The sequence below is a fragment of the Meriones unguiculatus genome, chromosome 11 (assembly GCF_030254825.1).
Source record: "Meriones unguiculatus strain TT.TT164.6M chromosome 11, Bangor_MerUng_6.1, whole genome shotgun sequence".
Classification (NCBI taxonomy): domain Eukaryota; kingdom Metazoa; phylum Chordata; class Mammalia; order Rodentia; family Muridae; genus Meriones; species Meriones unguiculatus.
In genome coordinates this window covers 56059952-56197500 of record NC_083359.1, presented here as the reverse complement: position 1 = coordinate 56197500, position 137549 = coordinate 56059952, and the positions used below count along the sequence as shown (strand labels likewise).

The 137549-nt window shown below is 43.8% G+C and overlaps 3 protein-coding genes across 5 annotated transcripts in view; 1 reads left to right on the top strand and 2 right to left on the bottom strand.

Annotated features, from left to right (window-relative positions):
* The window catches only part of Syt2 (synaptotagmin 2), a 106320-nt gene extending 99066 nt beyond the window's left edge, over positions 1–7254 (bottom strand). The window contains exon 1 of one of the 2 annotated variants that reach the window (XM_021633796.2): positions 7002–7254. The gene's annotated coding sequence lies outside the window, so the exon portion shown is untranslated. Of the gene's footprint in view, positions 1–6573; positions 6712–7001 lie in introns of those variants that run through there. The other variant, XM_060364347.1, reaches the window with a different exon arrangement.
* Positions 7255–22554: 15300 nt separating this feature from the next.
* On the bottom strand, positions 22555–95470 carry Kdm5b (lysine demethylase 5B). Of its 2 annotated transcripts, XM_021633771.2 has the most exons (27): positions 95177–95470; positions 71483–71560; positions 68858–68980; positions 67964–68134; positions 61580–61714; positions 59450–59546; positions 57837–57946; positions 55011–55169; positions 53106–53225; positions 50492–50650; positions 49158–49339; positions 47936–48098; positions 45797–45916; positions 44391–44585; positions 41087–41268; positions 40462–40586; positions 38667–38817; positions 38393–38507; positions 36674–37029; positions 34998–35136; positions 33217–33396; positions 32120–32278; positions 29838–30323; positions 27121–27232; positions 25667–25821; positions 24046–24366; positions 22555–23515 (listed from the first exon to the last, which is right to left on the bottom strand). In XM_021633771.2, the coding sequence occupies exons 1-27, from the start codon at positions 95378–95380 to the stop codon at positions 23378–23380; spliced, it is 4635 nt and encodes a 1544-aa protein (XP_021489446.1). In that variant the 5' UTR covers positions 95381–95470; the 3' UTR covers positions 22555–23377. The 2 variants fall into 2 exon arrangements, with proteins under 2 accessions (XP_021489446.1, XP_060220320.1); XM_060364337.1 differs by lacking the exons at positions 68858–68980; positions 71483–71560; positions 95177–95470 and having other exon boundaries at positions 23373–23812; positions 67964–68165.
* Positions 95471–111336: 15866 nt separating this feature from the next.
* LOC110546741 (alpha-1,3-mannosyl-glycoprotein 4-beta-N-acetylglucosaminyltransferase-like protein MGAT4E) lies at positions 111337–116626 on the top strand. The gene is made up of 3 exons (XM_060365084.1): positions 111337–111444; positions 111791–111887; positions 115467–116626. Exons 1-3 carry the CDS (start codon positions 111337–111339, stop codon positions 116624–116626), a joined length of 1365 nt encoding a protein of 454 aa, XP_060221067.1.
* The last annotated feature ends 20923 nt before the right edge of the window (positions 116627–137549 follow it).

Genomic DNA, 137549 nt, shown 5'->3' with positions numbered 1-137549 from the left:
TGACAGCCTCAGACCTTTAGAACAGGTTCAGTCCTCCTTCCTCTGCCTCTCACCACAGCCAGCACGGTTCCCAGCATCAAAGAGCTAATCCAATTTCGTGTCTGTGTTTCCCCCTTCGCCTCCTGCAATGCCAGGATTGATTTGGAACCAGGGCGGCCTTATTAAAGTGATGCTTTTTCTACTCGAGGGAGCCCTCCCACCAATTAACTCCACACTGCCTCTTCACACAATTCCCAGCCCCTGCCCTTGAGGTTTGCCTCTAACTTCTCTTGGCTCCCCTGGTGCGGCTGGATTTCAGTCTTGAGAGGTTTTCACACAGCCTCCCTCCATGCCTGAGCTGTGACCTGGTGATGGTTCTCTTGTCCTTCAGGTCTGCATCCCTCCTACCAACTGATCTTAGATCCCTCACTGGGCCTGACTGCTCCAGCTGTGTGGCACAAAGAGATCCATGGTTGACTGTGAACTTGGGAAGCCAGGCCCGAAGAAGACAAAGATAAAGGATGTGTGTTTTTAAAACATGCTTTCCCCGAAAGACACACAGGAGAATGAGCGAGGACTGCTTAGACATGGGCGACCCTTGTCAGGGGCCCTCTTCAGGGGCCCTGTGGCTGCCTGCAGAGCTCCTTTCTGCTCCAGGAAGCTAGGTGGGGCATGAGACGGTAAGGCCGCATGCGACAAAGAACTTCTTTTCCATAAATGCATTAAGATGTCCCCAGTTACTTTTCAAAGCAGAAAGCAGAGGCCCAGCACATCTGGACCAGTAGTTCGGGCCAGAGTCAATGATAATGGAAAGCTATTTTTCTTAAATTTTCTACCCCTTAGGGAGCAGGTGCTGTCTGGAGGACCCAGGTAATGTGGACAACAACAACAAAATCCCAAACAAATAATAAAGTCTGAGGCAAGTGAGGTGCCAAGGATCTTTATCTGAGCATCACACATTGTAGGCTGTATGTATTAAGATTCCATGCCAACCCCACAAATATGTACAACTACTCTGTGTCAGTTAAAAATAGACATTTTTTAGGGTCTCACTATGTAGCCCAGGCTTGCCTAGAACTCATTATATAGACCAGACTGACTTCAAGCTCACAGAGATCCACATGCCTCTACTTCCAAAGTCCTGAGATTAAAGGAGTGCAACACCAAACCCAGAAAAAAAAAAAAAATAGATATATATATATGTATGTGTGTGTGTGTGTGTATATATATATGTGTGTGTATACACACAGCTGAAGAGGCTGAGGTAGGAGTACCCCGTTTAAGGCCAGCCTGGGCTACACAGTAACATCCTATCTCAGCATGTGCACATGCATCACCGTCTGAGTGGCTCTGCCTCAACTGATTACAATGTAGCACACCAAAGGCTTCCTTGCCCCAACTCTGCCTCACCACCAGATCACCCCTCGGCTAGCCCAAGTATGGGAGTACGGAAAGGGTTAAGCTTCTCCTTCCCAAGCCCACCCCTCCTCAGAGTAAATCCCCACCCTTTCCTTCACTTCTGTTTCCCATCTCCCTGGTGCCTGCACAACCACCTGCACTCACTATTAAGAGGCAGGGGGTGGTAATGGGAAAATTCCACCTCTAATTGTAGTATTCCCTAATTGCCGCTCCAGAGCCCCCACATCAGCCCAATTATAGGCTGCCCAGACAGGGTTCTCCGTGCGAGGTCTCCCTGCCGAGGTCTCCCTGCCCCGCTCAGAGGCGCCTGCCTTGCAAGTGCTATACGGAGCTTCCCTGACTCCAAGAGGCCCAGACTTCCCGGTGCTGAGGGCTTGGGCACTTGAGGTCTGGGTTGGGAGTAGAGATGAAGGAAGCAGGCTCGGCAGGCATGCAGCCAACCCGGACCCTGGAAGCACAGCCACCTCACACTGGCTATGACTAATGCTCCACCTGTGTGCTGTGGGTCCCCAGGTGTTCTGGGATCTTTCCACTCCTCTGTCTTCCAGGGAGTTGCTTAGTCCCTCCAGACAGAAAGTAGAGGGGAGCCAGACAGAGGTGGAGCATGCCTTTAATCCCAGCACTCTGGAGGCAAAGGCAGGCAGATCTCTGTGAGTTCAAGGCCAGCCTGGTCTACAGAGTGAGTTCCAGGACAGCCAGGGCTACAACAGAGAAACCCTATCTCAAAAAAACCAAACAAAACAACCAGAAGTAGAGGAGAAAGAGCCCTGTTTCTTTATTGTACAATAGGGCCAGCGACAGCTGCTCCAAGTTGGAGGGGCAGGAGTTATACAAGCCCTTTCTGAACTGCTATATCAGAGAAACCAAGAGATGGGTGGGGCTGAGTTCCGCCACCACCTACACATGAGCCACACAGGCTCTGCCTTCTCTTATAACTACTTTTTCTACAACTTGAGGTCCCATGGCCAACAAATATCTGGGGCTACTTAGAGACCACACACAGGATGCAACCCTGCCTTCCTGCGTGGCAAGGGCTGGAAGGGCACCCAGAATACAGGACTCAGCAGCAGCAGGACACTGAGACCGCCCAGGGAGGAAGCGTCCACAGCAGCTCTTGCTTGCTATGCATCTGGGGACCTGCCTGGAGTTTACTCCTGGGGCTGGCAGCCAAATGCTCCCCACGGTCCAGATTCAGGTCCTGGTTCCCCGGGCTGGGATATAGTCACCCATCACCCCAGTGACCGCTTCGAACTGCCTGTTCCAGAGATGGAAATGAAGGATGGCTGGGACAGGTCCTTCCCAGAAATTAAGCTCTGGCAAGAAATGGCTCATTGGGCATCAAGCAGAACAGTCTGGAAGTTGGAGGGATGAGGTACTGGAATGAGTACAGGACAAGGACAGGACAGACATGGTTAAATAAGACTCACCCAGCTCTCCTCCAGGCTGTTCCAGCCCATCCAGGAACACCTTAATCCTCCCCCAAACACCCGATGCTGGGGACAGACAGCTTAGCTCCCTTCTACACCCAGGATGGCTGAATTTGATTCATATTGATAATATGAATTTGATTAACGATTTGCCCAAAGTCAGAGCATGTGCAGAAGCAGGAGGCGCCCAGGCAATCTGTCTATAGTCACTACCCTGCCTCTGAGGGGAACCTCATCCGGCATTTCTCCACTTAAACTATGTCATTTGCTACAGGCCTCCTGGAGGCCAAGGGAGGCCAGGGCTGAAGCTCTGTTTCCTGGCCTGGCTTCCGGCAGAGCAGATGGTGAATAACCAACCAGTTGTGTGTGTGGATGCTCACCCGGGGCGTGTCAGACGGCGTTAGCCCAGGGAGCCATGGACTACTGTGTATTAGCAGTATTTACACACTACACCCTGCAAGTCTTAAAGCGTCTGACTGCTCAAGGCACTGTTCCCAGGCTTTCTCAAATGGCATTCGTCACTGCGTCCAGTTCTTTGTAACTACTTCTTCACTTGTTTGGCAGTCAGTGTTCACCAGCGCGGGGGCTGGGTGTGCTTCATTCCCATCTCAATGCTCATCACCTAGCATGGCACACAACAGACTGTCAGAGGGTGCTGTTAGCTAACTAACAATCCAGCACTAGAGAAGCAGAGGCAGGCAGACCTTCGAGTTAAGGGCAGGCCTGACTACACAGTGAGTTCCAGGACAGCAAGAGCTACGTAGAGAAACCCTGTCTCAAAACACAAAAACAAACAAACAAAAAGTGGTGGCATGTACCTATAATTCCAGCACTGAGGAGGCTAAGGCAGGAGGATCATGAGTTGGGGACCAGCCTGAGCTCTATAGTAAGTTCAAGGCCAGCCTGTTCTATATAACAAAACCCTGTTTCAAACCAACAACAACAAAGCCGGAGGTAATAATGAATGATTTTGGAAACTGATAATGAACGTGGCCAAAGAACCCACTAAGGCCCACGGGAAGACAGCACCCACAGCAACAGGGAGTGGTGGCATGTTTCCTAGCATGCATCTTAGCACTGTATAAACCAGGGGCAGCAGCACACAACTGGAAACCTTGCACTCAGGTTAAAGCGGAGGCAGAAGGATTGATCACGATCATCCTTGGTTACACGGGACCCTGACCCGATAAATAAATAAATAAATAAATGAACAGACAAACAAATAAATAAAGGTTAGACTGTTGTCTGCTGTGTTCATTACTACACAGCGCCTGGAACAGTGGCACTGGGGTGTGTGTGAACCATGTGCTAATGAAGTGCTTGTTGCAGGCGTGAATAATACACTTCACCATGAGTGTGTTAGCTGTAACCAAATACCTGAGAAGAAAAAACAAGGAAAGAGGTTTTTTGACTTTGGTTAGTTGGCTTGGTTGCTTGGTTGGTTGGGTTTTGGCTCTAAGTTCAGGGGCTGAGGAAGGCATGGGGACAGAAGTAGCATGGAGCTGTGAGAACATACGCAGAGGCAGATCAGGAAGCAGAGGGGGCGGGGAAGCTCCGGTGGCTTCTCCCTTTTTGTTTTTAATTCCGGTCAGGAGCCTAGTCCATAGAATGGTGCCCTCACATCCAAAGCCGGGCTGTCCCTTCAGTCCATCTTCTTGGAAAAGCCCTCACTCAAGGGTGCATGTCCTTGATGTCCTGGTGTCTGGTAATGCAGCCCAGCGGACCATCAAGACTAACCATCACACTGGCCCCAGGGATTAGAACCCAAGTCCACCTGTCGTTCCTCATTGCACTTCCTGTCCTAACCACCAACTGTATCAAATCCCTCCTTGCTTCCTCTGGCTGATCACTCCAGTCCCTAAACAATATCCTTCTACCTTAGTCACACATCTGTGTTATCTAGCTCAAGACAAGTAAATTTAGCTATAGCTAGAGCCTGTCCAGACCAGAAAAGTCTACTTAACCAAATCTGAAGCCAAAGGAAGCGGCGTTCTACTCAGCTCAGCCTTCTGTCATCCCCGAGTGTGCCTCAGCCCCAGGCATCTCCTCACTGCCTTCCTGTGTGCCTGCTTCACACACTCACTGCCCATCTAACCATCCTCCCCTGTGAGGTTGCACAGATTCAGCCGAGAGGAGGAGGAGGAGGACTCAGTCAGGGTAGGACAAGGAGAGAGCAGAAGCCACTCAAGGTCAGATGTGCCCAGAGCCAGGAGGCCTCTGGTAGCTTAGTGGGGAAGAGACTTCTGCAGCCACCTGCCTCCGCCCAGATCTTCGGAAACCGCCTGAAGGTGGACAGCTAAAATGAGCTGCAACTGCACTGTGGTCAAGAGCTCCTGCCCAGCTCTGGAGAGGTGCTCTGTGACCAGGATAAGACCAATGTTCCTCACAGGTGAGGCCGGTCAGACTCCTGCAGGGAACTGGCAACCCACAGATGCCAGAGCCTCTCCCTTCCCCTGATCTTGTGTGAACGCCAGCCTCCAAAGCAGAAAGAAATGTGTTTGCATAACCCCAAAAAAGGATCCCAAGCTGTTTGGGGAAAGCTGGTGGAGTACTGAACAAGGCTGACTCACAAGGGCTGGCCCCTGCTCCTCCAGAGGGCAACTGGACACCTACCTCAGTGTCCTCCCCCTCCACAGTTCCTAGGCTCCTGGTGACTCCATAGGCCAGAGGGTAAAGGGTGAAGATTAAACTCCTGTGATCCTAAGAAAAAAGCCCCAATCCAGAGGGAATCCTAGAGGACGAGGCCAAGAGCAGAACAGGGCAGAGGCAGCTGAGGAGAGAGCCCGTTCTGACGGCGTTTCCGGCTATTCTCCGGGAGCATGGGTAGAATGGCTGAGGCCGGACCCCCAGGCCAAGCCACAGGGTGCTTCACGTGCCTGGTGTGGGCCCCTGGCCCATGCTGAAGCTTGCAGCGTCTGCCCGGCCACTGCTGGCCAGCCGGACTCCAGGCACATCCCATTGCATCAGCCGCCGTGGCCCTGCCCTCTGGTTCCGCCTGAGTGTCAAACATGTCCACCTCTCCATTCTTCAACTGAGGCCGGGGGTAGGATGGAGGATAACCGGGAGGATTAAGGGCCCCTGGTTCTGCTCCTCAGCACCCGAGTGATGAAGTGCTCAGGTCTCTGTGAGCTAGAGATTGGACCGAGGACAATCTATTACTTTGGAGACAGCCTCCTGCACACAGCAAGACAGGCTCCTCCAGTCTGACCCCAGTCTTCTTTCAAGTGCCCCCTAAACCCTAAACCTAAGGGTTTTCTCTGCCCACCCCGTTTCCACCCTCTCCCTCCCTCTGCTCTCTCCACACTGCAGTGGTCCTGCTGTGTGCTCCTGCTCTGCCCTTGTGCTGGCTTCTTCGCTGGCTGCTTCTGCTGCCTGCCAAGGAAAGAGACCTCCACCAGCACCTCGGGAGTGGGGGTTCTGCAAAGGGGAGACCCCGTGCCTCTAGAGGCACCTGTGGAATGTGAGAAGGCAGGGGGAAAAGCAAGACACCAGGGCTATTGGGATGAATGGGGAAAGATGAGGCCTCTCTAAGTTAGAAAAGAAAATTCGTGGTGGTGGGAGGGGCAAGTAGGAAACGCAAATGGAAGCGTCCAGAAAGAGGAATGGGTTTGTTTGGCCCCGAGGACCAGGCCCGGAGGACAAGCCGTCCTGGGTGGTGCTGAGTCATGAGATTTGAAGGGACATCTCCATTACACCCCCCCCCCCACGCCGCCCCGTCGCGTCCCAGACTGCTCCCCTGGACCCTTACCTTCAGAGTTCTTCTAGTCTGGACCCCAGCCTCTCACGCGCGCCCTGCCCCTCTCCTCCCACGACGGCGGTGCCGCAGATCTCAGAAGCTTGACGGGGGGGGGGGGGGCAAAAGGAGACGGCGCAAATAGGCGGGGGGGGGGAGGAGTGGGCCAGGGGCGCGAGAGGGGGCATCCAGGGACAGTGCGGGAGGGGGCAGGGGACTCTCGACCCCCCCGCCCTGCAGCTCCCCGAGCAAACCCGCAGAGGAGCCTCCTCGCTCCCGGGCTCGGGCTCCCCCAAGCCCGCGGCGGGGCAAACTCCCCGCAAAGGACGGTGCAGGCGCACGGTCCCCTTGGTCCCAAACTTCCGCCACCCCACCCACCCCCAGGAGCCAGGTGTGGACTCACAAGCCGCGATGGAGAAACTTTGGAGGGAATAAAGACTCACCCGAGGGCGACCCCGACGCGGCAGGAAAGGTCTGCGGTCCCCGACGGGAGGCGGCCACCGGCTGCAGGGATGCGGCGCTGGCGGCGGTCCAGCGGCGGCGGGCGTTCCCTGGGGGCGCGGAGTCCCCGCTCCGCCCCGGGCCCAACTCCGCTCCGAAGTGCCTCTGCCGCAAGACTTGCTGAGCTTAGCAGTCTGCGCCCCGGCGGAGGGAGGGGCTGATCGATCGATGGGCGAGCGCGAGCGCGGCCAGCGCTGCAGTGATGGGAGGAGACCCGGCGGGCGGCGCGGGAGGGCGGGCACGCGCCGGGAGGTGCGGGGCGGGCCTGCCTGCGGGACTGTCCGCGGTGCACAGCACGCTGGGCGCTGCGCCCCTCCTCGACCCCCGTCAAGGTCAGGGAGGCCGCTCCCGGGATAGAAGGAGCAAGGCAGGGAAAGGGACTCGGTCCCCCCCACCCCCCACCCCAGGTAGCTTGGCTTCCAAGAGCTTTCTTCCACCTGACCTCAGCAACCCTGGTTGCTGCCCAGAGCTGAGTAGTTGGGCGCAAGAGAGCCCATAGCCATTTTGGGATCCCTGGACGCCTTTCCCCTCCCTTCCCCTTCATCACCTCCACCTACAGAGGTCCCTGGGAATGGTGGGGATTCTGAGCATCAAAGACAAACGAAGAAGAGAGTCCCTGGAAGAGGGGTGGGGGCTGTAAAAGCGTATGAGGGCTGAAATGTACCTTAGGAGGGGAGAGATAGGAAGACAACGAGGGGTTTTTCACGCATTTGTTTTCTAGAAGTGTAAGGTGTTGGTGTGAAGGTGGAGATAACCGGCTGGTTGCTGATGGAGAAACAGCCCGAGGCCTTGAGCCAACAGCAGCTTCCTGTGCCATAGCGCCTGGGGAGAAAGGATTGCAGCGCGACATACCTACCCAGAGATGGCGCGCACCGGGAGGAGTCCTTGCTGCACAAGCTACTTTAAACATTTTTAAAATTACATTTGTTGTTTATTTATTTTGTGTCACACACACGCTGAAATCAGAGGCCAGTTTGCACGAGTTACTGCTTCCTTCCACGTGAGCCCTGGGATCCAGCTCTGGGGGTCAGGGTTAGCAGCCCCCCGAACCACCTTGTAGGACCCCACTTTAACTGTTTTGGAGTCAACTTTTTATCTTATTGTTTGTTTTTTGAGACAGGGTTTTTCAGTGTAGACTTGGTTGTCCTGGAACTCACTCTGTAGACCAGGCTAGCCTTGAATTCACAGAGATCTGCCTGCCTCTGCTCCCTAAAGGCTTGGGCCACCACTTCCCAACATGAAGTCAACTTTTTACAATAGACAGTACCCCCTGCCTTCCTCCTGGATGCCGAACAGTAGGCGGGAGGTAGGCGGGAGGTCAGTCCCCCGTATGTGTGCTCTTTGAGTAAAGGAGAGATGGGATGAGTGGAAGATGAGGGAATGCAAAGAGCAGGGGGCATTCAGGGCTTTGAGCGAGGAGAGGCGACAGAGGGGTCTGTCAGATCACACTCCTAACACTGTCAGACTTCTAAGGCCAGCCCAAATCCGCTTGTTTCATCAGCAGGAGCAAGGACAGCTCCTCACTGTGGCCTCCACAGAACAGCATGAAGGAAGGACGCAGAGGAAGTGAGGAAAGGAGTTTGAATCTCTGGGAAACTGGCTGGGACTGGTGTCATCAGAGTGCCTTCGCCCAGCACCCTAGCTTTAACTGTGCTTGAGGACTTGCATGACTCCTGTCCCCCTCACTCCTAATCCCTTTTTGGATAACGTGTATCTACAAACACTACACATTTGATCTCTTCTATGGTCTAGCAGGGTCCAATCGAGGCCCATGTCAGCCCCGCACCCTGCCTCTTCTCCAGCACACCTGGCATCTTAAGGTTAGCGGAAGCCCGCCTGCTTTCTGAGACTCTTGGGAGCGTTGGAGCTTCAGTAGGTTTGGCTAAGTGGAAAGTGTGGTGTCCCGGCTACAGCGCTTTTTACTCACCAGGGTCAACAATGTCTGAGTTAAGCCAGGTATGAGGGTAGTGCTGTAATCCCAGCACTCAGGAGGCAGAGACAGAGGCAGGCAGATCTCTGCTCCAGGCCAGCCTAGTCTGTAAGTCTAGTCTAGGACAGCCAAGGCTACACAGAGAAAGAAACTTTGTCTCAAAACCAAACCAAACCAAACACAAAAGAATGCCTGGATTATAAACGTAATCGTCTTGGTTTCCCTCTTGCTCATGCCCCTAGGCTTCAGACCTGGAGGAGGAAAGAACTGAAACGGCATCTGCCCCTTCACACCCAACACATTATAGATACTTCACTTCTTAATTGTTCGCTTTAAAAGAGATGAGCATTGGGTGCCATCACACCACCATCGAAGAAATGCGGTCCCATTCTGAAGCAACGCAGATGGGGAGGGTCAAACGCGAGAGCAGAGGGATCTCTGCTGCTCCTTGGCCACATTGCTTGTCTGCTTTCTCCCATGGCTTCTCTGAGGTCTCCTGTTCTGGTTTTGCCTAAGCAGGGAGAGAAGCCAGCAGGGAATTTCAGCTCTCCTCCCCTACCTGCCGCTGGAAGCCTGCATTTTTGTCCTTCCTTGAGCCACTCACACCCTGCAACACTTGGCTTGCTTCCTCCCCTCTTCCAGGTAGGGTCTTTAACCTAACACAGCTTTCAAAGCCTTGCTGTTGTCTACTGTTGCGGCAAACAAGACAAAGCAGGCCTTCACCTCTACGGCAGGGCCAGGGCTGGTTCCTGCCTTCTCCCAGCACACTCAGGAATACGAGCACTGAGCCAGGAAATGGAAGTCCCTACCCCCCCCACACACACACACACTCACACACCCTACTCTTCTTGAGTGGTTTGCATTATTCTGGCAAACACTGGCTGGAGCAATGTGGAAGCACCTGCTTGACAAGGGCAATTGACTCCATGGGCTTCTCAAACTCATAGGCAATGCCTGTCTCCAGTGGTCCTGGTTGGCCTAGCTTCCAATTCTGTAGACATGCCAAGCTTAAATGTATTTTAAATTATATTTTATTTAAGGTAATATGCTTATACTAGTCTGCTTAATTTTTAGATCTCCATAAAAATGCTTTAAGTACAGAAGACATAAACTCATCAAATGGGGAAGGATAAAACATAAAATGAGACACCATGCAATCCATATATTATTTTAGATTTTAATTAAAAATAAAAGTTCTGGCTGGGTGGTAGTGGCACACACCCTAAATCCCAGAGGTTGGGAGGCAGAGACAGGAATATCTCTGAGTTTAAGGCCAGCCTGGCCTACAAGGACAGTTCCAGGACAGCCAAAGCTAGAGAGACCCTGTCTCAATCAATCAAACAGTCAATAAATCCTCGTTTGACAAGTGGCAAAGGCCAAGTCTCCCAGGGTGGACTAGAATTTTGTTCATTGTGCAACAAACAAAACAATAAAACATTGCTACTGTGGCTGGAGCGGGGGCTCCTCAGTTGAGAGCATGCACTGCTCATGCAGAGGGCTTTGGACTTGGTTCCAAGACACACGTGGTGGCTCACAAATATTCATAAATCACATTCTAGGGGACCTAATGCCCTCTTCTGGCCTCCATGAGTATCAGGCACACAAGTGGTACAGACATTTATGTAGACAAAATTCTCATACACATAAAATGATAAATTTTACAGGAAATTACTACCAAGCTAAGATAAAACGCTTGAATATAGCAGAATGGGGGGGGGGGGACCCAGGAGTCCTGCATAACTTTATGGCCATACAAAGGAAACATCTTCAAGTTTTCAGGTCTGTATCTAGCTTTTAGAAGAAACTCATTAAGCTACAAATAATGATCCTAAGTGTATCAGATCCCAGGGAGTGGAAAAAACTGTAGGACTCTCCCTTTCAAAGTCTTCTCTCACCTAATTTGTCTGAAAATACAAATGATCTTCCTCCCTTCTCAGATTCAAAGCAAGCAGCACCCTAAAACACAGGAGCAGACAACTGTTCCTCAGAACCAAGCTGCATGTCCAAGCACCAAGCTGAGCTTTTTCCCCCAGACATCTGGAATGAGCTGTGGCTTTTATTCACCCCTCTGAATGCACAGGATAGGGTTCTGAATTATTCTGCCCACCCACTGTACTGAACACCCTTGGTGAGCCAGCTAAGACAGAGAGATGCTTCGTGGAGGGAGGTGTAAGCTTTCTGCAATGTGAAGAACAGATGGCTTGGAATTTAGCAATCATAAAAGGCAGGCGTCTTTTTTTTTTTTTTAAGAGGGCACTCACAGGCTTTGAGGCTCACCATCAGGACAAGATGAGGAGCAAGCCAGCTAAAACCTTTTCAGAAAAATTAACCTTGGCACTTTAATATCCCAGTGCCCATGAAACCCTCCATACATTGGGGTTGTGTCATAGAACTGCTTTTCAGATAACCTCTCTCTGTGGAACATGAGCACCAAGATCCCCAATGGAGGACAGTGGGAAAGAAGCCGCAGCACACATTCCCAGGCCCGCCTACCACCCTTCTCTTCATGTCACCAGGAAAGGTGGAGCAAGTCTCTTGAGTTCTGGATTGATCCATGTACCCATCTTCTGTCCACTACACATTTCACTGCCCACTTCTGGATCCTGGGAGCCTTGCCAGGGACTGGCAACACTGACACCCCTCAAGTTCACAGCTAGCTTGTGGTAGAGTGTTAAGGAGTTGTTGGATCCCAGTGAGAGCTGCCTCCTCACAGGGAAAGCAGAAAAAAGCTGAGGACATCCCCTAAGAAAGAATCTTTTATCTGTCTCTGTAGGAAGGATGTTCCCCAGGGATGCAGTGCAGAGAAAAACAGAAACTAATGTATGCTCACTGAAGAGCCTCAGCAAAAGGACAACCCTGTGACCTCATTAAGCCCTGCTTACTTATTGGTTGAATGAAGACCTTTCACCACCTTAAGAGACTGCTCTGACTAAATAGTTTCATAGGCCTGGAGAGGTGGTTCAACAGTTGAGAGCATGGGCTGCCCTTCCAGAGGTCTCTGGTTCAGTTTCCAGCACCAAGATGTCACACAGCTCTTTGTGACTCTGGTTGCTGGAGATCTGATGCCCTCTTCTGGTCTCCATAGGCACTGCATGCACACGGTGCACAGACATGCATGCATGAAAACACCCATAAATATTAAGCCTAAAAAATACTTAGTAGCCACCTCGGCAAAAGGTAGCTAATATTGCCATACTAGGAAAAGATAAAATAGCTCTGTGAGGCTATGGTGTAGGATGTGCTCGGGAGCCCTGAAAAGTCAGAGAAGCTAGTGCAAGACCATGCTAGAATCCACAGAGCAGCTCTTTGATTTTTCTTGGGAAGGGAATTAAGCACTGAAGGAATTAAGTTCAGGAAAAGTCTTTGGGAGTTAGGCTGAAGGACTTTAAGGTTCTTTTCCCTGCTGGCCTCTCAAAAAAAGGTCACACGGGGAAGGAGATGTAGCCCAATGGTGTGGCACTTCTCTAGTAAGCCTTGGGCTTGACCCTCAACCCTGAAAATCAAAAGCCAGGAATAGTGGCTCTTCCTGGAACCCCAGTACTCAATTCAGTTCATTGAGGTGGGAGGATTTATTTGAGTTCAAGGCCAGGCCAAGTTACATTCCAGACTAGGATACAGAGTGAATCCTCTGTTTAAAAACCACTAAATCAAAATGCCCACCAGCACAGCTCTCCAGTTTCAATTCTGGAGCCTCTCCGAGTTTGAATCTCAGCTTACCTCTCAATCTGTGAGTTCTTGGGTAAATCAGTTCATTTAGAAGTGAGTGATCCCAGCACTCAGGTGGCAGAGGCAGGTAGATATCTGAGTTCGAGGCCAGCCTGGTCTACAGAATGAATTCCAGTATAGTCACGGCTTCACAGAGAAATCCTTCCTCAAAAGAAAAGGAGGAGGAGGAGGAGGAATGCTTAAGAATTGCTCCAAAAGTGTCAAGAAAAAAAAAATTCAAGCAACATAACATCTTCCTGTCTAGCTCCAGTAGTCTACCAAGTCTTACAGTTCTCCACATAATTAGCCTCAGAGAAGTTGAGTGTCTTTTCTAAGGAAAGCTAGGAGTCTAAATGCCTAGCGATTGCTGCCTTGGGGAAAGACTAAGGCTAGGACACCCTGAGCTGGCTCCCTGCTCCTCCCCTAGGCAGGACACATATTCATGTGGCTGTGTGAGTAGCTCAGATCTAAGAGCTCCTACCTGGATCTGGAGCATTGACCAGGTGCTTGTGTCCCAGGAAAATTCTTCCCCAAGAGCCTAATGGAACCCGATCTGCCTGGTATGAGGGGTCCCATTTCCCAGGAGGCCTTGTCACTGTGAGAATTTCTTCTTCTCAGGCAGGTCCATCACTTAAAAGGCTTTATTTTATTAGATTGAGTTTGTTTGTTTGTTTGTTTGTTTGTTGCCAAAAACTGGTTATGTCTGGCTCAGCCACAGCTGAGGAAACTTTGTTCACAGTGGTGGGGGCGTCAGGGAACTGAATGTCAGGGTAGGGCTGCTAGCCATCTGCCAGCAGCCCACCCTCCGAAGCAAGACACCCAAGCCTTGCTTGAAGCACATTTCCAGCTTGGCTGAAATACTCATCCAGTTTAAGAAAAAAATAATTTTACCCTAAAGAAAAGCTTGTATAAGCCTTATTCATCAAGGGAAAGGAAACCCACTGCCCAGGAGAGCCCTCGGGCTTATTGCCTTTCAGCCATGTTTCTCACAGGAGTCAGCAGCCATCTTCTTTAAAGGCTCAAAGTCTGGGTCTGGGTTCTCTCTTGTTGGGTGACCTTTCCTCTACTTCTGGTTCTTTGTTTTTGTTTGGGGGTAACCTCACAGTGTATCCCATGCTGACCTAGTACTCATGACCTACTCATGGTCTCCCCAGCGCTGGCCTTTAGCCTTAATATTTGATGCCCAATTTCCTTGTCTGAGGAACAGAGTGCATTGGAAGCTACTTGGGTGACAAGTTGATGGAGGCAGAGTAGTCACACACTACTGGTCACTTGCACTGCTCATGATCGCCACTTCAATGCTTCTTCCTCAGCTTTCCCCAAATATCTGCCCTGTTCCTACCATTCCTTTCTGAGTAGTGAGCAGGCTCGTGAGACCACTTCCGGGCATCTCCACGCCTGTTATCTGGAGGGGCCCTACTCAGAAAACACCTCTACTGAAACAATTTGCTGTCAATACCTGTGCTCTAAAATGGTACTTAAGGGACCACAACATGCCTTTAGAGGACTTTAGAGGAGAAGCAGATAAGAGTTCCCTGGGGAGGTTTCTGTTTTCTTTTTTTATAATTTACTTAATTTTATTTTTATGTGCACTAGCGTAAAGGTGTCAGATCCCTTGTAAGGCATTACAGACAGTTGTGAGCTGCCATATGGGTGCTGGGAATTGAACCTGGTCTGTTTTGTTTTTGATACTGTCTTTCTAGGTAGTCCAGGCTGCTTTCTATGTGTAGCTGAATGCAAGATCACAGTTGCCATCTTTCTGCCTGCGGACTTTAAAGACCTGGATTGCAGGCGTCACTTCCAGCATCTGCCCCGAGGATCCGACACCAGCCTCATTCTGTGCGGCAGGCCTCCATCCTAACTGAGGCCACACAGCCATTTTGGCAGTGACACAGTTTATGTCAATTCAATTGTTTTGCCTTTTCGAAGTCTTGTTCTTTCTTCTAAGTTCCATTATGTCCAGTACAGCAAGAAATCAAGAGCCGACTGTGGTGGTGCACACTTGTATCCCTACCACTCTGGAGGCAGAGCCCAGCAGAACTTTCTCAGTTCACGGCCAGCTGGGTCTACATAGTGCTTTCCAGAATATCCAAGAGTACATTCACAGAGAAAACCAAGTTCAAAAACAAAACAAAATACCCAGAGAACCTGAGATCTATTTGCACAGCCCCTCCAATGCTAAATCTTGAGCTGCCATGCTCTCTAAGAGCCCGTGAATGTAGCTTACAGCCCTGAGAACACAAGAGATGCTGACGCGCTGGGCACGTAGGCGTCATTAGCTCACCAACTGATTTTTACCAGTTGGTGGGATACAAACCCAAGCTTGACCTTTAGTCTTACTTCTACAATGCAGTCTCCTCTCAAACAGCAGGTTGGATGAACTTAAGAACGCTGAGAGGTACAACACTGTAAGAGGCAGTTCTGATGTTCAGTTTAGAGCAATGGACTGGAGAATGGCCTTAGGTACCTAAGACTTACCCTGCCTTCCCTCCTGTGGGCCCAGCTCCAGCCCTGGGAACTAGGAAAGTAACCTAGCTCCTTTCCTCTGCTGCCCTCTTCTGGTTTCCTGGTTTCCTGCTAGAAGTTTCCTGAGACTTCCTCCAAGACTGGAAAACAGCCCACTCTTCTCCCATCCTGCCCAGTGGTTTCACTGTATTAGATTACAATTAGAAATGAGGAAGGTAACTGTGGTTGCTGCTAATTCAGACTAGGAAAAGAGCCATTATCTTCCTGATCAAGGGAGAAAAAAGCAGATTTGGAGATGGAGCTGGCCTTCCCCTTTAGAACACTGGAGAGCTGTTCAATTATCTGGCAGACATAGAACACAAACATGCTCACTCAAGGCTCTACAAAGTTCATGATTAGAGGAATAACTTTCACATCAAAATCCCATCCTTGGGGCTGGAGATATGGCTCAGAGGTTAAGAGCACTTGCTGTTCTTCCAAAGGTCCTGAGTTCAATTCCCAGCAACCACATGGTGGCTCACAACCATCTATACTGTGATCTGGTGCCCTCTTCTGGCTTACAGGCACACATGCAGGCAGAGTACTATATACTGTATAAATAATAAATCTTAAAAAATAATCCCATCCTTGAACCTGAAAAGAAGGCTCAGTGGTTAAGATTCCACTCTGCCCTCCCAGAGGACCTCGCATTTCCCAGCCGCCCGCATTTCCCAGCTCATAGCTGGGGATTCTATTCCCCTTTCTAGCTCCTGAAGGCACCAACCACAGGGGGCATACAACTGCACAGACATTTTTCAATCCTTGGGGCTAGAGGAATGGGCGGCTCCATGAACATGTGTTTACTTTTCGTGAACTGAGTTATACTCCAGGCGCCCATGTGAGGTGGCTCGTGACTGCCTGGACCCCAGCTCCAGGTGGGACTTCTCTGGCACCCAGCCTCACCACACACGAACACACACATGATTACAAACAAAAACACCCTGGAGCTGAACAGAGATGGCTCAGTGATTAAAAGCTGACTGCTCTTCCAGAGGACACAGGTCCAATTCCAGCCCCACACGGTGGTTCTCAGCCATCTAACTCTAGCCCCAGAAGATCCAAAACTCTCTTCTGACCTCCCTGGACACCAGGCACACCTGGTGCACAGGGATACATGCAGGCAAGACACTCACATATAAAAATAAAATTTAAAACTATCTCAACCCTTACCTACAGAAAAATTCTATTTTGTTTTAGGGTTAAATGTTATGTAAATCTTTAAAAATCATGCCTGGTAGAAAATGCTCCAAAGCATTTTTTCTAAAAACTCAAGGGCCAATTAGATAGCTCAGTGGGTAGGGTTGCTGTTGTGTCTGACAACCAGAGTTAGATCCCTGGGACCTACACAGTAAGACCAACTCCCCCAAATTGTCCTGACTCCCTCACTCATGCACTCACACACAAATGGAATAAAAACCTTAAAAAGTGTGATTGTCATGACACAATGAAAAAATGAAGTAAAAGCATACCCTGGGAGCTGGGTTTATGCTTCACCCAGGTTCTCTATCCCAGTTCATGTCACACATCCTTAATAATGGCTTCCCCAAGGGTCCCACAGGTGGGCCAGCAAAGAGGCAGTTATCACCTCTGTTTACCTCCCGAGGACCCACAGTTAAGTGTACACTATCTTCAATCCTTCTCCAGAGAAGATGGTTCTGGGAGAGGAATAATGAGGCTTCCTGTGAGTACACCTCAGCCTGACCAAGGCCTCAATGGCAGTGCCTAAATCAGGGGACTGCTCACTCACCTTTGTTCTTCCTGGGATCAGTACACAAACCTACTACTCAAAGACAGACTTTGGAGAGGGCAGTTATGATGGCTTTTATTATCAATTTGACAGGATACAGAATCACTTGGAGACAAACCTTTCGGCATGTCCATGAGTGGTTTCTCTAGATGGCTGAATCAAATATGAGGCATTGGCACTCCTCTCTCCCTGCTTCCTGGCTGCAGATGCAATCTGACCAGCTGCCTCAAGCTACTGTTGCCATGGCTTCCAAACCACCGTGGTCGACTGTAGTCTCAAGCTATGAACCTTAATTTGCTTGTCAGATATTTTGTTGCAACAAGGCAAGCAAGCAACTAATCTGATGCACAGTATTTTCTCTCCTAGAGAGACCTGGAGCCTTTAAAACTGCTTATAATCTTATTGAAGGTTGCTTAAATTCACTAATTTGTTTCCCTCCTTTTGGCCACTGAACTGGATACCAAAAGGTCCAAAGCACCCACGGAAACAAAATAGCGCCACCTAATAGCCAAGGTTGGAGCTGCAGAGAACTGGCTGAGTCACTCCGGAAAATGAGCCTTTGGAGCAGAGGGATTATCACTGCCCCATTCCTTCTCCAACCCCACCCACCCCATCCTTTTTCCTTCCCACACTACTGCACTTGGTTCAATGAAAAGTCCTATTTATTTGCTTTTGCTCGTTCAGTGGCCAGAGAGGGGAGGGATGTAGTGGATAAAACAGAGAGCAAAGAAACAAGCTAGGACCTCAAAGCCAACATGACCAGTTTTCCAGTGCAGGGCAGCCACCAGCAGCTAGTCCCCAGGACTTGCTTCCTGCCTGAGAAGTCATGGCATGCAGTAGTGACCATGTGTTCTCGGCCTCCAGTGGGGCAGAGGAATCAGACCAGGAAGTATTTTACTCAGAGGTGGCCATTTCAACACTAAACATGACCACTAGATTTTAAGATTTCTTTAAGCCGGATGTGGTGGCACATGCCTTTGATCCCAGCACTCTGGAGGAGAGGCAGGTGGATCCCTGTTTGAGGCCAGCCTGGTCTACAAAGCCAGGACAGCCACCGCTTGTTATACAGAAGAGAAGTCCTGTCTCGAAAAACTGAACCCCAGGGACATATGCCCACCGTATAAGAGATGAAGCAGACTCACCAAACCTCATGGACAATATTCTTAGTTCTCTGGAACCTGCAGGAAGCCCTTATAGTGGGACAGAGCAAAATGTTCTTAGAGTAAACCCCATTCCTAAAGTCCACCTCTGCTAGGACTGTGTCAACCTCTTTGGTTTCCACATGTTGAAAACACTTGTCTCTTAGACTGGTTTTGAGGGTGGTGCTAAGTGACCCTGAGCAGTAGAACACTTCCAGCTGAATCAAGAAAGCTTCAGGTAACATTATCTTGACCGGCATTTACCTCCTCAGAGCTTAGGATGCCTTGGCAAGAGCTTTCAGTGGCATGGAAACACCGGACCACTTTTAGCCACGTGGCACTACCCTTGACCGCTCCTCTGCATCTCCCCAGGAGACTATGCTCATGGTCTTTGCCTAGAGAGCACTCTCAGCCTGCATAGGCCCTCCCCACCCTCAACCCCGCATGATGTAGGTTAAAATTAGATGTACGCTTTTCCTTCTGTCACTGTCAGACCAGCAGCCCAGACTGTATGTACAAAGGCTTTTTTTGTGTGTATGTTCACATCAGAGCCGAGACAGGAAAGCACTTTGGGAGCAGGTGGCAGAGGCAGCTCCACACTGTTCTACTTATAGGAACTAATAAATTGATCTTACATTGGAAGGCAAATGTTTAAAGTAACTTCTATTTCGGTGTCTCTACAAAAAGAGGAAGAACAGCCCTGTTGTGTCTACTCACCTGAAACTGACCAAGCAATTCCACTATTCCACTCCTCTATTACAAGGCAAATTTATCCTGAAAATTCAAAACATCTGACCTCACCATATCACAGTCCTCTGCCCTTTATCTCAGAACCCAAACCAGGAGCTGGATTATCACTTCTGCTGTTGGCTGGCTTGACGTGTCTCGTTTATGCTGACGAAAATGTACAGAAACATTCTTAGGTAATATTTAAACATGACATTTTGTTTACATGAGTCTGCCAGGAGTGCAATATACATTACAAATTGATTATGTCTTAAAAATAAATTTACAACAGTATCGCTTTATGCCATTTTTTGTTTAGAATTTTTTAGCAGCATTTTCTTTACAAGTTACACATGAAGCCTGTCAGACAAAGCTGAGAAACTTGAGCCACATGCAAAGGACTGAGGACAGAGGGCCACCAGGGGAGAAGCACCGTGGTCAGTCACCGCTGAGGAAGGACACTGAGCTCGCAACACGACGGTGATGGGGTCTTCATTGCTCTCTTCCACAGTTCTTCTCAACAAGCAACATTCCAATTTCTGCAGCATTGTAGCAGGAAAAAAAGAACCTTTTTTGATGTTTCTGGAAACTAAACTCAGGGCCTCACTCATGGAGCTTCATCTCCAGCTAAACATAATATTTTAATATAGGCTGACGCGTAGCACAGCCTAGCATGTCAGTTGTTACTGAATGAGCAGCTCTGGCTTAATGCTTAGTGATCATTTAAAACGCCTGCTGTCCAGTTCACCTATTACAGGTATAGAGGACTCTATTCCAGTCAGTTGCAGGGAGAACCTCAGGCCGTACTGGGCCCAGGAAAAAAAAATACCCACGATGACCCAATACCTCCCCATGCTCATGTTCATTCCAAGGCATAAGCTGGTCTAAAGGACTGCCAAATATCCATCCAGACATAATGGGAAGAGGAAAATGTAGAAATCCACTACATGAAGACCTCAGGGCTGCAGGGGCTTTGGGGGAAGCTGCTTGTAGCAGAAGCCATTTGATGCCTGGAACCCAGGTAAGGGTAGGAGAGAAGCCCAGTTTCAACCACTACCAACTGTTCTCAGCATCTCTTCTCCAGTTAGTCACACACTAATACCCAAAAGCCATATTACAGTGTTCACCTTGGAGGCAGCCTCTGTGTAACTCAGAACAAGCCTAAACAAGGCTCCTGACCCAACACCTTGGGTGCCGGGATTACAAGCAAGCACCACTACAGCGGTGCACAACACTGCTTTCAGTGGGGAGCGAACTAGGTGCATCTTGGCCACTTCTACCAAGCCAGAAGACACTCTCTTCTGGGTTTTTGTTTTGTTTTGTTTTGAACCCTGGCTGGCCTTGAACGAAGGCAAAATCCTCTTTGGGATTATGGGCTACCATATTTGTTTTTCTGGGGTGTGTGTGCATGTGCGTGCGTGCGTGCGCGCGTGCGCAGTGATGGACTGTCAAGACCAGGGTTTCACAAATGATGGGTAAGTACAAACTACACCCCCAGCCCATCTCACTGTCTTAGGCCTCAGTGACAGAATGAAGGTTTGTGTTTCTGTCCATCACTGCAAGTGGCACTTCCTTTTCCCCAGTCCCAGGTGAGCCTCTTGACAGCTAGGGCACGTTCTACTTTCTCTAGCTACTAGCTTTACAGAAAACAGCCTTTGAAACAAGAGACTTGGCAGTAGCAGGCACTGAAGTGAGGGAGAGCAGCTGTCCCAGCCTCTGCAGTGGAGTTCTCTACTCACTGTTTGCCTACTGCCCATCCTCCTCCTGACTCAGGCTCTAACTCCAGTCCTCTCCTCCAAACCCAGGGACTGCAAGGCTGTCTAAGATGAAGGCTTTCAACTAAGATGAAAACTCAGTCGGTGACTGTTTTATCTTCTTTCTCCATATATCCAACATTCCTCTAAGGCAGTGGTTCTCAACCGTCCTAATGCTGCAACCCTCAAGGGGTTCCTCATAGTGTGGTGATTCACAACCAGAAAACTATTTTCATTGTTACTTCATAACTGTAATTTTACTGTTATGAATTGTAATTTAAATATTTTAGGAGACAGGTTTGCCAAAAGGTTTGTGACCAACAGGTTGAGAACACTGTTCTAAGGTATCAGCAAGTGTCAGAGCACATTATAAAATTATAAAATATGTTTTTAACAAAACCTTCGTTTGTAGTTAGGCACACAGGTGGCCTAAGTTGGAAGCTGAATGTCTCCATCATTTGCAGTGTTTGATACGGAACAAGGTAGGACTGATGAAAACACTTGGAGAACTGAAGAAAACCTAGGCGCCATTTGCTTTTGACTCACAATATGATTTTGTGCAGCCACCCTGATTCCCATTTAGGAAGGGGATGGTTCATATCTCCTGTGACTGAAGAGGCTAGCTCAGCAATAATAAGATGGCTAATAATCACAAGTTGTGTACAAGGTACACACAAAGAAAAGCTGCTGAGGGGAAAACATGCAGCTCACTTGGTAGAGTGCTTGCCTGGCATGTACAAGGCCCTCGGGTTGATCCCAGCAGCTACATAGAACAGGCATGGTAGTACACATATTTTTGCCCCAGAATTTAGAAGATAGAGGCAAGACAGTCAGGAGTTCAAGGTAACACTTGGCTACAGAACAAGCCTGGACCCTATGAAACTCAAATGAGCAAATAAAACAATTATTAAGAACTGGAGGGAGACAGGCAGTGGTGACATGTGCCTTTAATCCCAGCAATAGGGAGGCAGAGGTAGGTGGATCTCTGAGTCCAAGGTCAGCCTGGTCTATACAGTAGTGAGTTCCAGGACAGCCAGAGCCACAGTGTCTTGGAAAACAAAACAAAAAAGTCAGACTTGAATTTAGCAGCAGGCCCTTTTTCTTTGAACCTAATTGTCTTCCTTTTGGTAGTGCAAAAGGATCCAGGGCCTTGCTTATGTTAGGTAAGTGTTCCACCACTAAGCTGCATCCCTGGCCTCAGTAACGCCTCTTCAAAGCTTACTTTTATCCCCAGACAAAAAGAGACATCACAGCAACTGCAGGACACTGTGGACCACTAGGAAGGAGTTAGTCTTAAACAGATTTAATTATCTGGATTGCATAAAGGGGACAATACATTTAAATCTCTGCTACATCACAAACTGCTTTCTGATGTTTTATGAAAGGGCTACTAGCTCTATCCACCATCAGGCTTATGGTTACAGACAGTGAGGAAAACAATTTAAGTAAGCAGAAGCCTGCAATAATTTAAGTAAGCAGAAGCCTGTTGTTTTGCTCACCAGAAAGGTTTCCCCTCTGTAGAACAGAAGGACTATGGGCTGTCCACAACCAGTTAAGATGGACGAAATTACAGAGTTGGGAATGGAATCCCAGGCAGGTAGGGATGGTAGTCCCAAATTTCCCCTCAACTAATACATTAGAACCAAGCCTCTAAGATGATAAATCCCAGCAACTTAACTCTCAACCAAATTTCTATGTCAATTCAAATATGATAAAGTCCGCAAGAGGACTTGAAGTCAGAGTGATTTAGGGACACTCCAACATTCTGAGCTTATCTAAAAAGAACATGGCTTGAAAGGCTGGCTCTGGTCTTTGAAAACAGGGTTCTTTATTAGTGGGGCATGAAGGCACAGGCCCACCTAAAGAGTCAGGCTGCAAAAACCTCCTCACACTTCTGCTGTGGCCTGCCTGGGAAGAAGAAAAAGCAAGCAACCCCTCTGGTTCTGTAGGCCCATGAGGTGAAAGGGCAGAAGAAGCTGTAGTCTAGTGTGATAATAGGACCAAGGATTTATTATTCCACAATATAAACTGCAACATTTGATACAATCTACCAAAAAAAAAAAAAAAAAAAAAAATAGGGGAGGAATAAGCGGGCAGGGAGAAAGCCAAAATACAGCTGTGGCGATTACTTACAGCGCAGTCTCTTTCTACATCACTAGTTCATCAGTGACACTAGAAACTAGACATTTGCTTTCTGTACATTAACCAAATGCTAAAGCACCAACACACTGTTTAGAAGTTTGTTTTGTTTTAATTCCAGCCACTGAAACCAACATAGAAGTTATTGCTCAGATAAATAAACCTACCCTACCAGAAAGGAAAAGAAGCAGAGAAAGAAAGGAACAAAAACCCCAAAGTGAAAAACGTAAAATCCCCCAATGTGGTAACAGAGTACAGGAGATCGGTTGCTCAGTAAGGGTTACTGGAATTCTGGAGCCCCTTCTGGGCTCTGAAACTGAGTTGGATTCTTAGGCCGGTCTATCCCAGGCAGAAGTACAATGTTAATGCTGTACACAAAAAGGTGCAAACTCCAATACCTTCGAAATCGGTAGAGACCCCTGCAAAAAACAGTCAGCATTTTAAACTTCAACAACCACAAACAGCTCTTAAGGAAAAAAATACAAAAAGTGTCAAAAATTTTTTTAGTTGTTTTTTTCTTTTTTTCAAAGAGTTCTGGAAAAATGATCCCGTAAGGAATAGAAATAGCACCGAGTACAGGCTGGCTCGATTCCAGTCCTGTAGCTTTGCTGAGACTGAGGAAATCTTCTTTGTTGGAGTCCTGAATTATATGAAGTTAGAGTGTATTTTGTTTTTACTTTCGGCTTGGTGCGTCCTTTCCAGTACAGCGCACACAGATGTAGTCTTCTTTCTCTGCCATCTCTGGAGAGACACCAACACAGACCTGGTGAAACCACTGATTGCAGCTGCCATCACACTGGACCCAGTCCACCTGGTTACAAAGAGCAGGGAGATGGGGTGTTCAGAGGAAAAAATGCCATTCAAAATTGGGCAGGCCAGCCTCAAGATATTCAGGCCGTTTGCCACTAATGGCCACTGTCCCAGCTCTGGGGCCTCAGGCACAACAGCTAAGCACTGGAGTGTGGCTGTCCCACCGCCAAAGCAACCGAGGCAGAGTCACTCTTCAAGTTGTGCCTGCTTTGGGGTAGACAGTGCTGCCCTGTGACAGTAAGCAAAAGGGCACTCCGTCAGCATCCCTCCCACCTTCTGAGCGCCGGGACGGTGAAAGCTGGAGGAGCAAGAGAAGGAAAAAAGGGAAGAACGAGAGTTTCTTCAAGAAAAGGAAGGAGACCCAGGACCGATGGTTAAAAGCAGAGATATCAGTAGGGGAGAACTGAGCAATCCATTCAGATCAGCTCAAAGCAGACAAGCAGAAGAGAAAGACCCAAGGAGATGAGGTCTAGCTTACAGGGTTTCTGAGTTAAGGGAAAGCACGTCCTCTATGGCCCAAACCTCACTGACCTCATCTCCTTCTGGCTGCAGGCAGCTCACAGCTGGGCAGATGGCATCTTCATCCTCAGAGTCCTCCTGTTCGGAGTAGGATGTGTCTGAGGGCAAGGAGTGAGTTTCGGCATTACGGACTAAGTCATAGCTACGCTCTCTTTCTAATTTGAAACTGTTCATGTCCTTGGGGTGACTCAGTTTGATTTTCTTCTTTTGGGGTGTCCGCATTTTTTTAACTCGATCCCACCGTTCACTGGGAAGGCCTTCTCTTTCTGGGCGTCTCTTCAGTTTTCTCTCAAGACTGTTGTTCCCATCTCGTTTCCCTCGAAGGCAATCATTCTGGGTGGGAGACGGCAAATTCAATGTTAGCCTTCAGTTTGCCCATTAAAAAAAAGTTGATGCAACTAAAGAATATATGCAAGTGAGAAAACAAACACTCCTTCAGGATATACTACATCCTAACCACTACTATCATTTCTGTACCCCGAGTCCCACAAAACAACCAGCCTAACCTTCTTCCCTCCTCACTGGGAACTGAGGGGAGTGCAAGGATAGGGTGTTAATGACACAACTGACCTTCAAAGAGGCCTGCTAGCACCAGGAGAGAAAAGACATATACAGACACTTCTTCTCATCAAATCCGTGAGTGAGTGGCTGACTACTCTAAGAACTTTTGAAAAACATCTATTCCACGGTGATTAAGTCCATCTGTGGTCAGTCTTCAGGGCACCCTTCATGAGGATCCTTTCCTCATGATTTCAGTCTTCCTAGTAGGTTCTTTTATTCCTAATTATATTCTCAGGGGCACTGTGTGTGATGGCGTCTTACAGAGCTAGAAGGGAGCAGAAGCTCCTTGACTGTGCTGAGACACAGGCTATTATTACAGGGACTCGGAGATGGCTCAGCAGTTACTGTGCTTGCCATGAAAGCAAGAGGACCTAAATCCATGTCAACACTCAGTGGCTATGGTAGCTTGTCTATGGTTTCAGCAAGTCAGAGATAAGGGATCCGTGGAACAAGCTGGCTGGTAAGAATAGCCTATCTGCAAGCTCTGAGTGCAATTCAGAGATTCAATCTCAGTGAATCAAGTGGAGAGCAATCCAAGATTCTGACATCAACTTCAGGGTCCACATCACAAGCGCATATATCTAACTTGAATATACACATGTGAAAACATATACACATAAACACACACCACACAAAAATACACATGTAAGGGCATGGGAGACAGGGAACAGGACATTACAGAGTATCTTTTAGAATGTAGGATAAGCATCCTCAGCCTCTACATATACAGTCTTAGCATACTGGTTTGGAGAAATAATGAAAAGCTTTTGCTATCTAGCATCTTTATAATACTACCTCTCACAATTATCACATGGGAGTGATGAGAACAGTTCCATAAACAGAAAAAAGAAAAATTCAGACATAAAAAACAGGACCCACATCCCCACATCTAAGCTGTGACACCCCAACTGCTGAAAATGGTGTTCAGAGTGTGTCCTGCAGAATGGAGCTGGGAGGTAGACAGTTTGCATGCTCTATGGCTCAAAGACGCAGCCATCTATTTTGCCAAATCATTAGGCAGGGTGACACTACAAGGTGCAGTGCTGCTGCTGCAGACCTGCCTCTCACTCACCTTTTCACTACTAGATCTAACTGGTGAGCCTTGGTCAGCTTGTTGAGCAGAGCTTGGCCTTGTAAGTAAAGTCTGATAAAGCTCCTGAATTTCAGGAAGGGACACCTGGAGCAACTGGGCTTCCATCAGCAATTCATTCACTTCTGGACTCAAACCTGTTAGAGACCACACCCAATCAGAAAGGGAACAGAGACATTTAATACATGCACATGTAAGCCTGTCAGGTACAAAAGGCTGTCCCCATACCACATCCCACCTTTCCTCCTTTAACTGCAGTCAGCTTGTTAGGTCTAGTTAATGTGCCTAAACCATAATACAACAAAGAGAGGCTAATGTAGATTCCCTAAGAAATTACCTATTGCTCATACAAAAGAGATGTGTCTACCTTGACAAGTTTCACTGTCACAAAAGAAACTGTTGGCCTACACCATAAACAATTTGAGTAGAGCAAGGAGCTCAGACCACATGACTAAATACCCTCATAAGGATGACTAAAGATCAAGCCTCCAGTTGAAACTTTAGGCAGAACTCTAAAGAGGGCTATGCATGGTGGTATACACATATAATCCCAGCACTTCAGAACTGGAAATAGGAGGATCAAGAGTTCAAGCTCATCCTCAGCTACATGGCCAACATAGGCTAATAAAACACATGTATGCTTGCGAGCACGCGCACGCACACAGGGAAAGAGAAAGAGGACTACTCTCCAGCCCCAGTTTAAAAAAAAAAAAAAATGACTGGTCATTTTCTGGAACTTGAGAGATGGCGCAGAAGCTAAGCTGCTCTTCCAGAGGACCCAGATTCAATTCCCAGGGCTCACATGGTGGCTTGTAACTGTCAAAAATTCCAGTCCCAAGGTATCTGATGGCCTCTGTAGGCACTGCATGCACACTGGTACAGACATACAGGACAGGCAGGCAAAAGACCAATACACAAAATAAAAATAAACAAGTTTAAAAAAAAATGAGATCATTTTCAACTAAACATTGAATTTGAGCTTAATGAGATCTTTATGTGAAGAAAGAAAAAAAAGGGGGGGAGGTAGATTTCAAATATCAGTTACTTTTACTATCCCCCAGAAGTCTAAAACAACAGGGAGTACACATCTGCCCTAAACACATGGTGCTTGGTGCTCCCTGGCATAGGATGAACTCATCCCAAAATGTAATATCCCATGCATAGTAATAAAGGCCTTTGGATTGTTGTTTTAGAAAGAACGTCACTACGTAGCCCAGAAGGCGTTGAATGTATAATCCCCCTGCCTTAGCCTCCCAAATGCAGATATTATTTATATAAGTAACACAACACCTGCAAGGAGTTAAGATACCAGATCATTTATTATAAAACTACATCTATTACAGAAGCTGTTATAAAAGATCTTCTATTATAAAAGCTACAGGACTAGGCAAGACGGCCTGTTACTATCTAGGAATAGTATAAAATAAAATACAAACCATGAAGGGGAATACAACTCTGTCCAGTAGAGAAGGGAGAGTGTAAATATGAGGTTCTGTTGTCCCAGTCATCAGGCAATGAAAAGGATGTGGTGCCAGGAGGTTGAGACACCTGATGAAAGAGAAACACCTTATTACAAGGCTTTTGCAGATCGAAAACACTCCTACTAGTCCAATGAAAGTAGTTTCTAGAATAAGACTTTATTTTTTTCCAGTCTCCTCTGACATCAAAAGACTGGCCAAACCCACCCTCCTAAAAATGAAGCCATACAATTTCCCAAGTGTATTCAGACTGATCTCAGAGAGCTGAAGACACTGGGAAATAAATCCTTTTCTCCACAAGTGAACAGACCATACCACCTTTCAGTGTTGATGTAACTCCTTTTTTACTGAAGGTTAGATGTAATAAGACAAATTGTGAGCATGGGGGCATACACCTGTAATCCCAGCACTTGGGAGGTAACAGCAGGAGGGTCAGGAGTTTGAGAACATCCATGGCTCTGTGAAACCCTGTCTTAAAAATGAGCAACAACTTTGTCTCCCTTACTAATCAATTCCTAGCACACACTTGGCAAAGGAATACAAGTGACTCTCCTGCTGGCTACCCAAACAGCAGCAGATGTTCAATCGCTTGCTGTTTCAGAAACCTGAAGAGGAACAAACCAATGGCATAAGACAGGCATTTTTACTTGTGCTCTGCTGAGCAGTTAACACCCATATCATGACCAACCAAGCATAAGAACTGTCAATCTCTCCTCCTACCCTCTCCTTTGTGGTGCTGTAGGTCAAACCCCAGGCAAACACAGTAGGCCGTATCTATCCTCAAGTTGTTTTAAGAGATGGGGTCTCTCTACATTGTCCAGCCTGGTCTAAAACTCCTGTGGCTCAAGTGATCCTGTCTCAGCCCTCTGAACAGCTAAGGACACGGGTGAGTACCACTATGCCCAGTTTGTAAATGTCTCTATTACAGAAATATACTGGGAATAGGGACCAGCAAAATGGCTCAGCAGGTAAAGGTGCTTGACACAAAGCCTCATGACCTGAGTTCAATAATGAGAACTAACAGAATGGAAGGAGAGAACAGATTCCTGCTTGCACACACATGCATATAATTGTAATAAAAATTTAAAGGGACTGCAGAGTTGGCTCAGCAGTTAAGAGCACTTGTTCTTGCAGCCCAATTCAAAGCAACCACAGAGTTCCAAGGGGACCCAGTGACATCTTCCAATCTATGCCAGCACCAGACACACGTGTAGTACACATACATACATGCAGGTTGAAACACACATTGTTCATAAATAATAAATAAAAATAAAAAGGGGGGATTAATGTAAAGATTGACTATGTCATTCTACCTGTACTTTCCTTTATCTTCCCAGTCTCTTCCTACAGCTCAGAAACTGACAACCTGTTGTTACGATGGTGGAAGGAGCTACCTTCTGATAAATAAGACCACGAATAGAAACTCAGGGAGACAGCTCAGTTTGTAAAGTGTTTGTCTTTCATAATCATCAACACCTCAGTTTGATTTCCACTAAAGCAAGCAAGCAAACAGACAAAAACAATAAACTAGGCAAGTAGAATACGCTAGTAATCAATCCCAGTACCAAGGAGGAGGGCACAAACAGATCCTTGGGACTCACTGGCCAGCCAAGCGAGCATAACTGGTCTGCCTCGGATTCCAGTGAGAAACCCTGTCTCAAAAAACAAGGCAGACAGCTCCTAAGGGACCTGACCAAGGCCTATATACACAAACAGAAACATACAAATGCATCTGAACCTTTTGAACATTCTTCCTTGAAGGCTAAAAGGACAAGCAAGCCTTCTACACAGTGACTTACATGAAAGGAAAAAAATTCAATCAAGCAAAAATTTAAAATAAAAGTACATGCATAAGTTAAATATGCGAACAGGTTAACAGATAATGAAGTAGAAAAATTATCTGTATATACAAAAGGTAGGCATGTACATAACAGAACAGGCTGTCTAAGGAGGACTCCTGACAGTGGAGGTGCAGTTCGCTTAGTCAAGTGTCTGACCAGCTAGCATAAAGCCCGAGTTTCTGTGCCCATGACCAAGTCTTACACGCCCATAGCCCCCACCCTCAGGAGACAGAGGCAGGAACAGTTTAAGATCATCTTCACACACAGTGAGTTCTAAATCATTTTGGGGTAGCTGAGACCTTATCAAAAAAACAAAAAGCACAGGGACGGGACAGATGGCTCAGAGGTTAAGAGCGCTTCTGCTGGATGCTCTTCCTAGAGGTCCTGAGTTCAATTCACAGAAACCACATGGTGGCTCATAACCATCTATAATGAGATCTGGTGCCCTCTTCTGGAGTGCAGGCAGAATACTGTATACATAATAAATTAACAAATATACCTTAAAAAAAAGTAGAGCCAGCTCAGAAGCCATGTAAAGATAGAACTGATTCCACAAAATGTCCTTTTGGCATCCATACTCATACAGTACCCAAAAATCCCATGTGCATACACAGATAATAGTAATGAATAATCATTTCAAAGGTAATCAATTAAAACTGACAATTAGGAACAGAGAAAACTAAACGGTAGAGCAGGGTGCCTGGCCCCTGAAGAGGGAAGTGATAAGTGCTATGAATGTGAGTGACAGAAGGATGGTCTCAGAAACAGCAACACCAGACAGAACTGCAGAGCTATGCAGACTGTCAATCAATACCCCACAAAGCACAGGCTTACCTTGTTTGTTGCTGATGCCTGTCCTGCTGAGGCTTGCCATCTGCTAAACAACAGTCCAGAGCCCACTTGTTCTTGCACAAATTTTAGATTCCCTGAAGAAAGCAGCTGCTGGGCTCTATGTTGCCAGTTCACGGTTCTTTCAATCATATAGCGAAGTGCATCTCCTTCAGGAAGACGAACTCGTATACGCTGCAAGGAGGCCAGCAGGGGCAAAATTTTCTCTAATGGAGGCTTCTCTGACCTCCGACAATGAGGACAAAGCCAGATTCGGGAGCTTTGTGAAATACTAGGCACCGATACACAGCTAGTATGGAAAGCATCCCTGCAGAGTTCACACTGGATCATGGGAGTGGCTGGAGTCTTCTGACACAGGCAGACTTTCAGCTCTACATCTTGGACAGGTGACAGCAATTTCTCTTCATTGGCAAGTCTGAGAGATTGCAAAGCTTCCATTTCTCTTAGGCGAGCTTCCCCAAGAGTTGCCATCTGAAAAGGAGTTAGCCATCAAGGACACTGCCAAAGAAAACCATCCCTCCTCCACAACTCAAGATCCTAAAGGTTAATTAGATGGGCTCCAGAGTAGATTATATGCATTTAAATCCAGAGTAGCTCTGCCTCAAGCTAAGCCACATTTCACTATGGCTAAATTTTTGCATGCACAAAACGGACAAGACAACAATATGCAACCCAACAAGGTCTATGATGAGAATCACATGAGATGAGATAGAACACTCTTTGCTTTGCACATAGTATATAGAGTATGAGCAATAATTAAAACTTGCAGATTTATGGCATAGAATTTACTTCTCTGGTGCTGATATTTTATGTATGCTCTTTTCTGACCTTTTCAGCTAGTATTTGTTCCCTAAGATTTTGTTGTCTTCTAGAAAGGAACAGGAGACAGAAAAGTCTCTTGAGCCAGATGTGGTAGCCCAAGACTGAAAGCATGGCCCTTAGGAGGCTAAGGACAAGAGGACTGAGTCCAGCCAGAGCTTCAATCCAGCCTGAACTACAATGGTGGTCATTTTATGTCTTACTGTTGTTCTCTGCTACATCATCTTTATGTGATGAACATCACAATAATAGGCTATGAAATAAGTCTCTGACAACCATCTAAGGCTGGGGATGTGGCTAAGGGTGCTTAGTTAGCACGAAGAAAGCACTGGAATATCCATCCCCAGCACTCGCTAAGTTGGACACGGTGGTATGTGCCTCTTATAAGACTGGATAATGCTTTGAACATATTTTCTCTTGACACCACTTACTAGCTGTCCATAAATGGAGCTCTTTTTTGTTTTTGTCTTTTTGGTTTTTTTGTTTGTTTGTTTGTTTGTTTTGTTTTAAACAAGGTCAGAATAAGCACTTCTTATTCTAGAATTTTTTCAGATTAACTAGCCAACTGTCGGGAAAAATGACCAGGAGAGAACAGATACAAAAGGAAACACTTTCTTTAAGAACCAAGCCAGGGGCTGGAGAGATGGCTCCGAGGTTAAGAGCACTAGCTGTTCATCCAAAGGTCCTGAGTTCAATTCCCAGCAACCACCTGGTGGCTCAGGACCATCTATAATGAGACGTGGTATCCTCTTCTGGTGTGCAGGCATATATGCCGACAGAATATTGTATACATAATAAATAAGTAAAAAAAAAAAAAAAAAAAAAAAAAAAGAGAACCAAGCCAGACCAATCTTGAATCCTCAGATGAGATGGCTGAGTCATAAGGACAGAATGAACTCTCCATTTCTTCTTTTCATGATTAGGGAAGTATATAGACAAATGAAGGATTTTTTTTCTTTTTCTTTTTGTGGAGGTAGATAGATATAGAAGTAAATCAGTAACAAATTTTTGGTATATTGAGGTAAAATCTAGATAAACCCATAGGCATTCTCAGTATCTAAGACTCAGAATTAGCTAGGTGTGCATCTAGGAAGCAGAAGCCAGTTCGAGGCCAGCCTGCTGAGTGACTAGACAACCAATGCTACAGAACTTGTCTTTTGTAGAGAACTTACCTCAAACAAACAAAAAAAAGAGATTCACACTGGGTGGCCTAATTCAAATTTTATGCACCTCTGTGGATATTTTGTCTCTTATTATTTTTCAGAATTCAGGAACTCATTAATGCCAACCTTAACAGCTATCTTTAAACCTGACAATTTTCAAAAGTTCTTTTGGCAAACTCAAGCACTTTTCAAGTTATTCTACTAAGCATGCCAATATCCCTACATGGTAGCTGAAGAAACTACCCTCCCCCAACACAAAGCAGCAGAAGAAACCATGCTACGCACAGCTGAAGCAGTCTCTTTGCTCTCCATTAGAGCCCTCTCAAGGTCACTCAGACTCTCCAACTTAGTGCTTTTCTTCTTCCCACTTGGCAAGGGCTCTTTCAACTTTCTCTGTTTCCTTTTCAATCCCAAAAGGCCAATATCACACCGAGGACAAAGCACCTAATTAGTGAGAGAAAACACAACCATTGGTGAAACAAATTTCAGATTAGCTAAATTAAAGCCCCAAGTAATGGGACAGACATACATTTCTTATTATCTACCATTTACTTTGAAACATGCTGCTTCTAAGGCTGAAAACTCCATTCATGTGCATGTGTGCACGCACACACACAAACACAAATGATTTAAAAAAGGAAAAAAAAAGGGAGAAGCAGACTCAAAAACACAATTTTTCTTCAGATTTATTAAGTGAAAGTGACATATGACAAGTGACTCCAATAACGCATACGCAACAGCTTATATAAAATATAAAATATAAAAACCTCAGCTTAAGCACTTCTAAAACGCTGGTGAGGTCATGTATCATGTCTACTAAAAATGCAGGTAGTGGAGCTACAGAGATGGTTCAGTGGTTAAGAATTGGTTACTTTTCCAAAGGATTGGGGTCCAGTTAATTCCCAGTACCAATATGGTTCAAAGCTGTCTAACTATAATTTCAGGGTATCAGATTTCCCCTTCTGACTCCCACAGGTACTGCACACAAATGGTGCAGATACATACGTGCAGGCAATTCATCCACACACATAAAATAAAATCTAAAACTGAGGTAGTAAATCATAGCCAGGCTTAGAGTCTACTTTTTCTAGCCAGGTTTGGTGGTCACACACCTGTAAGCCCTGAACTTGAGAAAAAGAGCAGAAGACTACCACAATTCCAAGTCCACCTGGCAACATAGTGAGACTGTCCCACACTAACAAAACCTAATGGAAAACTGTTCTCCAAACAGTGACTGCGTCCTGAAGGAAGGCAGAAAACATCCAAAGACTGCTAAACAGCTCACAGGAGATGGATCCACCAATGAGGTCACTTTTGCATGCTATGGACTGTATTGAAACTAGAGATCAAAGCTCCTACGCACAGGCTGGGTGTAGACTCACCTCTAACAGAGAATATGGAGAATTCTCAGTCAAGAATGTTTTAGAAGCACATTCTTTCCAAGCCTGCACCTCAGCTACCAGCAATTCCAATCTGGGTAAAGAACTGAGATGCACTGGGATGGACCGGCCTCTTGCCACAAGTTCCACGAGTGTCTCTAACACTGGCACTCGTCCTCCTGCCTAATAAATTAAGAAAAGAGTGATTCTATGTAAAATAGGAAACGCATAATTCAGTCTAGCCCATGTTAAATTCACCAAGGGAAAGAAGAAACAGCAACAACTGTTTTTCATTTTAACAATTAATGCTAGGCTCCAAAGGGTTAAAAAAAGTGACATAATTGTATCTTTTGTCTGGTTATACCCACCTATAAATTTATATTTATACCCAAAGATAAATTCACCTTTCACATTAGTGCCTATGTACAGTATCAAAGAAATTTACCTCAACAGAAATGTTTGTACTAACTCAAGACTCTTGACTTGTACTTTAAAAAATATGATAGTATTTTACTGAAATTCACTTGCCAGTAAAATATACTTATTAAATAATCCAATATCAATTTTTCAAGAAATTAAAATGAGTTCAAAGCCCAATGTTTCTTAAAACTTTAGTACATATAAGATTCATCTGGGCTGGGCGGTGTTGGTGCAGTTTGATCCCAGTGCTCAGGGAGGCAAAACGCTGTGAGTTTCTTAATAGGCCAGCCTGGTCTATAAGCAGGTCCAGGACAGCCAAGGCTACACACAGAAACCCTGTCTCGAAAAAACAAAAAAGAAGCACCTGAAAAGGCCATTTATTTGTACACCATTTCCTGGTTCTCATCCCAGATATTCTGACCACTATGTCAGGAATAGGACCATGTATTAGGAAGAAAAAGAGAAGGAATGTGAAGAGGGGTGGGAGACCCACTAGAGACAGCTAAGGAGTGGGGCAAGGGAGTTGAAGAAAATTTCAAAGAATAAAAGAGATATTATAGGACTGGGCTGAGAGGTAAAGAGCACTTCCTGCTCTTCCAGAGGACCCAGGTTTGATACCCAGCACCCACATGGTAGTTTAAACCCATCTGTAACTCCAGTTCCAGAGGATCCAACACCCTCTTCTGAACTCCTCAGGAACCAGGCACACATATGGTACTCAGACAAACACACAGCAAAACACTTACATACATGAAAAATAAATCTAAGAAAGGTTTTAAGATATTTTATGAAAAGCCAAGCACAACAGCACATGCCTGTAATCCCAGCACTCAGGGAGGCGGGTAGGCAGATCTCTGAGTTCAAGGCCAGCCTGAACAGTCAAGGCTACACAGTGAAACCCTGTTTCGGGGGAAAAAAGAAAAAAAAATATTTTATGAAACAAAGTACAAGTAAGTGAATCGCATTTGAGGAGTAACAATGAAGATTGTCCTCTGGTGCTCACACGTGCACACGACACACATAAAATATGTGTCAAAAGAAAACAAAACAGAAAGGTGAGGGACAGCAAGCTCAAAGAAGAGGTTGTAGGCCCTGGTCATTACATGTTTGAGCTGTCACGTCTTGAGGGTCTCAGAGCCCAGGCTGGTGTGAGCTAAGAGTTCAGTTACCAGAGGACTGTGACCTGCTCCTGCTTGCAACCCTGCTCACTTCTGTCAACCATGAAGGAAAACAAAGGCTGCTTAAGACTAGCAGTGAAAAGCTTCTTCCCTACTTACGGCCTACCCAGGTAGGGGAAACTACAGCTAATTGCACTTGCACATTCAGGCTCCCCCACCCCCTTTTTTTGTCCTTTTTTTACCAACCTGCAATGCATCTACATCTTGAAGCCAGTCTCTGGCTCTCTGCACAGATTCTTTCAGGACTGCACCATTGGGCAGATAGGCAGGGATCTCCTCCATCTCCTTTACTGCTGTGGCAAGGCTACTCAAGGAATGCCGTGGTCTGCAGAAGCAAAACACTGATGTGTCAGAACTGCATTTTTTCTTTTCTTTAAAAAATAAAATAAATCTTTTAAAAAAGAAAATTTTATTTTATTCATTTAGATATTTTGCCTGCGTGCGTGCATGCATGTGTGTACCACGTGGATGCCTGGTGCCACGGATCTCTGGAACTGGAATAACAGACAGTTGTCACATTGGTGCAGGGAATTGAACCCAGGTCCTCTAGAGAACCAGCTAGTGCTCCTAACTGCTGAGCCATTTCTCCATGCTGAACTGCATTTTTTCTAGTTACCAAAAGACTAGGATAATCATTTCTAAAAGAACTCACCATGACCAAAATAAAATTTTATATTAATGGCACTGACAACTACATATCAAATTAACTCATTTCAAACAATTAAGATGTAAAAGCAAGTAAGGTTTTCATCATTTTATTTTATATACGTGTATATATATGCATGCAAGAGTGCCTGCGGAAGGCACCAGAAACCCTGCAATCAGAAACCCTGCAGTTTCAAGCAGTTGTGAACTTAGTGCTGTGTCCCATGACAGGGCAGGAGTCATCTCTCCAGCCCTAGACTCTAGACATGCATTTTAGTTCTACCTGTTCCTGATTTTATGCTATAACAAAGTTCTACTGCACAGAGGAACTTAGTAATATACAGTCAGTAATTTTTTCTATGTTAAAGCTAGATAAAATGTCAAGAATCAGATAAACTGAGAAAATTTAAATTATCTAAAACATTAACATACTCAAAGCACAATACCAAAATATTTCCCACCCTATCTGCTCAGTGACCACTACTTTAAGAATGCAGAACAGTGTTTATAACCAGACTTTGAACACTTACGTTGTCTTCTGAATCAATAGAGATCGGCCACACAAGGCAAGATTAGGAAATAACCTCACCTTTCCCTCTGGATCAAACGGCTAACACACCTCCAGTAATGTCTAAAACAATGAGGTGCCCTGACTTGCCAAACAACAGCAAAAATAATCTGCAATATCACCACTGCACAGAATGAACACATCAACTCTCAGACATTTATTTGCCTCTCATGACTTGGGATTTTCTTTATTAACTGTTAAGTTTGAGAAGCTCCACACTTTGTAGGCTTTTTCTTCTCCCAAAGAGTATAGGGAAATTTCATTTAACCTTATCTTTAAAATAGTCATTTCCATCTAAATCATTTATTTCATAAACATTAAATAAGAAAATATTTTTTATTTTGTTTTGTTTTTTTGAGACAGGGTCTCACTATGCAGTCCTGACTGTCCTGGAACTTACTTTGTGACCAGGCTGGCCTCAAACTCAGAGATCTGCCGGCCTCTACGTCCCAGTAAGTAAAGGTGTATGCCACCAACCCTGGCTGATTTCCTTTAAGCATGTTTCAACAAAGGCCCAAACAATTAGCTTTTTTCACAAGCATTCTAGGAGGACAACAAGTAACAGTACGTGAGCACTGGCCTCTGTGCTCTACACTTTCAAGTTCACCTGTTTCCAAACTTCCCAGGGAGAGAGTGTGGTCTGTTTTACCTTGCTCTGATAAGACCCTTGGCTTTGTCATCCCAGTGCTCAGACACTGTAAGCAATTCTTGCAGGCGGGCCATAGCTTTCTCCACTGCGGAATATGGAGCTAGCCCCACCCCTAAGTCTATGAGTCGTCTCATATCATCCAAAGAAAGGGAACTGGAGTCCAGACAAGCCTGCTGCACCTCTTCTAGCCAACGGGCCTGTTCTAAGCGAATACGCATCTCAGCGAGTTGTGGAAGGTCAACATCAAATTCGAAGCTGACGTCCAGCAAAGCCTGTAGCTCAGCAGCACTAGGCATTTCCTCAGATAGTAGTTTCTGGCTTTGCTGTTGGAAATCTTCCACACGATTCAAGAGATCCTAAAAGCAAGGAAGCAAATTAAACCAAACAACAGAAGTCATGCCATCAAAATAGCACTTTACTATTTTACTTTTTTTTTTTGTTTTGTTTTTGTTTTTTGTTGTTTTGTTTTTCAAGCCTTGGCTATACTGGACTCACTTGGTAGACCAGACTGGCCTTGAAACTCATAGTGATCCATCGGCCTCTGACTCCATGAGTGCTTAGGAGTCAGTGTGCCACTGTGCCTAGCTTTTCATAAAATCTTTTTGATTTTTTGTGGGTATGAGTGTTTTGATCTTTTTGATTTTTTGTGGGTATGAGTGTTTTGATCTTTTTGATTTTTTGTGGGTATGAGTGTTTTGATTTTTTTGATTTTTTGTGGGTATGAGTGTTTTGCCAGTATGTGTGTCTGAGTACCATATGTGTGCGCCACCATGCCCAGCAATACTTGGGTCCTTTCAAACTTATGATGTAAAATTCAGGTAGGCAATATGGCACACAACTTTAATCCCAGCACTCAGGGAGGCAGAGGCAGGCAGATTGCTGTGAGTTCAAGGCCAGCCTGGTCTACAAAGTAAGTACAGGACAGCCAATGCCACACAGAGAAATCTTGTCTCAAAAAACAAAACACAACAAAACAAAGCAAAAAGAAATCTTTACCTCCCTGAACTGGGCACTCACACTTAACCACTTACTTACCAACCACATTTATTTATTTATTTGTTTGTTTACTTACACACACACACACACACACACACACACACACACCCTACCCCCTAACTAGGAAGCCAACAAGTCTTGGCATATCCTGTTCTGGGACCCCTTGGAATTCGGGTTAGAGGCATGTGCAGGAAATCCAACCTCTGGTTGGATTGTGTGCAAGAGAGAACTCTTAACCATCTCTCTGGTTCTTTGGACTTACTATGGAGAACAGGCTGACATCATACTTGTGACAGTCCTCCTGTCTTGAGCTCTCAATGTTGGGATTACAAGTGTGGGTCATCATGTCAGACTCAGTGGTCACTTTCAAAGTAAAAATCTCCAATTTTATCTTCCCTCTATTATAATCTCTATATCTATATATACCGACAACACTGCATATCTGCAAACTACTGAGCTGGAGCGATGGCTCAGGTTCAGAGTACTAGCCACTCTTCAGGGGGAACAGAACTGCAGTTCCCAGCAACCATGTCAGGTGGCTTACAACCACTGGTAATTCAAGGGCTAAGGTATCTGATGCTCTCTTTTGGTCTCAGCAGATACACACACCCACACACCAAAATTAACATACAAGCCACCCAAGAGGATTCCTTAATAATGTCAATTGAGTATATGAAATATGGGATTTACCCAAAGTCCTCCTATACATATTTATATAGTTACCTTTAGCAATGGTGTTTGACTAAGGACACATGGAAGTGCATACAACTGGGTCACAAACTGTCGAAGTTCGTTCACCGTCAACTGATTCTGAGACTTCCCTCCACCAGATCGATACCTATAAAGGCAAGGGCACGAGGAAGCCATATGAGAACACATATGCTCATGACTTATAGATGACAATATCACACAAACCCAGAAGGGAAAGAAAAACTGTTAACAGGTTGCTAGGTTCAGGTGCCATAGCTTCTGGTCTCAACTAATCAGAAATACATACCTTGTTTGTCTTTTGCCATTAAGCAATTGCTGGGCAACCGAGGCACACTTTTCTGCATCCTGTGTGACTAAGCGAAGGTGACGCAAAAGATCATTGTCTGGGAATTTCTTCATTTCTGATTCTTCAATTAAAGCTTTAAAGCAGACAAGACCTAGAATGAAGAACAAGTCATTGCTCCTGTGATCATCCAGTTTATAGCTAGTGCTACAAAATAGTGGAGAAGGTTCTTGTCAATTCTTATCTATAAATTTAACACTAAAGTTATGTTTTAGACAATATTTATCTGATTTGGAGGGCATGGGAAGTAGCTGGACAAGAAGTTGGACTTCAGGATAGAGGTATTAAAGATATAATGAGTTTAAAAAAATTTAAATGAAAAATTAACTGATTTGTGAGAGAAACCAATATAAATCTCATTGTGGCTTAACCTACTTTGTAGTCCTTTATTTTACTTTATCATTGACAAGAAACTGTGATATTGCTCCCTTCTCCTACATGGAAAGGGAGGAAGTGGCCTGCTGAACTACAGAAAGGACAGAAGTAGGGAATCTGAAGGGAATGACTGACTGGCTGCAGGGTAGACTCAGCAGTTAAGAGCACTTGCTGTTCTTGCAAAAGGACCAGGTTTGGATCCCAGGACCCACATGGTGACTCACAAGTATGTAATTCCAGATCCAGGGATCCATCACCCTATTCTGGCCTCTGCAAGCACCCACACAAATACACAGAAAAAAAAAAAATCATAAAATGGGGACAGTGCTGGAGAGGTGACTCAGCAGCTAAGAGCACTTGTTCTTGCAGAAGGCCTCAGGCTCAGTTACCAGCACCCTCACAACAACTCACAACCATCCTTTAACTCCATCTCCATGGGATCCAGCACGCTCTTCTGCCCTCAGCAGATTATCAGGCAAACACACAGAGCACCTACATACACACATGTAGGCAAAACACGCAAAAAAACAAAAATCTTCCATTTTAAAAGAAAATAAAAAAAGGTAATGATAAATACTAGGGCCACTTTGATTAGAACTAGAAAATGCTAAGCCAACATTTCATAGACATCTAATTAATTTTATAAGTCATTTCAAAAAAAAATCTGCTTTAATAAAATACATAAAGTCCAGACTGACCTCAACTCACATAGATCTGCCTGCCTCTGCCTCCTGAGTGCTAGGACTGAAGACTTGGCCACCATACCTGGCTTGGTTTATTTACTTTTGTATGTGAGTGTTCTGCCTGCACGACATCGATATACCACATGTCTGCAGTGACTACACAGGCCCAAAGGGGGCACTCTATCCCTTGGGACAGCTGTTAGCCACCACGTGGATGGCTAGAATTGAACCCAGGTCCCCTGAAAGAGGCAATTCTCCAGCTCTCTTTCCTTTTTGAAGAGAGGTTCTGTTCTTCTTTTCCTTCGTTTCTATTAGAGGGAAGGGCGATGAGCATCACGGTGCACAGGTGGAGGTAGGACAAAAACTATGGAGTTGGTTCTCCTTCCACCTTTACATGCGCTACAGGGGTCAAACTCAAGATCACTGGGCTTGTGTGGAATGTACATTTATCCACTGAGCCATCTCTCTAGTCCCAAAATCATCTTCCACAATCTATATAGCCAGACTTCACTTAGATGTTGAGGCAATTTTCCCCATCCATCTTAGCTTCAAACCTCTGCCAAGGATGTGAAAACCTATTCAGACATAAGAGCTAAGGATAAACTTGGGCTGTTTTCAGTCATCTGTTTTGATAACGAAGTTGTTGCTGGTTAGCAAGTCATACATTCTGCATTACATACTTTTCTTCTTGTTGATCTTTGCTTCCAAGGCTTCATTCACATTTAAGGCCCACTCATTGTAAGACTCTGCTCGAAGCTTCAACGCATTCATCATTGGATAGAGATCATCCAGAGTGTATCTATATCTGGAAACAGAACACAAACAGCATTGAGACAGTTGTTTTATCCTCACCACTTCAGAGGCATATAATAGACTTTGTCAGGGGACTTTTTAGTAATGATTCAGTGCAGCCTGGGAAGATGGCTTAATGGGTAAAGCACTTTGCTTGAAAGCATTAGAACCTGAGCCCCAAAACCTGTATGTGGTGGTCTGACTAGGCAAGGCTCATATATTTGAAGGCTTGGTCATTTCAGAGCTGTGCTACTTGACAAGGATTTGGAGGTATGGCTTCGTTGGAAGAATTGTGTCACTGGGGGTGGGCTTTGGGGTTTCAAAAGATCAATCCAGGCCCAGTGTCTCTTCATGTTGCCTTCAGACATATAACCGCATTCACACAAGAATGTGATCTCACAAACACACACACAAACATACACACGCACAAACATACACATATGCACATGTACACACAAAGAAAGAAAGTGATCTGACATTTTCCCAATGGGAAAAACCATTCTTCCTACTTACCGCAGGCTATATTTATAAGGGGGGCATGAACACAATTCCTTTACGTGATGTAAGCAAACGAGTAGGCCAGGTTTACAAGAGCAGGAGATGGCAGACATGAAGCATGTAGTTTTGCATTTTATACACTGCCGTTCATCATCTGGCAGCAGTTCAAAATCCATTCTTTCTGAATCAATTACTCCCTAAAATAAAGTCTGTATTAGAGGCTTTAAAAGGATAATACAATCTAAAAGACCCCAAGTATGTATTGAATTAAAAAAGAAAAGCCTTATTAAAATACATAAGCACTATTTAGAACAATATAGACTACAAGTAACCATCACCCAGCATATTAATCCATTTGTCCAGGGAGAATCCCTCTTTGGATAAGGTAAGGTCTCATGTCTAACCATTCTTATCTGTGCATAAACAAAATTATTGCTGAATACTGCTGGGGGTAGCAGCCTGACTCCAAACTTACCTTACTAAAGCTTTGGGCATAGAAAAGAGCAAAAGACACATCCTTTCTATCACAGAGCAAAAAATTTAAAAGCTGGAGACACAATTTAAAAGCTGGAGAGAGCCTGTGCCTACAATGCACCAAGCCCTAAACTTGACTGCTAGCATCTTTCAAGACAACAGAGGAGCTGGAGACAACTCTGTGATGGCGAGTGAACACTGCTCCTGCAGAGGACCAGAGTTCCCAGCACCTATGCCAAGTAGCTCACAACCACCCTTAACTCTAGCTGCTTCAGAAGAGCCACACCTTCTTACACACACACACACACACACACACACACACACACACACACACTTTAAAATTAAAAATGTTTAAAAAAGAAACAAAGCCAAACAATACAGAATGTCTACGTAGAAATTGTTGACTGATCTCTTAACCATTTATACTGAAACCTACCTGAAGATATCATTATTTGAATAAGTTTTTAAAATATGTAATTCAAGAGATAGAAAACATTTTAAATTTAAGTTAGCAGTATTTTCTAAGTGAACATTTCAACTGTAGGTCATCCCACCTGAGCTCTAGAAGGTCCTTCTGAGATGTCTTTTGTCACTTAAAGCCAAACCTCTACCATCTTTTCTCATCTGCATCCAAATCCAATCTTTAAAAGGTCAATTCTGATTAACTCAATTTTGAATCATTAGACTTTTTTTTACATTAATATTTTAACCATTTCTGACAATTACATGTTAATTCAACAAAGATAAGACCAAGTATAAAATGCTAATGAACAGATTTTTCATTTTAATGACGATCATTGAAAAGGACTTCCTTGGGCTGAAGATTAAAGGAGACCAAAACTCAGAGACCAAAGACCAAAGACCAACTCTGAATTTGCATTGAGAATGGAAATTACAAGGAGCTGGAGAAATGGCTCAGAGGTTAAAAGCACTGGTTGCTCTTCCAGAGGTCATGAGTTCAATTCTCAGCAACCACATGGTGGCTCACAACCATCTATAATGAGATCTTGTGCCCTCTTATGTCCTCAGACAGAACACTGTATATGTAATAAATATATCTTTAATAAAAAAAGAGAGAGAGAGAGAGAGAGAGAGAATGGAAATCATGGAGTTTACACACAGTTTTAACTTGTAAATTCTACATTTGGGTAGAAAATAGTTCCCCAGGTTGCAGAAATTAGCTACTATTTTTTAGGTAATATTTTTATTCTGGTTATTTTCTACTATTAACTATACCCCTACTCCTATGCTCTCCCAACATCCCTTTCTCAATTTTCTGTGCATTTGGTTTGTTTGTTTGTTTGTAATAACCCAATGAGCATAATTAGTGCCGCCCTTGTGCACAGGAGCCTGGGGTACAGACAACCTCCCATGGTACATCCCCCAGAAACATCCCTCTTCCTCCTCCAGCAGCTATCCACTGCTAACAGCTCACCAGGTAGTCTTCTGTAGGTAATCACTAGCTACCACTATTGATGTAGACCTTGGCAAGTCAAGGCCTTGCTTTCTCTGACTACAAAATATCAGGGGACAGCAGATATCCTGTTGGTGGTCCATAACGAGCTCCCAATAGACAACATTCCAGTAGTCTACCCCCAGAAGTATATAAAAAAATTATTTATGTACATAGTTGAATTTAAAAAATCTATTAAATAAAAATCTTAACAGGAAAATGCAAATTAATAACTAAGAGATAAAAATAATTTTAAAAATAAAGAACAAAGCTAGGGGTTAGGATTATAATTGAGCTAGTTTTTGGCTCACCTTATGTGCTCCAAGCCCTGGGTTCCATTTCAGCACTGAATAAAACTGAGTATGCTACCATAAGCCTATAACCCCGGTACTAGGGAAGTAGAGGTAGGAAGATCAGAAGTTCAAGGTCATTCTTGTCTACATAAAAAGTTTAAAGGCAAGCCTGGGCTATATGTGACTCTACCTTCTACAAGAAACTAAAAGATTCACACTAATTATTACTTATTTCAAAGAAATAAAATTAGAGAGCTGGAGAGAACTCAGTGTTAAGCATGTGAATCTTGCAAAGGACCCAGGCTCAGCTCCCAGCACCCATGTTATCATGCTTACAACTGTCTGTAACTCTAGCTCCAAGACATCTGACATCCTCTTCTGGCCTGTGTGGGAACTGAACTCACATGCACAAAATGACACAGACATATACAGGTAATTAAAAATAAGATTATGATCAGAAAAAAATTACAATAGTAAAGACCATTTAGTACTAGCAATAAGTTAGATTCACAGGTTTTAAACCAAGGCAATTCAGAGAGGAGATAGTTTTTAAAAAACTATGAAGGGATAACTGGATATCATATGCAAGATAAACACAAAAATTAAAAAAACACTTTAGACTTGTATTTTGTAGAAACAAAAAATACTTAAAATGGTATAGAGGACATTAATACTTAAAAGTATGAGATACTAGAGAACATCTTTTGTCTTCGTATTATGCACAGATGCCTTAAGAACACAATATAACAGACACAAGCTTGCACATGGAAAGTAGAAGGAGAAGTTCAAGAGAGTACAAGGCCATCTTTGGGATACATGAGACACTATTATAGGAGAGGAAGGGAGGGATGGAAAGAGGGGGTGGACAGAGAAAAGAAGCAGCAGAAGTGGAAGTTTTCAGGTTTTTTGGAAACTGATAAAAGGGATAAGTGCATGATATGAGAGTCAATACAAATGAAAAAATATTAATACATGTCAATTAAAATAACTTTCGTAGAAAATAAATACAGTGAGGAAAAATTTAAAACCACAGTAAAATACACAAGAACTTTCGTAAATTATAGTCAATGACATGAAATGTGTTTTCCCGAAACCTTACCAATTTACGGACAGTTTCCCTTAAAGCTTTTTCATCCTCAATCATAATGGCCATGTCCTTCTGAACAGTGGACGCCACTACAACGTCTAATACATCAGCCTTGGAAGCCATTTTGCATATCATCTCATCATGGGAGAAGACACAATAACGGTGCAGCAATCGATAATGCTCCACACACTGGCGACCCAATGGTAGCTGTGTCACAAGGCAGAAGGAAATGACTTATGCACCTTTTATTGAAGTTACCAAAACTTTTGACTTAAAATATTTGTATTACCAAATAATACAATCAAAGCCAAAACATATTATCAGTTATCAAGCCTAAACCAAACTGAGATAACCAGAGCCCTGAGCCTATTTATCTTTGTGCACTAAAGATCTGGCACTAAAACTGGTCTTATGGAAAAAAATGTGTTGACAATGAATTAATGAGTAATATAGCATATAACTGGAAATATTTGTACATTTCCTCAAACAACTGTGCTGAACTGAAATCCTACTATTTCAGACTAGAGTATTTGTTACTAGTCTGAAGCTTAATAAGTTTCAGCCTTATCTAAAGTCATCAGATGCTGTTCTTCAGGAAGAGTCTTGCTACAAGTTAGGTTACCCAGAACCTGCAAAGGCAGAAGGATGGTTTGCAACAAAGAACTCAGGGTTAGCCTTGGCAACACTGGGGAAAAAAAAAACAAAAACAAAATACTCCTCTATCCCCAAAAGCTTGATTTAAAACTACAATTCGAGGCTAGAGAGATGGCTCAGCAGTTAAGAGCACTGGCTGTTCTTCCAGAGGACTGGGGTTCAATTCCCAGCACCCACATGGTATCTCACAACTGTCTGTAACACCAGTACCAGTGCACCAAACACCCTCATACAGACATATACATGTAGGGAAAACAATGCATATTTTTAAAAAATAAAAACAACAACAACAACAACAAAAAAAAAAAACTTTGTACGATTTAAAAAGAGTAAGTATGTCTTGGGGCTGGAGATGTGGCTCAGCAGTTAAGAGCAAGTACAGACTTTACAGAGGTCCAGTGGACCAGCACCCATGTCAGGCTACCCATACTCAGACTGTCTAATTATGCCTTCTCTGGCCTCTGCTGGTCCTAGCACATGCCGTCTGTAGGTATGCGCAGAAACACACACATACTTTAAAAAAGAAAAACTATAAATCTTAAAGAGAGAGGTCTCACTACAAAAGAAACAAAGCCAACTAAACTAAGCAGTATGATACATGTCTGAGTTGTCATACTGTGTGTTTATCTCATTGTAGACTGGAAAAGAATTGGTATTACAATAGCCAGAAAAACAGCAAGAATATATGAAATTTTTAAAAAGTGTCATATTCTATTTCCACAGGAAAATGGTAGATTTGAAAAAGCTCTGCCCGTAATACATACCCAATCAACAGTACAGAAGTTAACAGCCTCAGCAAAATTAAAACCTTGGTTGAAACCACTGTGGTAGGCTCTTGGAAATGTAATCACAAACTCTCCAGCACACTGATTCGTTCGATAAACCTACAGAGTCAGGGATAAGAGAGTAAGTTTGTATAGTAACATTCTCAAAGACAAGTTGGACATAACTATAGGATGAACATACAGGACACAACTAAACACACACGAATATATGTGCATACATACCTTCTATCAATTAAAGTGAGGAGGAAAAAACTACTGTGGTACAATGACCTGATTTATGACACAAGATAAAGTAGTATACACACTAAGAGAACTAATTAGTCTCTGAACAGAAGATAGTGCTCATATTACAAAGATAAGGCCCCTTCTAAGAGGCAAGGAACATCTTTCTTTACAGATACAATCAGGAATTTTGTAAGGTTCAACAATAGTAAAGCAGAAACTATGAGTTGCAGGCCAGTCTGGACTTCATAGGAACTTAACAGTCCAGAAAGGAAGAATTAATCAATTTATTTCCCTAGGTCCTAAATATAGTCCCTATATTTTATTCCAATTTTTACAAACTGGAAAAATCCAACGAGAAAAATAACAATAAATATATGGTGAATATTTTATACTCTTCCCTCATTACTTTTTCTTTCCTTTTTTTTTATTTTCGTTTCTGAGACAGGGATTCTCTGTCCTGGAACTCACTTTGGAGACCAGGCTGGCCTTGAACTCACAGTGGTCCGCCTGCCTCTGCTTCCCAGAGTCCTGGGATTAACAGCATGCTCCACCATACTCAGTTTCAGCAGTTTCTTTTAAGTTATGTTCCATAAATACTTCACAGGCCCTCAAATTAAGTTCTGAGAAATCCTGTCAAAAAAATTAAGGTAGGTGGTCCCTGAGGAACAACACCCAAAAAAAGGCATCCAGACAGATGTTTACGGGGCGAAGGAGAAGGGAGATGCAGTAAGAAATGTAAAACAGCCAGTTCTGGGTGGGAAGCAGGACTAGGACGAAGCCTAAACCTAAACCTAGTACTATCATGGCCCTGAATTCAGTTCCGAGCACCACCATCAAAACAGTCAGTCCTACCAAGCACTGCCATTTTGGTTAGTCATTCAAAACTAAGATCATGAGATTCAATTAAGATTCATTGTTCCTTCTTTATAAAGTGTTGGGAATTAAATCCAGGATCTAAGTATTGTACTGAACAACATCCCTACCCAAGTTCTTCTTTAATTTTTATTTTTTTATTAATTACAATTTATTCACTTTGTATCCCCCCTGCAGCTCCCTTCCTCCTCCTTTCCCAATCACATCCTCCCCCCATGCCCCTCCCCCAGTCCACTAATGGGGAGGTCTTCCTCCCCTTCCTTCTGATATCAGGTCTCATCAGGAGTGGCTGCATTGTCTTCCTCTGTGTCCAAGTTCTTCTTGTAGGTAGGAAAAAGACATAAAAAATTCTGACACAGGGCTGGAGAGATTCAGAGATTAAGAGCACTAGCTGTTCTTACAAAGGTCCTGAGTTCAATTCCCAGCAATCACAAGGTGGCTCCTAACCAATGAGATCCGGTGCCCTCTTCTGACACGGAGATACAGATGAAGGCAGAATAATGTATAAATAATAAATAAATTTTGACACCAATAGCTGAAAAAAGATGGCTCAAAAGTTAAGAGCACCTTATAAATTCTATAAATATAAAAATTTACAATATTTATAACTTACATTTTTTAGAAATTTAAAACCAGGGTTTAAATCTAATTTTAACAAGCTGGCCATTTTAATAGTAAACTATTTTGTATTCACAAGTAACTGAATTTTTGTTGACTGAAGTTATGAACAAAATTTATAGTACAGAAACCATATGGGATAACGGTTATAGAACTCGACTATACTGAATTTTACACGGAAAAGTACTGCACTCGTTCACAAAGCAAGTCTGTCGGGTAGTTTAGGTTTGCTAAGTATCTGGCCCATTGGATTAGTGCTATATTGTACCAAATAGCTGCTTCTGTTACCAAGTTATATTATGAAAATACAAGACCAAACCTTTTTTAAAATAAAACAAAAAAAGGTAAAGAAAAAGAGAGGAATATGAGCAAGTGGAATAGCAGGATTAACTGAGAACATACAGGCACTTCATGAGTCATCAGAGTGTTGGGGTTCATGATGGTCACAAGCTGGTGCAAGAGATCTGGCTGGGACACAAAGAGCTCTGGAGCTAGTTTCTTCATTACATTTTCCAGCTGCTCTGCAGCATATCCTGGAACTCCATACCAGGTTTTTGGCTCACCCCTAGAAACAGATTATAAGAGTCAATCAATTTATAACACAACACAAAACAAATTGTTAACCACTTAATATTTTTCTGCCTTTACTCTTTTAAGACTGAGCTACAAATGTTCAAATCAAAGAAGGGATGTGAGAATTTTGAGTAGAACATGTGAAGTGCATCTTCTCTCCCAGTACAAAGGTAAGACTTTGCATCTGAGGTCCTCACGGATCCCACTATACAAAGTACAGATATCTAGAGTTTCTAAGAATATCAAGAATCACATTTGCTACAGGATACACATTTACAACTCCCTACAGCAACTGAGAAGGAATGGCAACTTTCCATCTTCCTTTTCCCTTGGCCATTCTACTGGAAAAGGTTTAAATCAAATAGAAATAAGGCAATTAGCATTTCTAAAGAACCCTTATTCTTCAAAGCACTTTACATTGTCCACTGATTAATCCGTGCCATCCCTGTGAGGTACGAAAAGCATCATCTTCCCGTTACAGCAGGGGCAGTTGCCCAGAGAGGCAGAACCACGCTACATATCCATATGGCAACTCTTTCTTGTGGCACAGTCTCAAATTCCACTGTAGGATTTAAGTGGGTTATGGATTTTTAAATATTTTTGCACTTCAAAGTAGAACAAACAGGGAGGAGGAAACAGATGTAGGGAAAAAAAATGGCTTTGGCTGAGAAGTTTAGATAGTGAAGTTCAAATGTCTACACAGGTTAGAGAGGTCTAGTAAGTGTTGTGATGTTAGGATTCAGCACAACAGAAGGAAACTGATATTCCCAAAGACCTGTAGAAGGTATATATGAGTTACCATAACTACCAAATGAGATTTCCTGTAGCAGGAGAAGAGGAAGCTACAGTGCTTTCTACCCCGTTAGTAGAAACATGCTGTACTTTCAAAGTAGTGTATGATTTCAGAACACTTTGTATTAGAGTTTTGTAAAGCGCCCTAACCTAATAGGAAATGTAATCCAACAGAAACTAAAACAAAAGGAACCCTGACATTCAGTCAGGGGCTACCCAGCTTGCACACAGTGCTCACAGGCTGCACATAAACCCTTACCAATGCAGGTAGTTGATTGAGTAGCTCCAGTGGTCCTCAATATGCCAACAGAAGGAAGAGAAGCACATGCCCACGTATAACCAAGGGAGTTTCATGCCGCATATATCAGCAGTAATATGAGCGAGGACAGATTGCTCCATTACTGGCATATTGTTCAAATTCCAGCCACTATCAAGATATGCCTAAATGAGCCAGAAAAAAAACAAAAAAACAAAGAAGATGATGAAGTTTTAGCTATTTCACACTAACTTCAGAAACATGTTCTTTTCTTGTTTTGTTAGTTGGGTAGGTTGGTACATATATGCAGGTACTCAAGGAGGCCAGAAGAGGCCACTGAATACTTTGGAGCTGAGACACAAAGGCAGTTGTGAGCAGCCTGACCCAGGTCCTCTAGAAGGGTAGCAAATGTTCTTACAACTGCAGAGCCATTTTTTCAGACCCTAGAATTTCACTGCTATAGACTGGCTACAGAGGTCCTTCAAAATAAAATGAAGGAAGGGCTTAGGGGTCAAAGTAGAGGTGGCACTATGACAATTTCTAGGTCTGTCGGATTTAGACTTTAAGTGGTCCTGAACTGTAAACACATCTGCTCCTTTATTTTGTTTTAGGAGATAGAACATAAACTGAACCTGAACATGAAGTTCAGAACAGGCAAACAAACCTACACCCTTAAAAACTGGGGTAGTTAGCGTAAGGTAACAGTGGCTGTCCCGAAAGAAGTAATGAGATGAAAATGCAAGAGGGAACCTCACGTTGGGCTCTCCTATCTCCATGCTTATGGCTGGCCACCTGTGTGTTCAAATATTCAGTTTGTGAACACTAGTCAAGCTGTACACATACGTATACCTCTCTGTGTAGATGTGAAATTTAAAATGAACACCATATGTATACACATATACAGTGATTGCCCACAAAACAAGCGTTGGCTTAAGAGTCAACTGGCATGAAAAGCAAGACACTTAAAAATATTAAAATTAATTAGGGCTTCGATTACTCACAGACTGAATTTTAAGAGAACTCAATTAGGACCTGAAGGATAGATAGGGCAGTAATAAATAAGGTTCCTTCATCACCACAGTATAGTGCATAACCAGGACTATAAGAACTTAATTTGTCTTAAAATTAATCAATTACTATGCTGACAGTAATTATAAATACTTCAAACTAACCACACAGAATTTCAGTAGCGCAGTTTCCAAGGCACTTAAGAGGACTTTTGTTTGTTACAATGAGGACGACACTACTCCAGTATTCTGCCCTTTGGACCAAGGTCGCGCTTTAGATGCACAGCTCCGCCTCATCTTACACTACAAGGCCCTACAGTTGGAGCCTACCTCTTCCTCAGGAGAAATCTTGATTTTCCCATCTCGAACAGGAAAGCCACTGCCAAACTCTTTTGAAGCAATATCAGCTCCATACTCCACAGTGACGTCTTCTTCAATAGTGCTTACCAGTCGCCAAAACTCCTTCTCCACCAGCTCTGTGGGAACCATCTGGAAGTATGAGGAAATTGAAACAGTAATTTTTTCACTCTCATTCACAAACTGTTTGACATCACAGATTAATCTTCTAAGGAAAAATTCTGTCCATGATTTCCCACAGGTAGCTCTGAGTAATTCAGGCAACAACTCTATTTTCTAAAATAAACTTTATATTTAAGAATTACAAACTTAGGGCTGGAGAGATGGCTCAGAGGTCTTTAAGAGCACTGGGTGTTTTTCAAAAGTTCCTGAGTTCAATTCCCAGCAACCACATGGTGGCTCATAAGTCTCTATAGTGAAATCTCATGCCCTCTTCTGGTGCGCAGGCACACATGCAGGCAGAATGATATATAAATACCAAGTCTTTAAAAAAGAACTTTAAAAACAATTGGAAAATTAACAAAGTGTGGTGGCATACACCTGTAATCCCAGAGGCAGGTGGATTTCTGTGAGTTCAAGGCCAGTCTGGCCTACAAACTGAGTCCAGGACAGCCAGGGCTACACAGAAAAACCCTGTCTGGAAAAATAAAAACAAACCAAAAAATTGTAAAATTAAGTTGTTTTTTTAAAAATACTCTGAGATATACTTTTGTGTTTTGAGAAATGTAACACCCAACTTAGCTAATAAAAGTTTTTAACACATTGATGAATCCTGGCTGAAAATGAAACAAAAAACCATGAATTCAAAAAATAAAAAAGGCTAGAGAGATTGTTTGGTAGTAAAGAGCATTTGTTGCTCTTGTAGAGGACCTGGGTTCAATTTCCAAAGCACCCACACGGCACCACCTGTAACTAGTTCCAGAAGATCCAATGCTCTCTTCTGACCTCCATGGGCACCAAGTACACATTGCACATTCATACATGCACACAAAATATTCCTATATCAAAAACTGAATGAATAAAAAAAAATTGTAGTAAGATAAATTGTAGAATATGAACAAAATGATCTTTGCCTCAGTATTCCCAAAAATATAAAGCTATCAGTGTGTCAAGGAGTTGTGTTGAGTAGAGGCAAATGACTCACATGTTTGCCCCTTAGTGTCTTCAGCTTGTAAAGAAAATAAAAATCCAGTAACAGATGTCATAAGCCAATCAACATGATTATGCAAGTATATAAAAAACTAAAATGCATGAGGGAGTCAAAATAAAATTTCAAGTAGGATATGCACTAAAAAGAAAATATTTTAGGTAACTAAAAGCTGATGTTCATGACATAAAGGAATATCAGGTTCACTAATTAATTGCTGCAATTCAATAGGGATAAAAACCCTCATCTAACCTTAGTAATCATCCAACTGCAGCAATCTCAGGCAAGAGCTGTTTGTTAGGGCACACATAACTAAGAAAAACCACAGCTTAAATATTCAGAATTATGCTGGAAACCACTTATTCTTTATTTATTTGATAGAATATTGATACCTGCTCATATTTAGAAGTGAACAAGTAACAATGGATTCTATAGTAAAGTTTACAATCTAATGATTAGAGAACAAAATGTAATAAATGTGTTCAAGACATAGCAAACAGGGCATTACTTGGTACATAGTAATCTTGCAATCAACTCTGTGATATTTAAGCAGCAACTGCTGGACTATAAGAACGGTAGGATTTTATTGGTATATACTATTACACTAAAATCTGTGTTAAAGAGCAAACCACTTAAATGACAACATTCAGATACAAAGTATTATGGAATTCTACTACCACTAAACATTTTAGAAGTTTCTATCTGTATAATGGCTGTCAAGTAAGACCTTTATTCGCTTCCTTGTGGCTTCAATGAATGGAGCTATGCTTTATCCAGTAATGGAGTAGCAGAGAAAGTATCTATACTATCCACCTTAAATATATATATATATATTTATATTTATATATGTATATGAGCACTCTATCTGCATGTACACCTGCATACCAGAAGAAGACATCATATCTCAGTATAGATGGTTATGAGCCAGCATGTGGTTGCTGGAAATTGAACTCAGGACCTCTGGAAAAGCAGACAGTGCTCTTAACCACTGGACCATCTCTCTAGCCTTATACTATCCATCTTAACTTTTTTCATCATCAGCTAACTCAAAAAATGTGTTAACTAGCCAGGCGTGGTGGTGGTGCCCCTTTATCCCATCATTTGGGAGGCAGAGGCATGTGGATCTCAGAGAATTGCATGTAGACTGGCTTGATTTACAAAGTGAATGCAGGATAACAGGGACTACATAATGGAGGTCCAATCTCAGAAAAGTAACACCACAGCTGGTGAGAGCTGTCTTAGTGGCTAAAGGCACATGCTACCAAGCCTGAAGATTGAGTTCAATTCCTAGAACGACATAGTAGCAAAGAACTGGCTTCCACAAGCTGTTTTTGATTTCCACATATACAATGTTGCCTGAGCGCACAAAAGCAAATAAACTAATTAATCAGTAAAAAAAAAAAATTCAATTCTAAATCAAATTAGTATAAATCTACATACATGGACTGGCATGTTGAAGTAATCAGATTTGAATGCATCTGCCATTTCCCCAAATGTACGGAGAGTATAGTCCCTTGCTGCTTGTTCAAAGCCAAACGCTTCTTGTGGCTTACTACATTCCTGCGTGAGAAAAAAAAATTTTTTTGTGTTCTAAATGACAATTGAAAACAACAAGTGTATCTTCCCAAGAGTCACAAATATAATTTTTTCTCTAAGATTTAAGACTTTTTTCATTCTATTAGGTCTATGTTAGGAAAAATCAGTGTGTTCGAAGAATGAGATAGTTCCAGTAAGTAAACAAAATAACTTTTATTTGGTACTGAGCAAATAAACTGTTTTAACAATCACAATTATTTAACTCTCATTTGCTTTCAGGATCAAATGTCTTCAATACTGAAAATTAGAGGAATAATGTTCAAGACTTTAAACTATAAAATCAACTTAAGAATATATCAAAATAGAAATTAATAACTACATGGAAAAAATAAATAATGCTATCAAAACAAAAAAAACACTAAAAGGCTCCAGAGGATTATGAAACTCTTATGTAAGAGTCAAATAGATTTGAATATCCAGGCCCACTTACAAGGTCATCTCTATCTAGGTATTAAATATTCACATTTAAATATTAATATTTATCTAATACTGGACCCCTTCCCTATTCCATGCCTAATGACATGCCATGTGGGACCATCTCATGTTACACTACTGCTATATAGACAAAAACGTTTTTAGTGTTATGAGCTAATTCTAACACAAAATGTAATATTCCAATGATGGAGCACTTTCTTATGGGATAACAACAAATTCTGTTACATTTTATTAAAATATTAGCACTAGGGCTGGAGACATGGCTTAGGGGTTAAGAGTGCTGTCTGCTTTTCCAGAGGTCCTGAGTTCAGTTCCCAGCACCCACGTGGTGGCTCACCACAATCTAGGAGATCTGGTGCTCTCTTCTGGCCTACAGACACACATTCAGGCAAAACAATGTATACATAATAAATAAATAAATCTTTAAAAAAATCAGCACTACATACATTACACTGAAAATATTTAGGATAAAAAAGTAAATTACTAAATTTAATTGTCTAATATAGTTCCATTCATTTAAAACAGAAAAAAAATGTCTGAAACTAAGAAAGTGACTCAGTCCACAAGGTTCCTGCCACACAGGCATGAAGACCTGAGTTTGTATCTTGAGAGCTCAGATAAAGGCCAGGGCCCAAGTGCTTAATCAACAGGGGTTGCCAAGACAGGGAGATGCCTGATGTACCTTGCCTAGTCGGCTGTAAGCAAATTAGTGTGCTTCAGGATCAACAGAGACCCTGTCACAGATGAACATTCAAACATCCCTCACCTGAACACAGACACACACACAAACATACAACAAACATAAAAACACTGGAAGCAAGAAAAGAAAAATATCTGGATAAGTACACACTAAGAAATTATAAATGGTTAGCATGCCTTATGAAACCATTTAAGTTGTTGAATGTTTATAAATTCCTACAAAGAGCATACATTATTTTACAATGAGTTTGTTGGTGAACAAATTAATAAAATATAGTTACCTAAAAAAACTTTTAGTCAGGCACGGTGGCACAGACCTGTGATCCCAGAACTCAGGGAGGCAGAGGCATGCAGATCACTGTGAGTTCAAGGCCAGCCTGATCTATAGTTAGTCCAGGACAGGCAAGTTTACACAGAGAAACCCTGTCTCAAAAGGACCTAAATAAGTATTTTTAAAAATTCTGTCTCTGAGCAACATATATACTTTGTAAGGCCTCCTCTTTCCTATTCACTTCCAAGCCTCATTTTCATGAACTTTGTTATTATCATTAAATCTAAAAACCACAGGAAAAGAAAATGTTCCCAAAGTACTTTTTCTCAGTCATTAATCCTTACTTGAGCCAAACACTTTGGACACCTCCAGTCTCCCTTAGGAACATCATGGAGAGGGGGAATCAAGCAGAAAGTATGGTAACTGTCATCACAGCCATCACACAGGAGAAGCCGGTCCTCATCGTTGCCACTGCCACATAAGAGGCACACATACAGGTCCACCTACAGAATGCAAATACACAAAAAACAAATTATGTGTGAGCTACTATTTAATTTTGTGAACTTCTCTTTTCCTTTTGTTTTCTCCTGTTCTGACAAGGTCTCCAGGTAACTCAAGTGGCCTCTTAATTGCTAAGTTGAGGATGACCTTGAATTTCTGATCCTGACTCTACCTTTAAGTGCTGGGATGACTGGAAGACAGCACCGCACCTGGTTTTCGTGAAGCTGCTCAAAGTAAGCAAATATTCGAACAAAAAGAAAATATATCTCTTTTCAATTACACACGTTTGTGAATGTGTGTGCATCATACTGCAGTCCACCAGTTAACAGTCAGAAGTTTCTCCTTCCACATGAGTTCCAGAAATTGAAGTCTGACCAGCAAGGTTGGCATAAAGTGTCTTAAACTTAATGACCCATCTCTGCAGCCCATACGTAGTTTAAAGAAAAATTCTACACCTTCTAAGCCAGGATCAGTCACAGTGATCCGGACACCTGTGCCTATCACAGGCGTGCGCCACGGTGCCCAGCTAACTACATTTTAATAATTTGTTTACCAGCAAATTCATTGTAAAACAATGTATGCTCTTTGTAGGAATTTATAAGTACTCAACACCTTAGATCCCAGCACTCAGGAAACAGAGAGAGGTGATCTCGGAGTTCAAAGCCTGCCTGATCTACAAAGCAAGTTCCAGGATAGCCAGGGATACAAAGAGAAACTGCCCTGAAAACACACACACACAAATATTCTGCATCTTCTATAAGGACTATTTGACAATAACATGTACTGCAGATTATGAACTGTGATCTCCAAGCTTATCACTTATATGTTATCACTTATATCACCTATCACTTATATGTTTTAATTCTTTTGTATAGTCACTTTATTAAGTTTAAGATAATCCTCACAGATAATAAATTATCAGCCAAACAAGTACATTAGAGAAATATTCTGGAGAAATATTCTGCGCTACTCAAGTGTAGCGCAGGCGCCTGTAATCATGGCACTGGGAAGCAATGGCAGATTAGGATTTCAATGCTAGCCTGGGTTCCAGAGACCTCATTACAGAAGACAGAGCAACAGAGACAGGTGTTATCTCTTGAATTTGAGGACAGCCTGGTCTACAGACTGCAAGAGAGATCCATGACAGCTAGGGCTACAAAGAGAATCCCTGACTCAAAAACCAACTAACCAACTAAAAAACAAAATCCCACCAACTCTGAATTCAATTCTAGAGTTGAGAGGAGTGGCCCTGCTGGTGGTGATACAAACCTGTAATTCCAGTACTTGGAAGGCAAAGGAGGGGGGTCCTAAGTTCAAGAACCAGGCCTGTTTCCTCCCCATACATCCCATAGGAGAGAGAGAAAAATGATAAAACAGTGATTTAGTTACAAATGGGTTGAACTGTCACACACACATCCAATCAGTAGGCTACAGGGAGTGCCCTCAGAAGACACCAAGCCTGCCAATGCCTGGCGTTTACATCCTGTAGAACTGTGAAAGACTGTTAGCGGAACTAACTGTGATTCTACCTGATGGCGGTGCTATCCCCTCTTCCATCTAGTACATAAACCTGCTAACAGGAAGCTGAGACGTCAACGATTTTCAACTAACAGAAAGTCTCATTGGTTAAATCTGCTCATATTTAAAGGAAAAAAGATCTGTTAGTTTCTTATTGTATTTTCTTATATGTATGGTGGAAAGGAGAACTGAGAAATGAATCTCTAATTTAAAAGACATCTGTCAGAATCTAGTAGTAAGGCATGGGAGGTCAATCTGATACTTTCTAATATTACAAGAGGGAAATTTGCTTGTTTTTGGCTTTCTGAGACAAGCTCATTTTTAACTCATGCTGGAATTTGAACTCTCAGCAACCCTCCTACGTCAGCCTCCTGAGGAACAGGATTACAGGCTTGAACACAGGCAGCACAAGCATCACTTTAAACAAGTACTCCAATCCAACAGCCCACACCCAGGTGTCGCAGGCTACCAAGGCCCTGCCTCTGAGTGCCCAACTCCTTTCTTCTTTCTCATTCCTTTTTTCCCCTGGCTAGCTGAAGAGGTACAAAATGTCAATGTGACTTTTGATCTACCCTTCAGCCTCATCTGCAGGTAGACTAACAACAGCTCAATGCGCCTAGTTACAAACAGAAAAATCACTGATAGTGTTTACTAGAACTAGGTATTTCCCTACTGATTAAACAAACATTGAAATATCTTTCCTTTGTTGGTCCTACGTTAACCAATACTAAGTAATGCATATAAGTATATGCTTAAGGTAAAGGCATTCTCAAAGGGAGGCTAGGGAAAAGAATGTTTAGGGATGAACTCAGGGGTGGAGTATTGTGGAGTATGCACAAGGCCTGAGGTCCAGAACAGATATGCTGCTGACTCCCCAGAGCCGGGTATGTAGCTCAGTGAAGTTCGTGCCCAGAATGTGCATGAGTGAGAGAAAGAGGGAGAGAGGGAGCAAGGGTGGACTTCTACAGCCCCCGCTACTCAGGAGGCTGGGACAGAAGTAGGAATCAAATCCAAAGCCACCTTGAATATGGAGAGATCCTGTTTCAAAAAGAAAAAATATATATAGAAAAAAAGTATATATATATAGAAAATAAGTAATTGAAGGAGGAAAAGAAAACGGGGGTAAAGGAGAAAGGGAAGTGTCAACTCACAGCATTAGTGGTTTTTTTAGACCGACTCTTGGGCTTTTCCTTCTCGCTCTCTAAAACACAGTCTTTCTTCTCAGTGGGTTCTTGCTTGATGTTACTTTTCATTTCTTTCTCTGCAAAAGGCAATCCAAAGTTAGTTCTTTCTATATGTACTATGCTCATTTCTACTTCCTTTCTCGCCTCATCCTCTTCCTCCTCTCCAAGCTTATAAACTATACACAAATGCAATTCCATGTTTGTTCTCATTTTAATAACACCTAGTATTAGGTGTTATTACACACAAGACCTCAATACTGATTGATAAAATACGAACTGACCTCAATTAAGTTTCAGCATGAGTACTGTTATGAATATGCTGATTAAGTGTGTATGTCTTCAAAACAGGAGCTAAACCGTTCTTTTGTTAAGAATAAGACATGTCAGCAGGCAATGGTGGCACACACCTTTAATCTCAGCATTTGGGAGGCAGAGGCAGACGGATCTCTGGGAGTTCCAGGCCAGCCTGTTCTACAGAGTGAGTTTCAGGAGGGCCAACACTACACAAGGAGAGCCCGTCTCCAAAAAAAAAAAAAAAAAAAAAAACAAGAAAGAATAAGACATGGTAGAACATACCTTTAAATTCCAACCTCAGGAGGCAGAGAAAGAAGGTCTCTATGAGTTCCAGGACAGTCAGAGCTACATAGTGAAACCATGTCCCAAGAAAAATAAACAACAACATGGTTCTCTTGTTTGCCACAAGGATATGAACAACTCACCAACTGGGTCTCTACCATTGTCTTTCTATAATCTAAGATGATTTTCCATTTCCAAAAACTGGTATTTTTTGACTGAGTTATCAGTTATTGAATTATCATGTGATTCATTCACACAAACTCATCTGAAAGAACATGAACCTCCAAGAAGGAAAGAAGTATCTCTAGTCACAGAACTAACTAGTTAGTGGTTGAGACAGGACTCAGATCTACAGCAGTTTACTTCCCACTCCACTGTGTTCTTTTCACTAACATATTAGTGTCTGTGAAGAGCTCATTTAACACTGTGTTCGTATATGCCAGTGTGTACATAGCACACAGCACTATCCTATGTCAACTACAGTACTTCTAGCCAGGTGTGCGGCACATGTCCATAATGCTAGCATGTGAGAGACAGAAGCAGGAAGAATCATGGCAAGAGTTTGAGGCCAGGCAAGAATACACAGTGAGACCTATCTTTAAAAAAGGGAGGGAGGGAGGGAGGGGAGTAGGAGAGGAGAAGAAAGAATGGGGAGGGAAAGCAGGAAAAACAACACAAGCAAGCATTATCAACTCAACTTCTAGACTAGATAATGCCTCTGTCCTACCTGAAATAAAAGGGAACCCATACTTTTCAAATCATCTTTTAAGTGAATTTACTAAACTAAATGTCAAACCAACAGCTTGATGCAAACTCTGAAATTCACCTATGTTCCAAATATGCATATCTTTCTATTTTTAGGCTTCTGCCTGATAATTGTGAAAATAGAGACAATATATTAAGAAATTAAGATTTTTATTTCTTAAACCAAGTCATGTGACCAAGGAATAATAAAAGCTATCGTCATTTTTTACTTGTTCTCATTCATGGATAAACTTTCTTACCGTTTTCATATTTTGGAGTTGGACAACCCATTCGGCGTCTCAGATTATGAGTTCTGGCTTCTGTTATCTCTTCTGGTTCTATTTTAATATTCATAGCCTAAAAAATTGTCATATGTTGAATATTTTCTTCTATTTGTTATTACTTAGTAATTCAAGACACTTTTGTTCTTTTCTTAGATCACATTTTTAAGTTACTTTTACACAGAAAGTAGATTATTCTCCAATAATATATGTTTGAAACAAAAACAAAAAAAAACAGAAAAATTGGGATCTAATTATGAGCCATATTACTATTCAAAATGGACACAACAAGGCCTTATTTTCTGCTAGAAACTTTGCTTTAATTACTAAATCCAAAACAACTATAAAAATATCACAATTTCAAATTAATGAAAAAAAAAATCACAATTTAATTAACTTCTAAAAGTTAGCCAATCTCTTCAAAGGTCTAGGACTACCAGTATTTGTGGAAACTTAGCCTATACCTTGGTATGTAGACCAGGCAGGCCTCAAACTCACAGATATCTGCTTGCCTCTGCCTCCTAAGTGCTGGGATGAAAAGCATGCACTGCCATGCCTAACTTTTTTTTAATGAATATTTTATTTTTATTTATGTTTGTGTGGCAGAGTGTCCACATGCCCATGTGTGTGTAGGTCCCCTCATAGACCAGAAGAGAGCACAGATTCCCCAGAGACAGAGATGCAGGAGGGTTGTGAGCTGCCTGATGTAGGTGCTAGGAATGAAACTTAGGTCCCCTGCAAGAGAAGTATATGCACTAACCATCAAGACACCTCTCTTAACATCATTAGTTTAATCACTATTATTACAATGTATACCTCTAGGACCTGAGTTTTATTCCTAACAACCACATGACAGCTAAAAACTATGTTTAACTCCAGTCCCAGGGGATCTGGCCTCCATGGGTACTGTACTCACACGGCACAGATATATGTTAAAGCAAAATAAATAAAAATAGAACTATAAAAATCTCAAAAGAGTAAGTTTTATCTCTAACATAAACTATAAAACAGCTACATTCTCATTAAGGACATATAAGTTAAGCTCAGTTCTACTGCTTCTTGGAATGCTATTCTTCATTGGTAAAACAAATAAACCACTTTGTGGTCTATAACACTGAAGTGTTAGTGTAACTATTGATCAATTTCTACATGTTCACAGGCAAAAGAACTGTTTGTGGGCATTATCATTACATTTTGGTATCATCAAGGCAGACCCAGGTATCTAGAGCACCTGGGCACATCTTATATTTATAAGGATCCAGGTATGGTGGGACATACCTATCTATGTTCCAGCAAATGGAAGGCTGAGGAAAGAGCATCACAGGAAGTTCAAGGATAGCTTGGGCTATACAGTGTAACCCTATCACAAAAGTCCTAAAGAAAATGCTCAAAAATAAATATTTACTTTAGATTAATGAGCTTTATGAGTTTCTGACTAGTTTCCTTCATTGAGAATATGGAGTCTCTAAATTCTACTTATGTAAAAATCAATTATTTGTCAATGATTACTAAAAAGCCAAGGACTGACTCAGAAGTGTGATACTGTCCTGAGGAGGCTCCTCAGCATTAAGTTGTTTCCTAAAACTTACATCCTATCAGGAGCTAGACATAAATCCAAAGTGTTCATTCCACGCTAAGGGAACAAAGCAAGTAGAATAATTTTCCTTTCTAAACAGAAAAAGAAAAAAATCCTAAAGCAAGGCATCTCAGCAGCCTTTCAACCCTCATTCCCCTCCAGCTACCTTAGTATTAGCACTTCCTCTGCACCTCCTTGCGCTTTCCTCTTCTTAGGGAACATATATTCCCAGGTCCATACTTATTCTGAACAAAGGCCCTGTCTTCACATACTCCACCCTTTAATCTCCAATCAATATCATCTTAACTTGAGGGTCCAGGAGCACAAGAATGCCAATTGTTTTTCAGTTTTGACCGTTAAAAACCCTTTGTGAACAACACCATCCCCATCACTGACTAAAGGTTCAATCGTATGAAGCATCCCTTTATGAGAGTACCAAAACTACAAAGGACTTACATACAAGAAAAAGTCAGTGATGAACAGCCACTAGCACTAAACTCAAGAAATTCTAGCCCATCCCATGGAATACTTGCCTCTGCTCTCATGCGCTTTGCCCGGCGGGCAGGAGGACAGGTTTCTGAGGGCTGCACAGACTGCCTCTGGGGAATGTCATGGGGTTTGTACTCCTTATCCTTTGTGTCTGAGGTCAGGTTAGGCTTCTGAAGACACTAAAAAGCAAACAGTTGTGCCAGTGAATTTTCCTTCCCTTTTATTTATATAGTTAACAAAACATCTACTTTTACTAAATCTAAATAAATACAAAATCAAATCTAAAAATATCAATTATAAACAAGGTTTATGTATTTTTTCTATAAAAATTAAAATTAATCATTTTTTAAAGAAAAGATTTTTAACTCAAGATGATCTTCTCTAGTTCCATCCATTTGCCTACAAATTTCATGATTTCCTTGTTTTAAATAGCTGAGTAGTGTATTCCATTGTGTAGATGTACCATAATTTCTGTATCCATTCCTCCATTGAGAGACATCTAGGTTGTTAAAGCTGCTATGAACATAGTTGAGCTGTATAATATAGGATAGCCATTTACAGACCTAAAGAAGTTAAAACACTAAGGAAACCCCTAAGGAGGATGCTTAAATCTCATTCAGAATAGCAAACAGGATAGACACCAGAAGTGGTAGAAGAGAAGAAACAGAATGGGAGCTTACTATTGAGGGTCCTCTGAAAGGACTCACCCAACAGGGGATTCAAAACAGATGCTGAGACTCAAGGCCAACCATTGGGCAGAATGCAAGGGAGTCTAATGGAAGAAGAGAAGGGTAGGGATACAGGGACATGGAGGGAACAGGAGCTCCACAAGGAGACCAACAAATCTAAAAGATCTGAGGCCAGGGGCCTGCAGAGACTGATGCATCACCCGAGGACCTTGACCCCCTGCTCAGATGTGGCCAAATGGCAGCTCAGTCTCCATATAGATCTCCAAGTAAGGGGAGCAGGGAATGCCTCTATCATGAACTCAAGGTTCAACGCTCTTTGGTCGCCTGTGGTGATGCAGCCTTGCCTGCTACGGAGAAAGAAGATACAGGCAGTCCTGATGAGACTTAACAAGCTATGGGCAGATGGGCAATGGTGGAGAACTCCCCCTTTCACTGGACTAGAGGAGAAGAGGGAGGGAGGGAGGGAGGGAGCTTCAATTGGAATACATAATGAATAAATTGTGAAGAAAAAATAATTTTAAAAATATATGATTTTAAATAAGTAGTTTTAGTAATACTTTAGGAATTCCATTCAAAGTATTTTTATTGCATTCATCCTCATTTCCTCCTACCTTTTCCCATATCTAACCCATCCGTGTCCTTTCACTTCTTGAATTCCAACTTTGCATCGTTCTTTACACTTTTAATTTATTAACCCATAGATCATAATTTGTGCTGTCCATATATTTATTTTGGTACAGTGTCATCCACTTCTTACTGGTATGTGTTTGATCTACCAGAAGCTACACTCTTAAAATAATCTGGGGTGTGTTTGTGTGTGTGTGTTTGTGTGTGCTTGTCTCCAGAACAAAACTGTCCATCAGGACCCTCTGCTCCTCCATAGGATTCACCTGTACCAACCTAGGTCCTTCATAGTGCTTTGTATATTGATTATTGTTTTTTACTTTTTTCTTTAATCATTTTACAGCCCAATCCCAGGCCCCTCCCTCAAGTCCTCCTACCCTCCATTTCTTCCTCTCCTTCTCAGAGAAGGAGAGGCCCTATCGGGTACCAGCACAACTTGGCATCTCAAGCCACAGCAGCACTAAGCCACAGCAGGACTAATCCCATCTTCTCTCACTGAGGAAAGACAAGGGAGCCCCAATAGAGGAAAAGGGATCCACACAGGTTTCTATGTCTAGTTTTTTATACCTTAATTTTTTTTCATGTCATTTCCTTTTGCTTTCAGTTTTATGTTTTGTTGTTTGGTCCTTAAATTGAAAGAAAGATGATTTTAATTTAGATTTATTCAAGTGCTAATCTGCTCAGGTTTTAAAAAACCGTGGCAAGCCAGGCACGGTAGTGCACATCTGTAATTCCAGCAATCAGAAAGCTGAAGCAAGAAGATACTGGGTTAAAACATACAAAGCAAAATGAATTACCTCACGAATGCACTCATTTTTTTTAAGACTTTATAATCCTGTAGATTCTGACATGACTAGCCATGCTATAATCAAAATTATTCTAAGTTGAAAATAGGTCATCTTACTATAAAGTACCCTTTCCTTCTAGAATTCCCGTTCATTTCATTATATCCCTGCAAAATCTAATTTTTTAATGACAAATATTAATAGGCACTCCACAGAAAATCACTTGGTTCTTACAAGACATGGTGATGCACACCTTTAATCCCAGCAATTGGGAGTCAGAGGCAGGTGGATCTGCCTCTGCCTCTATAGGCCAACCAGGTTCCGGGCCAGCCAATCCTTCATAGTGAGAACTGACTCAGGTAGTAACAGATGTAAACATGTCCCCGGTTCCTACATTTGTAATATCGGTCCCCACTGATAGCACTTGGGAAGTTGCATAGCCTTCAGTAGTTGGGGCCTACTTAGAGAACATGCTGACCATCAGGAGTGAAGCACATGAATTCTAAGCCTGGTCTCATGATCTACGCCCTCTGCTTCCTGGTCCAATATGCATGAAGAGCCTCAGCCACATCATCCCATCGCCATAACTCCACCATGCACCCATTCCCTGACAGGATACACTGACATACACACACTGTGGGCCCAAATAAGTCCTTCCTCCCTTAATTTGCTTACTGTTAATTCTTCAATCACAGTGACAAGAAAATGATACAGTTCTGAACAGAAACGTCTACTTTGTTTTGTTTTGAATTTTAGTTTGATCCTAAGCTAACAGAAAGATGATATTTAATGCCAAAGCACACACAAGAATTACTGAAGTTGACATGAATTTTTCACGTATACACTTCATAAGGACAACAAATACCATGAGAAGCATTTTTTAAAGATTTTTTATGTGTTGTATAAGCATTTTGCCTGCATGTATGCATGTACACTGTATACATGTCTAATGGCTAAGGAATCAGAAAGGCATCAGACTCCCTGAAACTGGAACTTGCAGTTGGTTGTAAGCTACCATGTGAGTGTTAGGATGCAAACCAAGGTAGTCTACAAGAGCAGCAAGTGCTCTTTAGCCACTGACACCCCTCCCCCAGCCCCATGAGAAGCACACTTTTAAAAGTAGGTTCCAAAATGCAATTATCTAAAGTACATCTGGGGCATGCCGCATCATTTACACCTGGCATGGGATACATGAAATGTACTATTAACTAGGGATGTGGCTCAATATACTTTTCTGTAAATTATTTTTTAAAAAACAGGAGTGGGGTGGGGCTGAGAATGTAGCTCAGTTGGCAGAGTGCTTATGTAGGATGTCTGAAGCCCTGGATATGCTGGTACACATCTATAATCCCAGTACTCAGGAGATGGGGGAAGAAGGATCAGAAGGTTCAAGGCCACCTTGGCTATACCATTAATTAACAACAACAAAAAAAATCAGTTTATACATACTTTTACACACTATTTCCTACTAGTCTTCAAGGTTCCATCATCTATATTCACCACTCTATAAGGGCTTTAGACACACTAGGCAAAGCCAAGCTTAGCAACTTTCTAGAATATATAGAGTTTTATCTTTTGTTCCAAATATTTCAAACCAGAAACCTAACACATTGGTTTTATAATTAACATGGACCTCAGCCTCTTCTTAAAAAGTAGGATTTAGATTTAGAAGTGGTTGCTATCATTACACCACAATCACCTCGTCCCACAGAGACAGCGCCCTCCTACAGGGCAGCCAGAAAACATGGTGATGCAAGAGTGTGCCTTCGTTCCATCGCACCAGCGTACGGCTCAACTGTTTCCTTTTACCTTTCTTTTGTTTGTTTGTTTGTTGTTTTTTTGTTGCTGTGTTGTTTGCCAGTCCATGTAGCCCAGACTGGCCTTGAATTCACTGTGTACCCAACAATAACCCTGATTTTCTGATCCGCTTGCCCCCGCCTTCTGAGCGCTGGAATTACAGGAATATGCCATGATGACCAGTTTATGCAGCGCTAGGGATTAAACCCAGGGCCCTGTGCACATCAGACAGACATTCTACCAAATGAGCAACCTCAGGCCTTTTTAAAACTTTCTACAAGGAAAATGCATCAGTGCCTAGAATATATTAGTATTAGTAGGTCTCAACAAATACTTGAGTTATAGATATAGTGTTTAAGAAATATATCTTTACACCCCCCAAGGCAGGAGCAGTCCTGTTAGGCCACAGAGGAGGACTTTGCAACTAGTCCTGAAGATACCTGATAAAACAGGGTCAGATGAATGGGGAGGAGGACACCCCTATCAGTGGACTTGGAAAGGGGCACGGTGGAGATGAGGGAGGGAGGGTGGGATTGGGAGGGAATGAGGGAGCAGGATACAGCTGGGATACAGAGTTAATAAAATGTAACTGATAAGAAAAAAATAAAATAAAAAAAAAAACATATCTTTAAACCCTTACCCTTTGTTTGCTCGAGAAGGGATCTTACCATACCAGCCTAGGCTTTCATAAAAATCCAGTGTTCCCTTGCTTCAACTTCTGCTATCACTAACATAGGAGCTTCCAAGTGGTGTTTTTTTTTTTTTTTTTTTTTACTACACTGGATCTCTAGGCAACTGACAAAATTCTAAAAGGCTACAACTCATAAATTAGGCAAGATCTTTGTTTCCCTTACTTACAAAAAAGTCCACACAGAATATTTCAAAAAGAGAAAAATCAATACGAGCAACTAAATGCTTTTAAAGTGTAACTATAAAACAGAGACCAAAGTCTAATATGAGGTCCACAACTATAATCCCAACACTTGGGAGGCTGAGGCAGGAGAATCACATGTTCAAGGGCAGCCTAGGATGCACACTATGATGGTTAAAATAGCCAACTTGACAACACTTATAACCACCTAAGAGACAATTATCTGGACCTTCTGTAAGACTTCTAGATTGGGAAGAGTCACACTAACTGTGGGCAGCACAATCCATGGGCTGCAGCTACCAGAACCATGAAAGAAAAAGCAAGATAAGCATGGGCATTTATTTCTCTCTGCTTCTTGACTGCAGACAGTGTGAGCAGCTGCTCTGTGCTCCTCAGGCCACGACTCCCTGCCATGACAGATGATAAGCTCAGACTTGCTTAACTTGCTTCTCTCAGGTATTCTGCTGCAGCAACAACTCAGACAGCAAAACATCGTCACAAAATGAATTACATTATCTATGGCTCACTAAACATTAACACACTTTCTTAAAGGGGGAGTGAGATTTGGGGTATAGGTACACTGACACAGCGCTGAAGTCAGGTGCACAAAGAACCTGGGTAGCATCTCCAGCAGTGTAAGAACTGAGAATGGAGCTGCAGACTGGATCCCAGCACGCGGGTCATCACTAGGTTACAACAGTTCAGGCCAGTCTGTGCTACACAAGACCCTTGTCTCAAAGTACAAAGCCAAGTGGGGTAACACACACCTATTATCAAGGCCAGCCTATCTTAAATGACAAATTACAGGACAGCCAGGACTACACACAAACAATTTGGGAGACTGGGTAATACAGTCAGTGGTAGAGCAGTTGCCTAGCATAGGGTAGAACTTCAGAGTTTGATCACCAATATGCAAATATACCAAGATATAAAAAGCTTTCTAAGTATCAGCTTATCAACTGGCACTTCTACTCTAAAAGAGAGGTTCAAGAAAGGATAAAGAGAAGAAAACAAAAATGCTATGAAAATATATATGATTTAGTATTATAGGCATTACTGGTCTATATAGTATTAGGATAACAATTTTATTGTTTTGGCCTGAGAAAGTGTTACCAACCTCTCCATAGCACAGAAATAGTTCAAGTTACGGGACTTACTGCTCTAGTATTTAGAGTATCTCAAAGGATGTGAATGGATTAAGACACTTCTTTCTACCAAAGCCTTGAAACATATGGGACAGTTATATAGCATTTGCCTGAAATGAAAGAGGCATGCTGGGAGAACAAAGTGCTTTGCAGCACTGAGTCCTCTTCCCTTTAGTAAGTGTTCTGTCTTACAACCTCCATGGTAATCTCAGTAGGCAAAAGTTAGGCCCTTTAATTCACAGGTTACACTTTTATGTGACATCCAGGCATACTTTAAATAGTGTACATCATTTTTAAAAGTACATAATAATCAACTCTTATAGTGAAATAAAAACAGATTTTAGCCATATTTGACAGTAAAAAGACATTTTCTTTATATACAATTGCTCCAAACCAAAGTACTGGAATGCTTTTTCTCACAAAGAAATCATTTAAAAATGTTTAAGGGTTAAAACTGTCTTATCACTCCAAAGCAATCAATTAAATAAAACAAGTCAAGACTAGCTCCAATACTCACCCTCAAACTGTCTCCAGACAGGAATAAATTGTATGGATTGAGGATTCGCTCATAATGTCCCCTGATATGCGAGCCCACAGCTTTACCAGGAGCAAAACCCATCTTGGTGGCAATTTTGGTCCATTTTCTATCCTTGCAAACAACTGCAAACCCACCTTCTTCTGCAACTAACTGTTATAGCATAAAAAAAGGAAAGAAATATTAGAGAAAATGACTTCCCTCACAACTAGGTAAGAGTCTAAGAACAAAATTCTCAGCTATTTGTGGTTTGTTTTTGTTTTTGTTTGGTTTATTTGTTTGTGGCTTGTTTTTCACTTCCTAAATCAAATGAAAAAATAAAAATAAAGCAACAAACCACCAACTGTTAATTTTATGCTAAAAAACTAACAGTTCTTTTGACAGTGTGGTCCACAAACACTTCACCTCTCTCCAAACTACTTTCATTCCCCCAGAGGAGACTGAGATTAATAATCAAATCTCTACTAAAGTCAAGTCCCCATACTTAGAACTACCTTGTTACCCTTAAAAATCTCTATGTATTAAAAAAAAAAGACAATAGGCACCTCATCATGCTTGGTACAAAGAACTGGAACCTAGAACTGAATTACGGCTCCAGTGCTTTTTAATTTCCCTGAGCCATCGGGATCTTCTTAACTAAACTATAATAGGAAGGACCCTTTGCAGTATTGAGAAATTTCAGAAGAAAGATAATTATAACAAAATCTTCTATAAAATAAGGCTCACAGACTAAACAGATAAAGCTCTGATACTCAATACATGTAACAAAAAAAAAAACAAAACACCAAACTCATTTTATGTTCAAACAAGTAGCATCTTTTTACAGTTACGACAAAAAAGTGAAATGAATTCTGGGATAGCTGTACCCACACTTGCCTTATTCAGCTGGAACAAGTCTAAGATCTTCCTCTCCACATGTGGAATCTTCAGGGTACTTCCTTGTAGCTCCCAATACTTTGCAATCTGGTCCAGGAAATTCAATTTTACACGTGTTTGGGCCTAAATGTCAAAGAAATGCATTTTAACCTCATTTATTTTAGTTTTTTCCTGTGGCACAAAGGTCTCACCATTTTGTGCAGACTGAGCTTGATCACATGCATAAACAATTTCACCTCCTTGAGTGGCTTACACTACTGGCATATATACACTTCTGCTTTTTTGAAGCCCCTGGCTATTATTATCTTGTGCTCCTTTATTTAAGTACAAAACTAATTTTTGCTTTTCTAAGTTGTATTTAAAAAGTAGATGCAGAGGGCTCAGTGGTTAAGAGTGCTGTCTGCTCTTCCAAAGGACCTGGGTTCAATTCCCAGCACCCACATGGCAGCTCACAACTGTCTGTAACAGATCTGATACCTTTACCCTAATGCACATAAAAAAATTAAATAAATTACTAAAAAAAAAAAAAAAAAGTAGATGCAGCCAGTCAATGGTGGTGCATGCCTTTAGTCCCAGCACTTGGGAGGCAGAGGCAAAGGCAGGTGGATCTCTGAGTTCGAGGCCAGCCTGGTATACAAAGTGAGTTCAGGACAGTCAAAACTACATACAGAGAAACCTTGTCTCAGAAAAAAAAAAAAAATTTAAAGTAGGTGCTATCTGTATCTAAGGAAAATATCAGTTACATAGACAGCTTATTATTCCTGTATTTTATTATTCTGTGGAAAGAAATATAATAACTAAAAGACTCTCATTCAAAATATTTTGTGGATACAATAGAGAAATAGGCAAAAGTATATAGAATAGAGTTGCTCTGAACAATGTTTCAACTAAGAGATACTATAAGCACAATTTAATGTTACTGGTTAAAATCAGAAATGGCTTACTATGGCTTTTGTTTGTTTTTGTGGTTTTTCAAGACAAGGTTTCTCTGTGTAACCCTGGCTGTCCTATAGACCAGGCTGATCTTGAACTCAGAGATTCTTCTATCCAAGTGCTGGGATTAAAGGTGTGTGCACCACACCCAACTACTATTATGACATTTAATTAAAAAAAAAGAAGATCACAAAAAAATGGTAAATGTTGGCTAATACTATCAATACTATCTATATATGTATATATGTATACACATACACACATATATCACACCCTTATCATGTGTAAAGGGGACAGTTTGGGAATTTTATCTATATTCAGATAATTCCCAATGGTAATCCAATGCTGCTGCAAGTTATTACATACCTACTATTTTTCTTTCCTCCCTTTCCCCTAAAATAGGACCTCACTATACAGCCCAGTCCCCCTGGAACTTACTAGATCAGGGCAGCCTTACAGTTACATAGAAACTAAAGGTGTTCCTGCCTCTGCCTCCTGAGTGCTGGGATCAAAGGCATGCACCACATCTCACTCTTTCCTACTACCTTTAAGAAATTCAACTGCAAATTTGAAAATAGGCTAAAATACATAAGGGACAGAAATGAAGTTCAATTCATAAAGCACTCCCTAAGCATGCACAAAGCCTTGGATTTAATCACCAGTGGCACATAAAGCCGGATGTGAAGGTTCACACTTATAATCCCAGCACTTACAAGGTGAAGACAGGAGGATGATTATCATTTAGAAGCTGCATTAGGCTCCATAGTAAATAGTAAATTTCAGCCTAGGCTACATATATCAAGATCCATCCCAGAAAAAATGAAATAAAACTTAAAAAGAGGATTTGTAAAATACTGATGTAAACAGACTCTGTTACCAAAAACTTAGTATATTCTAGCTTGTACTATTTTTTTAATATTTATGTTATACGTATGAATGTTTTGTTTGTATGCATGTATGTGTACGACATGCATGCCAAATGGCTGAAGGCCAGAAGGTCACATCAAAATTCCCTGGAACTGGAGTTACAATGGTTAGGAGATGAACCAGGGTCCTCTGTATGAACTTTAAAAACCCTCTGTAGGCTGAGAGATGGCTCAGAGATCAAAAGCACTGGCTGCTCCTGAGTTCAATTCCCAACAACCATATAGTGGCTCACAACTATCTATGAGATCTGATGCCCTCTTCTGGTGTACATAATCTTAAAAAAAAAAAAAAAATTTATACTATAGAAATTTAAGTAAGGAAAAAAACAACAAAGAAAATTAGGGATAAAACCTTTCCTACTACATTGTTCTCAAAAGTAAACCTCAAAAAAATTTTTTTAAGTTTTTCTAGGCAGAGTTTCTCTGTGTAGCCCTTGCTGTCCTAGAATTCACTCTGTAGACCAGGCTGGCCTTGAACTCAGAGGTCCACATGCTTCTAGCTCCCCGGTGCTGGGATTAACCACATGTGCTGCCATCATCGATTATTATTAATTCCAGTGATTACCATCTACAGATAAAATAACTTGTATTAATTAGCACAAAAATCAGAATCGTTAATGAAATTTGGTTTGCTTCGGGAGCCTGACTGCCGGCTTACTGTGCCATGATTATCAATTACTGGGCATGTTTTTGTTTCACTGGGACTGTAACATTAGTGACAGACAGATCTTCAGAGTCCCACTAAAACAAACAAACAGAACATTACCTCCAGTTCATTCAGGCGCTGGATACGTGGGGTAAAATGAAGTTTATCAACATCACAGGCAAAGGGCGGCTGCCAGTCCTAGGAGAAAGCAAAAGCTATTAGATATAATTACTTAACACTTGAATTACTTTGAAATTAAAAATAAAGATTCTATAAACGATCTCTTACCAGTCAAACAAAATGTGAGGTAGTTTTCCAACCTGTTTTCCACCAGAAAGTTAGTGTATGTAATACTGGTATACTTGCACAAACTTCTTCTATCCTGACCTAGCCCTAAGTTCACCTTCTGTTGAAGTCACTGATTTAGGTAAAAATAATTTAAGTATCTCTCTACAAAATCGTATGTCAAATTTTCATATTTAATCTAGTTGTTTAAATGGAAGAAAAAAGAAAAGCCAGGTGTGTGATTTATGATGCATTCCATAGGCAGAGGAAGACTGCCAAAAGTTCATCACAACCTGGGTTACATGGTGAAATTCTGTGTCCCAGAAAGGAGGGAGATTGAAGAAGAGGGTTGGAGAGTTGCTTTAGTGGGCATTAGGTGCTGAGTTCAGTTCAGGTCCCTAGAAAAAAAGACAGGCATGTACCTATGCACCGCAGCTGAGGAAGGGGGGCTTAAGGGCCACCTAGTGTACTTGATGAGCTTCGTGTTCAGCAAGAGACCATCTCAACTAAGGCAGAGTGTGACTGGGGAGAGGACACAGTGGGTAAAGGTCTGAGGATCTAAGTTTGGTCTTCATATACCACATGGTAGAAGCACAGAATGGACTTCCACATGTAAATGGTGGCTTGCATGCAACCACATCCACATATATGCTAAACAAACAGATGTTTTTAAAGGTAGAGAATGATGGAGGACACCTAGATAGGGCCTCCACACTTGCCCACATAGGTACAACCACCACAATACACCTGTGTACATGCACACACAGACATTTCAAAGTAAAAATGCAGTTCATTTCATGGCGTGCCAGAAGCTCTGGGTTGATCCCTAGCACACATGTGGCAGCACACTCCTGTAACCTCTGCACTGCACTCAGGAAGTGGAGGCAAAAGACAGTCAGAAGTTCAAAGTCATCTTCAGCCATATGGTGACTTCAAGTCCTGGGCTACAAGGATAGATATACGTGTGTACGTGTGTGTGTGTGTGTGTGTGTGTGTGTGTGTGTGTGTGTGTGTGTGTGTTGTGTGTGTGTGTGTGTGCACATATACACAAACATACAGTGATCATATATATATCATATATATAGAATATATATATGATCAATTCCTCAGTAGAAGAAAGGCGCTGAAACCTAACCCAATCTTTAAAGCTATTCTTATGTCTACTAATACAGGTATCTATTCTTTATAGAATCTTACATGGAGTAACTGCTACGATAAGGAAATAACAGGTAGGAAAATTGCTCAGTCTCTAGAAGCATCAAAAATAAAAAGGGAGGGTGTGGCTCCGTGGTAGAATGTTCGCTTATTATGGGCAAGATGCTGAGTGTAGCCCCATTAAAAACAAATTATGTATAGATTGTTATCTAAATATGGAAGAAATTGGAAAACTAATCTACAATAACAGTAAAACTGAAGATATAAAAATGCTGTTTCACTGACTTTAGTTTGGGATAATGCAAGACAAGACAGTGGCTATGTATGCACAACACTGCATTCAGCACTAATTTATACTCATGCACTTGATGGTTAAAATGACAAGTTTTATATTATGAATTTAAACATGGCAAATAAAGACAAATGTTATAAAATAGACTTATTGACAGAGAAAGAAAGAAATTTTCCTTCCTTACTTGGTTTAAATACAAACCAAAATACTTAAAATAATATTTTAGTTATAAGAATGTTAATTCAAGGAGATTCACAGTCTTTAATCCAACTTCATACTCAGAAATGTAGTAAATGTATTAATGTAGTAACAATGTAGTAATGTGGTAAAAGCTGGAGGTGTGGCTCAGCTGGAAAGTGATGATTTGATAAAATACTTAAGTGGGGCTAGAGAAATGACTCGGCAGTTAACAGCACTTGCAGCATCAAGAGGATCAACACTTAGATCCCAGCCCCAACATAACTAGAAGTCTCTGTACACCTGTAAATCCAACTGGGAGATCGGAAGCCCTTTTCTGAGAGGTCTCCACATGCAGAAGGCATTCCCTCCCTCCCAACACCCCTCACCCTGTCCCCAAACACAACTTTAGGAAAAAAGGTTCATTCAAGCTCACAATTCATGAGTATAGTCCATCATTGCAGGGAAGTAAAAGCAGAGAAGCTTGACCACATCCAGTCAGCAAGCAGAGAGAAACGAATCAATGAATGCATTCTATGCCCAGTTCTCCACTTTATACTTTTATAAAGACGGGTCTTTCCACATCAATTAATTAACCCCCCACTCCCCACAGCCTAGAGTCCTATCTAAGGTGATACTAGACTTCATCAAGTTGACAATTAAGACTGTCACACCATATATATATATATATATATATATATATATATATATATACTAATATCTGCACACACACACACACACACACACACACACACACACAGACCTGAGTTCAATCCCCTGCGTGACACAGAAATGGCCTGAGCCTGAGCAGCTGGGAAGTAGCTCCTGCATAAAGTCCTTACTGTATGTACAAGTATGAGAACCTGAGTTCAAATCCCCAGAACCCACAGAAAAGCTGGGCACAGTGACCAACGCTTGTAACCCAGTGATGAGGGGCAGGGAAAGGCAGATCCAAGATGTCATCCCAGTGCCAACTTGTCTCCAGACAAGCCTGCAGCAGCAAGCACACAGCACAGAAGCATATACTGGACACAATTAAAACAAGCACACCTGTAATTCCTGAACTTGGGAAGTACAAACAGATCAAAGGTTCAAGGTCATCTTCAGCTATGTTGAAGGCCAGCCTGGGATGAGACCCTGTCACAGACACAAAGCATTCTATAGACAGGTATGCCAGCCTGCCTGTAACAATAACTCTCAGTAGGCCTCCGTTACAAAGATGGACAACTTCTAAGCCAGCCTGAACTACACAGCAAGATCCTGTCTGAAAAACAAAACAGAAAATACTCCATACAATACCAAAGAGAGCTCAGTTAATATCTGAATATATCTGAAGATATTAATGTGTTAAATTACACAGAACAAGATGTCATAGGAAAGAAAGAACACTGCTGCTTAATGTCTCATGCCAAGATAAGGAAGGCTTGTGCAGAGTTTTGCACGCTCATACTTTCCATACTTTCCAAAAGCTTTTGACTTTCAGAAAGGAACTAGGGCTGGGCATATGGTCAGTGGTACAGTACTTGCCTGGCATGCCTGAGGTTCTAGGTTCAACACCAGTTAAGTAGTGAGAGGGGAAAACCCATACATTTGGAAGGAAGGAATGAAGGAGGGAGGGAGGGAGGAAGGGAGGGAGGGAGGGAAAGATGGAGGGAGAGGGAGAAAGGAACTGATTACAGTTAAAAGTACAAACATATAAAAAGTAGTGTTAGAAAAATATAAGTAAATGATAAAATATTTAGTCTTTTTTTTTTTTTTACAGTGTGAGTGGTGTGTGTGTGTATCAGAAAACAATTTTAGATAGTCACTTCCCTCCTTCCACCATGTGGGTCCCAAGAATCTCAAGTCCTCAGACTTGGCAACAAATGCTTTTATCTGCTGACACTGCCCTTGTGGTCTGAAACTTTTATATAGAGATTTAAAGACAAGTTATTCCCTGACTAGTCTGTTTTTATGCCTTTATATCCTAAAACATAAAGACCTAGAAACGTCCTGTTACTGCCAGACATGCACTGCCCTGTTACTGCACACAGAAAAGAGGTAGGACAATGAGGCCAGTGCGAGGCCAGCCTCTGTTACGCAAAATGTTGAGGAGGAGGTGAGGGTATGTTCTCAAAACCACAAAAGTCCATAGACTGGCTGGCACACTCCGTAATCCCAGCGCTCAGAGGCAGAGGCAAACAAGTCTCGGTGAGTTCAAGGCCAACCTGGTCTACAAAGTGAGTCCAGGACAGCCAAGTCTACACAGAGAAACCCTGTTTCAAAAAACTAAGAATCAAAAAATAAATAAATACATACATACCTACATAAATATATAATTAAATGACATATAAAGGTGTTTTGTTTTTTTTGTTTTTTTTTTATGTGGACCAGAGATAGCTGATTAGGTAAAAGCATTATTTGTCACACAAGCCTTGATTGCCTGAGTTTAGTCCCTGGATTCCATAGAAAGAGAGCATTGACTCTAAAAAGTTATCCTCCAACCTCCACCATCAGTACAAGGTACACCTACACACAAATGCACATAATAAATAAAACTCTTTTTTAAAAATTGTTTCATATGCATAATTTATGCTTGCAAAGTCTGCAGATTCAAATAAAATAAATTCTAAAGAAGGCATATCAAAAGGAAAACATTAAATTGCCAAGAGAACTACAAGAGGAATAAAAAATTGTTTGGGACCATTTTTTAATAGAAGTCACTTCAAAGATTTTTTTCTTTTGGAGAGAGGTGGTAAAAGTCTTTCCATGTTGAAGCTTTCAGTGTCAAAGGCAAAGCTATATTCCAATAAAAAAAATTGCAAATAAGGCCCTAGTGTGATGGCACAAGCCTTGAATACCAAAACTTGGGAGACAGAGGCAGCTAGACTTCTGTGAGTTCAAGGCCATGATGGTCCACATGGTTCCAAGACAAACAGAGCTATAAATAAGTCACAGGCTGGCAAGATGGCTCAACTAGTGAAAGTGTTGATGGCACAAACCTGATAACCTGAATTCAAGCCCTAGAATCTATAGGAGAATGACAGAAAACTAAGTGTTTGCATTTGCTACTCTTTTAGAATATGTGAGTTCAATTCCTAGTACCCACACGGCGGCTCACAACCCCCCCCCCCCCCGTTACTCCAGTTCCAGGGGAGCCTCTTCTGGCACTGACCCACCTACAAAAAGCAAAACAAAACAAAAATCCAAAACCTGACTCCAAAAGTTGTCCTCTTAACTTAAACACAATAGTCATAAAAATAGTGGCGGACACCTTATATCCCAGCACTCAGGAGACAGAGGCAGGCGCATCTCTGTGAGTTCGAGGCCAGCCTGGTCTACAGAAACCTCTCTGGTTTCAGTACAGCCAGGGCTCTATTACACAGAGAAACCCTGTCTTGAAAAAGAAAAACAAAAAGTAAGTAGTCATAATTCAGAAGTTTTATGGGTTTTGTGTTGTTTTGTTTTGGTTGGCTGTTGGTTTTCTAAGCAACCTCACTATGCAGTCCTGACTGACCTAGAACTTTCTGTGTGTGGGTGTGTGTGTGGATGCATGCATGCATGGAATCAAAATGGCCTTAAGTCAAATGGTTTTCTTGCCTCTGCTGGGATTGGAGGCATATACTACCACACCTGGCCCAAAAACCAAAACTGCACACTATCTGGGTACTTAGCTATCACAGAAAAATAAGACATACTTGGCAAAATCTATGTTAATTTTTTTTTTTACATTTTCTTTATTATTTAGAGTATTCTGCCTGCATGCCAGTTATCATTTTTTAAATGGTGTGAGCCACCATGTGGTTGCTGGGAATTGAACGCAGGACCTTTGGAAGAGCAGTCAGTGCTCTTAACCTCTGAGCAATCTCTCCAGCCCAAAATTATCCCTTATTAATAAGGTGGATCACAAATCATTCTTACGGAATAACAAGACTGTCGTTACAACTGTAAGTAATAAGAGTTTAGAGGAAACCAGGTATGTCTGGTATGGCTCAACATCTGTAATCCCAGCATTTGGGAGGCTGAAGCAGGATTGCTTTTAAGTTTGAGACTATGCCCAGCAGGGATACAAAACATGACCCTGTCTCAAAAGAAATGAAAATTAAAAAAAAATTTTTTTTTCATAAATTACAAAGCATTCATTCCTATGTAAATTTCCTGCTGGGATTTAATTTCCTTTGCTTTTAAAACTTTTTAAAAGTTTTGGTTGGTTGTTGTTTTGTTTTTTGAGACAGGTTTCCCTGTACAGGCCCAAGTTCCTGGAACTCACTCTGTAGACCAGGCTGGCCTCAATCCACCTGTGCCTGCCTCTGTCTCCAGAGTGCTGGGATTAATAGAATGCATCACCTGACAATTGAACTCTTTTTAAACAAAAATTATGAGAACTGCCTTATTTAAAGGCTCAGTTATTCTCCTTTTTTTGTTTGTTTGTTTCTCTGTGTAGCCTTGGCTATCCTGGAACTTACTCTGTAAACTAGATCTCAAGCTCACAGAGATCTGCCTGCCTCTGCCTCCCAAGTCCTAGGATTACAGGTGCATGCCAATTATTTCCCTTAGCACTCAGAAATACGTTCCTTGGGAAGGCAATTAAGGAAAAAGCTGAAGACTGAAAATCCTCAGAAAGGACTGAGAAGCAAGTAAACATTTCCTTAGTCCCAGCACTAACTTAGCAGCAACCACTTAGACTGAGAAGCATACACACTTTCCTTAGTCCCAGCACTAACTTAGCAGGAACCACTTAAGGCACCTTTAAGCAAAAACTAACCCATGTGAGAATAAGTTTCAAAGAATGCCCAAGATTCTTCTTAAAACCCTAAGAATTTCTTCTGTAGATAACCAATTATTGGCATCTGTATAGTTAATATATTATAATATCCCTTAAATGTTTCTTATTACAAAAACACTATTTTCATTTTGAGCCCTAATAATTATTAGCATTGGACAGTAATTAACACTGAGACCCACAAATGGACAGTGCAGAGTGAGAATTTGGAGTACTTATCTACCAAAGCCCTCCACTAAAGGGATCTATAAAGGAAGAAGAGGTGAAGACTAAGAGCCAGAGGCAGAGGTTGACTCCAAACAACAGGGCTGATGAACATGTGAACTCAGAGACTTAGAGCATGCACAAGACCTGCACCGGTCCACACCAGACAAAAGTCCAGCACTGAAAAGGAAGAATGGGGGCTGGAGAGATGGCTCAGTGGTTAAGAGCACTGCCTGCTCTTCCAGAGGTCCTGAGTTCAATTCCCAGCAACCACATGGTGGCTCACAAACCATCTATATAATGTGATCTGATGTCTTCTTCTGGCATGCAGGTATATATGCAGATAGAGCACTTGTTAATAAATAAGTCTCTGGGGGTGGGGAAAGAAAAGGAAAAGTAGACCAAAGTCTGACCCCTAACCCAAGAGACTATTTGCAACTGACACCTGCTTGGAAAGGGAAAATCCATTTACTCCAATTTAGTGCCTCTGAGTTTCTCAATCACATTCCAAGGCAAGCCTCCAGGAGTAGTTGGGCAACAGAAAGGAGACTTTGTGGGGCTTCTGTGTATATTTGAGGAAGGTTATAGTTTCATTTTGGCTTTATTTTTTTCCTTTTTTTTTTATTGGTTTTAAAGAGATTTTTTTTTTTTGCTTTAATTTTCATTTTTGTTTTTGAGAGAGTGAAAGAGAAAAAGAGAGAACATTAAGTTGGGCTGGTAGGGAGGTGAAAAAAAAATCTGGGAAAAGTCCAAGACAGGAAGAATATGATCAACACATATGAAAATTTAACAGGGACATTGGTAATGCATGCCTTTAACCCCAGCACTCAGGACACAAGTGCCTCTGTGAATTTGAGGCCAGCTTGGTCTACAGCCAGGACTGTGACAGGGTGAAATCCTGTCTAGAAAAAAAACAATAAAAAAATAAGATTTTTTAAAACTTCCCAAAAAAGGAGCCTACACTTACTAATTCAAAAAAAGTAACATTAGGACCAAAACATTTTTCTAATTGCATATATTGTGTGAAATTCATCAGTATTACGGGGGGAATTGGTTCTTTCTTTTTCATTTATTTATTATGTTAATCTATTTATTTTCATCATTAGAAGTATATACTCACAGGATTACAATCCAATGCCAGCAGAGGTAAAAGTAGATTTCATTTCTTATAGTTTATAGGTTTTTAGGAACACAAAACTTCAGCGCAAAATTGTTAGGGTCCAAAGCAATCTGTCTTAGGGGGTATTTTAAGGTAAGTTAGCAGTCTTTTCAGTTGAGGGTGACCAGTTATGACCACCTTAATAAGGATTTAAGAAGTGCATACATGAAACAACTTAGGTGTTTTCTCACTGCAGGGTGTTGGGCCAGTGAGAGGGCTCAGCAGGTAAAGCAGTTGTCACAAAGCCTGCCAGATTTAAATTCAATCCCAGGACCCACAGAGCAGAAGGAGAAGAACAACTCTGGAAAATGGTTCTTGGACTTCCATATCTACCAGGGCGCACTATGTGCACACACACAGAGAAACATAAATAAATAAATAAATAAATAAATAAATAAATAAATAAATAAATAATAAAGATAAAATAAAGGGCTCTAGAGATGGCCAGCAATACGGGAGCACCTTCTGCTCCTACAGAGCACCCAAGTTCAATTCTGAGCACCCACATCAGGTGGCTCAAAACCACTTGTAACTCTCAGCCCCAGTGGGGGCCAATACACACATATAATGTTCTGGTGGTCCAAGAGGTTCCTTTGTATTGCTTTTTCCTAATGTATTCATTCATTTATGGGTGTTTTGTCTATGTGTAAGCTTCTGCACCAAGTGTGTGCAGTGCCCCTTAAGTCCTGAGGAGGCTGTCAAGGAACTGGAGTTCCAAGTTGTGACCTGCCACATGGGTGGTAGGAGATAAAGGGGATCCTACGGAAGAGCAGCCAGTGCACTTTAACAGAGCATCTCTCTTAACACCCACCCCCATACAAATAAATAAATAGTGTGTTACACATCAAGCCCTGGGGCTTAAGGCATGCGACAGTTGTATACAAGTGCTGTACCACTGGACCATATATTCCCAGCCACTCTTGGTGTCACAAGAGTTAAAAACATAATGACCAAAATAATCTTTAATAGAGATTTTTAGATGTTTTAGTTTTACAGAAAAATGACAAACTGGCTTCTGTTTATTAATATCTTAGATTAGTATGACACATTTGTTTTATTGATGGAAACTCACACTTTATCCTTTATTCATATTTATTTCTTTTTAAAATATCCCTTTTGTGTTCTACTATTCCACCCTTTTGTAACATCATGTTTAGTTGTCTTTTCTTGAGTCTCACCATGTGTATCCCTGGCTGGCCTAGAACTCACTATGTAGAACAGACTGGCCTTAAACTCAGAGATCCACCTGCTTATGCCCCTCAAGTACTGGGATTTAAAATGTATTATTGGTCCTTAAGATTAGAAACACTTCATTTCACTTCATAGAAGCAAAAGATAGGTGAAGGAGCTAAGCAGACAGCCCAATGGGTCAGAATGCTTGCTCTGCAAACAAAGACTTGGGTTTGACTCCCCAGCACCTACATAAAAAGGCAGGCATGATTTTAGACAGGATGGAGACAGACAGATCAGCAGAGCTTCCTGGCAAGCCCGCCTAGCTGGAAAGGCCAGCTCTTCTGGCTCAGTGAGAGACTGTGTCCAGGGTCCTAAGGCTGAGAGAAATAATAAAAGAAGACACCCTAACATATATCCAGTTCTGGTTTCTGCTTTCCTGTGAACTTGTTCATGTAAAGTGAACCCAGCACACACAAAAACAAAACAAACAAACAAAAAAAGATAATAAATAGAGAATACATTTTTACTAGGCCCAGAACAAGGATTTGCTTTGCTTCTCTTTTATGAGCCTGGGCCCTGTATGTAGCCTGACATCCTCCTGCTGGTCATTACAGCTGCGCACTACCAGTTTCATTTGTAGACTTTCAACAGCTGAATTAAAAGTACCAAATTCAAGTCAGGTGTAGTGGCACACACCAATCTCACTTGGAAGGTAGAGAGGCAGGTAGAGGCCAGTGTGGTCTACATAGTGAAATCCGGTCTTGCAGAGAAGAAAAAAAAAAAAAAAATCCAGGGCCAGCAAGATAGCTCAGCAGGTAAAAGTTCTTGTTATGTAAGCCTGATCACCTAAGTCTGATCCTACAGTGGAAGGAGAAAACCAATTCCCAAAAATTGTTTTCTGATCTCCATTGATGTGCTGTTTCGCATGTGCCCAGGAAAAGTGATGTGAGCATCTGCACACACATAACAATAATGACAGCACAGCACTAACATTTACTACTATCATTAGTAAAGTCTGGAGTGGGAGTACTGTAACTCCAGCACTCAAAAGTCCAAGGCAGAAGGATCTAGATTCAAGGTTAGCCTAGGCTACATAGTAAGTCCCTTTCTCAAAATAAATTCCAAGGCACGAAACATTTTCTCAAATTAGAACTCAGGAGGCTGGGAGAAGGCTCGGTAGCTAAGAGCACTCGCCGCTGTTGCAGAGGACCACGACTGTTTCCACCACATGCAAGCAAAACACTCAAAACATAAAATAAGTAAAGCTATGTAAAAATAAAATAACACCAGGAGTAGTGGCACATGTCTGCAATCCCAGTACTGGGAAGGCAGAAGGAATATCAACCTCTGCAACACAGGGAGTTCCAGGTCAGCTTTAGCTTCTTGAGAACCTGTCTCAACAACAGAGCTGTAACACGTAAGCTGCTGTTGTGTTTATATAACTATCACTGGGGAACTGAAGTATAAGAGTTACCATAACTTCAAGGCCATTTGCGCTACAGAGTACAGCACTGTCTCCAAAGAGAAAACAAACAAACAAGCAAAAAGAAGAGCCAGGCATAGTGGCACCCAGCTTTAATCCCAACACTCAGGGAGGCAAAGACAAACAGATTTCTGTGAGGCTAGCCTAGTCTACAAAGAGTCCAGGACAGCCAAAGCTACACAGAGAAACCTTATCTTGAAAAAAAAGGTAAAAAGAAAAAAAAGGAGGGGAAAAAGTGATTCAGCTATGGAGCAATGTAGTTTATCAGCAGAAGCAGAGCTTTTGCTCAGTGTGCACCTGCAGTACAAAATAAAAAATGTACAGATTAATAGGGGCAACCCAGGAAAGCCAATTTTTCTGCTTGTTTTGCTTTGAGTCTTGATAGGATCCCCAGGCTGGGCTTGAACTCACAATATTCCTTCCTGCCTTGGCCTCTAGAGAGCTAAGCCACCACTTTGTTGTTTTTCTTCAACTTTTTAGTGTGTGTGTGTGTGTGTGTGTTTGTGTGTGTGTGTGTGTTCAAGGAAATCTGCAGAATCTCATTCTCTCCTTCCATTGTTTGGGTTCTGGGGACTGAACTCAACTTGTCAGGCCTTGCCTGCAGATATCCTTATTCACTTAGCAATTTTGCTGACCCAAAGCCTTCAGTTTTAAACAACATATTTCAAAGAACATTTAAGGGACATGCATGGTAAACATGCATGCTATGCAAACCTAACAACTAACAGCCTAGATGCAATGCAAAAAACCCAGGTAAGGTAAGGAGGAAGTAGCCATTTGTGATCCTAGCATCCTTACAGAGAGGCGGGAGGTAGAGACAGGGGAATTTACCGTGTTTCTCAGGTGAGTTAGCCTGGAATACAATGCAGAAAAAAAACCAAGAGACCCGTGTCAACAAGGTAGAACTCACTCCTGATAGTTGTTCTCTGACTAAAGAACAAGTCTGCCTCCATCTTGGGCCTAAAAGCCATCTTACCATAAAGACAAATAAGCTTCACACCTATTTATGATTAAATATCTGTTTCTCAAGGATTGGGCTATGCTCCACCTGTAACCTTAACTACAAATGGTTCTGGACTGCCTGTTCAGAAACGATGATCATGTCTTTGTTTCAAAAAGTTTTTTATAACAATCTTGCAAATCTACCTTTGTTTCAAAAGGTTGTTATGACTACCTTATGCCCATCTTGCAATCGTGTCTTTGTCTCAGGAGGCTGTTATGACTAACTTGTTATGCTTATGTTCTTCTCCTGTAACCCCACCAATTTTGCCTGCCAAATCCCCCATTTAAAAACACCTTACCCTTAAGATTTATAAAAATCTCGTCTTCCTCACCTCCAATGCTGACCTCTCAAACTCTGCCTTAGGGGGAGGCGTTTCATGCACATGAATTTTAAAAAGCTCATTTTGCCAGGTGGTGATGGCAAATGCCTTTAATCCTAGCATTTGGGAGTCAGAGGCAGAAGGATCTCTGAGTTTGAGGCCAGCCTGGTCTACAGAATGAGTTCCAGAACAATCAGGGTTACACAGAGAAACATCAATGCACATAATGTAAAAATAAATGAATCATTAAAAATAAATAAAGAAAAGACTGTTGTACTCTTTTCCACAGGACATATACTACAGACACATTTAAAATTGTAGTTAAAAAGGCTAAACAGTAAGCCATATTTCACTAGACGCAACATATTTACTAACAGATACTTAGCCCTGATAAGTAACATTAAGAATGGAAACAATTACTTTGGATAAACGTGTAATCCGCAATAGTAATGAACTTAAGCCTGAACTGAAGGGACTAGGAATTCTCAGTAGTCCTAATATTTACAAAAGGCAAACTGTCAGTCTACTCAACATATTACATATATATATTTTTTTTTTTTTTGAGGCAGGGTCCTAGCTCAAATTGGCCTCAAACGTGTAATCATCCTGCCTTTATCTCCAAGAGTGATGGGATTTAAGGTCTGTACCACCACTCAAGGCTAAAGTATGCTGAGGATCAAACACACAACCCATTTTGACCCTGCTCCTTAATAGAGTTCTGACTGCTGGAGTTTCCATGCCTGTGCCCACCTGAGCATTCATGTGTTGAAACTTAATAACTGATGTAATAATATTAAGAGGTGGGGTCATTGAGAGTGGGTTAAATCATGATGTCAGAGCCTGCTTGTAGATTTAGAGACCTTATGGAACTAGTCTACATCTCCTTTTTCTACTCTTCCAAAGGAGCACACAGCGTTCCAAGTATCCTAACTTGAGTGCAGAGACCTAGCTAGCCCTTCTAAGATATGAAACCTAGCAAAGAGCCTAATCTGCATTTCCCAGACTTGACAAATTACAAAAGAATTTTTATTACTACTTAGAAAGTATCAAATATTTCGTTATAGCAGCACAAATATGCAAAGGCAATCAATGACTTCAGGGTTAGATCTCTTGCTTTTTACAATTTTTTGTTCTTTTTTCTGAGACAAATATTCCTACTTATACCTGGAACTTACCATCCTCCTGACTCAGCCTCCCACATGTAGGCTTACAAGTATGTAAGTTTTCATGTGAAAGGATGTAATACGATGATCAATTAAAGACTGTAAGTGGGCCTTTCCCTTTTCACCCCATGACACCTTAAACCATGCTGTGTTAAATACTGTAGTCGCTGTTGTCTAGCATTGTCGATTGCTTTACTTCATTCACATTTACTGCTACATTTCAAAAGAACTTGGTTTTAGTTTTATGTTTTGTTTTGTTTTTAAGACAGGGTTTCCCTGTGTAGCCTTGGCTGTCCTGAACTTGCTTTGTAAACCAGCCTGCCTCAGTCTCCCTGAGTGCTGGAATTACAGGGGTGAACTACCATACCCAGCTCCAAAATAACTTTTATTACTCTAAAATATGAAAAAATTGCAGCCAGATAAACTGGCCATCACTTAAATGGCTGCTTAGTATCAACAAGTTATGCTCTATAAAAGGTGTCACATTGGATAAAGGCACTAGCCATCAAGTCTGACAAACTGAGTTGACCACAGGTGGAAAGAGAACCAATTCCCGAAAGTTAGTCTATCACATGCACACTGTGCACACAAACACACCCCTGGCAGCAGGAGAATCAGGAGCTCCACGTCACCCTCTGCTAGAACCCAGCCAGGGTTCCTGAAAACTCTAAAGTAAGGCTCTGCCGCTGAATACGTGTAGCTTACTATTTTCTTGATCTCCCTGTATCTCTGCTTCAGAACCCAGGAAGAAGAGCTACATTAACACTGTTAGAGTTGTACACAATGGCATACACCTGCGACTCCCAGCACTTGGTATGGGAGGCATGAGGTTCTGGTGTTTGAAGCCAGCCCTGGCTATAGAAAAATTAATCTGTGAGTTTGGGGCCAGCCTGCTCTACAAAGTGAGTCCAGGACAACCAAGGCTACACAGAAAAACCCTGTCTCAAAAAACAAAACAACAAAAAATGAACAATTATCTATTACATACATCAAAGACATATTTCACAAACAGAATGCATGAAGATTAACAATGAAAGAAAAGGGCAGTAAAGCAGTAACACAAGAACCAAGAGAATGAATAAAATCCAAATATAATTAAGAAAATAAAGAACAAACCCACAATCTCTATACTAATCCCTGAAGCTATCCTCCCACTGGCAAATCTGGTGACTTTTCTCCATTTGTCCAAAATTCATCATAATATTGGATGAGTGCCTCAAGGAGAGGGAAAATCTTTCAATTTTACAAAGTAAATACTTTCAATTTTACAAAGTAGAGGTTAGGGGCTGGAGAGATGGCTCAGCAGTTAAGAGTGCAGTCTACTCTTCCAGAGGTCGAGTTCAATTCCCAGAAACCACATGGTGGCTGACAACCATCCATAATGGGATCTGATGCCCCCTTCTGTTAGGCAAGTGTATATGCAAATTGAGTGCTCATGTGTATAAATAAATAAAACTTCTTAAAAAACTGACAAACTAAAGGTTATACTTCAAAAATTCTTTTTTTTAGATTTATTTATTTTATTACATATAGTGTTCTGCCTGCATGTACACCTGAAGGCCAGAAGAGGGCGCCACATCTTGTTATAGATGGTTGTGAGCCACCGTGTGGTTGCTGGGAATTGAACTCAGGACTTCTAGAAGAGCAAGCAGTGCTCTTAACCTCTGAGCCATCTCTCCAGCCCCTACTTCAAAAATTCTATACACACTTTTTTCATTCTCTACTCTCATGTCTTGCCTTACAAAATAAGGTATTAGAGTACAGATGCTAAGAAAAAGCAACTACTCTTTCTGCCTTTTACCTTCAAATATAGCTTGGAAAAAAAAAAGTTGCCATCTGGTTTAAATATCACTAAATGATGAGTATAACATTACAGAAAACTAGAAGACCCTTGTAATTATGAGTTTTAACGGGGATTTGTTCTTTGTTTCTGGCATTACATGATGAGAATAAAACCGTGTTTCAAGACTTCAAACTATAGGATATATGTCACTGTCTCGCGGGACCTTAATAAAAAACCCACAGATAATTGTAGGCCTCACCCTCTCAAAGAAACTTCAACAGAAACCATTACACAAAACTAGGCAAGATAACAAGTGTGGTACCCAGGTACCCAGCTCCAACTGATGCATCTACAACAAAAGGTTCAGGAATCTTAGTAAGAGGAGGTGGAAAACCTACAAGTCAGGGGAATAGGAAGTTTGATATGATCTTCTCTTAGAAATGTCAGAGAAGTTAAACCCATAAAGACTCATCAACATGGCTGCCTAAACATTGACAGCAAGACATACTAACATTAAAGAAGAAAATCCCATGGAATCTCAACCCTAGACAAAGAACTAGGGACAACTAAGGAATGTTAAGAACAAGACTATGACGATGCATAGCTATAATCCAATATCTGGGACATAAGAAGTTCATGAACACTTTGATTACATGAGCTCCTCTTAAATGAATAAATAAAAACAAGGATTATATTTGTTACATATATACAGTCCCAGGAGACTCTCTGTGTGGGTTTTCTTTCAGTGAGTTTATTGGGCTTAGAGGAGAATGGCTGAGGAGTTACTTACAGCAGAGCAGATAGCCCCAAAACAGACACATCACTGAAAAGTCTCATCAGGATTGATGACTTCCCCTTGACGATCCACCTTCAGTTAACCTTTCACACTCTATTACCCCCTGGGTTTGGGTTTGTTTGTTCTTGCTTTATTGGGGGTGGGGGGATGCTTGCTCTTTTTCAAACAGAACAGGGTTTCTCTGTGTAACACAGCCCTGGCTGTCCTGGAACTCAGAGATCTGCTTGCCTCTGCCTCCCAAGTGCAAGGATTAAAGGTGTGAACAACCACTGCCCCGCCCTAGTTTGAGCTTTTCAACCAAGTTTTCACTATATAACTTGGATTGATCTAGAACTCATGATTCTGTCTGCTTCCTGAATGCTGGGAATAAGCTATCACACCCAGGTATATTCTAGGGTTGGGGGGTTGGAGATGAGATTGTGAGATCTTACACATTTCCGAAACTAACTAACCTAGAACTCATTATATAACCCAGGCCGACCTAACTGATCCACCTGCCTCTAAACTAATGCTGGATTACAGACATGCATCACCATGCCAAGTTCTTGTTCTAGTTTTGATGTTGGGCTTTTGCCTTTCCTAAGTTCCATTTAAAAAAAAAAAAAAAAAAAAGCAGGAGCTGGAGAGATGGCTCAGAGGTTAAGAGCACTGGCTGCTCATCCAGAGGTCCTCAGTTCAATTCCCAGCAACCACATGGTGGCTCACAACCATCATCTATGGTGAGATCTGGTGTTCAGGTCTACATGCAGACAGCATATTGTGTACATAATAAATAAATCTTTAAAAAAGCAAACTTCACTGCAGGAAAATGAGGGATGTGTATTTGGCCCTGAGTTTCATCTTGCTTCATCTGTTCCTAGATTCTTCTTAGCAATGAGCAAGGGAAGGAAAAAAAAAAAAAAAAAAAAAAAACAACTAAGATTAAGCTCCTGGAATCCATTAATTAATCTAGACAGTAGCCCTAGGTCAGTGTCAGATCCCTTTAGAGCCGGATGAGAAGGTATACACACTGGGGTAAACAGACTTTATCCAAGGTCATGATGCAATCAGATTAAAAAATACTAGGGCTAGCTCAGTAGATAAAAGTGCTTGCTGCACAAACATGAAGATTTTAATTCGAATCCTCAGAACCCAGGCAAAATCAAACACACAGAGACAGTATCCATACATAATTCCAGTGTTTCAATGGGAAGACAGAATTCCCATTGAAGTGTGAAGACTAGGTAGCCTGACATACAGAGTAGAAACACAGAGACTATCTCAAACAAAAAAGCAAGGACCAACATTCAAGGTTACTCTCTGACCTGCTCAAGCAGGAGATGTGAACTGCACACACCCTCAATTGCACAAGTGAATATGATTACAGACTCACAAAAACACAAAAGCAACTCTAGGCACCTTTAAAAACTTCTAAACCAGCTCCTCCCTTTTACATAATAAAGTGACTTCTAAGAATAAATACACACAACACACGCTCATCCTCAGTTTGATAATTTTTATCCCCACAAAATATTTCTTGTTAGAAATAGATTTAAGAGATTAGCACCTGGCCTTACCCAATCATATCCTCTTGCCTTAAATGCTAGGATTGAAGACTGCATCATCATCATCATCATCATGGCTGGCATACAATCTAATTTAAAATTAAAATTAAAGAGAATGTTTGCCCAGTATGGTGATAAACACTGAGTTTGAGGGCAGCCTGGGCTACTCTGGGAATTCCAGCCTAATCTGATAAAAATATCAAAACCTGCTGGGCAGTGGTGGCGGAGCAAGCACTAGGGAGGCAGAGGCAAGTTAATCTTTGCCAGCTGGAGGCCAGCCTGGTCTACAGAGCAAGTTCCATGACAGCCAGGGCTACACAGAGAAACCCTCTTGCAAAACAAAAAAAAACCAAACAAACAAAAAAAAAAAAAATCAAAACCCAGCCTGGCGTGGTGGCACATACCTTAATCCCAGCACTTGGGGAAGCAGAAGGCAGATCACTGTGAGTCTGAGGCGCAAAAGTCTGGTCTCAAAGCAAGTCCAGGACAGCTAGGGCCACACAGAGAAACCCTGTCTCCAGAAGGGGGAAAAAAAAAAAAAGGGCTGAGGATACATAGCCCTCAGTGCTAGAGAACCTGCCTGATAGGAACAAGGCCTTGTTTCCATTCTCAGTACCATGGGAGAAAAAAAATACCACATAAAATACTAAATAGCAATTTTTCTCACAGCAATCACACTATCAATGCCGAAAGCTAAACTACTAGCCTGTTAGTTACCTAACAACCTAACCAACACCTCAGAAAGGTACTTCATTCTCTTTCCTGAGCCCTCCTGACTCTCAACTGTTCTGTGAGACAAAATGGTCAGTGTGACATATCTGAGCTAAAATATGGCCAGTTCTAGCAACAGAACAAGAACAGGAAATACCTCTACCTGCTAAGGTTTTCAGGATGCTCAAGTTTCTTTACAAGTTCCAAAAACTGTCAAAAGGCAACAAAAGCACTGGGTAAAACCCAAGAACTTATCGATAACCCCACACTAACGGAAAAGTGACCATCACTCATTAAATACTAGAAAGCTCACTTTGAATTGCTCCAATATTACCTGTAACTGCAACAGACAAAAGCCAACCCCAGAAGGTCTCTACAACTGCTTTGGTCCTCATTCCCAGACTGTTGTTCTTTCTGCCTTTATCTAGAAATAGCTACAGGAACTAATTCCTATACTTGTAACTTTTTGTAATTAAAAAAAAAAAGTTAGGGGATGGTGAGATGGCACAGTGAGTGAAAACACTTGTTGCACAAGCCTAACAACGTGAGGTTGGTCCCTGGGACCCCTATCAAAAACCAGATGTGGCATGCATCTGTCCTCCCATCCCAGCACTCTGAAGCTTTCTAGCTGGCTAGCCAGAAGTACACCTGGCAGAAACAGCACCTGGCTCCAAAACAAGAGAGAACGAGAAAACAACTCCAAAGTTGTCCTCTGGCCTCCACAGTAGCACACGTGTGCACCTGCTCCCTCCCTCCCCCAACAAATACACACACAGGCACAAATAATAGCTTAAAATTTTATTTATGCAAAAAAAAAAAAAAGTATTTATGTTCTGGTAGTTTATCAAAAAACTAGTCCTCATATCCAGAAAAAAAATTTAAATGATTCAGTTTAGCACAGGAAGAGCATGTATGTACGTGTGTGACTGGGCTGCATGGCTGATGTACGAGTGCAACAAGACCAGAGGAGGCCCTCAAGTGCAGTCCTCTCTCACTCTCTGCCTCATTTCTTACCTGCATACTCTCTGGATTAGGCTGCAAGTCAGGGAAACCCCAGCAACCCTCCTGTCTACTCCCTGCTCAGTGCTGGGACTACAAGGGAATGTAGGGCCATAATTCATTTGTTATGTAGATATTTGAATAGGAATGCCAGTCCTCATGTTTGCATGGTAAATAGCTCTTAATCAGAGCCACTTCTTCATTCCTTAAATGTTTAAGATTTATGTATTGTTTGCCTGTATATTTGAACACCATATAGGCCTGTAGAGGTCAGATGGCAACCTCAGATCCCATGGAACTGGATTTACAGATGCTTGTAAGCCACCAAGTGATTACTGGGAATCAAACCTGGGTCTTCAGGAAGAGCAACAAGTGCTCTTAATCTGAGCCATCTCTTCAGCCTTTTGTTTTGTTTTTAGGCAAGGTCTTTCTATGTAATCCTGGCTGACCTGGAACTGTTAAGTAGATTAGGCTGGTCTGAGATCTGCCTGCCTCTGCCTCCTGAGTGCTCACATTATCGGTATGCCACCACACTAAACCCTCACTTATTTTTCTCTATAAATCCTAATGTGGACCAACTAGAACAGCAATGGGTGGCTGCAAAGACGGTTCAGTAGCTAAGAGCACTTGATGGCTGCAAAGGGCCCAGGTTTGGTTCCCACACCTAGATGACAGAGTACAACCCTCTCTAAATTCAGTTCCAGAAGATACAATGCCCTCTTCTGGCCTCTGTGGGCAAGGTCACATGCACACAGGTAGAAAAAACACAAAGTAAAAATAAATCTAAACAAAACCAAAAATGGTGACAAGTCTACAAGATGATCCTATTGCACATAAACCAGATATTTTATATATTTATATATATATGTACATATATGTTAAACCCTCTAAAAGAAAGTTCCCCATGTTGACAAATTTCTACCTATTATTCCTATATTTCAAACATCCTTGACTTTTACTGCCCTTTAAACATGCAAGCATTTTGATGCATTTGACCCCAGAACCCACATGGTAGGAGACCAGACTTCTACAAATTGTCTTATCTCCGTACCTGCACTGTAGTATATCATGAGTACATGTATGCAAATGTACACACACACAAATAAAATGTTTTTTGGTTTTGGTTTTGCTTATCTGTGTTTAGCCCTGGCTGTCCTGGACCAAGTTGGCCTCAAACTCACATGGATCCGCCTGCCTCTGCCTCCCAGAGTGCTGGAATTAAAGGTGTTAGGCACCTCACCAGCTTAACTGGTTGGAAAAAAAAAAAAAAAAAAAAGCCAGTGGTGGCACACACCTTTAATCCCGTCACCAGGGAGGCAGAGGCAGGTGGATCTCTTAGTTTCAAAACAGCCATGGCTACACAGAGAAACCCTGTCTTTGAAAAAAAAGAGCCAGGTGTGGTGGCTCACACCTTTAACCCCAACAGATCTGAGTTCAAGGCTTGGCAAAGCAACAGTGAGACACTATCCCCCCACCCTCCACAAGCTCTGTAGTCATTAGCACTTCTTACAAAAAAAGTGTATTTTTAAGTTCCTCCTTGTTCCCCAAGGGTGGAATTAACTCAAAGAGGCTTACTGAATTACAACAGTCTTACACGTCATAGCTATAAAGATGTAGACGAAGGATTCAAACAGACAACCAAAGGAAGTTAAAAATAAAACAATAGTATTTATTGTGCCATCTGTGGTTGAATTTAAACCTCTGATTTTTGGTCATTGCCAAAAAATAAATTTGTGGAATCTGCCTAACTGTAGCCATGTTAGATATCTGGAAGCAAGAAGGTGACTAAAGCTATCAAATACATTATGAAATGAGAGATTCGAAAAGATATTTACTGAGCAGCCAACTTTTTGGCTAATATTAATACCCCTAAAAATACTCATCAAATGTGAAAATAACATTTGTACTTAAACATCTAAGCACGGGGAAATACCTGCATTTTAAAGGAAAATAAATAAAATTAAGTTTAATGTTTAAAGGCCTCACCTCAGAAAATAAGTTTAGCTATCCCTTTTACTTCTTTGAAATAGGTTTATTACTGTCTTTAAACTTGAAGTTTACATATAGTCTTGACTCATTTTTATCACATTACCTTACTAGATTTTCACAAATTTCTGTCAACTTTTATGCACTCTTATACAAATAATGTAAACACCCTAAGTTTTCACAAGCTAAGGAGCTTAAGACCCTAAGAAAGCACGTACACACAGAAGCTCCCTAAAAGATACAAAGCTAAGAACAAAAGGAAATAGAACTGCTTTTATAGTTCTCCCTCACCTACTACAAGCACACCACATCTCCCTTTAAATTTCGCCACTAGAGTTCCAAAAACTCAACGAACAGAAATGATCTAGGGACACAAACATTATAATGCTACACCACGGTAAATATTTCATATTTCTTAAGGGTTTATTCTGTTGCCACTTTTCAACTATATGAAACCACTTGTTCCCAGCTTTCCTAACACAAAACATTTCCTAAACAAAGACTGTTTATGTCTCTTAAAAAGCCTTTGTTCCAGGACCCCTCTATTCAAGAGCTACAACTTCTGAATTTTCTTTTTTGTGGTTATATCAACAGCTAATACTAGCAAACTCTTGCACATTGGCAGAGGAGTTTGTTAAACAAAGGAGGAAGCAAGTCCCCTCCACACAAAGGAGGGCTCCAAACAGCACTAGTTATGTTTGTAGATTATTTCTTCCTCTTTACCCCTTTCTTCTCAAGCTGTAGTATATAGTATTCTCAATACAAAATGGTGGCCATCATGTGTGACATTCAGAATGGCAAAAAGCAAAACAGAACACAAATCCTAAGACTGCCATTAATCTGCTGGTCCAGACGAGGAAACGTGTAGCCAAACCTAACCAGAGCAACACTGTTTTTCGAAGAAAATAGCTCTATAAAAGGCAAAGGAGGCAAGATAAAGGACTTACCCCAGCCCTAGAATGCCACAATGCCAACATGGAGGAAAACTCACAGGAACCCAACTCCTCTTATATTTTGGTTTCTAGTAACTTGGTCAAGTTTCCTAATTTCTGAATAAAATCCCATTAATGCAAACGTCTAATATTCATATTCATCTTTCCTGATACATTAGGATAAATCTAAATCGTTCAAGGTTTGAAACATGGTCGAGTCTTCGAAATTAAAACCTTAGGTTTAGCCAGACAAGGGCGTAACTTTTGCAGGCCTGCTGTTACTTCTACAGTAACAGAAATGGACCTTCCTTTAAGCTACAACAATCGACCCTGCCCACTTGACCAGGAGAAATGAATCTACTTCCAAACATTTCCCCATACTAGCTGACCGGACCAGTTATTTTTCTCAAGCATTCATTTCATTTCTGTTTTCAAAGTTGTTGAAGAGAAACTAAAATGTGGTGTCTGTGTTTTAATTTTTCCGGGGCGGGGGGGTGAAGGGGGAGCGGTGGAAAGATAAGGCTTATTCAGGGATCTCTCAAACAGCTTTTGTAGAACGAAATGGATACGTATACAATCCTGCAACTCAAAATGCCATTACAAAGAGTAAGTTTATGGGAGAAAGGGATGGGGGTGGGGGTGGGGGTGTCTTCTTCCACTTGTGCGGGAGCAGGGGGTAAAGACAGAAATTTCTTCAACGGTAGGCAAGGCAGTTAAACCTTTCCAACCGTCCCGGCCGGTCCAACGGTCGTTTAGGCCAACTCAGACTCAGGCCATCCCAAAAGGTAGGCGAAAAACCTGGGGTGTCGCAGCGCATCCAGTTCCGGCTGCGGGGGGGAGGGGGGACGGACGGACAGGGAAGGAGTGGGCCGGGCTCTCCGCGGACGTTGCAGCCGTTAGGGCTGTCTTCGGGGACATCCCACCCCTCACAGGCCCCCAAGCTCGAGGCGCTAGTGCCACCGCCGGAGGGGCGAGTAGGGAGGGCTAGGGACTAGGGCGAAATCGCCAGGAGCCCGCCTGACATCTCCCCTAAATGCACGGCCTCTCCACCTCAGCCCCAGCCAGGCCTCCCCCGGGAGCGGCGCGATCCGTCCCGAAGTCCGTGCGGGAGCGTCCGCTAGGGCAGGCGAGCATCGGGGCGACGGCCTCCTAGCTCGCACCCACAGTCCCCAAAGTGCGCCCCCGACCCCTGCGCCCCAGCCACACACCGCCCCAGGCCGGACCCTCGGCTCCTCCCCGCCCCCAGCGGCGCCGGCCGCCCCCCGCCCCAGCTCGGCCCGGGGCCTCCCGAGGGCCCAGGAACCAGGTGGTGGCGGGGACCCGGGTCCGGAGGGTGGGGCGCTCAGGTGAGGGCAGCTCCGGGCCGACGCCGCCACCACACAAAGGACCAGGGGCTCCCGCCGCCATATTGAAAACTTTCCTCCTCACACGACAACTCGCAAGTCCCCCACCCCCACCCATCACACACCCCCGCACCCCGGGGAGGAGGCAGGGACCAGCCGCCCGGCCGTGCGAGCCCAGAGCCCTGCCTCCGCGCCCGCGCCTCAGCCGGGCCCGGGAGGGCTCCCCAGCGACCACCCCGGCGGCTGCCACCGCTTCAGCCCGCACCGCAGCCCGGCCACGCAGGGCCCCGGCCCCCGGGAGCCGCACGGCCCGGCCCCCGGCCCGGCCCCCGGAGCCCGCCGTCCCCACTGCCCGCATCCCACCCGGGCCGGCCCCCCGCGCCTTGTCCCCCGTCGCCGCAACTCCCACCCTCGGAGAGACACCAAAGTTGGCCGGGCCCGCGGGGCGACCGCTCCCCGCCCCCGCGCCTCGGGCCTCCCGGGCCTCGCGTCCTCGCTCCCTCCCCCCCAGCCGCGAGCAGGATCCGGGGTGCTGGCTGACTCACCGGCGGCGGCCGCACCTTACAGATCCCGGTCTGCTCGGCTATGGGCCGGATCTTGTGGATGAAGGCGAAGGGGTCCGCGAACTCTTCCCAGCTGGGCTCGAAGACCGGACACTCGGGGGGAGGCAGAAACTCACCCAGCGGGCCCGGGCCCCCGAGGGGCAGCGCCAAGCGCGGGCCTGGGGGCAGCGTGGTGGCCGGCTCCATCACCGCGACTTGGGCAGGGGCGAGCAGGGGGCAGGCTCCGCGACAGCGGCAGCGAGCTCCGCTCGGTCCGAAACCCGTGCACACGCACAGCTCGGGCGACAAGTCCGACTTCTACTAGCAACGGCAGCACCTAGGGCTTTTTCAGCCTTCCTCCGACGACGTCTTGCCGCTACCCCACGCCGTGCGCCTCCGCCGCCACGGCGAGGAAAAAAGTCCCCACTGCCACCCCGAGCCAGGTCTCGCCCCGCCCCCTAACCGGGAGGGGCAGGGTCCTTCCGCTCGGATGGGTTTTAGCCTTAATGGTTCCGTTGACCACTGAAGTTTCAGAATTTTTGCTCTCAAGAAGTTAACAGACTAGTAGAGAGAACAGATCTGTAATCGATCATTTAATCACGTCATACACTTTTCCACGAAGGGTTTACATAGGAAAAACCCGAGAGATAGAGTACTGGGACTGAGGAGGGTTCTCCAGTTAGAGAAAGAGCTTGAACACAAGAACAGCAAGGATGGATGCAAACAATGGTAGGCAGGATAGTATGACACTACAAGCCCACTCTTTTCGTAACTGTGGTAAGCGCAAGTGCTTTGTGGGATTGTTTATGGTCTGTGAGGTGCCCAAATCCAACAGTTCAGACTATTTATTGGAAAGTGGGGGTGTTGCACAGAAGTCTACAGACATATATACAAGGTTGGACTTGAGCAAAAGAATCTTGAGATAATCCAGTCAAGAAATGATGGGGCCTAAATAAAGTCAGCAGCTACTGATTGGGGGGAAAAAAAGGGAGAAATTGTAGGAAATAAAAGTTAAACTAGGAAGGGATCGTAGGATAGCATACTAAGGGTCTGGCATCTGTCTGAGTAGAAGCTGGCCAATTGGCATTGCTGGGACAAGTGTCCAGATTATGCCATTCTAGAGAAGAAGATATATTCACACAGGTACGTTGAGTTAAAGAAGTCTCCAGTACAGACAGCAGATTTCCAACAGCCTAAAAGGAACACTGAAGAGATCAGAACTGGAGATATGATCCTAATGTTTCAAAGCAAGCAATGAAGTGCCAAAAGGTTAGGAACTATGAAATACAAAAATGGGGAATGGCTCCCAGAAAAAGTCGAAAGAAGGTGATAGTAGAACTTCAATACTGAAATGATTATTTCTTTAATCCAGAAAGCAACCAAACTCATGGAAACACTATTTGTCACTGTCTCTCTGTAAAGAAGGATCTGTGGATCCAGAGACGACCTTCAGATTAGCCTGGAAGAAAAAGATCTCTCTTAGCATTGGGGTTTGGGGGGGGGGTGTTGTTAGGTTTTCTTTTTCTTTTGTTGTTGTTTTGTTTTTATTTTGTTTTTTTCGAGACACAGTTTCCCTGTTTAGCCTTAGCTGTCCTGGACTCGCTTTGTAGATCAGGCTGGCCTCAAACTCATAGAGATCTGCCTCCCAAAGTGCTGGGATCACCACACCCAGCTGGTTTTTGGTTTTTTGAGACAAGGTTTCTCCATAGCCCTGACTGTCTTGGAACTCACTCTGTAGGCACTCTATGTAGCCAAAGATGACTTTGATCTTCCTGATCCTTCTGTCTTTCTCTCTTAGGTGCTGGGATTACAGATGTATCCCCTCACACACAAACTATGCTTTTAAAAAAAGGAAGAAGCTAGGTGTGGTGGCAACAGGCCTTTAAACCCAACACTTAGATGGCTGAAGCCAGCTTAATCTACACCAAGTTCTAGGCCAGCCAGATCTACATAATGGGTTTCTGCATCAAAAAACAAGGAGCCTAGAGAGATGGCTCAGCTGGTTAAGGACATTTTGCTTCTGCCTTAGAAGACATAAATTTGAGTTTCCAGATTAAATGTACATCACCTCATAACTGCCTCCTCATTCCAGCTTCAGGGATCTCTTCTGGCCTCTACAGACAACGTACACATATACACATACATACAAAATTTTTTAAAGATTTATTATTTATACAACATTCTGCCTGCACACCAGATCTTACTATAGATAGTTATGAGCCACCACGTGGTTGCTGGGAATTGAATTCAGGACCTTTGGAAGAACAGTGAGTGTTTTTAACCTCTGAGCCATCTCTCCAGACCACATAAATACAAATTTTAAAGTATTTTTAAAATACAAAAGTACAAAACACATTTTTCAATAAAGGGAGACATCCTTATTCTTAAATGAACTTCCTAGAGATACCTGGCCTCCAAAACAGTTCAGTGATTCCTGGAGAAAGCAAACCTTTTCTTAGCTTCCCAGGGCTTGGGAGCCTGAATATGCCTTTTCATTCTCCTGCCTGCAGATGAAATGGAACCAAAAGAACCAGGTAGCAACCTATTTTTTTTTTAAATCATCATTGTAAGATAAGGTGGCACAGGCTATAAAATCGTAGGGAAACCTAGGTAAAACGTATCAAAGAATTTGCCCTTTTTTTAAGTCAAGGTTTTACTATCTCTGACTAGCCTGAAACTCACTTACATAGACCAGGCTGGCTTCAAACTCAGAGGTGCTAGGATTAAAGGCATGTGTCACATCACCCGGCTTGCCACATTTTTTAACCTTGCTGGTTTATTTTTCATGATAATATATTGATTGAGGAGGGGGAAAATTGAGACAGGATTGCATACTTGTAGCCAGAGCTGGCCTGAAGTTCACAGTGGAGCCCAGCCTGACCTCATTCCCAAAGGCTGAAATTTCAGATGATCCATCATGTTGGCTGAGGGAAATCTTTATTGTTGCTCTTGGCCCTGGGTGTTGCATGGTTGTGTGCGGTTGAGGGTCTTCCTGGAGTTGATTTCCTGTCACGTTCTCTGTGTTGGGAGAGCACAGGACTTTTACCCTCGACGTTAGCATCCTACAAACCAAGTAGGTTATAACTTTGAGACTTCTAGACATACATGAATTGTGGCTATGAAACTGAAGGGTACGAGCTTAGGGGAAAATCTCAGTTGTCTATGGACTATAGGTATCTCACTCCCAACTTTCAAGGTCTACTAGTCCTGCTGCCTCCATTTCCGGTAGTGATCCGAAATGAGACACTACTGCTCTCAGATCAAGTAGCAGCTGTTTGGCACCACACCGACCAAAACAGACGCTGAGGAAGCAGGCGGTTGCCAAGCTAGCAAAGAAAACCTAGGGCCTGAGAGGGACCTCTACTGAGGCAACAGCTCCCCCGCCCTACAGAAGACGCTTCCCCTTGCCCTTTATGATGTGTGTTTACATGGGCGGAGGGATCTCTCTCCAGCTGACAGCCACACCGCGGCCGGCTCTTCTTTTTTTAAAGAGCCTAGCCACAGGCGATGATTGGCCGCAGCCCGAGCCGCATCAGCCTCCGGGGGCGGGGCCCGGGCCGCATTGTCTAGTGTGGGGCCGGCTGGACGCCTCAGAGGCCGGACCTCGGTAACCCCGGCCTGGAGGTGCCGTGTCTCTGGTTCCCAGAGGGCCGGGAGCGAGGCCGGGCGGAGTCACGGCGCCAGGTTCCTGGGGAAAGCGGGGCTGTAGCCCCGGCGGCCCGAGTAGAACCGAGCCCGTTCCGAGTGCCACGTCTCCAAGAAACCCCCTCCTTACTCTTGGACAACACTCCGCCTCCGCCCCGGACTCCGTCCCCCAAACCACCCCATGAGTGCTGGAGAGCCTTTAGGTACATCTCTAGGGATCGACATCTTCCTGCGGCCCACTCAGCTGTCTGACCTCGGGCCTCCCCAGCAGGCTGAGTTCCACCCCAGGCCTGCACCCCAAGAGCGCAGCCTGAGCCCTAAATCCGCCGCTGGTCTAAGAGCCGCTGGCCTCGCTCCTTCCGGTGGCCGCGCAGGGGAGCCCAGGCTTCTGGGTTCCAAACGCGAAGAGGGACTTTCCTCTCGCTCTCCGTCGCCCCCGCTCTCCCCCTCTTTGCTCGGGGTCTGAGCCACGGATGAGGGGGGCACGCCTGGCTCCCCAACAGCCCGGGAGGAGGCGGCGGCCGGCGCAGCACGTAGCGCACGTGTGGGTCCCGCTCCCCACCCCCTCCGCGCCGCTGCCGCCTCGACGGGGCTCCGCTGTCGCCCGTGCGCCACCCTTCCGCCCGGCCTCACTTCAGGGCGCCCTCGAGGTGCGTTGGGTCTACCACCACAGTTTATTTCCCGCCCCCTCTCCTGTTTTCCCAAGTATCCGCGATGCACCATCTCAGTTTCTCATCCCCAGCTCAGTGACAAGATCTGAACTCAGCACCTTACGTGCTCGGTAATATTCGGTGTCAGGTGTCCCCTGGGGCAACCATGGGACGTGCCCCTGCTTTACTTGTTTTGTGTCTTTCCAGAACGACTTGTTGCTGCTCTTTATTGCTGGTTTATTGCTCCTCGTCCCTGCTCCCTCCTCAGCGCGTGCCCCACCCCTTGGTAAGCCGCTAGAGGGAAGGAGTAAAGCCAGTACGGGGCACGTGGGAGCTGCTCCGCAAATATTTGTTGAAAGGCTGGGGAAATGGCCTTGAGTTTCTGTGGCTCCAATTGTCTGAGGATGAAGCTTTGGGCTGGACATGAAGAAGAATCTGCTTGTCCATCTTGTCCACAGGAAGGAGTCTCCCAGCACGGTGGAGGAGTGTTGAGATAGCCCAGGCAGTAGGTGACTACAGTGAGATAAAGTGTCCTCCCCGTTCCCGGCCTGCTCACTTCCACTAGGAGCCAGCATCCCTCAGCTGCGAGCCCTCCTCCTGGGCTATCTGTACTCTTTTGGTCCCCACCCCAGCCGACACTGATGAAGGGTCTCATTATGGCCTCTGTCCTTGGAAAGCTGATCTTGGGGAGGCATCTTTTAACTGAAAACCACTGCCTCGCCCCTACACATTTATGCAACACACAGGCCGGGGAGGTGGGGGAGACCTTTCCTAGACCAGCGCTGCACCAGAGCTACCGTCCCGAACCCTCCCCCTCGCCACTCCTGGAATCTGGGCTGACTCAGCTCAATTGAAAGCCAGAAAACTTACACCTTCGGTGTACCTGGGCGTGAGGCCCAAAGAACTAGACCCTTGTGTGGATCAGACACTCTCAAGCGGAAAGTTCCCACGGTGGTTCAGGCCCTACCCACCCACAGGCTGGGAGGGGCAAAGCAACCCGCGCCAAGGCTTGAGCTTCAGGCTTTTCTTCCCATTCCAGTCAGGCCACTTTAGAGGCTTGACACTCTCAAGGAACAGTGATGAGTATTTGTATGCTGTTTTGTTTTTGAGACAGGGTCCTGCTCTGCAACTCAGAATGGCCTCAGATTCACAATGTAACCCAGCCTGACCTCAAACTCAAAGCAGCCCTCCTGCTTCAGCCTTTCTTAGTTTGAAGGCCAAGGAGCAATGTCGCGCTTCTGAAGGGTGAGAGGAAAGTCCTATCCCCTGTTTATCCAACAGCGCTCCTAAGTCAGGTCTCCGGGTGGAGACACTGCTCTCGGCAAGTGGTGGTCCTCAGAGAGCGCAAATGTCTGAAATTCTCCCTATCTGGGAACTTTCCAGAGCATCACCATCTATTATATCTGCTTAGAATTCCCCATCCAACTAAACCACACTGTATGTCCAGCATAGCACGATTAAATTCCTAAATTAAACGCAAAAAGAGGCTTTTTTACATCTTTCTTCTTTGGCATGAACAGCGCTCGTGTGTGTGTGTGTTTTAATGCAATATTGCTCTAACATAAGTCAGGGCCACTAGCCAGGAGTAATTCATGGTCGACCAGACACACCAACCCTAGAAGATTTTGCTATCATCATTTTTCAGATAGAAAAACTGAGACTTGGATTAATCAGCCAAGATCACACTGATACACCTGAGTGAAGATGAGATGGCAATCTCAGCACCTGCCTTTGATCTGCCCCAAACACCAGGCTGGCTTCTGGAAGCTTCTATCAGACATGGGCCCTCACTTCATCTCCCACCAGCTGTGCCTTCCCCTTCAGTCTGGGTCGAAGAACTTCCTTCTAGGCTGCAGTGCCTGCAAACTATGGCAGTAATCGCCTGTGTTTTGTTTACATCATAACAAAAGTTTCACATAATATCCTTATCCAGTGTTGCACCTTTATGCTGGTTGACCTTAGGAAGTTGGTTTTTGTGACCCATAATGGACTATGTTTGAGAATAAACTACTTTTTGGTTATTTGTTTTGTTTTCCTGCAGTTTTGGCATCTTTCAAAAAGATGTACAAAGGCACAGAGAGAAGAACAGGTGAAGATGCTAGAAAGCCACCAAGTACAAGCTGAGAGAGACCTTGGGGAAGGAGTCCTGCTAACTCTCTGATGTTAGGGGTGTAGCTTCCAAAGTTGTCAATAAATACAACTTGTTGTATTTATTGTTTGTTGTGTTGTTTAAACCAATTCCTTAAACTCAGTCTCCCTCTTGATATGTAGCTATATCAGTGTGGTATAAATGTATGTGTATGATATGGTTACATAGCCACATATCCTGTTGGTGCTCTCCCTCTAGAGAGCCCTTAGGAGTTACCAATAGCAACTCTTCCTCAAATACCTAACTAATCCCTTAGGAGTTACCAATAGCAACTCTTCCTCAAATACCTAACTAATCTTTAATTCAGCCACTGCCCCCCCCCCATGTCTCCTCTCTGACCCCAAACACACTTCCACAAATCAATAATTATACTTGGCTCTTCTGCTTGTGTTTTGCTGTTTCTTGTTCATTTGTCTGTGTTCTTGTTCCATCCCTTTTTGGTTTGGTTTGGTTTGGTTTAGTTTTTTTTTTGAGACACAACTTCTCTGTGTAGTCTTGACTATAGAACAGGTTGCTCTGGAACTTCTTGCTCTGTAAAACAGGTTGGCCTCTCTAGTGCTGGGAATACAGATGTGAGCTACCCTCACCCGCCCCTCCCCCCACCGTGGGCTGTGTTCCATCTCTTAACACCTTATGCAAAACAAATGCCAGGCATAAGACCAAGATGTATGAAAGTTCTTCCAGTTTTTGTTTTGTTTGGGGTTTTTGAGACAGGCTGTCATAGTACCCTAGTCCTAGAACTCACTACATAGTCAAGGATAACCTTGAATTCTTGGTCCTCTTACCTTCTACCTCCCTAACACTGGGGTAATAGGCATGTGCCACAAAACTGGTTTTCTGTTTGTCTGGTCACCCTTTTTTTTTAAGATTTATTTATTTACTTATTTATTTATTATGTGTACATTATTCTGCCAGCATGTACCCCTGCACACCAGAAGAGAGCACCAGATCTCATTATAGATGGTTGTGAGCCACCATATGGTTGCTGGGAATTGAACTCAGGACCTTTGGAAGAGCAGTCAGTGCTCTTAACCTCTGAGCCATCTCTCCAGCCCGGTCACCCTTTTTATACAGTATCCTACTATATAGCCATGGATGGCCTGAAATTCACAATGTAGACAAAGTTGGCCTTGAACTCACAGAGATTCTGCCCAGGATTACATTTAGCCCAGCTAACTTGAAATTTTTTTAGTTTTATTTTTTTAAAATATTCAGTCTCAATTCATATTATCAAACAGTGTGGTGTCCTGTGTGGATCTAGATGAAATCAGTGGGCTGATGAGTTAGTTCCCTTGGACCCCAAAGAAACAATGATTGTCAAAGGAGCATTGGGCTGAGGCATCCAGGGAGAAGTGCAGAGAGCCATGTCCCTCACCATCCCTAACCTGCAGATATGGTTCAGCGTTAGGGGAGGATTCTGACGTCAGCCACATTCAAGTCCTTACCCAGGACATTCAGTACCAGCAAGCATTAGGTGACAGATAACCAACTGCCTCTAACTAGAATGTTGGTGAGAGTCTGAAGGTGGCAGGTCTATTTTATATTTATTCTCTCTGTTTTGTTTTGATTTTTGTTTGTTTGTTCCTGCCTCCTCTACATCCTTCAGAGAAGTAGGCTCTCAGAGTGGTTGTGTATCCAAAACCACAATGTAGGCAGGACATAGGAATCAGGGGGGTGGGAGCTCTCAGATGGAAGAAGACATGATGGTAGGAAGTGGGGACTACAGACTACTTGTAATCCAGTACTATACCTGTAATTCCTACTTGTAATCTAGCCTACTCAATAGGTATGACTATGTGTGTGATCTTTTTAAATTCGTTTTTGTCTTATGTATATTGGTGTTTTGCCTGCATATATATTGGTGAAGGTACCAGATAACCTGGAACTGGAGCTACAGACAGTTGTGAGCTGCAGACAGTTGTGGAGCTACAGACAGTTGTGTGTGCTGGGAGTTGAACCCAGGTCCTCTGGAAGAGCAGCCAGTCCTCTTAACCTCTGAGCCATCTCTCCAGCCCCCTTAACATTCTTATAAGAAGCTCTCTCGGCCTTAGCGCCATCTTCCTTGAAACTCCTGCTCTATGAGAGCGAAGTGGAGGAAGAAGCGAATGCGCAGGCTGAAGCGCAAGAGAAGAAAGATGAGGCAGAGGTCCAAGTAAATAGACTTGGCACTACGAAGGCTGCAGAAATGAAGGATGCTGAAGGCCAGGACGCTGGTGCAAGCTGTCGGCCTGGGACAGCCCCTGTGGGCAGTACCGCCTCCGATGGCCTCTGGAACACCCTCTCGCCGAGACCACCCCAGAAGCAGGCTGCCTTCCCTGCAACCAGAACAGCCCCGCTCGCCTTCTGCCCTGGACCTTTGTCATTCTGGACTAGTTCTGTTCGCTTGTGGCCAAGTGTAACTCGTGTACAATAAACCATCAATCTCGCTGTCTGAACTGAAGAAAAAAAAAATCTTATAAGAAGCCTTGAGTCATAATCTTAGCAATTGAGAGGTAAAAATATTTATTTTTATCTTATGTATATGCGTGTTTTGCCTGCATGTATATGTGTACCTAGCGCCCATAAAGAGTATTACAGCCTCTGGAACAGGAGTTACAGAAGGGTATGGGTTGTGAATAAGTGTAAGGAATCTAAAGCCAGCCTGAGTTATGGAGTAGTCATATCTATCATGAACTACACAAGATCCTGTCTTTATTTATTTGCTTGCTTGCTTGGTTTTGAGACAGCTTTGGCTGTCCTGGTCTTGCTTTATAGACTAGGTTGGGCTCAAACTCACAAAGATTCATCTGCCTCTGCCTCCCTGAGTGCTGGGATTAAAGGTGTGGGCCACCGCGCCAGTCAAAATCCTGTTTTAAACTACAAAAGAACAGAACCCTTAGGCTCTTGAGAGTAGTCTTCAGTCATCTTCACTTGACAGAGGAGGAGCTGGGCTTCAGAAAGACTGAGTCATTTAGCCAAAGTCACATGGACAAGTTAAACAGAAGCAGATTCTAGCCTACTTGTCTGAGCCTATAATATGTGTGTGTGTGTTTTCTTTTGTTTTAGATTTTTGTTTTTAGATTTTCAAGACAGGGTTTCTCTGTGTAGCCCTGGCTAGCCTGGAACTCACTCTGTAGACCAGGCTGCCCTCAAACTAAAAGAGCCACCTGCCTCCCAAGTGCTGGGGTTAAACTCAGGACTGGATGGATCCACCACCATCCAGTCCCATAATTGGTATGTTTGAACCATCCTGTATCCTCAGCCCTTCTCTGGCTCCTAGCGCTGCTGTGCCTTCAGCATCTATCAAAGTGTTTCCTGATGACTGTCAACTATCAGGATTCTCCCATAACCCATGAGCTAATAAAGACTTGTTGAGCATAGGTCTCTGGGCCAGGTACTGTGCAAAATGCTATAAATATAGTATCAAAGAAAACAAAGTACCTGCCCTTCCGAAGCTTATCATTCTGGGCTAGTGGACAATGACAGAGAGCAGACACAACAAACAAGATCATTTCTGGTAGTAACAAATGCTCAGGAAAATAAAAAGATCATCCAATAGGTAGAGGAAGGACAGAAGGGTGGCACTGGCTTTATTAGCCAGTAGCTCAGGGCAGCAGAGAGAACATCAGAGTTCAGTGGTGGGAAAGGTGCAGCTATGGGCTAAATCTGCAAAAGCGTGCTTTAAAAGAACAACACAGCTGGGTGGGGCACACCTGTAATCCCAGCACTCGGAGAGGCGGAAGGATCTTGTCTACACAGACAAACCCTGTCTCTAAAAAGCTAAAAAAAAAAAAAGAAAAAATATATAATGAGTGTGGTAGTGTACTCCATTAATCCCAGCACTCAGGGGCCAGAGGCAGAAGAATCTCTCTGAGTTTGAGGTCTACAGAGTGGGTTCCAGACAGCCAAGGCTACACAGAGAGACCCTGTCTTGAAAAACCAATTAAAGAAGAAAAAAAAAAAAAAGAACTTGTCCAAAGACCCACAAGCTTTACAGGACTTACATCAACAAGACAAGCCCCTAAGTCTGGACAGAGAAAGCTCACAGGCAGGCCATTATCAAGAGCTGGGACTTTCTTTTCTTTGCAGTGAGAGGCCACCAGAGAATGGCAGGAAGAGGAGGGATCTCACTTGATTTAGAATTCATTTTTGTTTATTTAGTTATCTGTCTATCATCTATTTATCTATGTAGCTATCTAGCTACCTACCTACCTATCTACTCTGGTGTTTTTGAGACAGGGTTTCTCTGTGTATCCCCAGCTGTCCTGAAACTCACTTTATTGTTGTAGGCTATTAATATTTATTATAGATTTATCTTTTAGTTGAACAGTAGTTATTCCTCAACCAGCTGTATACTGAAATCACCACACTAAGACTAGGATTTACTTAACCTAGAGCACAATGCTGGGCAATAATTACTCCATTCTAAACATCCAAGCCCTCATAGTTTCCTCCCATTCAGATTTTCCACATTATGCTTGCTTTTAATCATATATTAGGTCCAGTTTATCTCTCCTCATGGTTCCAAGTCCTCTCCTGCCAATCTCTGCTCTCTGACTCCTCCCACTTGCTTCTTTCTCCTCCCCTCCAGACCAGGATGTCCCACCCTATTCTCTCCATTGCACAGCATTGTGGCTGGTTGTTTTATTGAAACTACAGAGAACAAATGGTGGCATGTTTACACAAACTTGAGACAGGTGGTGCTTAGAATAAACATCACAATACAATATCTGGATTGAAACCAGATAGTGGGATAGAGAAATCAGCATTTGAATGAACAGGGTAAACTGTATATATTCCACAAGAACATTATACCAACACTTTGTAGATCAGGCTAGCCTGGAACTCAGATATGTGCCTGCTCTTGCCTCCCAAGTGCTGGGAGTAAGGTGTGTGCATCATTAAAGGCCTGTGTCTTTTCTTCTTTAGACAGGGTTTTTTAATGTAGCAGGTTTACTTCTAACTCATGATACTCCTACCTTAGATGCCTGAGTGCAAGGATTCCAGACATATGCTAGATTACTAGGTTTTATTTATAATTTTTAAACACCTGATGTGCATAAATTTTTGCATACATGTTTAAATGTATGTACATTTGTATACCACATGTATGTGTGATGCACGTGGAGGTAAGAGGAGAACATGGATCCTCTAGAACTGGAGTTACAGACTGTTGTGAGCCACCATGTGGATTCTGTGACTCAAACCTGGTTTCTCTGCAGGGCCAGCAAGTGTTCTTAACAACTGAGCCACATCTCCAGGCCCTTCGTTTATAATTTTTGGTGTGGGGTAGTAGTTTTGTTTATTTGGGGCTCTTGCTTGTTTGTTTGCATTTTGTTTTGTTTTGAGATAAGGTCTCACTATGTCCTGGAATCAATCTGTAAACAAGGCTGGCCTCACTCTTATAGAGATCCACCTTCCTCCGCTGGGATTAAATGAATGGGCCACCACACCCAGCTTGATTTATAATTTTAAAAGGTATCTCTGACTGCTGAGTAGAGGGTAGATTGCAGGAGAACATGGGTACAGATTTGGAAGCAATCAGTCCTAGCAGATGTTGAAAAGAGTTCGTTTTCTAGGTAAAATTCTGAGGACATAGTAACAAGACTATGAGCCTAGTAACAAGACTAAGACCACCGGAGCCTGGCGCACTGGTGGTCACCTGTAATCCCAGCACTTGGGAGGCAGAGGCAGGCGCATCTCTGGAAATGAGTCCAGCCTGGTCTACAAAGTGAATCCAGGACAGCCCAGGTTACACAGAGAAACCCTGTCTCAAAAAAACAAAACAAACAAACAAACAAAAAAAAAAAGACATGCTGGGCACAGACTTTTTCATCCAAAAACTCAGGAGGCTCTCTCTAAAAGAACAAAAACAAAAAGAATAAACAGATTAGATGAGAAGTGCTGAGAAGAAAAAGGCATCAAGGATAACCTCTGTGTTCCCTCTGCCCCCTTCTAAGTAACTTATGTAAAAGGTGATGCTGGTATTTACTGTGACTGGAGGAGAGGGTTTGAGGAAATAATAGGATATAGGAGAGAGATCTGGTTTTGTATTTTGTTTCTGGAATTGAAATGCTTCTTATTCATCCAAGCAAAGAACTTAAATAGGTGACCTGGGGGTGGGGGTGTAACACACACACACACACACACACACACACACACACACACAGGCCTGAGATTAGCCAAAGAGTGTGTGGAGGAAGATAAGAAAGCTTTAGGACTATGTGCATTGATGTTTTAGGGAAAGGATGAGCCAGGGGAGAAAACTGAGGAATGTCAATGGGGAAGCCAGGTGTCAGAAAGCGAGCAGGTCCAGGTGAAGTCAAAACTGTAGACATGATGAGATGAGACCAAAAGATTAAAAATTAGCAGCTATTATTAATTAAGGCCTGAACTAGGTGGGTGGAGAAGTCCAGGAATGCCCTGAGGGAAGAACCCGCCTTACTGCATTCTTTCCCCACCCACTAGAGATACAGTTGCTAGGAAACTGGCCCATCCCCCTAAGGAGGGACACCAGGTCATTAATGGTCTGGGGACCTTCCTATAGCCAATCAATTAAAAATGTAGCATTTTGACCAATAGATGCTTGCCAGACAGGAATCGCCCCTGCCTTGAGCATGCTGGGAGGGACCAGAATCTTTAAATCACCCAACTAACCTGCGCACGGGGGGGCTCAGCTCTCACCGTTTTGATGGTGGGGGGTGTGGGCCCAAGCTTCAGCTTGTAATGATTTATAATAAAAAGAACCTCATGTATTTACAGCGGAGTCTAGTTATTCCTGGTCTTTTGGGGTTCGTAAACTGGGCAGAACAGAGAAAGTAGGCCAAAGTTTACCGCCAAGGACTTGCTGTGTAGAATTTCAGAGAAGTGGGACAGAACTTGAAACATGAGTTTAAGGGAGGCATTTTCCTTGTTGACTTTCCTTCCACAGGAAGATAACAGACCTGTTTTTCCATGATGACAAAGGTCCAGTAGAGAGGGAGAAGGATCATGCAAAAGAGAAAGGATGAAGGCAAGGGTGACAACCTCAGAAGGTGAAAGGGAGAGGGAGGCCAGTGAAAGGATCAGAAGGGGAGCAGAGAGAGTGGACAGAGTTGCAGGGAAGCAGTATACCATAGGGCAGGCGTGGTGGTTCTCTGCATCTCTCTGCTCAAAAGCAGAGAACAGCTGCTGGTCTTTAGGACAAGTAATCATTTCTAGATAGGGTCATGAAGCGCACACTCACCACATGTAAGTCCCACGCCTGTGCCCCTCTGATGCTATGAGTGGGGGCTGGGACACAATAGTAGCATCACAGAGGGAGCTGAGCTCAAGGGGAGAAAGCAGCTGAGTCCTCAGACCACTTCCCCGGCTCCTTAAGTGACTGGCTCTCATTCCAGTTCCTCTTATTCTTTGCTCTGCCTTTTCCAGAAGACTGTTGACCTTAGACAGCTGAATAAGAATGGAAGTCCCTGCTGCCTAACTACGTCACGGAAGGACAGAAGGGAACTGAGCTATGTCTATTGTGCTGAGGTCTTTTAACTGTAATTAAAAGATGCCTTTTCATTAGGCGTACTTGTCCAAGTGTATATGGTTTAGAGAAATCTCGGTCGTCTGGGTTTCTTACATAGAAGTGAATCAGCCATGTGACAAATGTCTTTACATTAGGAAAAGAGGTAAGAAAAGTTTTATCTTATTATGAAGACGTATTTTTATAAGTATTATTAAAAAAAAAAACAAACTAGGGGAGAGATGCATGTTAATGCCTCTGCTCAGGACTAAGGAAGGGCAGGGCACTTAAGAGTATGTGATGTCATCACAGAGGACCCAAGTTCAGTTCCTAATACCAGCTGCTGTCAACCACGTAGAATTCCAGTTCAAAACCCTCTTCTGGCCTCCACAGGCCCTGCACTCATGTATGCACAGACAAACATAATTTTTAAAAAAAGGGCTGGAGAGATGATGGCTCAGCCTTTAAAGTCTAGGCTCACAAGCAAGAAGAAGAAAAAGAAAGAAAGAAAAAAAGGAAGGAAGGAAGAAAGGAAGAAAGAGAAATTGAGTCTTGGTGTGGTGGCATAAGCCCTTTAATCCCCCACTTAGGAGGCAGAGTTAAGAAGATCTTTGTTGGGCTAGAGAGATGGCAGTTCAATTCCCAGCAACCACATGGTGGCTCACAACCATCTGTAATGTGACCTGATACCCTCTTCTGGCAAGCAGGTGCGCATGAAGATAGAGCACTCATATATATATAAAAATAATTTTTTTAAAAGATCTTTGTTAGTTCAAGGTTAGCCTAGTCTATATAGTGAGTTTCAGGACAGCCAGAGCTACATAATGAGAGACGCTGTCAAAAGAAAGAAAGAAAAAGAAAGAAAGAGAGGGAGAGAGAGAGGGAGAGAGAGAGGGAGAGAGAGAAAGGAAGGAAGGAAGGAGAAAGAAAGAAAAAGAGAGAGAAAGAAAGACAGAAGAAAGAGAAAGAAAGGAAAGAAAGAAGAAAAGAAAAGAAAAAATAACACCCCCCCTCAAGCTGGGAAACATCCCTAGGAGTGAAGGAGAGAGGAGAATATCGTGGCCTCTGGAACATAGAAATTACTTGGCTACAGTTTCTGTTTTGCTTTCTGAATATGCAGGGCAAGAACTGAACTTAGGTGATATAGGCGTTCTGATAGTTTAGGGCAGTCAGAAAAGATGCTCAAAAATAGGGCTGAATGCAGCCACTTTTGAGCCTGAGCTGGCCTGTGTTCCAATAACCAACACTCACTTAACTTACTCTAAAGTAACAGAAGCCTGCTCTAATTGAGGCCTGTAACTACAAGTAAGGACAACAATATACTAAGGATATCTTTGAGCTGGGCAGCAGAGGTGCACACCTTTCATCCCAGAACTCAGGAGGTAGAGGAAGGTAGATCTTTGAGTTCAAGGCCAACTTGGTCTACAGAGTAAGTTCCAGGACAGCCAAGGCTATACAGAGAAACCCTGTCTCAAAAAACAAATAAACAATAATATCTTTGTTCTTAAAAGACAAGAAATACACAATTTGGCATAGACCTCACTTCAATTTCCCCTATTTATTTATTTATTGGGTTTTTTGAGACAGGGTCTCATACAGCCTAGAAAGAAAAAGAAACTTCAAACTCACTACCTAACCAAGGATACATAAAACTCCTAATCATTCTGCCTCCACCTCCCAAGCTCTAGGATTACAGGCATGTGCCACTATGCCTGTCAACTTCAGATGTTTTAATAGTTTGATTTTTTTATTGTTTATTTCTTTGGGGGGGGGAGTTTTTGTTTTTGAGACAGAGTTTCTCTGTGTAGCCTTGGCTGTCCTGGAACTCATTTTGTAGACCAGGCTGGCCTTGAACTAAGAGATCTGCCTTAGTGTTGGGATTAAAGTCCTGTGCTACCACTTGCTGGATAATAGTTTGACTTTTTTTATGCATAGAGTACCGTGACCATCTGTTTCCTAGTACAAACTGTCCATGTTAATATTGTTCCAGCTAGCCCTTATCATTTTGCACAGGGGAAACTTTGGGAGAGTTGAAACTCCAAACAAATGTATGAAGAGAAGCAGCAAATGTCATCACAGGACAGAAAGTGACCTTCTTTCTCTAGGTAAGGAACAAGGTTGTGTTCTGACAGGTTCTTAGATGAGTAAGTTAATAATCATAGGGTAGGGGAGGATGGAACAAGGAGGAGAATGTTCTCCCCAGGGAAATACTGACCTCTTGCTGTAGGAACCATATCGCAGTGCAGAGAAGATGCGCTGTTCCATCAGACAGTGCTTCAGAACTTTTGTGATCCTCATATTTCTGTGGTTCTTCATCATCCTGAGAATCCCGGAGGAAATGGATGATGTCAAAAACGTGGTGACTATTCTTCGGGAAACTGGGAGTGCCTGGTGGGGAGGCTGAGGGCAGGCAGGTTGCCCAAGGCACCTGGATTTCCTTCTAACCCTTTCTCTCCAAGTGGAGCAGGGGTGTGGATCTCACCATTAGCCCATGAATTAGCTACATTTATTTGTCATGTTTCTCAAAGAAAGGGAGAAAACAAACACATGGATCTTTTGGCCCATGGCCAGGAATTGTGCTGGACTCTCTCTAGAAGAGTGAGCCACTTCACCTCTTTCCCTTGAAAGGTGTATGGGAAGCTGAAAGATATAAAGGCTGTTGTTTTATGAAAGGTCCTACTTTTTTGTCTTTGTCAATGGTCCAGGTAGTCAATTATGGCAGTAAGAAGAACCCCAAATCACTAGAAGACTGGCAGACCATCACCTCCAAATATTTGGGAAAAACCCATTGGAGAAGAAAAAGTGAGTACCAGGGAGAAGGAGGGGTGAAAGAGGAAAGTTCATAAGAGGGAGGATGACTAGGGAAGAAAAGAGCAAGAAGAGAAAAGGCAAAACTGTCCAGGAACACTTGAATCTGCCTGACAACTCCCTCCCCAGCCCCAGGACATTGACAAATCTGGCAAATGGGGAAGAAGGACAGATAAAGATGTTTGATTCAAATAGGTGAAATCAGGGGATGAAGGGATAGTTCACTAGTTGCTGTTCCCCCCAAGGACCTCAGTTAGGTTCCCAGCATGCCACACACACCACAGACACATAACACAGACACATGAAACACATATATGCATACACACACACAAACCCTGAAGTACTTAAAATGGTGGAAACAATATGTTGATCAAATATTATAAAACATTTTTAAGCTGGGCGTGATGCCACATGCCTGTAATCCCAGCACTCAGTGTGGCAGAGGCAGGTGGATCTCTATGAGTTCAAGGCCTGTCTGGTCTACAGACAGAGTCCAGGTCAGCCAGGGGTACACAGAGAAACCCTGTCTCAAACAAACAAACAAAATTTTCTGAGCATCACATTGTATATATGCTCATCTGAATTACTATACATGCTCACAGTGGGAAAACAAGAAGAATAACTCCCTTGTGTAATTTAATATTTCAATCTGCAATGATAATTATGCCCAAGGAATGGCTGGTTATGCAGCTCTTGGTGGTAAGGAGTTGGGGAATAGATGATCATGTGACTTTTTGTATGTTGATTTTGAATCTTGTCTCCTTATATAGTCAAGACTGAGCTCATAGAGATCCTCCTGCCTCTGCCTCTGGAGTGCTGGGATTGAATCTGTGTATCTTGTATCATGTTTTTTATTTTATTTTTAATTAAGTGACTGCATGTGTCTCTGACTATGGGTATATGTACATGAGTACAAGTGCCCACAGAGGCTTGAAGAGAGCATCAGCTTCCCTGGGGCTATGGTTGCATGCAGTTGTAAGCTGCCCAGGTGGGTGCTAGGAACTGAACTCAGTTCCTCTGAAGAGCAGTAGGCACTTTTAACCACTGGGCCATCTCTCCAGCCATCATGTGGTCTTTTTGGAGGTGGGTGGCCCCAGCCATTGTTTTTTGTTTGTTTATGTGTATATAACATACATATATGTATTTGTATGGTATAGGTATGGATATCCCTAGAAGCTGGAGTTGCAGGTAGTTGTGAGCTGCCTGACTTTGATGCTATGAACTGAACTGAGGTCCTCTGCACTAATATCAAGCTTTCTTAACTATTGAGCCATCTCTCCAGCTCCACCAGCCTTTATTTGTTTGTTTTGACAAATGGATAAGGTCTTACTATGTAACCTAGGCTCATCTCTACCTTACTATGTATCTCAAACTGGCTTTGAATTTGAGTTCTTCTTGCCTCAGTGTCCTGGGTGCTGGGATGACAGGTATGTACCACCATGCCCAGAAATTATGAAGCTTCATAGAATTTAAATAAGAGGAAAGAGAAATTAGTTGAAATATTTAAAAGAAGAGTTGTGGCTAAGGTTGTCTACATGCATTCCTAGGTAGAAGTATTCAATAATTAAATACATATATAGGAGTGAAAGGAAGATTAAATCACTATGGGAAAAAATAAAGTTAGTTGTTATGCGAAAGAGCAGTCACTGGGTTAAAGAACACTGGAGGCAGCAGGGTCTTGTGGCACAGAGCCCAAATCCTTTGGTTTTATGGGTTTTGGGGCTAAACTCAGTGGTGAAAGGACTTGGCCAATACCGCAGTCAGAAGTGGCAGAGCTGGGGTAAAAATCCCGGGCTGCTGGGCTGGGGAAACAGACAGTGTAGGCTGGGTGCGCCCCTACAGTGTGCATCTTAGCACCAAAGCAACCTGTGGAGGAAAAGGTTTATGTTGGCTTACGCCTGCAGGGCATAGTCCATGACTCAAGGAAGTCGTCAAGATAGGGACTCACCAGAACGTGGAGGCAACAGCTGAGGCGGACGCCCTGGAGGGGCACTGCTTGGTTTGCTCAGTGTGCATTCTTCTAAACCCCACGAACACCTGGCCAGGAGTGGCACTGCCCTCAGTGAGCTGAGCCCTCCCCCATCAGTTATTAATCACAAAATTGTCCACAAACTTGTCTACAGGCCAAACTTATGAAGGCATTTGTCCCACATGAGATTCTCTTTTTCTGGATAACTCTAGCTTGTGTCATGTTGATGAAACCCAACCAAGACAGTGTGCATGAGAACAGCTTTCAATTCCTAGCACCCCCAAAAACAGAACAGAACAAAAGCTTTGGGTTCCTAGATTCTAGAAAAAGCCCTTTCTTTTCTTTCTTTTTCTTATTTTCCTAATATGCCTTCTTTAAAAGGGAACATTGGGAAGATAAATTGGATAATGGATTAAAACAAAAAGAATTATAACCATAACAATAATCTGATATTTATCAAATTATTCAGCCACAAGCTTCAAGTTTAAGAAAAGGCTCCAAAGGGTTGGACATGCCGGCACATGTCCACAGTCTCAACACTTAGGGGTACTACTTTGAGTCTGACAACTCAACTCTGTTGCTTAGACAACACAGTGAGTTCCAGGCCTGCCAGGTCTACACAGAAAGACCTTGTCTTTTGTTGTTTTTGAGATAGGGTTTCTCTGTGTAGCCCTGGCTGTCCTGGAACTCACTTTGTAGACCAAGATAGCCTTGAACTCAGAGATCCACCTGCCTCTGCCTCCTGATTGCTGGGATGAAAGGCATGTGCCATGACACCTGGCTAAGACCTTGTCTTAGAAAAAAAATATTCAGAAAGATCCACAGGGACTCAGTAGCAATTAAGTTATTTCCTCAATTATATACATACAAGTGATATAGTTGAAACATATTCTGAAGATGGCATCAGGATTCTGCATGTCTAACAAATTTGCAGATGAGGCTAAAATATTTGGACTGATTACCAAACTTAAGAGTACCAATGGGAGCTTGAAGAGCTGGCTCAGCAGTTAAGAGCACTGGCTGCTCTTCCAGAGGACCTGGGTTCAATTCCCAGCACCTACATGGCAGCTCACTACTGTCTGTAATTACAGTCCCAGAGGATCTGATATCCTCACACAGACATGTGTACAGGCAAACCATTGATGCACATAAAATAAATAAATCAATCAATCGAACTCTTGGTATGTTAAAAAAAAAAAAGATTAGCAAGAATGTACACATTCCCTTTGTGAAGTAAAGGAAAGAAAAAATAACCCAAATAGCATTCTCTAATATTTAAGATTTATTTATGTGGGTATGTGCACACATGTGTGGGTGGACGTCCATGGAGACCAGAAGAGAATAGGGTATGAATCCTAAGAGCTGAAGTTACAGGCAGTTGTAAGCTACCCAACATGGGTTCAGGGAACCAAACAATGTATTTTCTTTTAAGACAGGGTCTCACTGTCCTATGTAGCCCATACTGAACTCACGATCCTCCTGCCTCAGCTTCCCTCTACCAAGGTTAGATCACAGTCATGCCTCACCACGCCTCGCTTCTCTAATCTTTTTGAGCACTCTCATCACCGTGCACTGACAGTTGTCCCTAATTTACCTCCTCTTAGCATGGCTGACAGTGGGGATCACCTCAGAGTCACGACAGGGTCACCGAGGCCTCCTGGACACGTTGGCCTCCCTGTACCATGTCTTGTCCACAGCCGAGCAGAAACAAATCACAGTGCTGGTCCACCTGGCTGATTCTGATCCCAGCTGGCTCAGGGATACTGTGCTTCATATTTCAAGTCTCTACAGGTCACAGATCTTGACAGGGCATTTGCTACTGATCCACGCCCCATCCAGTGCCTACCCTACCGTGAACAGTGTCCAGGAGATCTCTCACGGGCACATCTACTCAAAGCAGAATGTAGATCATGCCTTCCTGATGAGCTTTGCCACAAAGCTCTCCACTTACTTCCTATTGATAGAGGACGATGTCATTTGTGCCCCCAATTTTGTCAACCACATTCGATCAAAGGTGACCAACAGGAAGCCCAACACCTGGGTGCTCATTGAGTTCTCTAATATGGGCTTCCTTGGCAAACTTTTCCACAGCAGGGACCTGCCACTCCTGGCCCATTTCCTCCTCCTCTTCCACCAGGAACGACCTCTCAACTGGCTGATCCATCATTTCTGTACCATCCTGGCCCAGCAAAGCCCAATCCTCTGCAGACCATTTCTCTTCTACCACAGGTTGCCTCACTTCGCTTTTGAGAACAAGACCTTAACAGGCCAGGAAGAAGGTCCTCGTGGTCCTGATAACCTCCCTGGAACTGTTTTCACAGACATGAGACTCTCTGGTGTTTATTCCCCACAGGAGGCCTACACTCTGGATGAGTCTTTCTTTTTGACCTACAACGTCAGCACAGGGAACTACTTGACAGTGATTTTGAACCACACAGCGGACCTGAACAGGGTGCAAGTAAGAACAGGCTCCATCACAGATGGAGACTACATCCTAGAAAAAGGACAGGTGGAGCTAGGCTACAGTCCTGAAGGAACGCCCCCAAACTGTACCAGATTCACGCTGCTGGGCCATCTGGCGCAAGGACAGCTGGATCACATCGTTCTGAAGGGCAGTGGGAACCAAGTAAAATGCGTGAAGCTGGCAGTGAATGCTAATCAGGTTGGTGGCCTCATGATCAGGCACATCTACCTCTGGGGGTCCGAAACACCTGAAACGGAAAGCTGGTCAGAGTTGATGGTAAATTACGATATGAACAATTGAAAGCCTGAAGCCATTTCACTCTAGCCAATATGAGTGACACTGGAGAAATCCAAGGGGATAATAGACAGAAAAAGAAGGCACTGCCATTTTTTTTTTCATTGCCACCAAAACCTTAGGAAAACAGTCTTTCCTTTTTCTACCCAAACAAACAAGCCACTCTACTAGGATTTTGTTATTTTACTCTGACAAGTGTGGCTTTGCCAAATTTGGGGAAAGGCCTTTGTCCCTTTCAGAATCCTTACGTTCCTGGGATGCTTGGATCTCCCCCAGTAGGGTGTGTGTGTGTGTCTGTTGTGTTCACAGATGTGGGACTGAGGAATAGTTCAGTAAGAGGGTGAGTGTAGAAATGACACCAAACTTTGTTCTAATGCTTTGAACATGCTAAGAAAGTTCTCTGCCCTTGAGCCATTCCTAGCCCCTGAGGAGTCCTTAGGACTGAGATAAGAAACCACAAGATGAGCGGGGCACAGTGGCACACACCTGTGATCCCAGCAGTCTGGGAGGAAAAGGCAGGCAGATCCCTGTGAGTTCAAGGCCAGCCTGGTCTATGAAGTGGGTTCAGGACAACCAAGGCTGTCCTGTCTCAAAATAAGTAAGTAAGTAAGTAAGCAAGTAAGTAAGAGAAAGCACCAGATGGGGCCTGGTGATTAAAAGCCTTCATTCCTTCGGCTGGCAACCTGAGCATGTTATACCCAGTTCGCGAGCCCCCAAAAGATCTACAGGAATCGACTCCGTTGCAAAACACATGAGGGTCTTTTTATTGTAAATTACAAGCTGCAGCTTGGGCCCACAACACCCACCGCCCAGGTTTGTTGGGTGATATATAGATTCTGGTCCCTCCCAGCATGCCCAAGGCAGGGGCAATTCCTGCCTGGCAAGCATCTATTGGTCAAAATGCTACATTTTAAATCAATTGGCTATAGGAAGGTTCCCAGACCATTAATGACCAGGTGTCCCTCCCTAGGGGGATGGTCCAGTTTCCTAGCAACTGTATTTCTAGTGGGTGGGGAAAGAATGCAGTGAGGTGGCTCTTCCCCTCAGGGCATTACTAAACTTCTTTACGGTACCTACTTTAGGTCTTAATAGCTGCTAATTTATCTTTTGGTCTCTCAAGCACTGTCCTGGAACCCATGGACTCCAGAAAGTTGTTCTCTGAGTCCAGGGACACTCTATCCAGTGCCCAACACACAACAACAACAATTACAAATCCAGAAAGAGATTCTTTAAACTTTCTTTTATTTCTTCTTTTTCTGAACAAGGTCTCACTATGTAGCTCAGAAAGGCTTCAAACTTGAAATCCTCCTGTTTCCATGTCCTGGGGGCCAGGAGTACAGAAGTGTGCCACCATATCACCACTGCCATATACATATGTGTTGCCATAAATATCCAGGTCTAGTTAGATGACAGACACATATGAGAGAAGTCACTTGGAAGCCACTGTCTAAGGCCAGCAGCTTCTGGTCAACCAAAGGTGGCGGGTCACGAGGAGGCTCCTGTAGCTGAAAGAAGTGGCTTTGGAGAAACTCACCATAGTCACCATCAAGCTACCGGTAGTGCCAAGCCTTCCTCTAACCATGATGCTTAAGCCCTCTGCTTCCACCATTGACGTTGACTAACCTCAGTCCAGTGAACTCAAGACACCCAGACATTCTGACTCATGCAAACCAGCCTCAGACACGCCCTTCAGGGGACACAGTCCAGCCTTCCCCACTCAGGCTGAGGGGATATGTGGCTGATATGGGGGGGACCAGCATCATGACCCTGGTCAATCGGAAAAGTCGGGCTTAGGGGCTGCCCATCGTGTCTGGGGATCCCTCAGGTCAGCCTATGCAACTCTCGTCTCTGCTGACTTCTTTCTCTTTGGGCTGCCTGCATCGTTATCAAAAGCAGGTGCTTCCCGTTTTCTGGAATTGCACGTTAGGGGAGTGTCATTCATGTTTCATAGCCACTTTCTGCTAGGGAGGCCAGAAGTGAGACAGGCTCCAGCTGCCCACTGACACTAGAGAAACCCTGATGGCCCGAGACTCTGCAGAGAAACCTGCACAGCTGATGGATGCCATGACGGAATCTCCAGGAAGAGCCCACTGTGACCCCCTTGTCCTCTTGTAGAGACAAGGCCACAGGCAGGCCTGGAACTATGTAGTCCAAGAATTTACAGCAATCTTTCTGCTTTAGCCTCTAACTGTTGAGAGTGCCAGCATGCCCATCCCTCTCTTTATGATACCATTATTTTAATTTTTAACTCTTCCAAAGGACCCAGGTTCAAATCCCAGCACCCACAGGGCAGTTCACAACTGTCTGTAATTCCAGTTCCAGGGGATCTGGCAACCTGACAGACATACATGAAGGCAGAACATTGTAAATAAAATAATAAAAGTTAAAAAAAAAATTTCTGTGTGTCTGTGTGTGTGTGTAGGTGCCCAAGTAAATTGCTGCATTTCAACCAAATAAACCCAGAAGAGGATTTCAATACTACTAAACAGAGGTGCTGATGGGGGAACAAGTCAGCTCCTGTCTGGTTACTGAAACTCAATGGACAGTATCAAAGTTCTAGCATCCCTGTAAGCTCCACTTAGTAGCTGAAAGATCTCACTGGAGCTGGTCTTTAACCTTTCCGAGTTAGTTTTTCCACCTGTAGACAGGAGTTCCATCCACCAGACAAGCTTGGCAGTAAATGAAAAGCATCCCTTCACATAAGACAGACAGTAGCCCTGGTGGTCATGGCACACACCTTTAATCCCAGCACTCAGCAGGCAGAGGCAGAGGAGCAGGCGGAGGGATCGCTGCGTTTGAGGCCAGCCTGGTCTGCAGAGAGGGTTCCAGGATAGCCAGGGCTACACAGAGAAACCTTGTCTTGAAAATTAAAAACAAAAAAGACGGACAGATAGTAGACACTCCGAGGGCTTAGCCCTTAGTGTTCAAGCACCACCCCCATTTCCTGCAGATAAGGCCTCTGCAGGCTCTTGTTCATGGATGGATTGTCCTTGGCCACAGCCTTTGGCTGCCCCACACACCCTGCTCACTGGGTTTGAAGAGGGAGACTCAGGCAGGCCCAGGCATGTAGGGCATTTCTATTATTGTTAGCCCTGCACAAGGTGGAAAGGGATGGCAGGCTTTTTCCAACCAAAAGTCTTCAGAATAGGAGTCTCTCCCTTCTGGTTGGGCTTCTTTAAGACTCCTGAGATTCAAGAAGCAATATGTCACCAACAGGGCTAAGAGATAGGACAGAGAAGCCGGGCTCCCTGGATTTCCCACAAGCAACATCGCCTTCCTTCCATCAGTGTGGGTGGAGACTGGCAGGAGTAGGGTGGGGTGATATGGTCTAGCTATGGGAGACTACTGGGTCTGGGGTGCAAGCCAGAGATAACATCTCCACAGGGCTGCTATGACAACCAAATGTGATTCATGTGTAAGGGCCCAGAATCATAAAGCAAAACTACTCATGGGGTCATGACATTACTTGAGTTCTTCAGGGGGCTGGAGAGATGGCTCAGCCAGCAGCTAGGAGCACTGGCTGCTTTCCCAGAGAATCTTTGTTTGATTCCTAGCATCCACATGGTAGCTCACAACAGCCTATTTCTCCAGTTCCAGGCAATCCAAAGCCCTCTTTTGCCCTCTGCAGGCACTGCACATAGGTAGTGCACAAGCGTGCATACAGGCAAAACATCCATACACGTGAAAATAAAGGTTAAAAAGAAAGTTTCAAGTTCTTTAGTGGCTGCTGCGTTACAGCTGTATTTAACAGTCACCTTGCTCCGCTCGTGACTGACCACTGCCAGTGGCAAGGTTCTTGAAGCTCCTTTTGTGGAGCTCATCCCCTGCCCTTGCTCTTTTGCATGCGCTGTTTTCTGGCCAGAACCTCCCAACCTTGCCAACCACTTGTCCTCTGCTTTCTTCTGCCAGTACAAAGGCGACAAGGCCAGGCCCTCTGTTACTTGTTCCCTTTGAACCTTCATTTTCTACTTTGCATGACATTACAGAGGTGTGGCCATTTAAGGCTCATAAACCCTCTCTTTAGATCCCAAACAACGCTTCATGATTGTGTCCCTGAGGTATCACACAGGACTTCACACACACCAGACATTTTATCTACTGAAAGAAAAAGCAACCGAATCAGAGGCAGCTGCACCTCCGGCTTCTTCATTTCCCTTAACCCCAGGTCTGAGGTAGCTAGTCACCAGCTGTGCCACCCTAAACACTCAGGTGGTCATGCACATGCCTTGTCTACAGGAGAATTCAGAAAGGTGTCTTCCCCTGGCTGTCAAAACTCCAAATATTAATGGAAGAACCAGCCTACCTCCATCTGACGCTTAAAAGCCATCTCATAGTAAGAACAAACTAGGTTCATTTCTGTTTGTTATTAATCTTCTGATTCTCATGGATTGGGCTGTGCCCCACCTGTAGCCTTTAATTACAAATGGTTCTGTCCTGCCTCCAGGAATGGCAATCATGTCTTTGTTTCATAGGTGTTTGGCCACCTATGACGCTCTGGCTATGACTCCTGACTATGCCCACTTTCAAGCATGTCTTTGTTTCTGGAGGCTGTTAGGACTAGCCTATTACGCTTTTGCCTATGCTCTGCTCCTGTAACCCCTCCTATTTTGCCTGCCAAATCTCCCACTTGGAAACCTCCTAGCCCTGAGCGAGAACAGCCTTCATCTCGTCCAGTGCTGGCCTCTTAAACCCTACCTTAGGGGGAAGCAGCCCTTACGCACAAATAGAAAAGTTTGCTTTAATTAATTTGGCCATGATGATTTGGGTCAATGGTATTCTCCCCTTATCTTTGGGATTAACGTTAATCACCTGCATCTTCCCTCTAGACACCTCTTTGAGACCGTGGACGTTCAGCTATTTCCCCATCACTTTCGGGTTTGGGTGGTTCTGTGAACTGAATATTCACCAGTCAGCAAAGCTGTGGATGCCAACTCCTCTCCGTGTTAGCCATAGGACAACAACTGGCATTCCGGGGCTAGCGGTGCGCTGTCCTAGATGTCAGACCACGGACACGTTCCTGCGCAGAACAAAGGGATACTTTACAAAATGGTTGGCATCAAGAGGTGTGCAAATTACCATCTGTGTCAGACGCTGTGCTAAGCACTTCCCAGTGCTCTCCGAGGTGCAGCTCAGTGCAACAGGCTCCATTTACCTTATTTTACCTTTGAGGTTTATAATTGAGGCATGGAGCTGGTGAAGCACGTGACGTGCTCACACTGCCATTAAGCCGTGTGGACTCAGATAGGCTCTCATCCTGCTCAGCAGCCACACTCAGCTCCCTCTTCTCTTACAAGTTAGAGGCAGGATAGGTACTAAGTAGGTTGAAATCACCTAGACCCAAGTTCAGTCAGCAGCTGGGAACGGTTGTCTCCCAAAGCTAACTGAGAGCTTGTGCCTCTGTGACCATGGCTGAGGCTGGGATGCACAGAGCCCTTCATAGGGATGAACTCTCCGCACCTTGGCAAATATCACATGATCCACAGGGATGATGTTGGAACAAGAAGCAGATAGAGGTCTGGTCACCTACCTCTACAGCAGAGTGCTTACCCAGCATGTTCAATTCTAACAGGGGGCAGGATGGCAGGAATTTGAGTCTTCAAACTTGCCTTCAAGTTCGCTAACTTCAAGATGTCAGGAAACTTTTTTTTTGTTCAAGACAGAGTTTCTCTGTGTAGCCTTGGTTGTCCTGAACTCACTTTGTTGACTAGGCTGGCCTCAAATTCACAGAGATCCTCCTGCCTTTGCCTCCCAGAGTGCTGGGATTACAGGTGTGTGCCATGATACCAGTGTGGAACACTGACACTTTGAAAACTTTACTGACCCATGAGGGCTCACAGTGGCTGAACCACTAACCAAAGACCAGGCATGGGCTGGACTAGGCCCCCTACACATATTTTGCAGTTGTGCAGCTTGGATTAGCTAGCCCCTAACAACTGGAGTAGGGGCTGTCTCTGACTCTGTTGCCTGACTTTGGATCCTTTTCCCCTAACTGGGCTGCCTTTCCTGGCCTCAGTGGGAGAGGATGTGATGTGCCAGATGGTTTGGTACCCCGGAGAGGTAGGCTTCCCTTCTCAGAGAAAAGGAGTGGGGAGTGGGGGTAGGTGGGTGTGTGAAAGTGGGGCTGGGAGGAGAGGAAGGAGGGCCCTGCGATCACATTGTAAAGTGATTAAATTAATTAATGGGAAAAATGTTGCTGATTGTCACAGTCCGTCTCTCCTTGACACTCTCCATACAGTCTCCTCTAACGGCGTGGATCTGAATAGGGTTGCTTCAGCTCAAGTTCTGCAGCACTTAGGGACAATTACACTGAGTTCAGATTTCTCTTTTCAATATTTTTTTTGTAAATTATCTCAATTATCAAGTCATTAATAAGGATTCAAATTCAATTTAGTGTTCTCTTGTTCTCTTACCACACTGAAAGTCTCAAGAGGTCTCACAACTTGTTTTTGCTCTGGAAACGGTCGTATAAAGTCTGATTACACTGACGTACTAAGTTCTATACTTATGAGGATGAAAGACTGGAAAGAAAAGACCCTTCCCACAGCCTTTCCAGCTAAGGCCTGAAACGTGGGTGCAGCCATTTTGGGTTGCCTTAACCAATTCCATACAGTGAGGGTAAATACCAACACCATCTAGTCCTGCCCAACTTACAGAATCATGAGTGGAGAACAGATGACGGTTATAAACTACCTAGTTCCAGGATAGTTTGTTGTTGATGTCTTGTTTTTGCCAGTTTCCCTGTGTAATCCCAGCGGTCCTGGAACTCACGTTGTAGACCGGGCTGGCCTCGAACTCAGAGATTCGCCTGCCTCTGCTCCCTGAGTGCTGGGATTAAAGGCTTGCACCACCGTCACCCGGCCCTGGGTAGTTTATTATATAGCAGAAGATAAGTGCGCAAACCCTGGGCCTTCTTCCTAATGACTGCTTGATTCTTTCTGTCACTGCCCAGTGTCTGGCCATCACCCAGAGAAGTGCTTGGGTCTCACTGCTGGCTGAGTGGCTGGGAATAGGGACAAAGCTGAGCCTGTATAAAATGAATAGCCCCTCTGACCTACCTAAAAGCTTCTTCGTGTTCGGGTGAAAAGCTAGGGCTCTGGGAGAGCAGGGGTGGACAGACAGCCTGAGCAGCGCTTTGTGCGGGTGGGCTTCCAGCCAGAGCTTGGGCTCCCAGAGCAGGCTGTGTGGGCGCACAACACTGAAACCTCAGGGGGTAAGAGGAGAAACACAAGTAGTGAGAGGCCTTGGCTGAGGGGAAATTGAAATAATTAACCATTAAGAAAGAGTGTCTTCAAAAGAGCGTAATTGGGGAGAATGAAAAGTCGTAGAAGTGCACAAAGAAGTGATTTCGTAGACTGGGAACAGAGGATTATTATATGGAAAATGGTGATGGAAGAGCAAATGCTTAAACGCTAAAGGCCCTTTTCCCCCTTTGTGGAAGGTTACATCACAGTGACCGACAAACGCAGGGCTTTCTGCGTCCCAGGGCTGTCCTGAGCACTGTGTAGCTGCTCCCAGCCACTTCAAGGTAAGCATTATTGTTCTCATTTTATAGAGCAGGAAACTGAGGTCCGGCAACACGGCCAGGAGCACAGAGTTGTACCTGGAAAAGCTAGGGTTCAAATCCAGGCATTCTTGGTTTCAGAATCTGTACTCTTAATTACTAACAAGATGTGGCCGAGTCCAACCACACCGGCTCTCTCCTGGCTCTGCAGGGCCTAAAAGCAAGCAAGCAGACTGGCTTGTGCTTGGGCTAGAAAGTGCACTCCGAGGGTATGGTATTGGGGACTATTCTTTCATGGGATACCACTGGCTAGGATGGCCAAACAGACCGGGATTTTCTGCCCCTCCTTTAGTTGCTACTGCATGAAATCCTTTGAGAGACTTTCCCACTGCCTTTCTGACAACAGGAAGCAGCCACTGCCTGAAGAGCCAGCCTCACACCTCCAAGGGGCTTGCTGGAGACAAGCAGGGAGCCTGCTTAGACTTGATAGGCACAAGGCAAAGTCCCTATCAGCAAGAAGGATTGAGGTATGGGGGTGAGATAGCTACAGCTCATACACCCTCATTGCTCAAGCTCTTCCTGTCTGGGTCTGTAGATACTCCATAGAAACAGAGAGGGGTATTCTCAAACGGTGATCACGCCCAGGTTCTTTAATGTATAGGCAAAGAAGGCATTACTTGCTGTGGTGGTTTGAATGAAAATGGCCCCTATAGGCCCATAGGGGAGTGGCACTGTTAGGAGGTGTGGCCTTGTTGGAGGAAGTGATCACTGGGGGCAGTCTTTGAGGCCTCAGATGCTCAAGACACCCCCAGTGTGGCAGTCCTTTCCTGCCGCCTGCTGATCAGGATGTGGACCTCTCAGCTCCCTCTCTAGCTCATGTCTGCCTGCACGCCACCATTCTTCCCACCATGATGATAATGGACTGAACCTCTGAAACTGTAAGCCAGCCCCAATTAAGTGTTTTCCTTTATAAGAGTTGCCATGGTCAGCTGAGCAAGATGGTGCACATCTGTAATCCCAGCACTCAGGGAGGCAGAAGCAGGCCGATCACTGTGAGTTCGAGGCCAGCCTGGTCTATAAAGTGAGTCTGGGAGAGCCAAGGCTACACAGAAAAACCCTGACTTAAAAAAGAGTTGCTGTGTTCATGGTGTCTCTTCACGGCAATAGAAACCCTAAGACACTTTCCCAGGTCCTAACCATTCCATGTCAGGAGTAGATCATCCTGCTTCCCACAGCTGCAGCAATGCACTGTCTTTTCTAAGACCAAGGACCAGGGAAGAGCAAGGAGGGAAAGGAACCCCTAGCTTCCAGGGGAACCCACACCACAACTTCAGCTGAGTCCTGCACACCAAGAGAAGGTGCTCCCACATGCACAGCTCTCCTCAGTGACAGTGCTCCAGGGTGTTGCTCAGGGGTGTCCCAGCCTGAGGCTAACCCCCAAAACCTGTCTAAAGTGTCCCTCTGTCCCTGAATAACGAGAACGAATCACTGTGACGCAAGGTGCCAAGGCACAGGGAATCACCTACGTTACTATTGTTCCTTGGTGTTAATCATCACTTAGGTTTTAGTGGCCCCCATCTTCAGTGGTCATAACTCAGCAGTCCGGCACCTGCACCAGGCCCACCCTGAGGCATATAACTAAAACAGCCACTCTGAGTCCAGGGTACTTGCTGCCAAGCCCGACGACCTGAATCAAATCCCCGGACTCTACATGGTGGAAAGGGAGAAGTGACTCCTGCATGTTGTCCTCTGACTCCCTGCTCTCACACGCATTTGAGCATTCAAAACAAAACAACAACTAACAAAAACCCCAGCAAAAACAAAACCCACCCCACTGCCCTCAAAGGCTCACACACTCTGGGAACCCTGTCTTCTCACTTTAATCTGAGCCTTTATTTCAGTAATGAAATGAATATGTTTGCGTCTTCCTCAGACATAGCTTATTTTCACCAACCTCCCTTGCACCTTAAGCATAGGCATTAGGGAGCTACTCTGTTCTAAGATAGTACACTGCCCCCTCTGTCATGATCCTCCCTAGTTTACCTAGCCAGCTACCCAGCCCTCACAATCCTGACCTCACCGTCTGCTTGGCTTCTGAACTTCGTTCATGCTTCTACTCAGAATGTCCACATTGTACTGTGACTGGCTTTCACAGAGTAGCTTCCCCTTACTAGCTCTGCTCCCTAGTTAGTCCAGACTCATGGCAAGTAGGTGTTTATGCCCCATGTTCTAGAGACCCCTTAGAAGGGGCCGTATTAGGGCATTCTAGTACTGTATCAAGGCATAGCAGCGTGTGTGTGTGTGTGTGTGTGTGTGTGTGTGTGTGTGTGGTGAGTGATAGAGGCTGCTGAGTGGATCTGACACAAAAGCCTGTCTCTCCTGATCCCCTAGAAGAACAGTACAATTGTGACTAGTAGCTAACTCCTTTCTTTTGTGATGATTGGAAAATCTGCTTTTTGGGACGAGAGTATTACTGTGCAGCTCAGCCTGGATTGGAACCTGCAATTTTCCTGCTTCTACTTCCCAAGTTTGTATACTTTATTGGAGGGATGGGGTTAGTGAATGGGATGGCTTGAGGCAATTTTACTTTGCATCTTAGGCTGGCCTTGAGCTCACTATGCATCCTTAACACTCTCATGTGGTCTCTCTCCCTCCCTCAAATTCTTTGCTTTTTCTCTCTACCTCCTCTTATTTCCTATTTTCCCTCTTTCTCTCTCCTTTTCTCTCCTCTCCCCCCTCCACCCATAGAGACTGAACCCAGGCATTCTCAGCTACATTTTCAGGCTAAAAGCCTGCTTGTTAAATTCCAACATAGGCTTTGTTTGGGCCTCTAGAGTTCCTTCTAATTTAGGGCAATCCTACAGTCTTTGGTCCATAGATCACTATTCGAAGGCTTCCATGAAGTCAGCTGCCCATGGATACCCAGTGCCTGTTAGAAATAGGTGATTCTGCCTGCAATCACCTATTTCATCCAGGGCCAAGGTCATCTTGCAGGTCTCCGTACCACCACTTGTGAGATGAGATTCATGATCACGGCCACTTAAAGCCCCTTAAAATTCACTCAGGGTCAACAGTTTCAGACTCAATTCTTTTTTAAGATTTATTTTTAGTATTTTATGTGTATAAGAGGTTTATCTGCTTGTGTATCTGTGTACCACATTGGTGTCTGGTGCTGAAGGAGGTGGTGAACCTTCTCGGTCCTTTGCAAGGGCAAGGACAACAATCACTCTTAACGACGTAGCCAACTCTACAGCACCTCAGACTCAACTCTTTTTTGTTTGCTTGTTTGTTTTTTCTTTTCTTTTCTTTCTTTCTTTCGTTCTTTCTTTCTTTCTTTCTTGTTTTGGTTTTGGTTTTGGTTTTTGGTTTTTTGAGACAGGGTTTCTCCATGTAGCCTTGCTGTTCTGGACTTGCGTTGTAGACCACACTGGCCTCCAGTTCACAGAGATCTGCCTGCCTCTTCCTCCCTGAGTGCTGGAGTTACAAGCCTGTGCCACCACACCCAGCTGAGTTCTACATCTTGATCCACAGGCAGCAGGGAGAGAACTGACTTGAGCTTCTGAGACCTCAAAGCCTACCCCGACAGTGACACACTTCCTGCAACAAGGCCACACCTCCTAGTAGTGTCACTTCCTATAGACCAAGCATTCAACATTCAACACAAGAGTCTATAGGTGCCAATCTCGTTTAAACCAGCACAACCCCCAATATCAAAAAGAGCCTTGGCAAGGTTCTTCCAGGGACTCAGCCCTATCAAGGGCATGCAGAAGTAAGGTTACAGGCAGGCAAGGTGCAGATTTAACAAAGGCTGTCCCTGCTTTTTATTTTTATTTATTTATTCATTCATTTGCTTGTTTAGTTATTACTTATTTGTTTGTTTATTTATTTTGTTTTTCGAGACAGGGTTTCCATGTGTAATGTCCTGGCTTCCTGTACCTTGCTTTGTAGCCTCTAACTCACAGAGATCCACCTGCCTCTGCCTCTGGAGTACTGAGATTACAGGTGTGCACCACCACTGCCTGGCTTTTTTTTTTTTTTTTTTTTTTTTTGAGACAGGGTCTTTCTGTGTAACTCTGGCGGGCCTGGAACCCACAGAGGTCTGCCTGCTCTGCCTCCTGAGTGCTGGGGTTAAGGTGTTGAGCTAACACGCCCAGCTTTGTTCTTGTGAGAAAACAGAGTGGAGCCAGAGGCAGGAGGATCAGAAGTCATGGTCATCCTCAGCTACACATTGAGTTCAAATCCAACTTGGACTACATGAGACTCTATCTCAGAAAAGCCAATTCCTACTCCCCTCAAAAAGAAAATAAGGTTATGAGGATGTGGGGAGTGTAGAAAGCCCAGACGTGTGGGGTCCTGAGGGAACATATATTGTTGACATGGGGATAGTCATGTCAAGGACTGTAGTCTCTGACCCGGAATGAAATGGTTAACCTTCCCTGTGGTCCATGTGTGGGTGCTGACAATGTGTGCAGACAATGTCTACCATAGCTTTCTCCTTCATGGATGTTAAAGACCTGAAGACTTCGCTCCTATAGAGAGTGCTCCTACTGAGATTAGCTAAGCTTATCTCTTTGATCCAGCGATATACCATAAACCCTGCCTCCCTGCTTCTCTGTATGTAATATCCCTGCCTCTTTGTTTGGCTGAATGCCATGTCCCTGCCTCTCTGTTTAGCCAGGTGGCAGCTGGTGTATCAAAGAGCATGCTCTAGCTTGCTCCCTGCACCTAACTGACTTGTGCTATGGAGAACTTGTCACAAAGGGCTCTGAGGCTCGGTGTCCAGCCGTCATTCCAGTCTCTCCTTCCTGCTGCTCGGGGCATAGTGTGGGAGGTGTGGCCTTTCATGGTATGAATTTATAGAGGCTGTGGATGAATTCATGTACCTAGAGAGAGGGAGGAAGAAAGGAACCACCAGCTCACTGTTTCACGGGTGGAGATACTGGTAGAACAGACGAGTGTAACTGTGTTCTTCATAATACTTTTTTTTTTTTTTTTGAGACAGTGTTTCCCTGTGTAGCCTTGACTGTCCTGGACTCACTTTGTAGACTCTGCTGGCCTTAAACTCACGGATATTCACCTGCCTCTGCCTCCCTGGGTGCTGGGATTACAGGTGTGCACCACTGTGCCCAGCTTTGTCTAACCTCTTTTCCTTCCTATACCTAACAATCCTTCTGGCCCCAACCCTTTGAGTAGTGGAAGACCAGGTTGGCTTCCAGGAACAGCTAGGGAGGAAATGATTCTGAAACATAGGGCCACAGTGGACGCAGTTGTGGAGACAAGCAGTGGGGAGTGGCGCTGTTCAAAGTGGGAAAAGAGAGCATGCGTCAAAGAGACAGGACAAAGCCAGCCAGGCCATCAGAGGAGCAAGAGGAACGAGTAACACAGGCTGAGAGCCTTGAGTTCTTGAGACTGAGGATGGGGTCAGGGTGAAAAGAGGACAGGGGACAACATCATGCAAGAGACTGTCATATCTCTCTACTCACAGCTTCAATCATTGGAAGATGGACAATAGAGAAAGCAGCTCGGGGGAATTACACTCAAGCATGTCCGCAGGGCGGATTCAGTGTAAACAGTTCTTCCACGGAGGTCAAGTCTACAGACCTGGGTTCTGGCCTATGGTCTCAGCAAACTCTCCTGGAGGTCAGTCTGGCAAGGCTTATGGATACAAGTAATCACTCTGTCTCTACGTGGATGACAGCCTACTAAACACAAAGCAAGCAAGGCCACAGGTGACATTCCCCGGAACTCCAAAGTGCACCAGGGCTTAAAAGCAGCTGCACAAGCACTAAGCCAGGCGCAGGGGTGCTCACCTAGCACAGCATCTGGGAGGGAAGGCAGAAGGCTCATGAGTTCGAGATCCGCATAGCTCCAGAGAGGCTTTGTATCAAAAGCCAAACAAAATCAACCAATGCACAACAAAAATCCCTCCACCCCAAATAGCGCAGGCTTGACCAGTGTCACCCCAGAATTGAAAGTCCCACACTCAAAGTAGTCTCAGAGGATTAAGGGCTTCCACTCTTCAAGTTGGGATTGTGCTGGGTTCAGCTCTTACTAAGAGCAGAAACTGTCTCTACCTTCAGGGAACATAACTCAAAAACATGAAACAGAAGCCTTCGTGACCCGGGCTGTGCTAGAACAAGATCTGAATTCTATCAGATCTTTTACTAATACATTGATCTCAAAGAACATGTGTTCAGACACGGCATGCTTCTAAAACCAGTTCCAAAGCAGTCTCATTAGGGACCCTTCCAATAATAAGACTTGACTTTTCTGTCCAAAAGGCCCATGGCACTTTTTAAAAGTTACTTCATATGTTCATGGACAAAAGAGGCAAAAGACTCTCTTGGAATCCTCCATGTTGGATTCTGTGCCTCTCTATTAAAGCATTGAGATGGTACTTTACATTTTAAGATGGCGGCAGCAGCTCATGTCCAAGCACCAAGAAGGGGAGGTTGACAAGGGGAGACTGAAAATTGGTACCATGGTAAGAAGAAACAGGAGGTTGTATAAGTAGCTGATTTTTTGTGTCCCAGGAAGGGTCTGCACAAGGATCCCAGAACTGGCTGGTGGCAGTGGTGGCACACGCCTTTAACCCCAGCTCTCGGGAGGCAGAGGCAGGTGGATCTCTGTGAGTTCAAGGCCAGCAAGGTCTACACAGTGAGTTCCAAGACAGCCAGGGTTACACAGAGAAACCCTGTCTCTAAAATAAAGACAAAGACAAATAAAAAACAGTCCCTGGGAAAGGGACTGTTACTTGGTATTTTGCATTATTCCACCTTGAAGAAACAAGGAAACAGGACATGGTGACAGAAACCTTATTCCACAAGGAGTGCTGAGATATCTCAGCAGGTAAGGGTGTTTGCTGCCACCAGGTCCGATGACTGGAATTTAAATCCTCCAATCCATGTGGTAGAAAGAGAAAAAAACTCCACACATACGTTGTATTATGAGCACTGTAGCAAGCATCCCAGTGCACATATACACTCAGAAACACACACTAAACAAACAAATAAAAAGTATAAATAATAGGGCTGGATGGTTCAGAGGTTAAGAGCATTGGCTGTTCTTCCAAAAGTCCTGAATTCAATTCTCAGCAACCATATGGTAGCTCATAACCATCTATATAAAATCTGGTGCCCTCTTCTGGTGGCACGCATACATGCAGGCAGAATACTGTATAAATATTAAATAAATCTGTTTTTTTTTTAAGTGTAAGAAATAAACTTGTAATTCCAGCACTCAGGAGCTATGGCAAAAGGACCTTAAGTTCCAGGACACCATGGCTACAGCGAAAGACTTTGTCCTTAAATAAACATTTTGGGACAACTGGGTAAGTTTGAATACTTCTTTGGTATTCTTAATAAGAAACTTGCGTGTGTACATGCTACAGCATGCATGTCAGAGGGTGATTTGATAAAGTTAATTCTCTTTTTCTACTCTGTGGGTCCAAGGGATCAAGCTCAGGCCATCAGTCTTGGCAGCTGGTGCCCTTACCTTGCTGAGCCACTTCATCAGTCCTAATTTGGTATTCCCTTATTTGGAGGAAGTATTTTTAATTTTGCTAGGTATAAGAATTGATATGATATGGAGCTGGGCAATGGTGCTGTGCACCTTTAATCCCAGTACTGAGGAGACAGAGGCAGGAGGACCTCTGAGAGTTCGAAGCCAGTCTGGTCTACAGATCGAGTTCCAGGATAGCTAGAGATATACAGAGAAACCCTGTCTCAGAGAGAAAAAAAGGAAGGAAGGAAGAAAGAAAGAGAGAGAGAGAGAAGATAAAGAATGGCTGTGGAGCTAGAGAGAGGGCTCCGTGGTAGAAAGCTTACCACTCTTGCAGAACACCCAGGCCACTCCCAGCACTGACTGTTTGCTCGTAACAGCTTGTAACTCCAGCTCCATGGGCTCCACAGTGTCTGGATTCCTCAGGCACGTGTATTCACATGCACATACCACACACACACACACACACAAAATTAAAAAGAATAAAATCCCTTTAAAAGTAAGCTGGGCATGGTGGCACATGTCTTTAACCCCAGCACTCAGGGAGGCAGAGTCAGGTGGATCACTGTGAGTTCAAGACCAGCTTGGTCTACAAAATGAGTCCAGGACAGCCAAGGCTACACAGAGAAACCCTGTCTTGAAAAACAAAAACAGACAAATAAAAATCCCTTTAAAAGTAAATAAAAATTAAAAATAAAAAACACTAAACATAAATGTATTTTATAATCAAGGTTGTTTTCTCTCCTAAATAAAATGGTCACTTCCAGCAGAGCCATTGAGGACAGTAAGTTGACCAGTTCCTAAAAGCAGTGAGTTTTCCTCGGAGCAGCTAAATCTTTCCTAATGTGGGAACAGCAACAACCAGCCTCCCAAGATGTTCCCTGCTTTGCAATCTGCACTACAGAACAACTCCTTACAGTAGCAAATAACTATTATCTGTAAGCAGGGGTCCTTGCCTTCTGTCTTGTGGTCACATCCATAGCAGTGTGACAGCACAGAAGGCAGAGTAGCTCTCTGATGCCACTGCTGCCGTGTTTAATCTTTCTAGAGTCTTCCTTTAGAGCAGTGGGTTTCAACCTTTGGGTCAAGACCCCCACAGGGGTTCCAGATATCCTGCATGTAAGGTATTTACATTCTGATTCACAGCAGTAGCAAAAGCACAGTTATTAAAAAGCAACAAAATAATTTTGTGTTTGGGGGTCACTCCACCAGGAGGAACTGTACAAAAAGGCCATAGCATTAGGAAGATTAAGAATCACTGCTCTAGAGCAAAGCCCATAAAACTCTAGATAAGTCCTACGCCAGTACCCTAGGAATGGGGTGGGTAACGAGGCGGGGATTAAATGAGTTTATTACTACAAGAGGAAGTGGCAGTGTTCACAAGTGCAGAACACAAGAAGCCTCCTGACTCCTACATCCCCCAATCTGAAGGCCTTTCTGTATTTCCCAAATTGTTCTCTGAGCCACACTTATGTCACACACATCTGTAATCTCAGCATCTCGGAGGCTTCGGCGGGAGGATCTGTCTGCCCGGTTAGACTGATCTAAATTGCAAGATATTGGGGAGGCATGGATCACTTCCCTTCAGATGGAGAGCACTAGCGGGGCTATGCCCTGGCATGTGTGAATGAGGAAGCCACGCCCTTGGCTTCTGGCCCAAAGTCCTCACTTCTCCAACAGTGCAAGGGTTACCTGCCCCATTCTTTCCACTCCTAGTGCATTTGTATCTCCTGGAATCTCTCTTAGTAACCACACAGGTTATATGTGAATCCTCTTCATCCTCAACTTGCCTGGAGCCCTGTGGGACACCACTTTACAAACTGGATGCTGCACTTGGACTGCAGCACATCCACAGGCACTAAGCAGCTTCCACATCCACAGGCACTGAGCAGCTTCCACATCCACAGGCACTAAGCAGCTTCCACATCCACAGGCACTGAGCAGCTTCCACATCCACAGGCACTAAGTTTCGACGGCGGAGAGATGGCAGGCCATGTGCTCTCCATGCTTGACAAACTGATCAGAAAGTTCAGTGTAGAGGGATTTTAGTCCAGCAACATGGCTACTCTGACTGGAATACAGACATGGCTTTAAGCCCAGGAGACAGAGGCAAGCAGATCTCTGAGTTTAAGACCAGTCTGGTATAAAGCAAGTTTCAGGTAAAGAAAAGCTTAGGTCTAGGCGTGTAATACACACCTTTAATCCCAGCACTCAGGAGACAGAGCCATGCAGATCTCTTGAGTTCTAGTCAGTTTTGCTCAGGCAGTTTGGTTGAGTCAGTGAGTTGAAAGGCAGCATGGTGGAGCTGAGTTTGTGGCAGTTCAGTTTATGGAATTCAGAGGCAGTTTTTACCAGGACAGTTTTACATGAACAGGCTGAAGTGAGAACAAGACAGACACAGGTGGAGATAGAACGAGTCAGAGAATGAGAAGGAGCCAGATGATTAGAACATACTGCTAGAGTTAGTTTGAGGCCAGAGTGGTTTAGTCAGAGGCTGAGAGAAGCCAGATTGAATCAGTCAGCTTGCAGAGAAGTTTGAGCTAGAACAGCTGAGTTGAACCAGCCAGCCAGAGTTCAGAAAGAGCTTGAAAGCATGAGCTTATTCCGCAGTATATCTCAGAGGCAGAAAACATTGTAGGCCTAGATAAAGATTGTACTGAGACTCCAGAACTAGGCCTAGGTTAGGCGACAGAGGCAGTAGGCCTCAGAGATGATGATTAAATCAGGTGAATAAAAGCTACTTTAACAGTTCAGTGCTCACTGATCTCTGGCACAGAGCTGCTCCTGGTGGACCTTTTCAGCTGGGGCAGAGGTCATCAGGGGAAACCAGATGCAGGGTAGGGCACCAGAATGACCTGGAACTCCACAAAGTCCACATTGAGGGCACCATCAAACACAGGGAGATGGTGATGGAAGACACGATCTGGCGGATGAACCTGTTGTAGGTCAAGCGCTCAATGCCCAAGTTGCGGTGATGGTCTTGTTTACCGTGAAGGTCCAGTCTTGGAACCTTAGTGTTGTGTCAGGGGTTAAAGATGGCTCTACATGTGCTGCAGACACTTGTCGGGCTGGCTAGATAGCAAGCCCCAACCTGGACTTCTTACCCAAGAGAACGGTGTGTGTTAACAGGCCGTTAAGGCCCAAGTGTGAGCTGCCTCCGTGCTAGAAGCAAACTCTGCATTGCAGTTCAGAGAAGGGAGACACTGTTAGGGAGACAGGTGGCATGTTCCTTGTCCCTGACTCCTCTCTCTCAGGAAACTTCTGACTGTCCATATAGTGATTATTACCTAAATTCAATTGCATTCCCTTCCACAGAATAGAGATTTTGAAGTACAGTTTATACTCCTATATCTTATATGTAGAAGGAATGGTTTGACAAGCCTATATACATACATAAAACCAAACTAACCAAGAAATAGAAATTATTTAACCAAACCAATCAAGATATAGAAATTTCCATCATCATCCAAATGGCTCTTATGTAATTTTGCTTTACCTCTACAGAGGTGAGGAAAGAATACAAGAGGCTTGGAGTTCTTGGCACAGGTAACCTGGACAGGCAGGGTGAGGTGGTTGAATCTGTAAGAATTCCTGGGTCCCACCCCACTCCCACCCTGGAATCTCAGAACCTGCAGGTTTACCAAGTATCCCAGTAATTCTAATATTGTTCCTTGAACCAAAGAAACATCCATTTACCGTTTACATGCATAATGACAGCATAAGAAAGGGCTAAGCCTAGGACATGCTTTGTCTTCCCTTCTTTTTAAGAAGGGGAGCACTGAACCCAGAGGCCCCAATTTCTACTGAAGCAGCCAAGCATATCTATGCCTTTCCTGTAGACCAGCAGAGCCAAAGTACTGGCTCCCAGCTGGCTTCACTCTCAGACTGTGAGGACTGAACTGGAAAAGTACTTAAGAGCTGAGGGAGGCTCTCCCAGCTGGATGGATCTACAGAGTCCAAGAACAACAAGCAGGGCTGTTAGACGTGGATCAAAGTTCAAAGAAGTCTTGGACCAGATAGACAGGCAAGCAAGGAAGCTTCGGAAGAGAAATGGGAGCCCAGGAACTCTGGGCAAAGCAGGTTATTCAAGCCTCCAAGCTTAAAGTCACATGGAGCAGGACACAGAGCTCCCCCTAGCGGGATCTGGGTAGACAGAAATTACAGAGGACTGACGTCTGTGGTATCAGCCAACAAGCTGTGGTTTCCCTTTTTCCTGTACGTGGTAATCTTCTAAGCCAGGAAGGGAGGGCTAAGGATGTAGTAACCTCCTGCAAGTGCCAGGGCCACCTGGTTCTATGCACCAGTTTTCAGATTCATTCCATGACCAGGTTGATTGTCTCCTCCTCCATAGCACACTGCTATGGCCACAGCTGCCAGCGGCATCTTCCTTGCTGCTCAGAACGGAAGAGCAGCTGACAAACACCAGCTCCTACTCCATCTTGAGAGGAAGGAGAAAGGCAAAGGCGAAGGTCTAATCTCATTTCCTGAGAGGACCCACGGCCCAAAGGCTTTTCTGTGACACCGTGGAAGGCGTAATGGCACAGCAGAGTGCCTGGCACGCCATTCTCTGAGGACCCACTTCTCAATCCATGTTCCCACTGGAGCTGAGAGGGAGGCTGAGGCACCTTTAGACCTCCCTTCTCTAGCTGGCATGGCAGTGTGCATCTGTAGTTCCAGCACTTGGGAGGTGGAGAGAGGAAGATCAAGAGTTCAAAGTCATCTTCACTATATGGTGATTTTGAGGCCAGCCTCAAAACCGTCCCTTCTCTCTAATTGTAGCCACTTCATCTTGCCTGGCAAGAAAAATCAGTTTTTAGAGGAATCTTGCTTTAGTATGGAGTAAGAAATAAAGCAGAAAACCCAGCCCACAGTTTAACATCTAAAATGTCAGCTTTATAAAGATGGGAGAAGAATAAAGTTGTCAAGAAATGGGAGAACTTCAGATTCGGAAGGGGAGACAGGACCAGCCAAGTTCAAGCAGGTTCCTGTTAGAGGGCCCATTTCAGTCAAAGCTAAGCAAGGGACTGTCAGGAATGTTCCCAGTTCCAGCTCCTCTGGCCACGTTATCCTCAAGAACCTGAGTGGGGAGAAAAGAAAGGTTACAATTTTTATTTTCATCCATTCCTTTCTGCAGTCTTCACACGCCGTCTGACCCTTGACTCAAACATCTGGTGGTTTCTAGGAAGAACAAGCAACTAATCCCCCTCTAGCAAAGCACAGGAACCTCCCCTTCCCCCCAGCTCTCCCCCTAGCTTTCTGTCCCCCCCACACACACACTGTGCCGAGCTCTCCCCCTGGCCCTCTGCTTCCCCCACATGCACACACACACTCTGCCAAGCCCTCAGCTTCTAGACAAAAGCCATAGGCTTCAGGCTCTGGTGTTGTTCTTGGCAAGGAACCACCTTCATTCTAAGGGTTTTCTCCCTGAGCAGAGCTTCCCACTCAGCTGTGACAGCAGGCTCCAGGCCCACAAAGAAGGCCTGGAGAGATGTCTCTCAGGCTGTCTCACTAAAGGAGGTGTTGAAAGAATCCTGTCTGCACACCAGGATCAGGCCTGTCAGCATGGTGTCATGGGCGTGTCCATCTCCAGGCCATGAGCCCCTAGTGTCAGCAGGCTTGCCCATCTGGACCCTGGCTTGGGCGGGAGAATGGGGATGCATTCAAGCTGGTGCAAGAACAGAGCCGACTAACATGCTGTAGGGGGCAGGAAGGGACCTGAAAAGCCGTTCCTAAGAAGAGTACTTCTTTTTCCTCCCCGAAGGCTGTTATTTGGTCTGAAATCCCAAAGCCTGAGGTCTCTTTCTAAGCCTTCCTATGCTTGGAGACAAACAACCTCCAAGAGTTCACTTTCTTTCATTTAAGAAGACAATGACTGTGCCTGAGTCCTGCAGGACACGAACTAGAGAAAGCCAAAACCCAGCAACCAAA

What these genes read in the sequence shown, in the direction of transcription:
- Kdm5b (XM_021633771.2), bottom strand. Translation starts at nt 95,380, where the DNA reads ATGGAGCCGGCCACCACGCTGCCCCCAGGCCCGCGCTTGGCGCTGCCC. An exon ending in ACTTCAACATGCCAGTCCAT is followed by an intron (nt 50,651 to 53,105) that starts GTATGTAGATTT and finishes TCATACTTCCAG; the next exon opens with ATGGTTCCCACAGAGCTGGT. An exon ending in TCAATCAACTACCTGCATTG is followed by an intron (nt 48,099 to 49,157) that starts GTAAGGGTTTAT and finishes ATCTGTTTCTAG; the next exon opens with GGGTGAGCCAAAAACCTGGT.
- LOC110546741 (XM_060365084.1), top strand. Translation starts at nt 111,337, where the DNA reads ATGCGCTGTTCCATCAGACAGTGCTTCAGAACTTTTGTGATCCTCATA. An exon ending in TGGATGATGTCAAAAACGTG is followed by an intron (nt 111,445 to 111,790) that starts GTGACTATTCTT and finishes TCAATGGTCCAG; the next exon opens with GTAGTCAATTATGGCAGTAA. An exon ending in AACCCATTGGAGAAGAAAAA is followed by an intron (nt 111,888 to 115,466) that starts GTGAGTACCAGG and finishes ACCTCCTCTTAG; the next exon opens with CATGGCTGACAGTGGGGATC.